Genomic DNA, 141,328 nt, shown 5'->3' with positions numbered 1-141,328 from the left:
CGTCCAAGCCTCAGAGTATGTCAGCTGTTTCGTTTGCCACCCGAGCCAGGGCGATACAGACACATTTACAGCAAAGCAGACACGTTTAGTTTGCATTTAGGCTGCAGGATGTCGTCAACTTGTAAACATATGTTAGCTAGTATTAATTTTAGTATGCAAGCTAGCTAGCTAGCTGTGTTGCAAACGTTAGCTGTTGCCTTAAATAATGAGGTTAATAGGTTATTAACGTTTTAAGGCTATTACAATGTAGTGGCAGTGATACCAAACATAGCAAGTAACGTGAAGCTGAAGTTTGGCCTGTGTTATAAAGAACGAACGACACTGATTTGTGGTCAGTTTGGTCACTGGACACAGGGTCAAAGTTCATCCAGGCCCTCTGGCTGCTGTGACAGGGCAGTTTGAAATTTGAGTCGGTATTTATGTCTATTATTTATTGTCCAGCTTCTCAAATGTGATGGTTCACTGCTTTTCTTATATAGTTTTAAACTTAATATCTTCTGGTAGAAGTCGTTATTGAGGTAACCCATAAATAGAACTGACAGATGACTCAATATTGAAAATAATTAGCCCTAACTCAGTTTCAAACACTTGATTATTCACCATGGCATCCAGTCTATGCTTCAAACCATATTTGGGCTTCTTATGTGCTTTAATTCTGCATTATCATCCCTCTTCCTGTGTTGTGTCCTATTAACTGTGACTTCCTTCCCTTCCTGTGTGACACTTGATAATGTTTGGCCTTTGGGTGTGTCACTCATAAGTAAAGCCATGATAACTGACCTAATTGTTATAAAATATTTGCTGCTGGCTGCTTGTATATAGGTTGATGGTTAATGTTTGAACGGGAAGTTAATGTGGCACAGTATCAGCTGTGGTGAGTCCTCCAGGAGGGTTACAGCAGGGAGGGTGGGGGTTTGTTTTGATTGTAGGACACAGAAACAACAGGCTTTGATCTCTGTATCAGGATTATGGCTGCTGTGAAACTGACTGTGTACCCACTCTGTGCCTTAATGTGCAAAATAAATGGGTAAAACTGTCAAGTAAAGAAAGATGCAATCCAATGTGTGGTCAGACAGTATCATCCTGTTTTGTGACTAATTTAGCTGTTGATGAGTGTAAACAACCGTCACACTCATCAAAAGTGCATGATTTTATAATGTTGGTGGGGGTGGTATTCTGCAGAAAAACCTGGATTCTTAATGTTTACTTTGCTCAAACAGACCCTGATTTGAACTAGCATCTAGTCAGTTTTACTGTTTGCGACATCCAACATGAGAGAAGTTTGTTTTCTTTTATAGATAAAGAGACAAAGAGTCTACATCCATGCTAGCAGCTCAGTGAGTGACACACCCTGTAACTCTCTCTAAAGTCAGCATGCTAACATTCTCACAATGACGATGCTAACATGCCCACACCCTTAGTGTAGCGTGTTCGAATGCTAACAGTTACTAACAGCAATAAACACAAAGTTCTGCTGACGGGACTTTCTTCAGGTTTGCAGGAATTTGGCCATAAACCAAAGTATTTGAAAAAACTTTTGACCTGATGGTGGTGTAGATGAAAAGTTATTACAATTCATCCTCTGGGGACCATGAAGGTACCGTGTGTAGTTGTGGTGTAGCTTAAAAAAGGGGTTTTGATTAAAAATGTTTATATTTCTCAGAGTTTGGTATTGAAAAAGTTCATCTTTCAGGTATTGGTACTGAAACTCAGGTATGGTACTGACATTGAACTGTAACAGTTCCCTCCTGGTTGTCCCTCTCTCCAGGTTTGGTGCCGTTCCCCAGCTCGGTGGTTCCAGGTGAGGCTCCGCCCCCGTACTCGCCACAGGGCAGCCCGGACAGCAGCAGCACTCCGATCATCAGCTGTCGGGTCTGTCAGAGCGCCATATCAGTGGAGGGAAAGACGCACCAGCATGTGGTGAAGTGCAGCATCTGCAACGAGGCTACGGTGAGTCACACAGAGGTGGATCACACACACACACACACACACACACACACACACACACACACACGTTTTGCTTGTGCACCAAACACTGTGTGCTTTGATTCCCGTATTTCTGCATCGTACTGCTGCATAGAAATGATTAGTATTGTATGTTTATACATTACACACAGGATTTATTTGCTGTGTCGTGTTTGTTTCTGCAGCTACAGTGATTCAGTTTTCCCACAGAAATGCGGAACATTTTTAGCCAGTGTTGCAGCTGAATTGCAGATATTGAATCACGTCATGCATTTATTAGCTTGTTGTCATGTTAGAAATGTTTTCACAGATCTAAAGGTTGAAAACAAGTGCCGTCAGAAACCATATAATATGAACCTTTCAGGAAGTCTTTCCACCTGAGAATATGTGCAGAATTTCTGCTGATGGGATCAAAATTGAACCATTGTGATCTATTTTAGAGCCCCAACATGGGCAAAACCTGGACACTGAAACTGAAAACGTGTTGTCTTATTCCTCTCTCCTTTGTGTCTCGGTCGTTCTCTTTGTAGCCGATAAAGAACGCTCCTGTTGGAAAGAAGTATGTCCGCTGTCCGTGTAACTGTCTGCTGATTTGCAAAGTCACCTCGCAGAGGATCGCCTGTCCGAGACCATACTGGTGAGACGGAGAAACAGTGTGGGACTATTTGTCACCCGTCTCACTTTTGGCTTGTAATCACACCATCTGTGCAGAAGAAGCCATTCATTCATTGGACACACAGTCATGGATGAGCTGCTGACTCTGCTTGTACAGCTAAAATCTTTTCGAAGCTTTTTGCAAAAATGAAGGCGTCTTGGATCAACGAGAAAGGAGAGCTGTCAGCCGCAGCAGGTTTACTAAATGACAATCTCATGTCAGCTGTGAACGCAGGTTTGAAACTGTGGAACTGCGTGGGGGGAAAAAAACAGATCTGAAAGAGCAAAGCGCCATCTGGACTGTATTTCCTCTGCTAGAAATCACAGATCAGCTGGGTTGCTGTTGTTCAGGCAGACTCTGGGGCTGTCAGGGCTCCGACAAAACACACAGTGACAGAAATAAGATATGCTGGATCAGACAACAGGAAAATTACTGGACTTCTGATCTGTTAGCTATCAGGCTGCGCGGTGTTTGAAAGTTACTGTGAAGATACGTTTAACAAAAAATATATATGTATTCAGTACTTTGACAAATATAAACATGTTTTTCTGCAAAACTTTTTATTTTAAAGTTGAATGCATTTCTTTGGCCTCTTGGTGGCAGCAGAGACCAAGTGTTTTTGGCCTTGTAGCTCTGCTTTTGGTCTCTACCAACCCCTGCAGGGAACAGCTGGCTTTTTAGCTGCTAAATGTTCCAGTATGTTCACCAGCTAGCTGCTAGCTTTGTGTGTTGTTTGGAGAGGTGTGCTGTGGCTTTATCAGAGCCTCCTCACTGAAAACGGCTGCTTGCAAGATAATGCTGATGAAGTGAATCTAAACAATGCAGTGTGGTCTGAATTCATGTGATATTCAGCAACGTCAACACCGTTTTTTTTTTCTGCCAGTAAACGCATCATCAACCTGGGACCAGTTCACATCGGCAGGGACAGTCCTGAACCGCAGCATCAACCTGTCGGCATCCGGGTCATCTGTGGACACTGCTCCAACACATTCCTGGTAGGACGCACACACACACACACACACACACACACACACACACACACACATTAGATTCAGCTTCACACTCCTCTGTCTCTCTTCCAGTGGACTGAGTTTTCAGACCGGACCTTGGCTCGATGTCCACACTGCCGAAAAGTGTGAGTCCCTCAATAGGAGAAAAGCTCTTGAGATAAAACAGTCCCACACAGTTCCGGTCTGTTGTTAAATATTTTTCTGGCTTTTATTTCCAGCTCTTCTATTGGGCGGCGGTACCCCAGGAGGAGGAGCCTGCTGTGCCTCCTGCTGTTCGTCGTCCTCGCCGCCTCCACCGCGGGACTGATGGTGAGTGCTGAGAATCATTTCTAATTATTTCGAAGAACTCCTAAAATGTTGCTTTTATTTTTGAATGTTTTCAAGCTTTTTCTTGACGCACCAGGACACCGTCAGACGTTTAGGACATCTTTAATGAGTAGGACATGGACACCAAACTCATCATGTTTGGACACAGACACTTACTACACTTGCTCTAACAAAAAAATACGTCAATGGAAACACGAGTTTTCAGACACCCAAATAAGGCTGTGGTGAGGTAAATGTAGTGCACCGGGTACCTAATAATCACTGATTCTGGACACATTCATTCATATTATTGAACATTTTTACCGACATCCAACAGATCAGCATCAGCTCAGCTGTGTTGTCCTCTGCGAGTGTGTTACACCTGCTGGTGTGTGTCACATGAAATGAGCTGAATGATTAATCTTAAAGTCTGACAGTCACTAATATGTCTCATAAAAATCTGCTTTTAAAAATGATGTTAAACAGGCTGGAACTACTTTACATGGCAGCTGATGGGTGATTATATACAGCTGACACTGACATGCGTCATCAGTTTGAACATGAAAAACTTTATAGATAAGTTACTATAAACGAGCCTGAGCCCGATGAGGTCAAACATTAAATATATTGACTTTGTGCTTCCTGATCATTTCACATGTCTGTGCCTCTGTGCTCAGGTCGGGACGTGGAAGTCCGCCCAGAACTCTAAAGGGATCTACGTTTCGTGGGTGCTGCTGATCCTGCTCGGTCTGTTCACCATGGCAAGAACCATCTACTGGAAGTGTCTGAAAATCAGCGACCCCATATCCAACATCACGTAGGGAGAGAGAGAAGGAAGTAAGGAAGGAAGGTGAGAGGGCTAGTGGATGAAGAGAAGGAGGAAAGGAGTTAGCGTTGTGGTGAGAAAGAGGAAAAAGGGAGGGATGAAGAGGGACGACAGAAGATGTAGAGGTGGGAGGTGAGGAGGCAGAGAAGAAAACATGTATTTAAGTTTGCAAAGGCCGGACAAAAGGAAGCAGAAGAATGTTTGTTTTGGCCAGTAGTTCCCTTCTTTGTTGTCGGACTAACATGTTGTTTCAAAGCCTGATGGTTTCAGGCTGTTCTGTGCACAACATTTATTTAAACTGCTGCGTTTTTAATTTTCCTGCCCCAAAATGAAACGATAACAAAAAAAGTAATGAGATTCAGGCATCAGTCGAGTCTTTGTGTGGAGAGACTGAGGGATGAACGTTTTAATTAGCCTTTAATTTATAAATTCACACCCAATAGGAGAAATACAGTAATTAATCCTAATCAAGCATCAAGCTGGAGCATCAATTTACTCAACACCTCACTCTGTGTCACGTTTCTTACCCTCTCATCACATTTTCTGGATCCATTCAGATCCTGGATCTTTGCTCCACCCTGACGGAGCAGCTGAATCCCACTTCACTGCTTTCAAACTGATGACAAACAGGAAGGAAAATAAACGCTTCCCATTCAAAGGAATATTTTTGACATTTTGGGAAATGCACATATTCGCCTATTAGTTAGAATATTTATACCACTCTCACATCTGTATGTTAAATAAGCAGCTACAGTCAGTTAGCTTAGCTTAGCATAAAGATTGGAAGCAGCTCGCTAATTAACTTGTTATATTTCTTTTGCTTAGGTGGTTAAAAAACAAGAAGTTGTGCTTGTACTGGGTGTTAAGTGAGAGAGAGCTAGGCTAGCTGTTTCCCCCTGTTTCCAGTCTTTATGCTAAGCTAAGATAAGCAGCTGCTGTCTGTAGCCTCTTATTTAATACACAAACATGAGAGTGTTATTGATCGTCTCATCTAACTCTTGGTGAGTTTGATTGTTTCTCAGTATTTTTTTAGCCGTTACTTTTAGCTGATTTACTTTAAGGGATAAAACCCGTCAGCCAATCAGGCTTTGACGCCACACAAACTTCTCACCAACCACAAAGTCCTGAAAACATTAGGCGGGCATTGTTCAATAAATCAAGAGATCTTCTGTGATCATATGTGCTACTCTGACAAGATATTATTTGAATTATGCTTGTTGTAAAATGCAAAGCTAACATGCAGAATATGGTGAGGGACACGCAGTTAAAGGATGTAAACAGGGACTTTTCTAGATCATTAGACGGGCATTAGTTCAGAGGGAGTGGCATCATTTTCTTGACATGTTTTCAGTCCGGTAGCTTTTCAGCGCTCAGATCATCTCACGCAGGGATTTACAGGCTTTTCATTCAATTCACTCGTGTTTTGTTTCATTTGAAAATGATTCATATCAAAGAAACTTCGAAGGCTGATTGAATGATCACTTGTCCAGAGTTGATCTAAACTGGACTCGAAATGATTGAAACATTCATGATTTCAGAAATAAACGCTTCATGTTCTGCTAAATGTTTTTTTTTTAACTAAAGCTCAGAAGTGCAGTTTTACCTGTTTGAATCACTGATCTGAACCACCTGAAGCTCACACAGGAAGTGGTTTATTTATTTATGATTGAATTCACACCGTGTTATTTGGATCAAACTGAATTGAGTTGACACACTAGTAAAACCTGTTCCAGTGTCTCTGTGCTTCGGTGTAAATATGTTCAGTGGATGTGGATTACTTTGGACTGTACAGAATTATCAGAGCTGTTGCTTCCCTCTTGTGGCTGATTAATGTAAGTACCTGCTGACTGTGAAACATGTTGCACTACATTGTACTGATGTACTACTACTGTATGTTTTTGTCAATATCCTTCAGGTGGATGGATTGTTTTTGTTTTTGTAAAATGTGAAACAAATGAATACTTTTAACAAGGTCCTCTGACTCAAGCGTCTCTTATTTCCAATTCTAGCTAATATGTGGAGCAGGATTCGGTGATCTGTGTCAGTTAATACTGACATTAAGGAATATATTACCAAGAAGACTACAAGTATCCAGAGTAATTGTTCTTGAGCCCTGTTGGTCCCACATGTGCCCTGATGGCTAAAACCCTCATGCATGAATTGACCAAAAGCTTGTGTTAATCATTTTTAAAGGTGAAGTGAACTCTTGCAGTTAACCTGTGAGCAGGTTAAAACAAATGAGAACCAGGCAGTTGATCTTAATTCAGTATATACTCTTTATTATTTAATTCTAAACAACTTTAAATGTTTAAACTGTACTATTTCTTTTAATATACTGCATTAGTGAGCTGTAAACTGAGGATTTGTAAGATATAAATGTTTATAAGAATTTAGTAAACCTTTTCTTGTAATGTGTTTACCACTGAGGACCACTAGAGGTCACTGTTCTGTCAGGCAGCGAGGGACAAGACACCAACGGCACCCAATCCAGGGGCCTTTGTTCCCCTTTGTTTTTGCTGTTGCACTCTATGAAGTTTAACCTGCTTTTTAAGGACGTCCAGCAGTGATGTTACCTGTTCAGCCAGCTGAACACCTTCTCCACTGAACCTCCGGCGGGGGCTGCTTCAAACACACAGATTGTCATTCTTACTAATGCAACACTGAAATGTCTTTTTTTACGTTAATTAATCAATTACAATACTGTGTTGTTGTTTTTTTTTTAAATTATATGTATTCATTATAATACACATGTGACTATGAGTTAATCAAGTCTGCACTCCTGGAATTCTCCAATCTTGAATGCTGCATTATCCCCGTGATTTAAGTTATCAGCTGTTATTTAAGTTGCGTGTGAGCACATAAAATCATCCCATGCACTGCATTAATAAATAAATTACGGATAAATGTGTAGAGCAGCCTTCACGGTGTGCTGTTAGTCAATTCAAAACTTAGAGGTTGCATGTAAAAGACTCCCATAACACTGCTGGGGTATGAAATTATTCTCAATAATCTTCTTCTTCTGTGGTTTAGGTGCAACCTTTGACACAGAGGTTGCACCGTGGACCTGCTGTCGACTGCCGCGTTGATGGACTGTTTGCAGGCATGTTGAAAACGTTGCTTCCTCGTGATGGCATGTATCAGTAAAACTCGAGATATTTTGTGACCCTGTTTTTATTAGAACTTGTAGACATGTCTATTTCCCCTCTCTCTCTCTCTCTCTCTCTCTCTCTCTCTCTCTCTCCTTGTCAGTGTCTCTCTCCCTCTCCAGCTGCTGGCTCGGGGGGACGGGTGTAGCGCCATGCAGCGTTTCTCCTCATTCGTGTTTCAGTGTCTCATGGCTCGAATCCTGCTGAGCCACGAATGGCTTAAGCCCTCAGAAACCTGAACCGCTCCGGTTCTGGAACCCGTATGGGATGCCTGAAATTCCTGAATAGGGGAATATCGGAGGACTTGTTTTTGGGGGAACTGGGAAGATTTACTGACTTAGTTTCGTGTTTGTTTATTTGTTGTAGCTTTTTATCTGGTAATAAAATTGGCTGGTAATCTACTACCAGCACCCTGTGAGAGTGGGATTGCCTTGATTTTCCAGAACTGTGGGAGGATTCGTCACCTCAGGAATGCTTTCGTCTGGAATTAACCTACTTTTGGATAATACTTGAAGATCTTTTGAAAGGAAACTACACTTTTTTCTTTGTAAACTTGAAAACAATTCAAACCAAATAGCAAGAGAAAAGGCCTCTTTTTAACGTTTTACTTCCTAATTTTGGCATTTATCTTTGGATTTGAAAGTGCACATGCTTCTCAACTTACACATCAGACTGACTCAAAAGTAGATGGTGTATATGTTGAGTACTGTCTATGTTATTAAGAAAGTGTGTGCTGGACGTATGTCTGCGTGTGTGTTTGTGTGCATGTATTTGTACTTTTGACCATGTTGGAGGAAAAGAAGGACCAGGGTTCTCAGCAACAGAGCTCAGCGGATGCAGGTCTCCCAAAAGCATCAAAGATCAACAGCAGCACCCGTAACTTGGCTAAAACCAACCACATCTCAAAGGGCAGCAACACCATCAACCCTGCACGCCGGTGAGTGTGCAACCATGCATGCAACTCACTGTGACCTCGTTTTACTCGTGTGTTTACCCTGGACAACTGCAGGAGGTGTAAGAAGATTTCAGATAACCAAGCCAGTCATTTATTGTATTGAGAATAATGGAGCCAATCAGAGTCCTGTCAGAGTCAGACTGAACGTCTTCAACAGATAATTATCATCAACAGCTAAATCAGCTTTAAAAATCACTGCTTCTATATCAGACTTATATAGAATAATTACACAATAAATATAGTCACAATTTTCATTATTTCTAAAAGGGACCAGTTAATCATTTAGTATTAGCAAACAAAGGCTACTAAAGGCAGCCAAGTTATGCTAGCTAGCTAGCATTAGCTAGTTATCTATGTTCTTTCTCCTATGTTCTGTCTCCAACTATTTTTCCCCACTTTATCATGACACATATAGTTAAATGTATGAAACATGACGATAGGGTAGAAAACTTTTCTCTTTGAGCAAAAAGGGGTACAAAGCTTGTTGACTTTGGGAGCTAGCTTGCAGATGTTAGCCAGCCATCAACTAGCCTCTGACTGCTAAAAAGAGGATATGAAAGCAAGTTTGTCAGTGTTAGCAGACACAAGCTACTGAAGTTAGCCAGGTCATGCTGGCTAAAATTTGCTAACTACCTATGTAAGCTAACATATTTAGCTTACACTACAATCTTACCATCTGCCCTCCTATTTTTTCTCACTTTATGACACAAGCTACTGAAGTTAGTCAGGTTGTGCTGGCTAAAATTTGCTAACTACCTATGTAAGCTAACATACTTAGCTTACGCTACAATCCTACCATCTGCCCTCCTATTTTTTCTCACTTTATGACACAAGCTACTGAAGTTAGCCAGGTCATGGTAGCTAAAATTTGCTTGCCACCTATGTAAGCTAACATATTTAGCTAACGCTACAATCTTTCTCCAGCCCCTACACACCCATTTTTCTCACATTTAGTTAAATAATCCTCTTCAGAACCATGAGAAAAAAGGCCAACTCAGTGTTGGTGAACTTTTTTTCTTCTAGTAACAGAAGGGAGGGGGCACTGAATACATGAAATGGTACAAAAACAGGGAAATTAAGTACAAAGTAAAAGTTTGTGCAGGGTTAAAACTGTCTGTCCGCCATGTTGGACTGCTAGATGTTGGTACTGATGTCTTCTATCCACAGTGGGTCTAAAGTCACGTCGTTCTTCTATGGCCATGTGTGCATATGGAGCAATTAGCAAGTGTGAAATAGTCCTCTGGTATTAACCCTTGCTCGCCTCGCTGACCCTATATCTAAAACAGGAAGACAACTGTGTGAGCGAGTGTTATGTATGTGTGCGGGTGTCTCATCTGTCTAAATCCAAAGCTTTAAAGGTTTTCCTCAGCTATGCGAATCATACTGTCCAGACACAATGAACCACCAAACACATGTCGCTCAGCTTCAGCAAATGGCAGCAGGTGACGGGAACGGGTTCCCGGAGATTCATTCAAGTGATTTAGGACGCGGTGAAATCAGATCAGATCTTATTTAGCTCCGTCTTCAAATAGTCTGAGGAGAAAAGGCTAAAAGAATAGTCTGCTCAGTCATGTTGGCTTCGATTACAAAACCTGGACCACGAGACCAAAGTTCAAAAAGCTGTTTTCTGATTTGGACCAAAGAAAACAAACTGTAGGAATGACTGTTTATATCCCAGGACATTTACGATGACAGAATGAAGGATTTAGGGTTTGTTTGCAACCTGAGACCAAGGTTAGCCTGTGCAGTCCGTCTAAACCGTCTTTGGCAGGTCACAGTCCATCATTCTGGTCAGTTCTTCAGCGTCATGAATCATCGTCACCGACAAAACAGGAGGAAGTCAAACAGCTTCCATACCTTCGGACGACTTTTTCACCTCCCCTCGTTTGTCTTTCCCCTCCAGCGTCGGCCGCTTTCTCAGCATCTTCTCGTCTCCTCATTCATGTCAGTTTAGTTTGCTTGATGTGGTTTTATGTCGCTGTTTCCTCACGGAGGTTCATGAATTCATTCCTCCATTCGACCATCAGCTCATTCATTCATTCATTCATTCATTCACTGCCTCTTGTAGTCATTCTTCCACACAGGCATCTTTTTTAAATAAACAAGAACCTTCATTCATTCAGTCATTCATTCATTCATTTGTTCATTCATTCATTCATTCATTCCTGCATACAGCCATTCATTCACTGGCCAGGTAGGAACATCGTGCCGAGACACTGACTCACTATACAGAGGTTAAAAGCCTGTATCAATTATATGCAGTGATGTAAAGTAACATAGCATATTTTCTCAAGTCCTGTACTTGTACAATTTTGAGGTAGTTGTACTTAATTTGAGTATTTAAATTTCCTGCTACTTCTCTTCTACTCCACAGCATCTATTTGATAACTTAAGTTACTTTCCAGATTCAGATCCATTAATAAACAACAACTAAATTAAGATGTTATAGGATGTCAATAAGGCTATTGATCCCCAGGGTGCTACCCAGCAGTATTTAAAGTAGTATACTGTGTATAAATATACATGAATACATCCAAATTTGCTCCACATTTACTAGCTGTTGTAGTAAAACAGTAATTAGACCTCAATATAATTGTTATACTGAAATGGGTGATTCTGCATACTGAGTGCTTTTAATTAAGTAAAAGTTTGCATGCAGGACTTTTACTTGCAGCAGAGTATTTCTACACTGTGGTAGTGCTGCTGTCACTGAAGTGAAAGATCTGAGTACTTCTCATCTCTCATTCATCACCCTGAGTTTGAACCATCGTTTTTTAAATGTGAAGTCGTGCAGGGACTCGGCTTTTCCAGCTGCAGCGGCAGTAACGCCGCTGTCAGAGTCGCGTGTTTTAAACTCGCGCAAAATACTAACGGTGATTGTTTCCGTGGCAGCGCAAAGTCCCGAATGGTGGAACAGAACCATTAATACCAAAAAGCTTTTAATAGTTTTCCTCGGGCAGCTGAGACACCGGGAAGGCTTCTATTACCATTATGGGCCTTAGCTGGGTTTAGATGGGATGATAATGTAAAAAGGGAAGCAAACACAAGACGTGTGAGCGTTAGGTGAGCTGAAGTGGAGGAGAGGGAAGAAGTGATAGCGAGAGAGCGACGAAGGTGGACAGAAGAAGAGCGAAAACGTGTCTGTGTGGGAGAGAGAGAGGGATGTTTTAATGCAAGGTGTGAAATAGCTTTGGTCTGAAGCAAGGCTTTGCTCTGAGCTCTCTGTTGCTGTGGGTTTAGATGGTGGATTTAGGAGTGTTTATGTGTGTGTGTGTGTGTGTGTGTGTGTGTGTGTGTGAGCGAGAGTCAATCTGATTTACCTCCATGTCTCTATTTTCAGGTTTTATCGCAGCTCTGTCATCTGATGCTTGTATCACATTTTACATAAAGCCTGATTTACAGCCACACACACACGCACACGCACACACACACACGCACACACACACACACACACACACACAGGGTTTCCAGGTGTCTCTGTTCTTTGTTATTCCTTCATTAAGATTTATATTCATGTGAAAACCTGTCCTGGCCCATCACCTCTCTGCCTCTAATGTCACTGTGATTCACAGCTAAGGAACAGCTAGTTAGCCAGCAAATCACCCAAATTTAATGACAACGTGCTACATGTTCTTACTTCAGGTCGTCAGTGTTTTTATCACGGCGCTCAGCGCATAAGATACCCCTTTTAGCGTCTCCTGCTAGCTGTAAGCGCTGCTAGCTCTGTTAGCTGTTAGCCCCGTTAGCCATTAGCAAGGACTCACGGGCTGCTAGCAGCTTACGTTCTCCTGCTGATTTCAGGACAGATTTGTTGTTCGCAAAGCAGCATTATAACGGATAAAATATGGAACATCCATCCAGTAGCGGGTTTAGTGCGTCCTTCCTGATTTTAACACGTCAGAGACGCAGGACAACATCACTGCAAACCAAGATATCGATCAATCAATCGATCTGATCTGATATGGTAGTGACGATAGTTACAGCATGAGAAGACACACTCCATTTATATATATATATGTATATATGTGCGTATATATACACATACGTACATACATACATACAAACATGCATATATGAATACGTGCGTATACATATACATACGTACGTACTTATGTATACGTATACATTCGTACATACATGCATATATATACACACACACACAAAAGTACCTTTTATCTCAGACACGTTTTCATTAGCTTCGAGCCTCGGTCTGTGTTTTATGCTGAATTTTAGGAACCCCTTGAAATCAGATGTTACATCTCGAGGGGCCGTCCTGTCTATACATTCAATTTTAAATTAAAAATGGCTGCCTGCTTCTTCCAGAGACCGGGTTGATGAACACAAACAGTAAATGGGCCGTGAAACCAAAACTATGAGCTGAAAGATGCTGAAACACTGAGTTGGGAGATCACATTCAAGCGACCATTTGCACACTGCACACAGGAAGTGGATCTATCGTTAGTATAAGAATATTGATGCTGTTTGAATTGCTAGTGGTTAATTCCAGTGTATGGTTGGTTGCTCCACCGTCACCTCTGGCAAACAAATCATTGCCGCTTGAGGTAAAACGCATCAGCATCTCCACCAGTTCCCCCGGCGGTGTTAGGCTTCGTCAGCGTTGCACGGGCTCGTTTGGCGAGAGCTCGAATATATAAAAGTCTGCCGTCCGGCTTTAAACCACGGAGGGAAGAAACACACGCGAGGAAACGCCGGAGACTAAAAGCTCTGACTTTAGCTGTGACCTCTGCAACGACGTCGTCTCCGTCACGCACACATTTAGCCTACACACTCACCATATGACCGAACACCTCGTAAATTTTTGAGAGGGTTTTGGTTTTTGGAATGTGACGGCTGCGTGTGTGTGTGTGTGTGTGTGTGTGTGTGTGTGTGTTTGTGTGTGTGTGTGTGTGTGTGTGTGTGTTAGAAAGGGAGAACAGGTGTGTGTTACAGTGCAGCTGCTGCCTTTCTTTCTGTTTTTGCCCCGTTCAGTTTCTCTTTTCAGTTCTGTTTCCCGCCTCTTATCACTCCTCCGTCGCTCTTCCTCTTTAACGCACGAACTCTCCTCTTGAAGTTCACACTCGTGCGTTCCAGCGTCCCGTTCTTCGCCCTCTGTTGTTCTCTCCCACCTGTCGACCGTTAACACTTTAACGCCGCGTTCCGCGCAGGCCTCCAGCTCCACTGGTTCCACTGCTTCCAGAGGGAGGTTCTGGTCACGTGCGCCATCAGCTCCAACTCGTCCTCTACGAGGAAGCTGCATCACATCGTGGAATGGGCCGACTTGCATGTGAAAGGGGCTCTGATGTAATCTGTGTGACGTCTGGTGGCAGTGTGTCTTCATTCGTTAAGGTTTTTTTCTTGTGATGCTAATTATCTCATTTGTTCCTCGTTTTTATGGTGGTTTACGTGCAGGACACATGTGGAAATACAGAAAGTCTTTGGAGGATCATGAGCTTGTGGCGGTTCGGTTGTTTTCTGTCCTCCGTGTCCAAAAGCTGTGAGTGTGATGTGCCTGAGCTCATTAAATACAGCGTGTACTGTGCAGAGGCCGCATATGAGAAAATATTCTCATGAGCAGGTATTTCCAGCAGCTCCGGTGAGAGCGGAAAATCTCTGCAAGCATCACCTCGGTGCAGACCCGTGCTCAGCCACGCACTTATGAACTGTCAGCGCGGTGCGTTTGAGCCAATCGGGTCACTTCGTGTTGGACTCCATTAGCTCATCCAGCTGTGAAAAGAGTTTCTGGGTCAACCAGCCAGTCCGGCCTTGGAATCGGGTTATTAGGAGTGATCGCTGTGGACAGGACGCCGTAGCTCAGAGCTCGCAAGTGTAAGAAAGAAAAGGGAGACGGCTAAGAGGAAGATGAACTACTGCGTTGTTCTTGTTGTCCAAAAGGAGTCATCTGGAGCTAAGATTATATTTGCATCATAAAAAGACGTTAACTTATTATTACTTTGCTTTCTTTGACTCGGTTTATATATATTTTCCTCCTGTAATAGAAAACGTCTTGAAGGCACCGTATCAGCTGAGGCGTCAAGTTTATTGCATGTGTCTGAGGTAGGATGACACATAGCTGAGCGGTGATGAAAACCCTCCCGAGCTGTAAAAGAAGCCGAGGTGGGATGATGCAACTGGAACCGCACACACACACGCACACACACACACACACACTCATCCCGCCCTCTCCAGCTGTCCGTCTCATTCTGGCTCCTCGTGAGGTCAGAGAGAAAACATGCAGAAGATTTTACGTGATTATATTACGTTATAGCATCATGTTACGGTTGTGGCAGCAGTCGTTGTTTTTTACAGTAATTCTGAGGCTTGTTGAGGATGTTCAGCATTGTGACGTATGGTAGAACATGTACATTTACTCAAGCATGGTACTTAAGCGCAAATTAGAGGTATTTTTACTCTTACTTGAGTCTTTTTCCTAATCCGCTACATTTCAGAGGGAAATACTGTACCTTTTACTCCACTTAGCCGACATCTTTAGTCACTAGTTATTTTACAAATTGAGGATTTGCGTAAGCAAACATATGACGATATGAAGTATGTTTTGTTGTGGATTAAACCACCAAACATTTTATACAAATGCAGCTGAACTGATTCGTCGATTGGTCAGTTTGCAGAAAATTAATCGTTCAAGTCATTTTTCATGCAAAAACATTTCAAGGTTCCGCCTTCACAAATGTAATGATTTGCTTTTCCTTTAAATCATATTAATATTTGTGTTATTTTATTTATTTATTTATTTAGGACAGTGCACAATTTTCAACTGTAGTCCTTGGACAGAATGTTAATCGCCTAATAAAACAACATGGAAGTATTTAGATTCTATTATTGTTTTATTATTATTAACAACCAAATTAACAAACTATTGGTTGGTAAAAATGACCGCTGTGAAGGTGTCACTTTGTCTCCGGGGAAAAACAACGACGACTTCCACAACAATCAATTAATCGAAACAATAATCAGAAGATTCATCAATAATGAAATAATGATTGACTGCAGTCACAAAACAGTTCAGATTTAGTAACAGTCAAATCCTGCTTTTACATGGAAGCATGAATAATAATAAAAATAATACTCAGTCACAGGAGACATTTTTAGCATTGAATACTTTTACTACTTGAAAAAATTATTTTATTTTTTTATCAAGCAACATTTTCAATGCAGGATTTTTACTTGTAACAGAAGATTTTTACAGTATAAGTTCTTGTCATTTATGAAAGAAATATTTGTTGATTTCGGCTAATTTTATAATACCTCGCCATGTGTATATAGTATGTTTTTTGTGACATGTAGATCAAAATGTTCCCAGTTTAAATGATTATTAAACTGTATTTTAAACCATATCTCCATATCGCATCTGTCACTGTTCACTCTGAGCAGCTCTGAACTCATTAGCGAGCTAACGTTAGCTCGTGGTTCAGTTAGCCACCAAACTGTTTAGCAACAGCTCGTCTCTGCGTGAGAAGCAGCTTGTGTCGGTGTGACCTGTTTTTTTTTTTTTTATTAATGAAGCATAAATCTCCGTGTAGTAAACACTCGGGTTATAACTGAGTCTGAACTCTCCGACAGCTGCAGAAGAGGGACTGGAGACCGGGACGTGAGCCACTGCTGAGTTGTGAAAATGAGGACGTGAAAGTTAGTTAGTTAGTTTATTTCAGTCATATATACACTTCAAAGCATCAAAAGAAAAAAAGAACCACAAAAAAAAAAATATTTTGACTGAAAAAGGCTCAGGCAGAAGCAAAGCTTATTAATGCCCGCCTACTATGCATCTTAAGCTACACAATTCATGGTATCAAGTGGAAAGAATAAACAAACAAAAAATACATACATACATACATACTTATGCACATACATATCTCTTTTCCCCTTTTTTTTCAATTACAGCCATAACTCCTAAATATAAATCCACATAATGATTTTTTGAACATAACAAAAGAAGTACATTGATTAAGCTTGAGATCAGCACTATTCCACAGCTGAACCCCTTTAAAAGAAATACATCTTCTTTTAACCTCTTTTTTAGCTTTTGGTAACACAAATTTGCTTCCATCTCTCAACTCATATTTACTCTCAGACACTCTGAAAAACTTACGCACACTGTCTGGTAGTGTTTTATTTTTTACTTTAAACATAATTTGCATTTTTCTATAATAAACCAAGTCTCTAAACTTCAATACATGAGAATTTAAAAATAACGGATTTGTATAGTCATAATAAGCAGCTTTGTTTATGATGCGTATGGCTCGTTTTTGTTGTAACACAATTTTTTCAGTTGTGCTTTTAAACGTAGATCCCCATAATTCCACACAATAAGTTAAATAAGAAAGTATCAGAGAACAGTAAATTAAATATAAACTTTTATAATTTAGCATGTCTTTGGTTTTGTACATGATTGCAATTGAAGTCCACCTACTTAATGAAAACATTTAATATCTGAAGTTCTGGAAGAACGAGAACACATGAGACAGGACCAGGCAGACTTTCTGAAGTGTGAGTCTGCAGACGTGCTTACAGCTGAGACTTTAAATTTAACTACAGCTCTGAATGAATCGATATATGTTCAGTATTTATACTGGAAGACTCTGAAACATACATAAAACTAACATGTCGATGCCGCCGCTATGAATGTCTCATCACACGTCTGGTCCGAGGACCAATAAACTCCCTCAAGACTTGCATGTGTGTGTGTTTACACGCACACACACACACACACACACACACACACACACACGTGTCCAGACCTTGTGGTGCTGAGTGACTGCAACTCTCAGTTTGAGCCAGCGGTGATTTATTTTCATCGCGCTTATTAGACCTTCAGCTAAGTGCTCCTCAGAGGATGGCAGCAGCTCTCACACACTCACACACACACACACAGAGTCGTGATGTCGACTCGTGCATGAATTGATGCAAACGCGGTGAACACGCCGAACGGTTCCTGAAGTATTTGTGCCACACACGTCGACTGCAACATTTTAGCTTCGTTATTTAACGATCGTTTTAAATCAGAGGACATCAAATTTGTTTTTAAAATTGTGTGCAAAGAGAAGCAAAAACGTCTAAAAGGCTCTTATATACTTCCAATTAAGTGATATAAAACAATATTCACAAAATCAAAGATTCATAAATATTACGTAAAATTTCAAATTGTACGACAGAAGTAAAGATTTAGGGAAGATGGGATTTTAACCAGATTAGCCCCCCCTCTTCACCTTAAAAAAGTGTACTAAACTGCCAGTCCTGGGGGTTTGATGACCCCGACATGTGCAGGAGGCAGCAGGGTCAGCCCGGTGTGGGTCACCCTGATGTGTGCTGGTTTAGACGCTGACTGTGTCTGGGTGTGTCACGGAGGAGGCACTGAGGTCACCACATAGCATGGAAGCTTCAGTCAGAGGGGGGGGGGGGCGTGCTGGGTCTGCACACTGTCAGTACATAGATAACAGCTGATCACCTGCTGATCCTTCCTGACATAAACTCACCTGGAAACAGCACAAAGTCAACGTATTTAATGTTTGAGCTCATCAGCTTCATTGATTTTTGTAAATATCTGCTGATTCTGAATCTGATGCAGCAACTCGTCTCAAACAGGAAGCAACTAAAGACTGGGAAACACTGTGGAACGCTCCAAAAACACCTGTTTGGATCATTCCACAGGTAAACAGGTTGATTGGTAACAGGTGATAGTATCATGGTTGAAAGGCTCAGTGGTTCACAGCGAGGATGGAGCGAGGTTCAACACTTTGTGAGCACATGATTGGATAAAGGAGATTAACACCTGGTGTTGGTGTTGGTGGTCGGCTAGTTTAGCTGTAGTTTGGCACAGCTATGGTTTGTTATTGCGTATTCGTAGCCGACCGCCGCAGAGTCAGCCGTGTTGTGGCTGGCTACTCGCAGCGCGCGGCGTTTGGTAATGACATCATCCACGTCAGAGGTAGTTGCCTAGAGACGCCGGATGTTGATAACATGCCACCACGGGCTCAGAGGGGAATAGCACCAGCATATCATAACTAAATATTGGAATATGAACGAGTTTCGCCCCAGATTATGCGTTATATAGAGGCTGCGCATGGATGCCCCGAGTACTCGCATTATACGGATATACGCGCCGCTCCTCTGGGGCTAATTTCTTCAAAGCGACTCCAAATGCCACCAAAGTTGTCTGGGTGAGTAAATGGTTGTATTTAATGCTACAAATAAGGTCCAGGTTGTAAAAAACTAAAGTTATCCTTTAACCTGATTGGCTGATTAGGACCTCTGATTCAAATCAATCATATAATATAATAATCATTTAAAACAAGTGTCAGGTCAGATACACTGATCATATCCCACATTACCTTATTTTCTCTTTGCTCCATTCGAAACTTTTTAGGCTGTCGAGCTAACGTTAGCTTTGTCGGCTGCTCAGTTAGCTACCTGACAGTTACAGAAACTTTTAAAATACTTTGACTGGATGAATTTTCCATGAAAAGGCTCTTGTTAACTCCACTACACACTGCGGTGTGTTCGGCACGCTGCCTTGCTCAGCGGCATCTGCCGGGGGGGTCAAACATTCTTCAGTAATCGCTCCTGCCCGGATTTTCAGTTTGGCGAGTCCAGGAAATAGGAGTCCAAGTTTTTTCTGGAAAGATCGCGGCATTCAAGACGGATACTAATTTGAGTTTTGACATTCCTCGTCGGTCTTGGCGGCGGCCGCTGCCCGTCGTCGCTGGTCTGGGGTCGGGTTACCTCCGGCCAGATTCGTTGGGATCGTTTGAGGGGATCTGACCTTGTGTTAATGGGCGGGGAGGCAGATGCTGCACATTCATGTGGGGCCACAGATGATACTTTAAGGACTTTCTGCTGATAAGAGTACTTAAGGTCGGGTTTTGAATGCAGGATTTTTACTTGTAGTGAAGTATAGTAGTATGTGTTCTCAGAAATTGCTGCTTCATTATTGAGGTTTTAACAGCTGCATGTTTAGGAGGGTGTGTTTGCTTGATTGACAAGTGTCTCAGCCAATCACACTCACCCTGGCTCGACCCGCCTCCACAGTGTTGCTTAAAATTTTATTTATGTTATATATTTATTTATGTTATTTTTTATGTTATTTTTGGCATCAGTAAACTAAAGCAAGCTGGATCTCCGTCACTGCAGAGGCCTTACCTTTGTACTGCTTGTAGCATCGTCAGCGGTGTGGCGTGATGTACTGTTGTGTCTGGATAAGCAGCGAGAGGAGACATGACAGAAAACATTAAAGCCAGACACTCATAACTCAAATTCTAGAAATTATTTAGGTATATAAAACAAAAGTAACATTAGAAATAAAAACAGGACAATTAAAAAGAAAGTTTCAAGGCAAAGTAACAGTGGTTGAAATGTGATTAATTGTTAGCAGCAACATCAATATTATTAGGTATTGATACTAGTGTTTGTCTGTATTAATATAGAACTATAATATATAAGAACATACATCATAGTTTACAATGTAATAGACAGTATGACTATATATATAGTATATATAGCGTAGTATATGTGGGATATAAGATATAGTATAAACTGAAATGTGATATAACATAACATATAAAATAGTACAGCAATATGACACAGAATGTCAAATAATGTAGAATGAGTATAGTAATATATGTAATAAATACAATAAAATGTGTGTGTGTGTGTTATGTAGACCAACAAAAGAGAGTAAACAGGCAGCATAGTTTTATGTACATTTGAATGTGTTAAAACAAGATATTAGAATAAGACATAATAATGTTATATATATGTGTGTGTGTGTATATATATATATATACACACACACACACACACACACACAGCACTTTGGTGTCGAGGCCATCAAATGAAACAAGTTAACGTGAAACAATTTTAAGTGCACAGAAATAATGACTCTAACTGAAGGATTACGGCTGATTTTATTTTTTAAACATAGGAATACCTGTGTTTAACGCTGCTGCGTGTGTTCCTCAACTCAGTCGCAGCATAAGTTCAGTTCATCGGTTGACCAGTGTTAGATTTACGTCAAATTAATAGTCCAGTAGTTCATAACGGGCTGGTTGCGTGCGCAGCTTTTCACTTGATGTTGCTCAACAAGAACGCAGAATCTCAACAAAAGACACTGGTTTCTAAAATCTGCAGCATCAAGACTGCTTTAGCTGTACGGCCCTCATGGCACCTGTGGGATTCCTGGTACCTGCCCCCAATGAATGTAGACATACATCATCATGCAGCTTTAGTGTGGTACATGTTGCTGTAGTACATGTTACTGTAGTACATGTAATGTACAAAGACTTCATTTGGGCACAAGGTGAGATGAGTTGAACTTTACTTGTAGAGACATATAAGAAAACTCTTACATCTGCTTCCTTATGGGGACAAAACACAAGCCCCCATAATGTAAATCATTAAATTTTAAGGTGATGACTTGGGCTGAGGTTAGGGGGTGTGTGTGTGTGTGTGTGTATGTGGTGGTGAGGTCACCGCCATGAGACCAGGCCTCCGTCAGGGTAGCGATGACAGCCGAAAATAAAACCGAACATCTTCTGGCTCAACCGCCCCTTCCAGACGCACATAAACACACACTCTTGCACACACACTCACACACACGGCGCTGCCAGTCAGCTGTTGTGTCGTGGTCGGGTGTTAAGCCCTGTGGTCCGGGGGAGGGGATAAAGGGGATATATTATTAATTTGCTGCAATACCCAACAGAGAATGATCCTTTAATGAAAATATTCATCATCACCTTTTGATAAACTGTTGATTCAACAGTCTGTAAAGTCAACAGCTGTTTGTTATCAAAGACTTAAAGCTCTGGCTCTGAGCGCAGGATGCGTCTGGAACTGCGACGCTGCGTCAAATTGGAATACGGAAGTGTTTTGGAACGTGATTGGCTGACGTCACCGTCAATTCATGTTTTTATTTGCAGGAGGAGGTTTAATCACTGTTTAGGCTCCTTTTAGGACTGATGTAACTCTATCTGATGTAGATTCAGGTGATCCGGTGGCCGTTATTTGAAAATATTGAATCATATTTGTGGTAATAAGCCTTTTCAATTTGCCAGAAATGCTATTTATACACTCCTAACATAACATCATATGATTTATTACTTTCTGCGTACAGAGAAAAATGTTAAAGTTGTTCATGTTTAGGATTCTCGCTCAGCTGATCGTATCATAATGTATTAATATCGATGTGACAACATGAAAGATGTCGCTCGTATTGGTGAACCTACAGAGAATTATCAGCTTATTGTTGTTCTGGAGTTTATCTAATCTCATTTTATGTGAGAGGGATGAGGCTATATTAACATATTTTTGCACAGTCCCTTCATATCAGTGTATGTGTCATCATGTGTAGTGAGTAGTGAGAGATGTTTAGGGTGAAAAAAGGTGATAGAAACCGTCTTTTCACCACTCACACACAGTTTGAAGTTCTAGTAGTGGCCTATTAACTGAAATTCAGTGAGAATAGCGCCACTGTGTGGCAGAATGTTGATGACACACCTCTCATTCTGCTTTTATCCCCCTTTTTCATCTAGTAAGGAAGTAAAATAAACTACAGCAACAATCTCTTTTCCCAAATATTACCTTTATGAAAACATCAGCAGACTTATGAGGGAGTCTGTGGACAAGAAGATAAGTAACAATGATGGGATGAAAAGGTTAAAACATGGCTGTTAAGATAGATAGATAGATAGATAGATAGATAGATAGATAGATAGATATACTTTATTTATCCCAAGCTGGGAAATTGCAGCGCAGCAGCAACATTACACACAGTGAAATAAGTGAAAATAAGACTATAAAGAACAAACTATACATAATAAAATATAAAAATAGCAAGCAGTAAAAAGATCATATACATAATAATAAAAAAGCCAAATAGTAAACAGTAGTAAAAGTATTGCACAAAAAAGAATATCAAATGCAAAATGAGTAGCAAAATAAGAATATCAAAAGCAAATGGCAGTGAAAATAAAGTGTACCGTGACTGTAAGAACAAACTATATATAATAAAATATCGAAATAGCAAGCAGTAAAAAAATTATACACATAATAATTAAATATCAAAAGCAAACAGTAGTGGTAAGAAGTATTATATTATTATTATTTATTGTATTATTTATTATTAGATAAATATGTATTATGTCATAAATACAATACTACTTCACATGAACTGATTCATCCATAAGATTATTATTCCTGTCCATTCCCTCAAAATAAAAGGAGATAAATGCACAACATTGAGCACAATGTTCCCTCTACGAATCGATGAATTGAGAACAAGATGATCACTTCAGCTCAAGTGTGAATAACAGTCAGTTTATTGTAATTCTAAGTTTTTAAATGCAAATATAAATGCTTGTTGTTTGCTGCTTGCTGTTTAAATGCATGTTGAGCCAGTTGTATTTTAATGTAAACAAAATAAGATGACAGCTGGTTGTGATCCCTAATCTCAGATGGTCTTTAACGGCCGTGCTTTTACTCTGAAGGAGAGACACCAAAAGCGGAAATCTTTACATTTTCGTGCGTGGCGTCTAATGGCTGCTGCATGACCACAGTGCAAAGATAAGATTCAGCACATCAAAGGCTCAAGATACACACGAATGACGGGAGGTATGGTACACAAATGTTGTAAAACAAACAAAACACGACGAACTTGTAGTCGCCGCTCTTAGTGTTTGTTTATAACCTTCCGGAAGGCTAGCTACCGTTAGCACAGGGACAGCTCTCTTTGGCTCGCGAGCAGTTCGTCTTTTACGTTAGAAATTAAACGCCGACTTTAACGACATTTGAAGGTTTTGTGGTTGTGTTTTAATTTAAAACTTTGATGTGGTAGCCAGTAACTTCAGGGCTAAGGCCTGTGGCTCCTACCAGACAGTCATACGACGACTTCGCCGCCATATTGGATGTGGTAAAAGCGAACGGTCTGTGCGTCCATAGACATATAAACGTAGAGGCCTCATTAAGCGGGTTGGCCCGTTGCCGCAATACGTCAGCGTGTCCGCCATATTGGATGAGGCAGCTCTGCCCCGTAAACTAATGCAAGAAAATGGACGGAACTTTATAAAGGTCCTTTCTACATAGGGATTTAAGTTAATACATTTTATCTACCCATTCACACGCACTAATATATTTGGGAGACAAATATGCATCAAAACAAAGTATGTAACTTTTAGAGTGATTATTATAAATGTTTATTCCTTATATGTTTAGGACATAGGTAAGCAACAAACCAACGTATGTATTTTTCAAATGTTTTTATGAGATTTACTGCTACATTTTTTTTATCGGACTTTGTGCAAGAGTTGTTGACTCATTAGTCTTCTCTCAGGTTCATGCTATATTTTGTTAATGTTATAATAATCTGACTTGATAACAGGCCTTTTTGTAGCAGACATTTGTATCATAGTCTGGAAAGCACAGGTGCTACTGATAATACGACCGATTGCTTTGTTCTATTCAGGTAATACACATGTATTTCAGTACTGTACGTGGCATTAAGGGCTACCCATAGTGCCTTGCCTGACAGAAGTCAGAGATGACAACCTTAAACTGCACTCAGTCTTCGTTCGTTTGTGGAATGGTTGCCCCTCACGATCTTACTGCTGATTTAGTACTTGTATGCATTTCCATCCTTCCATCAGCCTTCAATCATGTGTTTTGACCGGCGTACTGCAGTTGTTTTACTTTGACACTTTCAGCTGTCTATTGCAAGTTGCAATTCTGAAATAAGGGCAAGTGTTGAGGGGAAAATTAGGGGTAACACATACAGCAGCCTGAAAAAACTTGAGTCAATCCCCATGGACCCTCATATTAAATTGGCCAACTTTACAGCAGAAATATACAGCCTGGTGCAAACAATGGTTGTGGTCTCTATAGTTAATTTAATGACAACTGACGGGTGGTGAATATTCATTTATAACTTGCATAAATTATTTTCAGGCTTAAAGTTGTGCATGATTTTAGGTATAGCTGCATTGCGTGACAGCTAGCCACAGAAACCAGGCTTCATTTGGGCTGCCTCAGCTCCACCCACCTCTTTTGAATTTGTGGATTGGCTGGGAATTTGGTGGAGTCAGTCACTGCTGAGATGGTGATGGCTTTAGGCACTGTCACTTTGAAAGATATTGGTTTCTCTGTGTAATTGGATAGTGGCAGGGCAGGAGTAGAAATCCTTTCCCCTTGGATCTTATTGGGTTGTGAGGTTTTGGACTTCTGTGGGTGAATGATGATATCACAGAACAGCTAAGGCCATCACATTGTAAATCGTGAACCAATCTTTACACTACTTAACCTCTAATCAAATGAAAGTTTGATTTAGAGTATATATCAAAACTCCAGTTTTAGCCTGCTATATAAGGGTGGGCTGGTAGAAATGATCGGTGGGTGCGCTTTTGTCTAGTTTGTTTTAAATGTCTTTATTTAAGTAGCTTTTGACTTGTTAGAACAAAGCCTAGCAGTTTTTTCATGGAAAGTTTGAGTGATCTATAAAGTCATTATCTCACTAGTTGTCTCCACAGACAGTGTTCGTCATGTCCATCTCAATACAGTCATAGTGGGTTTGGTACGCTAATGCAACTTCTGCCGTTGCAGGTCGAGTCGGCCAACTCCAAGCTGTTCTACTTCAGTCACGCTTTGATACCTTCACCAACTTCCAGCATAGAGCACTGCATTTTCAGGCCCGTGTGAATCATCCACTGTGATCTAATGTGATATTCTGAAATGGAGATTGCAGTTGTGAGATGTTAAATCTTGCTTTGTCTGTCTGCTGGTGCCAGTCTCAACTGTTTAACATGAGAGATAAGCGTGGAAAGGAAATAAATGAGTCTGTGTCTGTTCTGGATATGTCCTGTGAAAGCTGCAGTAGGCAATTAGGAACATACACAATGCAAAACCTTCTTCCTTCTGCCATTAGTTTCTGTGGCTTGCCTGTTGTTAGATTAGGCTAACAACAGGCTAGCCATGGAAGCATTGTCTAGCTTATCTTTGCTAAATTAGTTTCATTTAGGTAACTTTGCTAGACTTCTACATTACACAGATGACTTGTTGTTGTGCTTGACAGGTAAGTACTGTTAGTACTTACCTGTCAAGAAGGACTAGGGCAACCACATTGCTTTTCAGCCGACTGGGCATGGCTGATGGCCCTGTCATGTTACGGTAGTGAAACATATATCATCAAAAACCAGCACAGCGAAAACAAATAGACTACAATTTAGTTCAGCTTTCTATGTGTGTGTTAAATCAAGCAAAACAATATTGGTGTGTGTTTACATACATGCATTTGTGTGTGTGAAAGTCTTGTTGCACAGTCCTAGAATTCAGTCCACTTGGTAAAAGAGTCTGTTTTGTTTTCCAAAACCCAATAACAGTTCAGATCACATCCAGTTTGCAACCACAAAAAGAAACTATTTTGGAGAGTCAGCCTTAGCTCTGCGAAGAATTGCAAATCCTGGAGGAACTCTTTCTCCAGTACCTGTCCACTGAATTATTCCTTATTATTTATTAATTCTTTCTATTAATTCCTTCCTAACACAGACTACAGAGATGAGGCTTATTTGTACCATGTGTTCAGTACAGTGACGTGGACTGTGCTTGACACAACCGTATCTCTCCTCCTTTCGCATGCACACATTGCAGGGTTTATTCTGAAAGGCTATATTATGTAGCCCCAGTCTAAATCAATTATTTAAATCAAAATTATAATGAAATAATATGGCCTGTGCAGCTTTAACAGAAGTGATCTTGACTCTTTATCTGTCCTTTGTTGCCTTTGCCTCTTCTGAAAGGCAAAGGCACCTCTTCTGTTCTGTCTTGCTAGCGAAGCCCAGGAAATGAAATAAACTGAATGAATGTGTATCCAACAGGAGGCACCAGAGTGGATAGCTCCAGGCATGACCTTCCAGATGATGGATGTTATCCATTGAAGAAGCTGCTGTCCAGTCCCACTCATTAACTCCTTCCTTTGTTTTTTCATTTTTTAGCTTTTCATTGCCATCGGATCGTTGTGCCCCTTCTGCTCTAGGGCCCCTAACGAGCCCTCTACTTGGAGGGCTCCCAGGGAGCTCGATCCTGATTGGCCAGCAGGCTTCCTCCTTGCGGCTAGCTCAGCTGAAAGCCCAGCTAGCACTGACGCAGATAAACAACGTTCTCGCCATCGGCAACCGGGCTGCAACCTTTACAGCCAACTCCAACCCATCTGCTCACTACATATCTACAGCACCTCCCTCCCCAACTGCTGCGGCCATCAATCTTCTCAACCTTCTGAAGATTGCAAACAACATGTCCCATCCCCTGTATAACCCTTATGCCTCTGGGAACCAAAGTTCCACCCAAAGGCAGTATGGACTCCCCAGTATACCATCAGAGAGGGACCCTCGGAGGGCATCTTCTCACCTTGGACCTGGGTCCAGCTTCACTTCGTCTGGAGCTTCCTCTTCGATTTCTGACAACTTTCAGGGAATACTCCCATCACTGATGTCTCAGTCGACGAGCTACAAGTCTGAACAGAGTACGGCCCTAATGGATGAGGACATAGAGGAGTCGATCAGTATGCATATTAGCAGAGCCAGAGAGGAGGCGAGGGTTCTTGGCAAACCGATGCATCAGCCTGTAGATCAGGGCACTCGTTTTACCACCACTCAAAGGGATGAGTTTAGCTCCTCAGGCACACGGATGGCCTCTTACCCAATGTCCTCAGCCTCTGCCCCTCACAGACATAGACACTTGGACATGGAAAGTAGCAGTAGTTCCTTGGATTGGTCGTCGAATTACAAAAGGACCACTACTGATGACTCTAAATTTTATTCATCATCTGATTCTTCTAACTATGCAAGTGGTGGTGACGGTAGGTTTAATGTCCCCAGTGAAAGAGACCATGAAATGCAGTCTATTCCAGTATTAGATGATTATGACTCTACAATGCCAGACAGACCTGCATCCTCTACAGAGTCCAGTCGACCCAAGTACACCTCTGAATCAGCTGCAAACATCCTTCTGCACTTTGGACTTGAAAAAGAGGACTTGGAACATCTCATCTCCTTCCCTGAAGACCAGATCACTCCTGCTAATCTTCCATTCATCTTGCGCCAAATCCGTATTCAGAAAGCCAAGAGAACTACAGCTTCAGTTCAATCAAAACCCTCTCCTGGACCCCAACCCACCAGAAACCGGGGTGGAATGGACAGTCACAGTTTGAGTACTTCTGGAGAGGCAGATATGTGCCAGGAAGAAATGTCGTCGGTTGTTCGCCCAAGTAAAGTGATTGACTATGGACATACTGGCAAATATACTGGACGGGTTGGGGATGAGATTGAAAGGACCAGTGGCAGTAGAGCTGACAGTGGTGGGGGTGGAAGTATGTTGCTGATGGACACTTACGATAGTAGCAGACACAGCCGACAACTGCTGCAAAAAAATACAACAGAGGTAAAAAGCAGTGCCTTGGGTTCTTCACGTGAGCAGGCAAGTTCTGTTTCCAGTCTCAGCTCTTCGTACAGTTCAGTGCTGAACAGTGTGGCTCCCCCAAGCCATGATCAGACCAAGCGATTGCAGACCCAACCAAACGAGTCTTTTCAAACCATCTTCACCTCTTTCTCACTGCCAAAGAAAGACACATTTCACAAGTCTGGAACCACCAAACCCGTACCTTTGAAAGAACCAGAGGCTGATCGCCAGTCCACTCTGACAACCCAGCCAACCAGCACTGTTTTCCGCGGTGTGCATCCCAGCCGACCCGGCCTTGTGGTTATTGGCAGTAGTGATGCCAGTGGCGATAAGGATCAGAGCAAAACTCGAGGTCAAGGGTCAACAGTTGCTGAGCAGGGGAAAAAGCAGCAGTCAATGCAGCAACAGACGCAGCAGCACCATATGCAGCAACAGTCAAAGCTGCAACAGTCACAACAGCAACAGTTAAAGCAGCAACAGTTAAAGCAGCAACAGTCACAACAGCAACAGTTAAAGCAGCAACAGTCAAAACAGCAACAGTTAAAGCAGGAACAGTCAAAACAGCAACAGTCACAGCAGCAACAGTCACAGCAGCAACAGTCAAAACAGCAACAGTCAAAACAGCAACAGTTAAAGCAGCAACAGTCAAAACAGCAACAGACGCAGCATGCGGTTTCACAGACCGGCCAACCGATGTGGCCTCCAGTTTTTTCTGCAGCGAAATCTGTTCCCCCTGCTCCTTTCATGTCCAGCGTCGCTGATGCCCCACATGCCATGGGACGACCGGTGTTCAACCGTGGTGGCCCTCGCCCCATCGTTATTCCTCCAGCTCTGCCTCGGCCAGTCCCGCCCCTGATGATCTTCAATCCCATGACGTTGCCAGCTTCCAACAGGCAGCCTCAAGCAACAGTGGCGGTCTCCAAGGATCTGCCAACGGATGCCATGATGCATGACTATGCAGCGGCCTCGCCGAGAATCTTTCCACATACCTGTTCTCTGTGTAACAAAGAATGTACTCATATGAAGGTGAGTGGAAGACTGCACTCTGTTCACTCTCCCTTTAGGAAATTGTGGGTTGTTTATTTCAATATGTAAAATGTTCTTTTTGATTATAAAATATCAATTAAAAATTGTTTCTTTTTTTTTATGGGGGAACTACTGACAAGTTTGAATTTCTTCGAAAGTCTTAGGGTGATACTTTTAAGCCTATTTGATAGGATTTATCTGATATATTCTTTTAATATTGATAAACTAGTAATTACTATGAAATGCTAGTAAGAAGCCTGCCACCACATTTACGATGTGTGCCATTTTGCTAAACCTAGCTTTGACGGCAAGCTGGGAGAGATTGCAAACAGTAGCAGAGGTGTTTTAAAACTGTTAGCTGGTTTTGATGTACTCCACACAAAAAAAAATTGTACCAAAACGTTTCAAGGATGCCAGTCACAGCTAACTGTAGTTCTAGCTTACAGTGTCTGATGCACATGATTGTCATTGCTACATTGGTGTACAAGGGCAACTGCCAGATTTAATGATGAGATGCTGCGAACTGCCAATGAGACGATAAGTGAAAACAGAACCAAGAGCTTCGAAGATGCAAAGTTTCTGAAGAACAAGCTCATCAGAGGATCATGGAAAATGGCTCGCCCCCTTTTTGAATTATTTTTAACACTTTGTAGTGGATGTATAACTTATTTTTCCCCGCGAGTGGACATATCAGAAATGTGTTGTGTTGCTTTTCATTTCATATCTAACAGTATCAGTTTTTTGTAATATTTGCTGTTATTATGGAGCCAGGCTCCCCCTTTTTTAAATTTATTTTCAAATATTTTTGTATTCTTAAAAGGAATTGCGATTACTGCTGCAAATTCGATGAACCAGAAGCCACCAGCATACTTCATGAACAGAATCAGCAGACATTTATTTTTGACAGTCCTTCTTTTGGGATACTTAATTTCCACATTTTGGCTAATACAAAAAGGCAGCAGCTTCCACCTCCTCTCCCCAGTTTCCACATATTCCTTCATCTAATCCAGATGTCTTGCTGAGATGACCTACACCAGACCCGAGGGGACTGCATGAGACTGAAGAACCAGACATCGAATGATCGAGAACCCAAGAGGAAGAGCTTTTTATTTTGGTTGTTTGTTACTGGCACTCCTGTATTTGTTATATTTGCCCATGAACTCAAGTTGACTTTAAAGTCAGCTGTAGTTATAGAGGAAAGGATTCAATGTCCTTAATTTTGTCCATAGTAGACTTGTATTCACGTTTGTTTTGTCACTACTCTTTGGGTTATACCAAAGCCATGATTTTAACAACTTTTCATTCAGTGTCTCATCTCCTCACCTTGGCTCACGGTTCCTGGTTTTTGGATGACTGCCATTGGTTGAAGATTTGAAGAAGAGAGAGGAATATATATTTTGAAGTACGCGCTCTTTTAATATCAATTTGGACTTGAAAGATTCAGAAGACCAACAAGGAGCCAAACTTTGGAGACTTTTTTTAAAACTTTTTTTTTTAAGGCTGCTGTAAAGTTAAATACAACACATCCGTGTTGTCAGACAACCACAGAAAAGGCAGTTGAGATATTCAAGCTGCTAGAAGCCGAGATGACAAATGAGGCCTCTCTAAATACTGTCTCTGCTGTTCTGACTACTAGGATTGGATCTCCCACCAGAACACCAGCCTTCACCTTCAGAACTGCAAACTCCTGCGAACACGGTCAGTCTTTTCACTTTTCCCTTTTAAAGATCTTCTTAATGTTTGTTTAGCTATGTTATAGTTTTCAGTGTCCTTTTTCTGAAAACTTTGCGAAATGCCGACCAGGGATGAGCCAAAATACTGCAGAAAAATGGAGGTTGTAATACCAAAACTTCTACCTTAGGATTATTTGTCCATATTTAAGCGTGTCCTTTTGGTGTCTTGACAGCGTGGTAGCACATTCCACGTACCTCATTGCTAAGCCCCTAACGCACCTTACTGACCTGCATCAGTTAAAGTGTGTACCCTGAAGGGTCTCTTTTGAACCCCCATCGTTGGGTGGTTTGGGGAACTTCTGTTAGACTTTATAAATTAATTGAGAATGTGTTCTTTAGATGCCTCTTGTGGTTGTTATATAGTTCCAGTCTCCAGAATCTTTACAGTTCCTTGATGTCCTTTGACTTTGTAGCATCACCCGAATACGACCCTTTCTGACCACCTACCTCAACTCTGAAATCTTTGGCTTTAGTGGTCTCTTTGCTCTTTTAATGGGTGTGTTTGATGTATTTGTTATAATTTTTTTTCCACAGATACCCACAGTGGGATGGTGAGGTAGCACTCAAGCCCAGGTAAATTTCTTACGTTGGCCAGACACTGCAATTTTATTGCTCTGACGTTTTTGACGTGTTTTAACTTACTACACGTGTTAATTGGCCTTTCTGCTTGGCCTGAACCTGCTACTTTTATTCCTATACTGTGGAGACGTGGCACTTACTCTGAATCATAGATTCCTCAAACAAGATACAAAAAAGAGAAAGGCAGCATTAGTTTGTGCATGTCTATTATGAACAAAAAGAAAAATGAATCATAAAGCAGGCACAGATGTCTGGAAGATGCAGACGGCATGATCGGTCTATTCTACAACAAGTCCGTTTTTCTATCACAGCAGTCTGAAGACCACAGTTAAAGCCACAAAATATCGCTGCAATAATACTTTAATACAAACTACAAGACGGTTGACCAAAACTTCTGGCGTACCAGAACTGCAAAAACCTGAGAGCCTGATGATTTAGATAATTAGCAAACCACAGTACAACAGTATCAACTGCTGTTACAAAATTTTCTTTCCTATCCTTCACCTGTGCTTTTCTCATCCGTTGCTCTCTCCAGCGCTGCAGTTACAGATGCCTCTTCCTCCACCTCCGCAAAGACTTCCCAACATCGCCACCAGAGAACCAGGCATGGAAGCCGCTCCAGCTCCCGCTCACCCAGCCCCCGTCGCCACCGTAGCCCGGAGGGTAGAAGAAAGAAACGCAGGAGCCGATCGCGGTCACCACACAGCTCCAGATACACTCGCAGGTCTGATATGAGCAAGAACGCCAGAATGTGAAATTACCAAATACGTTCCTGCAGAACATCAAAACATCTGCATCAACAATAATTTTAGCCTCTTTGGATTTGTCACTAGATTTAAGAAATCCAGACTTGTGGTGAATTGTTTGATTGGCTTTTTTAAAATTCTCATTAGATTAATTGAGTTATTATAAAATTATTTCTCCTGTGCTTTCTTCAGGTCCAGGTCCAGGTCCAGGTCTCGTTCTCGCTCTCGCTCTCCACGGTATGAGCGCCCGTCCTCCTCGCGCTATCGGTCACGTTCGAGGAGCCCTGAGAGACGATCGTCACCGAGGAGGAGAGACGAGAGGCGAGCATCTCCGAGGAGGAGCCATGAGAGGCGATCCTCCACAGGAGGGTCATCCCCTCAGCGAAAGAAGACGAGCAGTGCGGAGAAACTGGCTAAGAAACTCCTGGAAACATCAGGTTCGACATTTTAAGACCTCCGAATCTGAAGTAAAGCCTGTGTTTAAAGACACAGACCTGCACCTCTTATAGAGCCATGTAGGTACAAGTGAATGACACAAATACAGACAGTTTTTTCCTCTAGTTTTATATACAATATTGAAGGAATGCTTTGCCGTTTAGGGACATGCATTTTTTTTGTTTTCTTGCTTTTGAGAGTTAGATGAGAAACACGATACGACTCTGAAATCTGCCTGCCAGCACCTCTGAAATAGTGAGATGTTGAACGCAAGTAAGCAGAGACCATTTAAAGATTTGCAGTTGATGGCTGCAACTGAAGATTATTTTCATTACTGGTTAATCTTCCAGTTTGCATAGTACAAAACATACTTTAACACTTTAGAACAGGCATCTCAAACCGGTTCCATAAAGGGCCGCGTGGCTGCAGGTTTTCATTCCAACCCAGGAGGAGCACATCAGGCCAACCAATCAACATCAAGGGATCACTTAGTTAACAGCTGAAGACTGAGATCAGCTGATTAATTGATTCCAGCCAGGTGTGTTCCTCCTTGGTTGGAATGAAAACTTGCAGCCACGCGGCCCTTTATGGAACCGGTGTGAGATGCCTGCTTTAGAATATGACGGAAGCCAGCAAAAATTCACATTTGAGAAGCGGCAACCGGAGAATTTTGACATTTTCTCATTAAAAATGACTCAGAACAATTGATTTATAAAATTATAGCCAGTCAGTTTTCTCATAATTACTTTACATTACATGATGGTAATTAACTCTACATTTAAAATAGAGACTCGTGAGACTTTGCGACCACCAGGAGCTGCAGTTTAGCCTGACACTCCTTTTGTCTCCGTCCCTCTAGCTGTCCAGTCTCTGTCAAAAAAGTCTGACCTGGAGGCCGTGGTTAAAACTCTGGCTCCTGCCTTGCTGGCCGAGCTGGCCAAGATGAAGTCCTCCTCCTCCTCGGCTCCTCACTCTGCAGAAGGAAGCAGATCTTCGTCTCCTTCTGCATCCTCATCCTCCTCCTCTACAGGGTCGTCTACAAAGCTCTCCAAAGTAAAGCCCAGCCAGCCAAATTAAAGAATGAAGTGTGTGTGTGACATTATATTTGGCCTAATTTTGAGTTTTTCTCTCTCTCTTTACTCAGCCTGGTAAAACTTCACCTCCAACCATGGTGCGACTGGAAGGGGTTTATAATTATCTCTCTCACAGTGATGTGACCGCCGCTGTGGAGAACGTAGGAAAAACCAAGTCTGTTGTTCTTTATCGGTCCAAACTGCAGGTATGTGCAGAGACAGTGAAGAGGATATTTGGTGTTTCTCCTACCCAGGTCTATATTTGCTAATTCTTTGCCTTTTCACAAAGTGTCTCCATAAAATTAACAAGGGAATCAAACCCTTAAACCGTTAGGCCCAAAAGTCTGTGTCCAAGCCTGGTTAATTACAGTCAGTTTCATTATTGGTTAGTCTGCTGACTTGATTTTTTTTTTTTGTAATTGTTTGGTTTGTAAAATGTCATGACTTTGTGGCAAATGACCGTCACAGTTTGTCAGCTTAAGGTTTGATGCCTTCAAATCACTTGTGTTGTTCAACTTATCAACCCAGAGACACTCAAGTTCGTACTGTTGATGAGACAAATATGCACATTTAAGAAGCTTAAACCACTGAATCTTTGACATTTTTGTGAAATTGAATGAACACTTGCTAGGCTATTGAACTTTTTGCTGTTTAATGAATTGATGAAATGTTTCAGTGCTGGATATCCAACTCTGATTCCAAAAAAGTTGGGCTGCTGTGTGAAAAATTTAAAAACCCAGAACTTGCTAATTTGGCATACAGGGTACCCTTGTTTTTCACGGGGGTTACGTTTCAAAGAGAACCCGTGATAGGCAAAATCCGTGAATTAGAAACCTTTATTTTTTTTTACAGTTATTATACAATTAAATACTCTATTATACATTGAAAAGAAAGAACAAACCATTTCACAGGCTCAAGTATTTGTTTCACAAATAAAAGTACTTTAGAAACGTTTTTTTAACAAATAACTTCTGTACTGTGCTGTCAAATAATAATTTTAATCATCAATGTGAACAGAAGGCTTCAAATTGCGGAGATTAGCACCGCCCACCGCGACCCGAGTCATTGGATTAAACGGGAGAAAATTAAAAATGATTATGAAAAAAATACAAAGTACAGTCGGACAAATAGTGACTCAGGTGTATTTCACTGCTCTTCAGACTGAGCCGCTGCATCCTGACTCCGCTCTGCAGTGTTTTCTTCCTTTGAAGCCCGCGGTGCAGGTGTGTTTGTTCGGGAGAAGAACATAGTGATAGGCAAAACTCGAAATTACAAGAGAATTTGCACGTACGTAATGTAAATCTGGCAAGCTGTTTTACGTACGTGTACATATTAAACTGCAACGTTATTGACGCACAGGTAGAGAAGAAGAGGAGTGACTTTTTAGCCAATCAGAATGCAGAACACAATGCACGATGCAAATCCGTGAAGTAGCGAAACCGTAAAAAGTAAACCACGTTATAGCGAGGGATCACTGTATACTCAAATGAAGATTGTACAGAAGACAATATATTTAATGTCTTCTGTACTTCATCAACAAAAGACTGGGGAAGTTGTGGAATGTTTAAATCTGTGCTCGAGAACTTGTAATTTTAGTCAGTTAGACATGTAGTGGTAATGTGTGTGTGCGTGTTTGTGTGTGTGTGAACACGTAGGCCGTCGTGCGCTTCGAGAAAGAGGAAGACGCTCAGAAACTGAAGAGCATGAAGAGCTTCGACGTGAAAGGAGTAAGGATCAGTGTCTTCAGAGAAAAGGTTAGGGAATGGTTCTCTCTCTGTTTGTGGTAAATACACATTTTAACGTTTGTCTGCTGTCGTGTGCTCACAGTGTCAATAATCAGATTAATCTAAAATAACAAATCTCAACTTGTTTGTTTACAGGAGACTGCTTCTAAGGAACCAGAGAAGCCTCCTGAGAAGTAAGACCTGTTTCATACAGACCTCTTTGTAACAGCGATGGAGGGTTTTATCTTGATTTGTCAATATATTACCAGTATTCAGTAGTTCAGATATAGAATAAAAGTAATCCAGGAATTCAGCCTTTGAAGGACTGTACTATCTTCTAGTGAAGAACACATAAAAACACTCAAACTGTGACCTTGACTTTCCATTTCTCCATTTTCTCCTGCTTGACCCATGTGACTCTTTTGTTTACAGAAAACCTGCCACATCCAGTGTCTCCACACCTCAGAGCTCTCAATCCAAAACCACCACTAGCACTGAAAAGGTTCTTCCCCCTACAGCTAGCAGCCCTCCACCCAAAGAGCCTTCACCCTCTGAAGCTAAAAAAGCTACGACAGGCAAACTTACCAGTCAGAAAGTTGCAGCTAAAGGCTCAGTTAAAGGCCTAATGACTGTGGCTAAATCAAAAGTGTTGGTTTCCAAAGCCAAAAGCATCTCAACCAAGCAGATAGCTAAAGCAGTAAAAACAGAAAAGTTGCCTGTGAAGGGAGGTGTGAAAAAAGCCGCAGTAAAGAAAAAATTGTCCTCAGGATCCAAGTCCACAGCTCCAGAACATCAGCCTGAAGCTGATGACTCTGAACAAAAACCTGTACCTGGAAAAACCAGTGTGAAAGAGTCTGTGGAGGCGCAGAAAGAGACAGCCAAGGGTGATGAAGATGCAAATGTGAAATCTTTTGAACCTCAGCATCAAGTAAATGTTGCCTCAGGCAGTGATGCTGGAGGTGCTGAACCAATGGAGCTTGGGGAAACAGGAGCTGCAGAGGCTGTACCAGAAAGTTCAGCAGACAAACCCAGTGAGAGTCCACCACCAACCAGTCCAGAGGAGACCCGGCCAACAGAAGCCTCTGTCAGAGCTTCACCTCACGTCCAGCAAAGCACCCTGTCAGAACCAGAGTCCACTGCACAAGGACCAGAGACCAAGACAGATGCTTCACAGGTGCATCAGCCAGCTGCTGTGGAGGCAAAGCTGCCAGGTGGAGGTGTGGAGACAAGAACAGTGAAAGAAGGTATGTTGGAGATCTTTTTAATGGATGTATGGTGAAGTATGTTAAATGTGATGTGTGGAGTTGACATAAAATGTTTAAAGAAAAAGGCTAAGATTAATTTACTGTCAGCAAATCCCATGAAAAGACCAAAACCAGCCGTTTCGGCTCATGGAATTAAGGGTTACTTCCTGGGGTCGACAGAGGAAGGGGGAGATGATGGTGATGATCTTTTAAATCCTGATATTCTGTTGAAGATGCTGTGGCTGCAGTGAAGACACAAACGGATGCGCCATCAGCCAAAGATTCATCTGTCACAACTAAACCAGCAGCTGCAGCAGCGCCCACGTCGTCTTATGCTACAATGGCCCCTCAGACTGTCGGGGAGGTGGTAGAGAAACGCCTGCGTCAAGACAAAATAAGTAAGAAATCAGACAAAGAGACAGTTTGTCTGTCACAGATGTCTGTATGTCATCATAATTTCTAACCTTTTCTTTGTCTCTTTCACAGTGTGCCTCAACAAGAAAACTATCTTCTCAGCAAAAGTAGGTTCCATCAAATCACTTCAATGAAGCATTAAAATATTTACAAATGTAGTTTTCCTAAAGATATAAATTAAACTAGGAGGCAGGAAGTTGTCCTGTGAGGCACAAATACACTGAAATGTCCTTATTAAATGTTTGTGGAGCATAAATATTGTACAGAAGGCTTTGAATATTTTCTCTTGCCTGCCATGTTGGTTATTAAATGTTTTTGTATGTGGTTGCAGACTTTTGGGAGATTCGACAAACTAATAAACTAAAATTTTGTGGAGTTTCAGTCAGCACCATCAGACCTGCAGCAAACACTGTCGCTGCTGCTCGCTGTAGTCGCCCGGAAGCTCAGCGTCTCATAACGAGCGAGTGTACATTCATTTGAATTAGTTCACTTTTCATTGGTGAATCCATCCACCTAACAGATGTTAAATTGCATTTCATGCATGCATCAAAAAGAAAGTCTGAAATTTAACTTGAAGCTGAACCCACACTGCATCCACCCTGCTGTAACCAGCATCTTCCTGATCAACAGTTGCTCATCAGTGTGTTGATGATAATATACACAGAGTTTACAAGGGGCGGAAACGCTGTCGCCAAGTGCTCGTTACTGCCTCCTTATTTCCTCTCCGTCTTTCTCTGCTTGATGTTTCCAGTTTTGTCAACGTGATAATAAACTGTTGCTCATAACCGGACTGCCGAGGTATTACGACGGCTGCTACACCGAGGACGATGTTGCCGAACTGCTCACGCCGTTTGGGTTTGAACACACAGATGACAGCATCTATGTTGTTCCTCAGACATGCATGGTAGGCTCCCGCTTATAAATCTGCATCGGCTTGGTTTATTAGCTCCATGTTTCTGCTGCCTTTTAGTCTTTGATCAGAGGAACTGAATCTGTGATCTTTGTTTTTCAGGCGCACAGTTGTTTCTTTTTCTAATTTCAACATGAGTTATGCAACATTCACATTTGTGACTGGTTTTCCTCTCAGGCCTTCTTCACGATGCCGACGGTGGCGAAGGTACACGACGTAATGAAAGTCACAGAAACGAACCCCATTTTTTTAAAGGGGTCTAAACTCTGTTTCCATGTGGTCGACGGCGACGTTGAAATGACACCGGTAAGCGTGTACACGACTCTGTTTTTACTGATGAGCTTTTATTGATGTCCAGTATATTTAAACCCCTGAAAATATTTTTAAAAAATACAAAAATATTATATAGAAGATATTTTTCTGTGAGTTAGGGGTTTTAATGCTGCCTGCTTTGATGTTTCTGTTCTCAGTTTGGGTTTTATAAATCACTGATGAAGCTGATGAAGGCTGTAAGTAACACACACACACACAAACACTCTTAATTGTTCAGAATTAAGTGCTTTCAATGTTGTTGACAAAGTAATCACCTCCATTTTCAACTTAGACCTCAGAATAAGTTGTAAAAACAACTTTATGCTGTTGGATACATTGCAAAGTGAAAACGCTCCATCTTGAGTTTTGAGTTGTCTCACCAAAATATACATTTAACATGATAAAAACTGCTAAATCTATTTCCTGCACTGTGCTCGTGTCTCTCTCTCTGTCCTCCTGCTGGCCTTTTGGTTTGAATGTTCACTTCCTGTTCTTGATGCAGCGTGTGTTGGATGACGGAGGGAAAACGATCTTCATCAAGAACATTCCACCAAGTGAGATCAGCGACCTCAGGCAAGCTTTGAAAAAGATCAGTTCTGTCAGGAACTACCTGCCTCTCCTCGACAAGGTAGATACAACCACATACTAGTACGTCTGTTTGAGTATTTGGGGGGAAAAAAAAGGACTTCCTGTTAGCCTTACCTGTCACATACGTGTGTGCTTGTGTTTTCAAGGTATTCATAGAATTTGTGGTCATTCGTGCTGCCGATTGGCTCGGAGTTTGGTACAGTCTCCTGAAACACGCACCTGGACATGAAGTCAACAGGCTGAACATACCAAGCAGGAGCGGCACGGCACGTCGTAAGTCTCCGTCTGAAAGTGTTTTGTTTTTCAGTTTGGATGAATAAATAATAAGAATGAGAAATTAAATGACACATTTTTCTCGTTTTGTGTTTGTGCAGCTCTGAAACGTCCAGAAAGGGCTCTGCCGGACAGCAAGGATGCTGTTGCCGGGGCAACTGTCCCGTCAACAGAGTTTGGCATTCCACGGGGCACCACTTCACCTTTCTGGGTCACATTAAGAAGGAGTCCGTTCCTGTTCCCTACCATCTCTCCTTGGTACAACATCCCAGGTAAGAGGGACAGTTTTTTTTGATACTGGCAGATTTATCATGTTAGCTTGTTCATTAAAGTGACTGTTGACCTCTGTTCGTTTTAACTCCAAGAATACCGAACAGCCAGAGGAAAGGGCGACATTAAGGTAAGTCCATTTCTCTTTATAACTTCACCTGAGTTACTTAATAAAAAATAAATGTATCATGTGATGGATTGATTGAAGCGTTAATGGTTATTTGTCTGTTCATTACATTAGGCTTTATTAAACCTGATGGGTTTTATGCTCAATTCAGATTTGCTGCTCATTGGTTACGGGGTCGATATGGGCATATTTTAATGGATCGGTATCAGTTAAAATAATCCAAATCAGATCCTTTCTTGACTGTACGGTGTGTGCTAGTGTAGCAGTGCTGGTTTCCTTTGCCACAGTCTGCTGTATAAGCATTTCATTGCATATTAGATAAAATTAGATGATGGATGGACTCTGGACATTTGTAATTATAACCAAACGTAGACAAAACACAGGTTGACTCCTCTGGCTTTACCAACAACAACTCCCAGGCACCGGAGGTGGTTTGTTGATCATGAATCGGATTAGAATTGCTAAAAGTGGATATGGTTTTATGTCGCTCGCTGCTCTTCACACTGTTAAGAAATCTGGGGAACCTGTATTTTTACAGACAAAATTGAATCAGACTCAACACATGAATTGGACGGTGTTTTTTATAGAAGGCCGGTCGTCGTGGTTCCATGTTTTCCACAATCATGTTGACCGGTTTGCCAGAGGGAAACTACGAGCATGAGGACGTGGCCAGGCTGGTCTGGAAGTATTTCCCCAAACAGAACCTCCACTCCCTGTTCTACAGCGTGGTGGTCTTACCGCTGCAGAGGAGGGTAAGAAGTACAAACTGGAGACAGTTACAGGCACAAACATTATTATAATCATAGTTTTATTAGTTAAGTGGAGCCATGTTGCTTGAATTTGTTTTTCCTTTCCCTCTCTTCCTCTCTTCACCTCCAGGCCTTTGTGCATTTCGCCAACTGGACTTTGTGCTGCGATTTTGTTCAAGATCACTTCACAAAACCCGTTTCTGTCAAAGGCTCCAGGCTCAGTGTCCACTTCGTCCTGCAAGCCATGAATCCTGGATCCAGTGAGGTACAGACACTGGGAAAAAGAAAACAAATGGTTCAGATATTTGTGATGACAATCCATGACTTGTAATGTTTTTGCAGGAGGTGATGTACAGAAGTCTGATGAAGTGGAGCAACGCTGTAAGTCATGAATCACTTCTGTAAATCTTTTATGGAGTGAAAGCAGAAATCTCTGGATCTCTTTGCCTTAACACCAACTATTATTGCTCTTCAGGGAGTTCCAGAGTCAGAGTCTCTGGAGGAGCGTTTGCTGTGTGTGGAGATCTCCGAGGTGTCTTTGGACGTTGTCGGGGTCGTCATGGAAGCAGTGGCCTCCATCGCAACCTTTGTCAGCTTCCTGCCGCTCGCCAACAGGGTACAAGAACACGAACACCTGCACTTTGCACATTTAGGTGTTGAGAGAGTCTTTTTCTGGTATCAAAACATCTTAAATTTCAGAAAATTTTCATTAAATATGTTTTCTTTGCATGCGCAGTCCATCTAGTCTCCATTAGGCAAAAAGTTTACCCCATCACACTTTGAATGACAGCCCGCTCATTTCCACATGAAATCGATATGCATCAAGAAACATTAAGAGAAACTGCAGAAATGAGTGAGACAAATATGTTGGGGGAAAATAACACATAAGTTAATTTAAAAAATGATAAATTAATAGATATAATGGAAAACTGATTGCTAATGCAAGATACAGCGGCTAGGAAGCTCATTTAATGACCAAGTGTCATTTAGCAAACTAGAATTAACTAGTTATTTGATAATCCATCAGTCTTCTGTCGCTTATCTTGGTCCAGGTCATGCACAGCATCGTCTCTGCAGAGTTTAGAACAACACATAACAAGAGGCCAACTACTTTGGATTTTCTCTGTCATATAAAAGTGAATTTGTTGTGCACATTTGAGTACGGCTGCTGTGCTTGAATATACTGCAGCTTCACACACGATGGATTCTTATGGCTCGTTGCCGTTCTCTCTGTTTGTTGCTTTTGTCACTTCCTTCATCTCTTCCCTCCTCTCTGTCTTTTCACCCTCTTTCTCCATGACTGTCGTTCTACCTCAGATATGTGTTGAGATGGCTGACTCCAGCGGTGTGACGCAGGTGGTGGAGAAATACAACACTTTCACTCCGGACTCTTTTGAAAAGCGTGAAACTTGGTACGCATGTGTCCTTTTAAGTAGATGTTTGTGTTTCTGCATACAGGCTTCATGATAGCACAACTAAACTGACCAACTCTTTTTCTCTCTTCAGGGCTAAAGTTAAGCGTTTTGAGACGTGAGTATGTTGCTTTGTAATTGATTTTTGTCCTGTTACCCAAGCATGACAACAATCATTGTGATGAGAGACATTTTATATGACAGCCAGGATTCACCGGTGGCCCCAAGTTATATTTCACTGGATAGACGTATGTACATGTCCGTGGGTTCAAGATGACTAATGAACAATATTGTGAGACATTTACTCACCCAGACAACTTTGGTGGCATTTGGAGTCGTTTGAAGAAATTAGCCCCAGAGGAGCGGCGCGTATATCCGTATAATGCGAGTACTCATACGCATAATCTGCGGCGAAACTCGCTCATATTCCAATATTTTGTTATGATATGCTGGTGCTATTCCCCTCTGAGCCCGTGGTGGCATGTTATCAACATCCAGCGTCTCTAGACAACTACCACTGACATGGATGATGTCATTACCGAACGCCGGGCGCTGCGAGCAGCCAGCCACAACACGGCTGACTCTGCGGCGGTCGGCTACGAATACGCAATAACGAACCATAGCTGTGCCAGACTACGGCTAAACTAGCCGACCGCCGGCTCAGAGGGGAATAGCACCAGCATATCAGAACTAAATATTGGAATATGAACGAGTTTCGCCCCAGATTATGCGTTATATAGAGGCTGCGCATGGATGCCCCGAGTACTCGCATTATACGGATATACGCGCCGCTCCTCTGGGGCTAATTTCTTCAAACGACTCCAAATGCCACCAAAGTTGTCTGGGTGAGTAAATGGTCGTATTTAATGCTACAAATAAGGTCCAGGTTGTAAAAAACTAAAGTTATCCTTTAAGACATTTTTTAAGTGAACATTATGAGGCGGCAGCAGTTTTCTGATTTTTAAATTGTAAATTGAACGTGGTTGATATTTGTACTGTTGGTTAGGCAAAAAAAAAATACATTTGATGATGACATGAACAAGCACTAATTAATTTATAATGAACATAATTGCCTTACAGGTTTTACTGAGTGAGAGAGATTTTGAAATTAAACAACAAACTCAGGGACACTGGATGAGAACTTGGAAATTTCTTTATTTCTCTAACAAAGTGTATTTGTGAGAACAACCCTGCGTTCATTTGCAACTGACAGTCCGTTTCTGGTTTTGATTTTAGTTTGAAGAACCTAAAACAGCGTCTACAGGATGCGAGTGAGACCACAATCAGCTTCGAACCGAACACCATCAGTGTTGAAGCTGTGGAATGTCAACCCCAGCCTCCACCTTCTGAACTTTTGGATAACGGATCACCACCTGCCGCAGTAAATCAATCGGTGAACAGTTGATCTAATTGCCTTGTTTGTCCTGATGAATAAGCTGAGTTATTGTTTCAGTGTTTGATTCCCTCTTTGTGCTCCATCATTCAGGGTCCGGATGATTTTACAGATGACACTTTGCCTTCAGACACGGATCTGTTTGATGAACAAAATTTCAACATGGATGACTTTGTCACTGTTGATGAAGTTGGTGATGATGTGGAAGACACAAGATCCAGGCCTGATCGCTCCTCCTCATCCTCCTCCAGAGCGAGACGAGAGAGGCAAAGCTCAGGTGTGTCGTCTGGTAGCAAAGAGACTTCGAAGAGGTCTTCGAAAGATTCCAAGAGCGCAGCATCCTCCTCATCCAAGTCGACTAAAGGTTCAAGCTCTTCTACCTCAAGCTCTGTATCACTACCAAAGCCCGCTAACTCATCTGAACCCACTAAATTGCCTACCAAACCCTCGTCCTCTGCCAAGCCCTCCTCCTCTTCTTCTCCACCATCTACTAAAGCCACTTCCCTCCCTGGTCAGAAAACACAAGAGAGCAAGACAAAATCTCCATCCAAAGCATCACATTCCACATCCTCTGGTCGTAGTACCCTCTCATCATCCACTACACGTGAAAGAGAAAAGATAACGTCAGCAGCGACTGTCGAGGCATCAGTAGAGACTCATCTGAAGCCACTTAAAGAAGAAGCAAAAGCCACAGAGGGCGCAGTGACACGGTCTGACCACAGAGTGCCAGCAGAGGGCATTGCTGCAAAGACTGTTGAGCCTGAGATAAAAGTAGAAACATCATCAGAGATGCATCCACCTCCACAAGGACATGGAGTAGAGTTGAGCCAAGGCCAGAATCTGGAGATTGATTGTAACGTCAACACACTCAAAGACCGGAAGAAAAGCAAAGAGGAAATAAAAGAAGAGGATGTTGACAAACACACAGAGGAGCAGGAGGATGACGGTGAAAACTACCAAATCCTCGACTCACTTGATGATCAAACAGATGAACAGATGGAGGATGGGGACCAAGAGGGCAGCTCAGAAACCCAGCAAACTGGACCTGAAGAAGGTCAGACTCTGCATGAGGAAAGCTATGAGGACTTGGACAGTGCCGACAACAAAGGCCATGCCTGCCCAGAGAAGTACAGTGAGATGGAAATGGATGGTTCTTTCCAAGTGTTAGACAGTGTCACTGAAAACAAAGATGCTTCAAGTCAAGAGGACAGTCGCATGGTCCAAGATGACGGTTCCACAGCAAAGCAGGGTTCTGACGAAGGTGCAGCTCCAGTAGATGACAAAGCTAATGATAAAATTGCAATTAAAGATGCAGTGGATAAAGATCAAGAGACAAATGACAAAGATCATTTCCAATTGTTAGATACAGGTAGCAAACAAGCTCCAAGGGTCAAGGGAGATGGGAAGAAGACAAATCAAAAAGAAGAAGAGGTCGAAGGGAAAATACTTGCAGTCGAATCCTGCAAAGCCTCCAAAGATGTGAAAGCTCCTGATGTCCGAGTCCCTAATGAAGACCAGCCTCAGAAAAGGACCAAGAAAGAGGAGGCGACTGACAGAAAAGATGATGTACCAACAAAGAGGAGTGGGCCCACAACCACATCATCCAAAAGTGAAGAGAAGGAGAAATCACCAAAGAAACAAGACAGGACGGTTAAAAAATATGAGACACGGAAGAAGATGGACACCTCTGCCTCCCAAAAAGACAAAGACAGCGAAGAGGCCACTGAGGAGACGGTGTACCAGATAGTAGATTCTGTTGGAGATGAACCGGTTCAAGATACTACCAGCACAGAAAGGTCTGGTAGAAGAAGGAGTGCAAGAGGAAAGAAAGAGGATAAAATCGAGGACGAGACTACAGATGATGATCCAACAGTCCAAACAAAATCTACCAGAGGAAAAAGGGAAAGAACAAGTAAGAAAGATGCTTTGATTGAGGAAACAGTAAAAGAGGACACGCCAACAAGAAGGAGGCAGACTCCTGTCAGAGAGGCACAGGGAGGAAACAGGGAAAAAACACCAACAAAGAAGAGTGGCGTTGTTGTAAGACAGGAAGATGCTACCAATGAAATGTTTGACTCTGTGGAGGACGAGGTTGTTAAGGATGATCGACCCACTGCAGGACGAAAAAGGGGAAGACCAAAGAAAGAGGTTAAAACAACTAAAAAAGACAGCAGAATGTTAAAGAAGGACGACAAAGAGGCATCTGAAACGGTAGACGATGAAGAAGAGGTGACATATCAGATCCTTGACTCTGTGGAGGATGAGACAGTTGAGGATCAGCCCCCCACAGGACAGTCTGAGAGTTCAAGAAGAGAAGACATTTCTAAAAACGATGAGAAGCAAACCAAGAACAGCGCATCTCTCTCAGGATCAACCAAAAATGAGGAGGAGGACGACGAGCCCATGTATCAGATCGTAGATTCTCTGGAAGACGATCAAGACGAGCTGACGGCCACAGAGATGTCCGATGGAGGGGGGAAGGAAAAACATCACGAAACTCCCACAAAAGAAGAGGCTGAGAAAGGAGGCACACCAACACCTGATACCACAGATGTGGAACCATCCGAAACAGTGACCATCAAGGAGGAGAGTCTGTATCAGAGAGTCGATGATTTGGTGGAAGTACATGATGATCCATCTGCTGCAGAAGAGTCTGGTACCAGAAGTAAGGAGAGGACATCCAAAACAGATGTTCAGAAAGAGGACGAATCAACAAGCAAGTCCCTAAGAGACGCTGTGACAACAGAAGAGGAAAAGAAAGAAAAATCACCTGAGAAAAACGACACAACGAGCACTCTGGTGAACCTGGACCAAGTGAGCGAGGAGGAGAAGGATTTCCCTGACGACGCGGCAGAGGAGGAAGAACTGAGGAAGAGGCAAACCGCCACAAACAAGAAGCAGTTTGCAGAAGAACAGGAAGCAAGGAGGACCGGAGAAGGAGAAGAGAGGGAGAGGAAGCAAAGGAGCCGGAGCAGCAGCAGAAGAGGAGGCGACAGTGGAGGAACGAGGAAGGAGAGCAGGAGGGAAAAGGAAGAGATGGTGGAGGTCGACACCACGGAGCTGCTGACTCTGGATGAGGTGGGTGCAGATGAAGCCAGAGAGGAAGGAGCGCAGGAGAGCCAAGGGTGGGATGGAGAGCTGGAGACGCTCGTCACTCTGGACGAGTTCGTAGAAAAAGAAGAGGACAGAAAGGCTCAGCAAGACGCACAGGAGACCCGCCCACTCAGCCAGAAGGACCAATCAGTGGACTCCTTGAACCCAAAGGTAAAGATTAAGATTCAAAAACAGGCCAGTTTTATTCTCCTCATGGGGAAGATACTGTGAAACACCGTGAGACAGAAAATGACAAAACACAAACACAGAAACACTGAAGGTGAAGATCTCGTGTCTGTTTTCAGACTTCAGACGAAGCAGCCGGTGATGAGGAAGAGAAGCCGGACGAAGAGCAAGCTGAGAAAACATCGAGATCTGTCAAACGCAAACACGATGAGGACACAGGTATGGAGAAATATTGTTCTGTTTGGGGTTTTCAGGTCATAGATTTGGTAGTAGAAGGCTCGGTGATAAATCTAGTGAGATACACCAGAGCCCCGAGGCTCACCTGAGTGGAATGCAGCCATCATTATTGTTATTAGCTCCACCCGAGCTTTTCCAAAGTCCAAATGTCTAATGTGAGAAGGATGTGTTTGCTGCACCACTGGTGATTTAGGTTTGTCCTGCAAACATAAAGAAAGCTGAAGTCAAATGGACTGTCCACTTTCCACCCTCCAAAATAAGAGCACCTCCTGCCAACTCAGCAACTTCAACCTGGGTGTCACAATTATATTTTCGATGTCTCTAAAATAGTTATACAGTAAATTTTAAGAAAGTTTATGTTGATGTTTGTATGAAACTTTGTCCTCTTTCAGAGGAAAGTGTGAACTTTGTGACAGCAGAGGTGGGAGAGGAGGAGGAAAAGGAAGCGGTGACAACCAGGACAAGAGGCCGACCCAAGAAGAGAACCAGACAGACTCCTGGTAACACACACACACACACACACACACACTTCTATATCTTTTATACAATCATGTCAAATCTAATGTGTATTTGCATGTTTTCCTCTCATTCGTCCGCTCAACATCATCCATTGTCTTCAACCACAGTGAGGAAATCTACCAGAGGGAAAAAAGTGAGCACAAACGACGAGACAGAAGAAGAAAAGGAACCAGCTGACGTACTGCCTCCCGCATCACTCGACGCCTCGTCGTCACCGGACAAAGATTCGTCCACGCCGTCAAGTGACGGCCACCTGGAGACGCAGAAGAAGGAGGCGGAGGTGGAAGCGGCGAGCCGAGCCGGCGTCGATGCCGTCTCCGCTGGGCGGGAGCTGCGGCCGGAGACCCCTGACAACCAGACACTGGACGGATGTGTGGAGGAAGGAGAGGAGGAGAAGGAAGGATGGAGCAGGACGGACACTAAAGGTACAGAGAGCTGAAGGAAGGCTGGACTGAGGCCGTTTCCACACTGACATTGATTCTTTAGTTTTAGAGCACCGTCCACACTGAGCTGCTATTCTGCACCAATCAGAGTGCTTCTTTCTGAATATTCTCTCCAAAGTGGTCGAAATTGTAGACACTTATTATTTTACAGTTAGAGTTGCAGTTGCATCCATTACTAGTTTATTTAGGAATAAAATGTCTGTGAATCCAACTGTTCTTAAATTCCCCCCAAATATTTTCTTATCCTAGGAACCAAAGAAACGCAGCAAAATTGAGAAGCTGCAAGTCTTGAATTTTGCTCGAAATATTACGGAGCCCCGGAGATTACATGGTAAAAAAAAAATCAAAACGTGCGCACGAGATACTAGTTCGTTCCCTCAAGATAGTAACTCGTTCCCTCGAGATAGTAACTCGTTCCCACGAGATAGTAACTCGTTCCCTCAAGATAGTAACTCGTTCCCACGAGATAGTTACTTGTTCCCTCAAGAGTAATTAGTAGAGTGAGTAGTAATTCAAGGTAAAAAAGTTTATAAATTGGGTGACACGTCAGCAGTTAGGCTACCTGTTGCAGCAAAGTATCAAACATAGGTTTTAGGGCATTCAATCGTTCGCAACTGGACCTCGTCAGTTTGTCTTAGAAGACGTTTCGCCTCTCATCCGAGCAGGCTTCATCAGTTCATGCGCAACCAGACTAGATAGGACAGCTCTAGTCCAATGCAATGGTGTTAGGTTCAAGTATTTATCCCCTGAGTGAGGCCAACCCCCAAAACCAAGAATGGTATCACTCTATTGTGAGGCAAACGATCCCCCCATTAAGGCGGGTTAGGGTGCAACCCATGGGCGTCAATGACAGTCGTCTGCCTCGTTAGTGTCCCATTGTTGTCATTGGGAGGCTCCTGGAGCCATGTGTGAATGGCTTTGTTGTTTATCCTCAGGGGCTAAATCTTTGAATCTCTTTGGGAGAGATGAAAGGACCCTATTGTATGTGGGAGATAGGTGGTGTCTCAGACCTCCCTCTCTGTTCAGAGATGGTTTTTCAACCTTGACATAGATGGCTTCTCGTACTCCTCTTTCAAACCATCTGTCTTCTCTGTCCAGAATATGCACATGCGTCGGCACAACACAGAAGGGCTAACTCTTCAGGGCTGGACTCAGCTGTTTATCTGCATCTCAAGGAGAAAGCACACTCCTTTGAGGATAAAAATGTGCAATTTCTGGACAGAGAAGACAGATGGTTTGAAAGAGGAGTACGAGAAGCCATCTATGTCAAGGTTCTCTGTCAAGATCTCTCCCAAAGAGAGATGAAAGGACTAGTCCGAGCTCGTCCAAATTCGGACTAGAGCTGTCCTATCTAGTCTGGTTGCGCATGAACTGATGAAGCCTGCTCGGATGAGAGGCGAAACGTCTTCTAAGACAAACTGACGAGGTCCAGTTGCGAACGATTGAATGCCCTAAAGCCTATCTTGAGGGAATGAGTTACTATCTTGTGCGCACGCTTAAATTTTTTTTTTTTTTTTTTACCATGTCATCTCCGGGGCTCCGTAAAATATGACTTGAAGCTACTTTTTTCAGATGTGAAATCATTGCAGCTTCAATGATTGATTGATTGATTGATTGATTTCCTTCTGTTCTCCAGCTGTGAGTAAACAGAGGAGGGAGCTTGTCGAACCCGAAGCAAAGAGATCTCGTTCTCAGTCTCCTTGTGTCGTCGCTGACTTCAAACTGCCCCCATTCAAACCCAACACCCCCCTCGGTGAGACACACACACACACTAGCACACTCCCATTTTCCTGGAAACCCACATGTTGATATAGTGTCCTGTCACCTTCACCGTCTCCCTCTTCAGGTCAGGAGTTTGTCGTCCCCAGATCAGGATATTTCTGCAACCTCTGCTCTGTTTTCTACCTGAACGAGAGCAACGCCAAGGAGCTCCACTGCAGCAGCCGGAGACACTACGAGAGCCTGCAGGTACGCACAAACACATGCACTGAACTACACACACTGAAACACACACTGGCCTCACGTTGTTTGTGTTCTCCCTCTTCTCTTTTCAGAAACATTACCAGAAGCTTCAACAGAAACCAGCAACAAGTTCAACAACTTCCCACGACTTCGGCCAATGAGTTTTTTAACTCATCAGCCATGTTGGTCAGGTGGTTAAGAACATTATTGAACTGCTGTCTGGCACCTTTTTTCATGTAAATAATACTGGATACATATTTTAGATTCAGACCCTTTGGGCTTCAGACTCCCTCCAGCTCTACAGTGTTGGCGTCTCGCTCTGCACACAGTTACGTCGCAGTAGTTTAACTTTAAAAGGTGCAGCATGACCTTGTTTACTCATCAATCAATAATAACCACAGTATTTTTTAGATGTTTCATTTTGTGACCTCGTGCGAACGAGTAGAATGTAAATGTGTTTCCTGTTTTTATTTTCATTCCAGTGGAAATGCTGGAAATTTGTAAAAGAAAAAAGTCAAACTGCTTTTGGCTGAGCAAAATGTGACCAAGTGTAATTGAACAGAATAGATGAGTGAAACTGCATCCACTGAAGAGATGAAAACATCGGATCTGTGTGAACTGATGCGAGATGAAAGTCACAGTTCCTTGTCATGTTAGTGTCTATATGTCATTATATATCAATCACGGAACTAGTGTGTAAAAAATTAAAATGTCACATTTCCAATGAGTTTTTCATGTTGTTCTTGCACAAAACAGGCAGAGGGCGCTGTTGCTTCAGGTCAAACTAAGGTTGATGTTAATGCAGTGAAAAAATATTACTTTCATTCACTTTTTGTGGGACAGCAGAACAGGAAGCTGATGGAAAAGTGCTAACCAGTTAGCAGCCTGAAATGCTAATCCAAGCCCCACCAAAACTCAGTCAACACAAGCATGTTTTTCTGGTGGTTTCCAAAACATTTTCTGTATTTATCTGGAGAAATATATATTTTAGGCAATCAATCTTTATATTTAAAATATATGTACTTCTGTTGCCTTTATATTTAGGTCATATATGATTCTACAAACTCTGTAATATACTGAAACTGAATTCCTTTACTTAGCTGTAAATTACTGAAGCAGTACGGCCCAGTTTTTTGATTTTTTCATTGGCTATATGAAACGTCAGTCATCTGCACAGTGGGCTGCAATTGGCTCAATCTTTACAAAAGAGGCAGGCCTGTCTTTTCATCATAGACTCTTGTTGGCTGTTGTCGGCTGTGGAAAGGACATAGAAGCACCTAATTGGTTAAGTGAGGTGTTAATAGAAGGGTCAGCATGTCTGCTGGCTAACTTGAAACTCTGAAACATCTTTCTTGGATTATTAGAGCGTTATGGACTAAATGTTTAACTGGTTTGGATCGTCCAGACTTTTGCGATCGTTGATCGATCGATTGTTCTGAAACGTGTTGCTGCATCAAATCCAGAATAAGCAGATATTTTTTATAAAAAATCAATGAAGCTGATGAGGTCAAACCTTAAATATACTGTCTCTTTGCTGTTTCCAATTGAGCATACATCAAAAACAATTAGCGAATAATCACATTGTAATGTTTCAGAGCTTTTTTGGGATCAGCGTTCTGCGTGTTTCTGCAGCTTTTTGCAGCAGATGAAAACTTTCTGAAAGAGCAAATCTGATCGACACAGTTCTAATGATCTGAGTTATTTAGGGATAAATTAATAAGCCAAAGCTGATCTAGTGAGGTCAAGTATATGCAGGCCGATATACTTTTTTTTGTTTGTTTGTTTTTTACACAGAAACTGGAGACATTTAAAAAACAAACAAAATATACAACAATTTGTTGTGGAAGTTTGTTAATATACGTGTAAGCCCTACACTGAGTCGTGCATTCATGCAAATTAAATTAATATGAAGACGTTTCCACTGCTGCAAAGTTCAAATGTGGTATTTTAATAACCTGAACTTCATGTCTGCATCAAACACTTCACACAAACCTGAAGACACAATTTCTCTTGTCAAGCCAAGATGTCATTTGATGTAAAAGAGGAAGTGGTTCAGTGTGCAGGTTCATCCTGAAGCCAATAGAAACAATTATTACTAGCACTATTTGTTGTCCAATAGAGCGACTGGCTTTGATTTTTTTTATCATCATCACTTGTTTGATGTCTGCTGCAGGGATTTTTACATCAAACCCTGCTCAGACCTCAGTAAAACAAAAACAAAGAGAAAATGTTGTGAAGGAACATACAACTTTACCTCCATAGCAACAGTGTCCATCTGCATGATCATCAGGCTGTCCGACATCCCAGTAAATCCAGTTAAAAGGTGAACCGTCACTCCAGAGCCTGACACCTTCTTAGAAGATTAGAATAAAACATAAAACAGATGGTGTGAACAAGTTTCGAGATTTTTTTTTTAGACTTTGTCATCAGTCACATACCTGAGCTGCATCGCAGCCTCCAAACCACGTGATTGGATACGAATGTGTGAATCAGGATCATAGTCTGACTCACATGATGCTCCTCAAAGCTGTGCACTGATGGAAGGTGTCTACCCTGAAACTTTAAAGTACTAGTATCACACTGTAGAAACACTGTTACAAGTACAGTGTTTATTAGCTCAAGTAAAAGTATTAAAGTATATTAAAGGAAAATGTTCTTTAGGTATTCAAAGTAAAAGTATTAGGCGCAGTAAAATGACTGTTCTACTCTTCTATCTGATCTCATTAGATTATTGTGACTCAGTGATTCATGTAAAAGCAGGATTTTCCTGAATCGATTGATCGTGTGCTTCTGAGACATTGTAAAAACGGTGAGAAATGTGGTCACAATGAGTCACAACAGTCCACAGCTCAACATTATTATAAATACATTCAAATGATTGAATAGAAAAGGAGAAAAATCAGCTCTTTAAGATGAAACCATGAAATGTTTTTAAACATTTTGTAGATAGGGTTATTAGTAAATTTGTAAAGTAACTAGTAACTAAAGCTGTCAGATAAATGTAGTGTAGTACAAGGTACAATATCTCCTGACATGTAGCAGAGTACAAGTGGCATGAAAAGAAAACACAAGTCCAAGTACTTCAAACTTGTACTTAAGCACAATACTAAAAAAATGTACTCTGTGAAATAAGTCAGAAAATACATGTTAACTTATTCTAATGTAAACTCGTCCTCAGCCTGTGAGGCTTGGTTCAGGGCAGAATGTCCCTCTTAATCTCTTCAAACATCAAAACGTCATTAAAACGTATTCAACCCGCTGCTAATGAACACGGATCAGAAACCATGTGAGGCACTCAGATTTTAATCAGCGTTTTATAGAAACAGAACAAACTGTACAGCAGTTGAAACTGCGTCAGCGATCTTTGACGACCTTTCTTTAAATAAAAACTGAGTGAATGTGTCAAACATGTCGAGGTTCTTCCTTCAGCAACACACAAATATTCCTCCACCAAAACACGTTTGTCAGATACACATCAGCTGCATTTCAGATACATTTCAGCAGGAGAGAAGAACAAAAACATCCCATAACATAATCTCTAGGGTCTGTGTTTGAATGACTTTCCATGGAAAATCCTCTGAAAAACTAGAACCAATAAGAAAACGTGTTCACGTTGTCACGGAGAGACAAAATGTTTGCTCGAGTTCGTCCGACAGATGCGGTTCAGCTGCTCACTGATTGGAGCTGTAACACCTTCGTCTGGTTAATTAAGCTAAAGTGCTTGTTAACACTTCTCCGACCTTCATCGTGTGCAAGATCCGATTCTCAGCTTCATTTAACAGTTTAAAAAAGGAGTTAAAAAGCTTCCAGAGTAACCGTTCACGCCTCGAAGCATCTCGGCTCATTTGAAATCGGGTTTGTAGGAAACTTTGCGACGTCTCAAAAACATTGTAGTTATTAATTGTTGGCGAATTTTTCACATTTGTAACAAATAAATGGATAAAAATCAGAAGCTGAATATCAGAAACGGAGCCGTGGGGGCAGTGACAGGGACGAGGGGAGGCTTTCTGCCAAGACGAAGCTGAGACTCTTTAAATCAGGTGGTCCGACTGTCAGGACGTCCTTCCTCGCCGGGAGAGTCGGGCCTTGGTGGACGATCCTGAAGGTAACGATCTAACTGTTAGCAGCGCTGGAGCTAAACCCTTACTAAACCTGAGGCGCGGCCAAAAGGTGGAGGCTTCCCTCTTGTACCGATGCGTTTCCGCCTTACAAATACATGTGAGTCACCCTAAACGTTCTCAGGGCTGTTCCTAAGGGTCTGTAGTGTCTAGACTTCCAAACCTAACAGAGGTTAACCTCTAGCCACCACGTGGAGGGGGGCCTCTATGGTGGTGAGCAATGGAAAACCTAAAACAAAAAAAAAAAACATTTTCCTTCAGTAAAGTGGGATCTTTTTTATTTAACCAAAAGTTTTTAAAAATCTCCAGTGTGATAAAAAGTGGAATAAAAGGAATCAGAGGCCAAACGAGGCGAGTTACATGTTGACACAGTGTCAACATGTGACTCGCCAAAACATGGTAAGTGAGTTAGTTAATACAATGTAAGGAGGACGATTATGTTTGTGCACCAGAGTACCTCAATACATGTAAAATACGAGTATATCAATAAAACCAAAACAACATTAAACCAGGAGTCTGTGGAAAAATGTTTCCATGACAGCTCAACTTCAGGCTCACATCACGATCACATGAAAATCATAACCTGAATAAAGAAGAACAACATAAGACGGGAGGAACATGGAAAGAAAGACAAAGTAAAATATGACTAAACTGAACATCAGTTAACACATCGACAGTCAAAAAGCAGCTCTGGAGATGAGCTGAGAGCTGAACGTTCACGTCGTCGTTCTCTTGCCGCCTTCAGCTCCCTCTCTTGAACTTTTGGACCTGCCGGTTTGGTGGTGATTATAATAATAACCTTTCCGGGGCGAGACGATCACTTGTCTTCGCGAGGCCACCAGATACGCCACCAATCGAGGCATCCTTCCATGAACCAGTTCTTCGACCTCTGCCCACGGGCCGTGGCTGTGATCGTAGAGGGTCGCTCGCACGTCGGACCAGTCGCCGTATTTAGCGGCGGTTTCGACGGCGAAGCAACTCACCATCCTCGACTGAGACTTCATTTCTGTGGCTTGTCTGAAACTCATTTGTTTGAAAGGACTGTGCAACGGAACCCTTCCTGGCCTCACGAGAGCGATTTTACTCCAATTGTTCGGATCAGCTAACTCACCGTCCTGTAACTTTTTCCCTCGATCATCATAGAGCTGAATCCTCCTACTCTCCGGTGGGGGGGACTGGGAGTCTTGAGAATTATCTAAGTCTGAATTTTGGCGGCGCCGGGTCACCTCAGCCTCCGGGTCATCATCGTGGCTAGGTTTTATAACAGATTTCTGATCATGTGTCAGTCCCCTGTTGTCCGTCGTAGTTTCCATGGCGTCGACAGACCCCGCCTTCCCTTTACAGACAGCTGTTGGGGGCGAAGCTCCTCCAGCTGCTTGGAGCACCTCTGGAGTTGAACTGCCGCTGTTTCTCCTGGTGTTCCGTCGTGTGTGTCCTTGCTTCGTCTTGACGGACTTCGAGGGCTGAAAGAGTCAGATATGCTCATTTATTCCAGTTCAGCACAACGACGACATATTTTCGGTAACAGACGTGAAGTCCGGTGGAAAATTTACAACATTTGGTACCACATCTCCTTAATAAGTTAAGTGCCGTAAGCCTTGATGCCTCACAGATGCTCACGATGCTACGACAGAGGCAGAGCTAGCAGATACTACCAATACCCAAAAATAAGGCAAAAACAAATTGGCCCAAAGCATTCAGAGCAAAGATCCCAAAAAGACCGAGCCTCAAGGTCGTCTGGCCTTGATGTACTCTGACGCATTCTGTGTACGTGACATCATGCCAAACCGTTCTGGAAAGTGTCAAATATACACATGAACACTTGCACAACTTCCTTCTCACACTTCCAGAAATTACCCAGACACACCCGAAGGAAATACACCAACAAATCAAACCAATATCCCACAATCAGATTTTCGATGCAAGAATGCACAGATGTTAAGGTGATTACAGATGTGCTAAAGAATCTTTTTTTTTAAATTAAGAGCGTAGGACTTCTTTCCTTTTTGCCGCCGTATCAAAAGAGGTATCGAGTGTCTTATATAAGTACTGAATGAAGTTTAAAATTCTGATATCGCGACAACATGTGTGCATGTGTGTACCTGCAGGCCGTCGTAGTGATGACTGAAGTGCTCTGAGGTGGGGACCTCAAACTCCTGACCTGAAGAGGGAGACGGTGAAGGTGACAGGACATTATATCAACATGTGGGTTTCCAGTAAAATGGGAGTGCGCTAGTGTGTGTGTGTGTGTGTGTCTCACCGAGGGGGGTGTTGGGTTTGAATGGGGGCAGATTGAAGTCAGCGGCGACACAAGGAGACTGAGAACGAGATCTCTTTGCTTCAGGTCCGACAAGCTCCCTCCTCTGTTTACTCACAGCTGGAGAACAGAAGGAAATCAATCAATCAATCAAACCATCGATGAAGCTGCGACAATCTCAAATCTGAAAAAAGTAGCTTCAAGTCATATTTTACGGAGCCCCAGAGATGACATGGTAAAAAAAAAAAAATTAAAACGTGCGCACGAGATACTAATTCGTTCCCTCAAGATAGTAATCTGTTACCACAAGATAGTAATCTTTTCCCACAAAATACTAATTCGTTTCCCTCAAGATAGTAACTTGTTCCCTCTAGATAGTAATCTGTTCCCACAAAATACTAATCGTTCCCTCAAGATAGTAACTCGTTCCCTCAAGATAGTAACTCGTTCCCTCAAGATAGTAATCTTTTCCCACAAGATAGTAACTCGTTCTCTCAAGATAATAATCTGTTCCCACAAGATACTAATTCGTTCCCTCAAGATAGTAACTCGTTCCCTCAAGATAATAACTCGTTCCCTCAAGATAGTAATCTTTTCCCACAAGATAGTAACTCGTTCCCTCAAGATAGTAACTCGTTCCCTCAAGATAGTAATTCGTATCCTCAAGATAGTGTCCATTCCCACAAAATAGTAATTTGTGGCCACGGAATAGGTATAATGTGCACACAGACAGCTGGGTAAGCAAATCAAGCGCACCGTCTCTACAACCTGCCATTATCTGTGTACAGGGCCCATGCCTACACAATGTTCCTATGGTGAGTGTCTTTTCTTAGCTGTTCCAGTCAATATCTTGTTATCCCGCATTTAGGCAGTTATTTAGGCCAATGTTTGATACTTTGCTGCAACAGGTAGCCTAACTGCTGACGTGTCAACTGATTTATAAACTTTTTTACCTTGAATTACTATCTTGAGGGAACGAGTTACTATCTTGAGAGAACGAATTAGTATCTCGTGAGAACGAAACAGTATTTTGTGGGAATGAGTTACTATCTTGAGGGAACAAATGTGGGAATGAGTTACTATCTTGAGGGAACGAGTTACTGTCTTGAGGGAACGAATTAGTATCTCGTGGGTACGAATTAGTGTCTTGTGCGCACGTTTTAATTTTTTTTTTACCATGTAATCTCCGGGGCTCCGTAATATTTCGAGCAAAATTCAAGACTTGCAGCTTCTCAAATTTGCTGCTTTTCTTTGGTTCCTAGGATAAGAAAATATTTGGGGGAATTTAAGAACAGTTGGATTCACAGACATTTTATTCTCTAAATAAACCAGTAATGGATGCAACTGCAGCCCAACTGTAAAATAATAAGTGTCTACAATTTTGACCACTTTGGAGAGAATATTCAGAAAGAAGCACTCTGATTGGTGCAGGATAGCAGCTCAGTGTGGACGGTGCTCTAAAACTGAAGAATCAGTGTGGAAACGGCCTCAGTCCAGCCTTCCTTCAGCTCTCTGTACCTTTAGTGTCTTTCCTGCTCCATCCTTCCTTCTCCTCCTCTCCTTCCTCCACACATCCGTCCAGTGTCTGGTTGTCAGGGGTCTCCGGCCGCAGCTCCCGCCCAGCGGCGGCGGCATCGACGCCGGCTCGGCTCGCCGCTTCCACCTCCGCCTCCTTCTTCTGCGTCTCCAGGTGGCCGTCACTTGACGGCGTGGACGAATCTTTGTCCGGTGACGACGAGGCGTCGAGTGATGCGGGAGGCAGTACGTCAGCTGGTTCCTTTTCTTCTTCTGTCTCGTCGTTTGTGCTCACTTTTTTCCCTCTGGTAGATTTCCTCACTGTGGTTGAAGACAATGGATGATGTTGAGCGGACGAATGAGAGGAAAACATGCAAATACACATTAGATTTGACATGATTGTATAAAAGATATAGAAGTGTGTGTGTGTGTGTGTTACCAGGGGTCGGTCTGGTTCTCTTCTTGGGTCGGCCTCTTGTCCTGGTTGTCACCGCTTCCTTTTCCTCCTCCTCTCCCACCTCATCTACCGTCACAAAGTTCATACTTTCCTCTGAAAGAGGGCAAAGTTTCATACAAACATGAACATAAACTTTATTAAAATTTACTGTATAACTATTTTAGAGACATCGAAAATATAATTGTGACACCCAGGTTGAAGTTGCTGAGTTGGCAGGAGGTGCTCTTATTTTGGAGGGTGGAAAGTGGACGGTCCATTTGACTTCAACTTTCTTTATGTTTGCAGGACAAACCTAAATCACCAGTGGTGCAGCTAACACATCCTTCTCACATTAGACATTTGGACTTTGGAAAAGCTCGGGTGGAGCTAATAACAATAATGATGGCTGCATTCCACTCAGGTGAGCCTCTGGGCTCTGGTGTATCTCACTAGATTCATCACAGAGCCTTCTATTTCCAAATGACCTTAAAACCCCAAACAGAACAATATTTCTCCATACCTGTGTCCTCATCGTGTTTGCGTTTGACAGATCTCGATGTTTTCTCAGCTTGCTCTTCGTCCGGCTTCTCTTCCTCATCACCGGCTGCTTCGTCTGAAGTCTGAAAACAGACACGAGATCTTCACCTTCAGTGTTTCTGTGTTTGTGTTTTGTCATTTTCTGTCTCACGGTGTTTCACAGTATCTTCCCCATGAGGAGAATAAAACTGGCCTGTTTTTGAATCTTAATCTTTACCTTTGGGTTCAAGGAGTCCACTGATTGGTCCTCCCGGCTGAGTGGGCGGGTCTCCTGTGCGTCTTGCTGAGCCTTTCCGTCCTCTTCTTCTTCTACGAACTCGTCCAGAGTGACGAGCGTCTCCAGCTCTTCCTCCGTGATCTCTCCATCCCACCCTTGGCTCTCCTGCGCTCCTTCCTCTCTGGCTTCATCTGCACCCACCTCATCCAGAGTCAGCAGCTCCGTGGTGTCGACCTCCACCACCTCCTCATTTTCCCTCCCGCTCTCCTTCGCCTTCCTCGTTCCTCCACTGTCGCCTCCTCTACTGCTGCTGCTCCGGCTCCTTTGCTTCCTCTCCCTCTCTTCTCCGTCTCCGGTCCTCCTTGCTTCCCGTTCTTCGGCAAACTGCTTCTTGTTTGTGGTGGCTTGCCTCTTCCTCAGTTCTTCCTCCTCTGCCGCGTCGTCAGGGAAATCCTCCTCCTCCTCGCTCACTTGGTCCAGGTTCACCAGAGTGCTAGTTGTGTCGTTTTTCTCAGGTGATTTTTCTTTCTTTTCCTCTTCTGTTGTCACAGCGTCTCTTTGGGACTTGCTTGTTGATTCGTCCTCTTTCTGAATGTCTGTTTTGGATGTCCTCTCCTTACTTCTGGTACCAGACTCTTCTGCAGCAGATGGATCATCATGTACTTCCACCAAATCATCGACTCTCTGATACAGACTCTCCTCCTTGATGGTCACTGTTTCGGATGGTTCCACATCTGTGGTATCAGGTGTTGGTGTGCCTCCTTTCTCAGCCTCTTCTTTTGTGGGAGTTTCGTGATGTTTTTCCTTCCCCCCTCCATCGGACATCTCTGTGGCCGTCAGCTCGTCTTGATCGTCTTCCAGAGAATCTACGATCTGATACATGGGCTCGTCCTCCTCCTCCTCATTTTTGGTCGATCCTGAGAGAGATGCGCTGTTCTTGGTTTGCTTCTCATCGTTTTTAGAAATGTCTTCTCTTCTTGAACTCTCAGACTGTCCTGTGAGGGGCTGATCCTCAACTGTCTCATCCTCCACAGAGTCAAGGATCTGATATGTCACCTCTTCTTCATCGCCTACCGTTTTAGATGCCTCTTTGTCGTCCTTCTTTAACATTCTGTCTTTTTTAGTTGTTTTAACCTCTTTCTTTGGTCTTCCCCTTTTTCGTCCTGCAGTGGGTCGATCATCCTTAACAACCTCGTCCTCCACAGAGTCCAACATTTTATTGGTAGCATCTTCCTGTCTTACAACAACGCCACTCTTCCTTGTTGGTGTGCTGTGTTTTGAAGGGGCTTTCTCCTCTTTCTTCCCTGTTTTTTCCCTGTTTCCTCCCTGTGCCTCTCTGGCAGGAGTCTGCCTCCTTCTTGTTGGCGTGTCCTCTTTTACTGTTTCCTCAATCAAAGCATCTTTCTTACTTGTTCTTTCCCTTTTTCCTCTGGTAGATTTTGTCGGGACTGTTGGATTATCATCTGCAGTCCCGTCCTCCACAGAGTCTAAAATCTTGTATGCAACCTCCTCATCCACGACAGGTCTTTGAGACCCTTCTGTTAGATTCAGTGTAATTTTATCCTCTTTCTTTCCTCTTGCACTCCTTCTTCTACCAGACCTTTCTGTGGTGGTAGTATCTTGAACCAGTTCATCTCCAACAGAATCTACTATCTGGTACACCGTCTCCTCAGTGGCCTCTTCGATGTCTTTGTCTTTTTGAGAGGCAGTGGTGTCCATCTTCTTCCGTGTCTCATATTTTTTAACCGTCCTTTCTTGTTTCTTTGGTGATTCCTCCTTCTCTTCACTTTCGGACGCTGTGGTCGTGGGCCCACTCCTCGTTGATGGTGCATCATCTTTTCTGGCAGTCGCCTCCTCTTTCTTGGTCCTTAAGTCCCTGTTGTCAGTCTCTGACATCATCATAGGCTCATCTTCAAAAGAATCAATTATCTGATATGTGTCTTCCTCTTCCTCTGCCTCTATGGGTCTAATGTGTTCTTTAGATATTCGGTCACTTGGAGTTTCAAGGTTGTGGCTGTCATCTTCTTTTGCAGTCTGATCATCAATTGAATCCAATATTTCAAAGGTTTCTTGATCAGGTTCACTTAAATCATCTTTACTGTCACAGTCTTGATCAGGCTGATCTTCATTAGGGACTCGGACATCAGGAGCTTCCACATCTTTGGAGGCTTTACAGGATTCGACTACAAGTATTTTCCCCTCGACCCCTGGAGCTTGTTTGCTACCTGTATCTAACACTTGGAAATTATCTTTGTCATTTGTCTCTTGATCTTTATCCACTGCATCTTTAATTGCAATTTTATCATTAGATTTGTCATCTACTGGAGCTGCACCTTCGTCAGACACCTGCTTTGCTGGGGAACCGTCATCTTGGACCATGCGAATGTCCTCTTGACTCGAAGCTTCTTTGTTTTCAGTAACACTGTCTAACACTTGGAAAGAGCCATCCATTTCCATCTCACTGTACTTCTCAGGGCGGGCGTGGCCTTTGTTGTCGGCACTGTCCAAGTCCTCATAGCTTTCCTCATGCAAAGTCTGACCTCGTTCAGGTCCAGTTTGCTGGGTTTCAGAGCTGCCCTCTTGGTCCCCATCCTCCATCTGTTCATCTGTTTGATCATCAAGTGAGTCGAGGATTTGGTAGTTTTCACCGTCATCCTCCTGCTCCTCTGTGTGTTTGTCAACATCCTCTTCTTTTATTTCCTCTTTGCTTTTCTTCCGGTCTTTGAGTGTGTTGACGTTACAATCAATCTCCAGATTCTGGCCTTGGCTCAACTCTACTCCATGTCCTTGTGGAGGTGGATGCATCTCTGATGATGTTTCTACTTTTATCTCAGGCTCAACAGTCTTTGCAGCAATGCCCTCTGCTGACACTCTGTGGTCAGACCGTGTCACTGCGCCCTCTGTGGCTTTTGCTTCTTCTTTAAGTGGCTTCAGATGAGTCTCTACTGATGCCTCGACAGTCGCTGCTGACGTTATCTTTTCTCTTTCACGTGTAGTGGATGATGAGAGGGTACTACGACCAGAGGATGTGGAACGTGATGCTTTGGATGGAGATTTTGTCTTGCTCTCTTGTGTTTTCTGTCCAGGGAGGGAAGTGGTTTCAACAGATGGTGGAGAAGAAGAGGAGGAGGGCTTGGCAGAGGACGAGGGTTTGGTAGGCAATTTGGTGGGTTCAGATGAGTTAGCGGGCTTTGTTGGTGATACAGAGCTTGAGGTAGAAGAGCTTGAACGTTTAGTCGACTTGGATGAGGAAGACGCTGCGCTCTTGGAATCTTTTGAAGACCTCTTCGACGTCTCTTTGCTACCAGACGACACATGTGAGCTTTGCCTCTCTCGTCTCGCTCTGGAGGAGGATGAGGAGGAGCGATCAGGCCTGGATCTTGTGTCTTCCACATCATCACCAACTTCATCAACAGTCACAAAGTCATCCATGTTGAAATTTTGCTCATCAAACAGATACGCGTCTGAAGGCAAAGTGTCATCTGTAAAATCATCCGGACCCTGAATGATGGAGCACAAAGAAGGAATCAAACACTGTGAACAAACAATAACTCTGTTCATTGTAAGGATAAAAAAAGGCAATTCGATAAATTGGTGACCTGCTCATTTATTGTATACAGTTCTTTAATCAACAAGGACTGGTGAAAAAGACTAGGGAGAGCTGTCAGAGAAAATCATATCATCAGGGTTGAGGGTTTCATCTCATTCCTTTTATCAATTAAAGGAGAAAATTAAGGCAAAAACAGGGACTATGAAAGACATAGCTGTTCCATTACCATTCTTTGAGATGTGTCTTCAGCTGTTGCTCTTCTCGAGCTTGTGTTGCTTTTGCTGGGCCTCTAGAGAGAACATTAAAAAAAAGTTTTTATGGATTAGTGACATGAACTTAAGACAGTTATTGGGCAGGGGTTCGTAGTCGCAGCACATACATGCACAATTACCAACATCTTTTCAAAATATTACAACAAATTTCTGTGACAGTACCAAATCATCCTTTTCATGTGCCGCAGCAACCAGCTGCATTTAAGACTTTTGGTCACAAGTTATGTTGACAATAGATGTCCAATAAATTTATTGATTTGTTGACAAGAAAAAAAAATCATAACAGAATGTGATGGCACACACTGTATTTTTGCACTTTCCTAATATCCACTAAAATGTAGCATGGGCTATTGCTTAAGCTTGACTCGACATTTCTGCACGGACAAAATACACTAATGCCAAATGTAAAGACTGAGCGAGATTTAAAGCCAGATCTCACCTCCGTCTCATTGTGGGACTTGCTCATTCGGGAGAGTCTGTGCTGGCGAACCGCTGCCGTGAGGACCTTGAAAATTTCTGTGTTCATCCGAGGAAGCTCTGCAAAGTCTTCTGGCATGAGTGCTGTGGCTGAGGGGGCAGGATTTCTACTGCTGACTGCAGAGGTGAAGAAAGTTGTTTGTGACTCCTCTTCCCCCTTTACCTCTACCTTCTCTACATCTTCATTTGCTTCAGGACCAACAGCAGAGCCCATGACGATCTCAGCTCCTGATTTCTCAACGTCCTTCTCCATCGATACATCGCTTGAGGCAGTAGCACTTGGTCCTGCTGTGATGGGCTTGGACATGGCAGATCCACCAGGGCCACTGGTTTGCAGACCAGGTTGTGCCCCTTTATCCGAAAGTTCAGAAGGAGGAGGCTGGGTTTGAGACTTGGTTGTGATCTCACTAGCTTGTAGACGCCGTTTTAGGTTCTTCAAACTAAAATAAAAAACAGAAACTGAAATAGAGTACTTTGCTAAAGAAATAAGAAATACAATTTTCAAGTTCTCGTCCAGTGTCCCTTATTCCAGGGGTCACCAGCCTTTTTGAAACCGAGAGCTACTTCCTCTCGGCTACTGAGTAATGCGAAGGGCTACTAGTTTAATACACACTTCTGAAATAGCCAATTTGCTCAATTTACCTTTAACTATATGTTATTATTATTAATTAATGATATTCATCAATGTGAGGGTCAGTCATCTCCTCATTTTCGCTACCCCTGCTAGCTTGTTTCCACCATGTTTGTATGATCTCCATCAAATGCTACGTTTTGCTCATGCGCACAATACTGACCTTTCAACTATACTAGGTCAGAGTTCAGTTATATAGAACAAGTTTTTTTTTAAACATATTATCATTTCCTGGTGCCCGCCGGCACCGTGTTGGTGATCCCTGCCTTACTCAATCATATTTTGGCTTATTACAAATATGTGTCAGTTGAGTTTTGATATCAAAGCGGTCCTCTTATCTCCTTCCGTAAACCTTTGGGGCGCAACAAACAATTCCTTTCATTCTCAATTCACAATGCACTCAATGCACAACCAACAGTCAAAAACCAAGAAGATTCAGTTTACAACAATCTAACTGCAGAGAAAAAGACAAATCCTCACGCTGGAGTAGCTGCAACCACTGCACAATATATTTTTCACGATTCATCTTGAACTCTGGGACACAAGTCTATGCAATGAAATAGAACTTGGGGCCACCAGTTAAACCACTCCATCATATAAAATGTCTCTCATCACAATGATTGTTGTCATGGTATTTTGTCAATTTTTTAACCGGACAAGAGTCAATTACAAAGCAACATACTCACGTCTCAAAACGCTGAACTTTACTCCTGGAGAGAGAAAAAGAGTTGGCCGGTTTAGTTGTGAGGACGAGGGATTAAAAATAAAAACATATAAACACATATAGAGGCAAGCTGTTATCATAAAGACCGTATGCAGAAACACAGATGTAATTATAAAACTAATTAAGTGTTAAAAGGACGTACCAAGTTTCACACTTTTCAAAAGAGTCCGGAGTGAAAGTGTTGTACTTCTCCACCACCTGCGTCACACCGCTGGAGTCAGCCATCTCAACAAATATCTGAGGTAGAACGACAGTCATGGAGAAAGAGGGTGAAAAGACAGAGAGGAGGGAAGAGATGAAGGAAGTGACAAAAGCAACAAACAGAGAGAACGGCAACGAGCCATAAGAATCCATCGTGTGTGAAGCTGCAGTATATTCAAGCACAGCAGTCGTACTCAAATGTGCACAACAAATTCACTTTTATATGACAGAGAAAATCCAAAGTAGTTGGCCTCTTGTTATGTGTTGTTCTAAACTCTGCAGAGACGATGCTGTGCATGACCTGGACCAAGATAAGCGACAGAAGACTGATGGATTATCAAATAACTAGTTAATTCTAGTTTGCTAAATGACACTTGGTCATTAAATGAGCTTCCTAGCCGCTGTATCTTGCATTAGCAATCAGTTTTCCATTATATCTATTAATTTATCATTTTTTAAATTAACTTATGTGTTATTTTCCCCCAACATATTTGTCTCACTCATTTCTGCAGTTTCTCTTTATGTTTCTTGATGCATATCGATTTCATGTGGAAATGAGCGGGCTGTCATTCAAAGTGTGATGGGGTAAACATTTTGCCTACTGGAGACTAGATGGACTGCGCATGCAAAGAAAACATATTTAAAACCTTTGCAAATGAAATTCAAGATGTTTTGATACCAGAAAAAGACTCTCTCAACACCTAAATGTGCAAAGTGCAGGTGTTCGTGTTCTTGTACCCTGTTGGCGAGCGGCAGGAAGCTGACAAAGGTTGCGATGGAGGCCACCGCTTCCATGACCATCCTGATCACGTTTACAGACGCCTCAGAGATCTCCACACACAGCAAACGCTCCTCCAGAGACTCTGACTCTGGAACTCCCTGAAGAGCAATAATAGTTGGTGTTAAGGCAAAGAGATCCAGAGATTTCTGCTTTCACTCCATAACAGATTTACAGAAGTGATTCATGACTTACAGCGTTGCTCCACTTCATCAGACTTCTGTACATCACCTCCTGCAAAAACATTATAAATCATGGATTGACTTTCAAAACACATTTTATATCTACATTTTAAACATTTAGGGCGACATGTTTTCTCCAATGAAACAAATTGTGTGCAGACATGTCTGTGCTTCTGTGTGTTGTTGTGTTGTCTGTTATTATTTCCTTCTGAAATTTCTATAGAAGAAACGAATCATTTGCAGCATCAGCTGTTCATGAAATGACGACAGAAGAGGAATCCCTCTTGATTCCTGTCTACTTGTCAAAGTTGATTTTTCTATCTCATCCTGATGCTGATAGTGTTACAGCCCAGATGGTGGCCTGGTCTGTACCTCACTGGATCCAGGATTCATGGCTTGCAAGACGAAGTGGACACTGAGCTTGGAGGCTTTGACAAAAAGCGGCTTTTTGATGTGATCTTGAACAAAATTGCAGCACGAAGTCCAATTGGCAAAAAACACAAAGGCCTGGAGGTGAAGAGAGGAAACACAGGATAAACAGCTAAATTCAGACAACACAGCTTTATTTAACAACGTAATTACATTCATATTTGTGCCTGTAACTGTCTCCAGTTTGTACTTCTTACCCTCCTCTGCAGCGGTAAGACCACCACGCTGTAGAACAGGGAGTGGAGGTTCTGTGTGGGGAAATACTTCCAGACCAGCCTGGCCACGTCCTCATGCTCGTAGTTTCCCTCTGGCAAACCGGTCAACATGATCGTGGAAAACATGGAACCACGACGACCGGCCTCCTAGAAAACACAACATTCAAAGCCCAAAGTGTAACTCACGTGTTGACGCTGATTTAAATTCATAGCAGAGTAGACTGGAATATGAATGAGCAAAAACAGGGAAACAGAAGCGATTTTCAGTTGGTTATAATATGGGATGTACTGATCAAGTTTTTTCTGGCCCAGATCAGAGTCCTTTCAGACTGGGAATCTGCGGATACAGAGTCCAAACCAATAATTATAGATACCTAAACTTTGATTTTCAAATTTGGACAGTTTTCTTCCCACAAGCTCCTGTACCCAAATACTGGTGATCCTGGTTCAAAACAATGAAGCTAATAAGCTTAAATGATGGATACGACACTGAGGAGGGTTTAACTGGAAGGACTTCTGAGCTCGACTTGACAAAAGCCAAGTGAACATTTTATATTTTACTCGCTGAATTCATGTTAATAAGTGACTGCTGATATGACCTGCGGCTGGTGGTGTTTTGTTGTTTTAACCATTGAAAGTGCAAAGTAAGTAAATTATAGAGAGAAATGGGCTTACCTGTATGTTGTCCTTTCCTCTGACTGTCAGGTAATCTTGGCGTTAAAAGTGAACACAGGCAAACAGTCACCTTCCTGAATACGTTAACGTGGTAAATCTGGTGATGATAATGTAGGAAAAACTGTGTCTCTTACCTGGGATGATGAACCAAGGAGAGACAGTCGGGAACAGGAAGGGACTTTTTCTCATCGTGACCCAAAATGGTGAAATGCTGCCATGTGGAACGCCAAATTCTACTGATGGGACAGTTGCCCCGGCAACAACATCCTTGCTGTCTGGCAGAGCGTACGCAGGCAGTCTTGGTGCTGCACAAAAAATTAACAAAGTGTCATCCTGAAAATATGTCAAGAGTAACGAAAGTCCTGCACTGCAGTCGTGTTTTCGTTACCATTTTATTCAAGACACTAATTTTCAATCTGCAATATAATCCATTATTAATACTTAATACAATTATTTTATGGACTTTAGATGCAATGACCAACAAGTTTATGATGCTGTTGAAGATTGATTCAATTGAAGACAATATTAAACAAGCTTAAGAAAGGCTCTGCAGACACATCTCAAGTTCTCAAATCAAGGAGGACAAAATACTCATTTCACTGTTTATTTTGCTCACATCTCAATAGAAAAACTTGTGTTTTTGCAGCCGAGGGTCTTCAGCAGAGCAGTTCAAGCATACAGGTTCAATTCAGTTATAGACACAAGTTAGAGTTAAAACACAGCTGTGTGTTGGACCCAATTATTTAGGAACCACTTTGCTTATCCCATGGTTCCAGAAACAGGGACCCATCAAAAGTATATAGTTTGATATAAGCACTGTTATATACGCCATCATCGGCTCACTATTTGGACCAGACGCTAGATGGTGACATTACGGTGTACGTATGGACGGACAGCCTGGAAACAGATCACGCCGATAGTCTCCAGTTTACAATTTTCTTAACTTCCCCAAATAGCAAATTAGATCTGTGGCACCAAAAGGTTTGTCCACTCAGATGGAGGCACACTGACAGGACACTCATCAACCCCAGCTTTTTTCCTACACAAGGACAGATCAGCAGCGTCATAATCGTTTGCCTGACAGGCACCAAGATTTGGGCTCATAATGCCTGAAAATCAGTGCAATAGTCTTATTTTATGCTATTAAACTGGCAAAGACCTCAGAATTTGCACATACTGCCAGTCAAATTAAAGAGGCAGCTTTCACCAATGACTCGAGGGCGAAGCATCCACATGTGCTGCGCTCATTGCCGTTAGTTTTCCAAACTGAAAAACAACATAGTCGACTTCTTTTTATTAAAAAAAAAAAAAACAACAGACTTACATAGTGATGTGCAGGTGCTGTATGGTATTTTCAGCCTGTGGACTTCACATCCAGGAGCTTGTTTCAGGAGACTGTACCAAACTCCGAGTCGATCAGCATCGCGGATAGACTCGAACTCTATAAAGACCTGGAACACACAATCACACATACGTGACAGGTAAGACCAACAGGAAGTCTCTTTTTAAAGCCACTTAAACAAATTCATGTGTTTGTTTCTACCTTGTTCAGCAGAGGCAGGCAGTTCTTGACAGAACCGATTTTTTTCAAAGCCTCTCTGAGGTCCCGGATCTCACTCGGTGAAATGTTCTTGATGAAGATTGTTCCCGTTCCGTTATCAAGCACAGGCTGCATCAAGACCAGGAAGTGGACAATCAAAACAAAAAGTTAAGAAGACAACGCGCACACACACCTGCACAGCATAAAGGAATTTTGAACATTCATCAAAGTAAAAGATGATAAAATAACACCTTGACTGGAATTTCCTGTGCTTCCTCACTGCTGATAACAGGAATTAAAATCAACTGGGACGACTGAGAGTCACCTTTCAATGTAGGTAACTTATTTTAAAGTCCAGGTGTACCACAGAAAATGGAGATGCATTACATTTCCCAAGAACATTTAAAGCAGATTAAAAATGATGAGGAACTGATAATGAGTGAGCGAGCCTGTGTGTGTGTGTGTGTGTGCATTACTTACAGACTTCATCATCTTCATCAGTGATTTATAAAACCCAAACTGAAACAGAAACATCACATTGGCAGCATTAATACACTCAGTCTGAAAATAAACCGTATTCAATCTGCTCCTTTGAATAAATGCTTTTCTGAGATAATTTGAAGTTCTCTGTTTTCTGAGGTTTTAAATAACAACACATAAATGAAAACAGCGTCGTGTGCACGCCCACCGGTGCCGTGTTCGTGATGTTGGCTACTACTCTGGGAGTGAGTGTAGACCCTTTGAATAAAATGCCACACCTCATGGAGACTTTGAGTAGGCTGTGCACAAGCCCAACACTCGGCATCGTGAAGAAGGCCTGGGAGGAAAAACAGAAACAGAAATGCGTGATTCCTTTTGTTTACGTCTTCCATCAGCATCAATAGTGTAAAACAATAAAAAAAAAATCTCATGATAAATGATCCAAAGACTGTTCAACTGCAAGTCAGAGCTAGGTGTGATTTTGCAAGCCGATGCAGATTTATAAGCGGGAGCCTACCATGCATGTCTGAGGAACAACATAGATGCTGTCATCTGTGTGTTCAAACCCAAACGGCGTGAGCAGTTCGGCAACATCGTCCTCGGTGTAGCAGCCGTCGTAATACCTCGGCAGTCCGGTTATGAGCAACAGTTTATCATTACGTCGAAAAAACTGGAAACATCAAGCAGAGAAAGACGGAGAGGAAATAAGGAGGCAGTAACGAGCACTTAGCGACAGCGTTTCCGCCCCTTGTAAACTCTGTGTATATTATCATCAACACACTGATGAGCGACTGTTGATCAGGAAGATGCTGGTTACAGCAGGGTGGATGCAGTGTGGGTTCAGCTTCAAGTTAAATTTCAGACTTTCTTTTTGACACACGCATGAAATGCAATTTAACATCTGTTAGGTGGATGGATTCACCAATGAAAAGTGAACTAATTCAAATGAATGTACACTCGCTCGTTATGAGACGCTGAGCTTCCGGGCGACTACAGCGAGCAGCAGTGACAGTGTTTGCTGCAGGTCTGATGGTGCTGACTGAAACTCCACAAAATTTTAGTTTATTAGTTTGTCAAATCTCCCAAAAGTCTGCAACCACATACAAAAACATTTAATAACCAACATGGCAGGCAAGAGAAAATATTCAAAGCCTTCTGTACAATATTTATGCTCCACAAACATTTAATAAGGACATTTCAGTGTATTTGTGCCTCACAGGACAACTTCCTGCCTCCTAGTTTAATTTATATCTTTAGGAAAACTACATTTGTAAATATTTTAATGCTTCATTGAAGTGATTTGATGGAACCTACTTTTGCTGAGAAGATAGTTTTCTTGTTGAGGCACACTGTGAAAGAGACAAAGAAAAGGTTAGAAATTATGATGACATACAGACAAACTGTCTCTTTGTCTGATTTCTTACTTATTTTGTCTTGATGCAGGTGTTTTTCTACCATCTCCCCGACAGTCAGACAGGCGACTGCACTTGGAGATGGCGTGGACGCCGCTGGTTGCGTCTTCTCCGCTGCTGCAGCTGTTGGCTTAGTTGTGGCAGATGCATTGTTTGCTGATGCTGCATCTGTTTGTGTCTTCACTGCACCTGCAGCGTCTTCAAAAGATCACATTTAATTAGGATGAATATCAGGATTTTGGATCAGTTGGATCCAGATCTACAGCAATAAATATCTATTTCTTGACCCAAAATTTCTACCGATTTCAAAAGAAATCTGTAACTGATTTCTGAACTGTGCAAGTCAGGTCTAGAATTAATAGAAGTATTAATACAGCTCTGTGGGACTGAATGTGCTGTTTGTGATGATGGGTCTGCAGATTATCTGGACGAGCTTTAATATATTTTGTCTCAATACCACATACACCATCCTGCTGCCCAAAATATTCACATATGCATCTCCAGCATACCTTCTTTCACTGTTCTTGTCTCCACACCTCCACCTGGCAGCTTCGCCTCCACAGCAGCTGGCTGTTGCATTTGTGAAGCATCTGTCTTGGTCTCTGGTCCTTGTGCAGTGGACTCTGGTTCTGGTTCTGGCTCTGGTGAAGCTCTGACAGAGGCTTCTGTTGGCCGGGTCTCCTCTGGACTGGTTGGTGGTGGACTCTCACTGGGTTTGTCTGCTGAACTTTCTGGTACAGCCTCTGCAGTTTTTGGTTTTTCCCCTTCGCCTTCAGCACAACTTCCGACTTCCGTGGGCTCCGCCACCTCAGGTCCTGTTTCCCCAAGCTCCATTGGCTCAGCACCTCCAGCATCACTGCCCGTGGCAACATTTACTTGATGCTGAGGTTCAAAAGATTTCACATTATCTGCTTCATCACCCTCGGCTGTCTCTTTCTGCACCTCCACAGGTTCTTGAACCCTGGTTTCAGATTCTTTAAGGCTGGAGGTCTCTACGTCAGGGTGATTTTCTGAAGGCATGCTCATGGTCTCTGCAGCTGGTTGTTCAACCTTTTCTTTTTCCACAGCTCCTTCAGTTTTGGGTTCCTGCGTACTCGAGGCTGCTTCTGCATTGGAAGCAAACACCTTTGCTTCAGTGACAATCTCTTCGTCTTTTGTTGGTACAGAAACAGTGCTGTTTGCTGCTTCATCACCCTCGGCTGTCTCTTTCTGCGCCTCCACAGATTCTTTCACACTGGTTTTTCCAGGTACAGGTTTTTGTTCAGAGTCATCAGCTTCAGGCTGATGTTCTGGAGCTGTGGACTTGGATCCTGAGGACAATTTTTTCTTTACTGCGGCTTTTTTCACACCTCCCTTCACAGGCAACTTTCCTGTTTTTACTGCTTTAGCTATCTGCTTGGTTGAGATGCTTTTGGCTTTGGAAACCAACACTTTTGATTTAGCCACAGTCATTAGGCCTTTAACTGAGCCTTTAGCTGCAACTTTCTGACTGGTAAGTTTGCCTGTCGTAGCTTTTTTAGCTTCAGAGGGTGAAGGCCCTTTAAGCTGAGGCCTGCTAGCTGTAGGGGGAAGAACCTTTTCAGTGCTAGTGGTGGTTTTGGATTGAGAGCTCTGAGGTGTGGAGACACTGGATGTGGCAGGTTTTCTGTAAACAAAAGAGAGTCACATGGGTCAAGCAGGAGAAAATGGAGAAATGGAAAGTCAAGGTCACAGTTTGAGTGTTTTTATGCGCTCTTCAGTAGAAGATAGTACAGTCCTTCAAAGGCTGAATTCCTGGATTACTTTTATTCTATGTGTAAACAATTATTTTGAAATGAACATTATAAAAGACATTTAACATCCACAGGATGGAAACGAACATGTAGATATTACTTGCACACTTTGCAAACGTAACATCTTTTTCACTCATTATTCTAAGTATGTTTGGACTGTATTAAACAGGTGTTTTACGTTCATCCACCCCTTGTGTTAACAAACATGTATGCTGCCTTATGTTCGTAGAGAAGTGTATGCATCAAATACAGTAAATTCTGAACATATGAACTGTATATTGTAAAGACCCTGATCTGAAAACACATTTTTTATCCACAGAGGACACAAATTTAGGCAATGACTGAATATTTCTAGTAATATATTGACAAATCAAGATAAAACCCTCCATCGCTGTTACAAAGAGGTCTGTATGAAACATGTCTTACTTCTCAGGAAGCTTCTTCTGCTTCTTACAAACAGTCTCCTGTAAACAAACAAATGTGTTATTTTGGATGAATCTGATTATTAACATTGTGACCATGTGTATATTTACGGACAGACAAAGAACGAAAAAAAAGTGTTAATACCTTTTCTCCGATGACACTGATCTCTACGCCTTTCACTTCGAGGCTCTTTATGCTCTTCAGTTTCTGAGCGTCTTCCTGTTTCTCGAAACAAACGATTGCCTACACGTCCACACAAACGCATATCGTTGCATTACAACAATAGTCAGGACCATCTACTCACTACGTTCTGACACAAAATATTGAAGGCTCACACTACAGTTTCTATTGTCCTGTAAACCTGGAAAATCTGTTGAGGTCCAACACATTTAAGCCTATGGAGATGTTCAAATGTAGATATTTTAGCTCCACATGCTGAACCCATGTTTTACAGCCAAAAGCTCCCATATACTACAAAAAAAAATAACTGGGAAGATATTTGCATTGTTCCAGTTCCAGAAACCATTAGTCAAATATTTTAACCAAGGATTTCAACAATCGAGCAATCATACTACCAAAAGTGACAGACTCATTTAAGACAGGGGTGGGGAGCCTTTTTCCTATCAAGGGCCATTTCAAATTTTATAACATCCTTTGAGGCCATACTCAGTGGTGCCCAGTGCAATGTGGGGGGGTGCTTCCTTGAGGGTGCCAGCAACTGTATCAGGGTGACCTAGAACCCCATTGGCAGCACATTGACATATGTGATGACTAGAACTGCTTCTCTTTGTTCAGGCGTCTGATGTCAGATGGTAGTCAGGATGATGATGCTACTTGCAGCTGGTTTTCTAGATTTGAGTCAGTCTTACGCAGAATGAGTCTTTGCAAGAGGTTGTTGCTTTGCAGCTCAGTGATTTCGTGTTGTAGGTTGTCGGGAACATATATTGGTTCCACATTGAACGGCAAATATGTTCACATCCTTTTCTTGACTCCTTTTTGTTGACTCTTCATGTCCTGAAACTTCTACACCAAATGCCTGAAGGCAGGCTTTTGTTCTTGCAGAGTAGGAACATGCAGTCTTTCCAGTTGCCAGTTTTAATTTTGCTTCAAATTACTTCACATTTAAAAGCAGAGAGCTTAGAAACTGCTGGAGCTTGAGGTTCAGCTCTGAGAGGTTCTTGTCCACCATGAAGGCCAGATCACAAAGACGCCTGTCATCACTTGAGTTTCCATGTAAGCTCGGAGGAAGGTGTCAGTCTACTATTTTATGCTATTTTTTTTTTTTTTTAAATTGTCTCATAGTCCGGATTAAACGTGTCATGGACCCTAAACAGCTGAAGGCCGAAGGTTCCCCACCCCTGGTTTCAGGGTTTGATTCCCTTGTTAATGAGACATTTAGCATAAAGCATCTGACCAAATACCAAAATAAAAGCAACAGATGGGCAAAGTAAAACAGCTAACTGCACTAAGCATTTGAAAATAAAGGTCTGGTAGAAAAAACACACTGAACACCGTCTTCACTGTCCCGTTACATACCTGCAGTCTGGACCGAAACAGTACGACTGATTTGGTTTTTCCAAATTGCTCCACAGCAGCGGTCACGTCATTGTGAGAGAGAGAGCTTTGAATCCCTGCTAGTCGCACCATGGTTGGAGGTGAAGTTTTACCAGACTGAGCAAAGAGAAAACGTAAAATTAGACCAAATATAGTGTTGGTCATCATCAATGGACACAAGACAAAAACGCATCTGTGTTTAAAGTGTCCCATCAAACTTTAATGTAAAGTGTCCTTTCAGGCAACATTATTTATTCTTTAGTGTTTGATCAAAGCGTGATACCTTTTTCACTGTGGAAGAACTGGTCACATTCTCCTGCAGGCTGGGCTTTACTTTAGAGAGCTTTGAAATCGATCCCTTCTTCTTTGCTCTACAGGAGGAGGATGAGGAAGAGACAGCAGAAGACAACCTCTTTGCTTCTGCAGAGTGCGGAGACGAGGATGGTTTTGTTTTTGTGGACTTCATCTTGGCCAGCTCGGCCAGCAAGGCAGGAGCCAGAGTTTTCACCATGGCCTGAAGGTCAGACTGTTTCGACAAAGACTGGATAACTGGAGGGATGAAAATGAAAAGCGAGTCAGACAAAATTGCAGCGCTACAATTGGTTGTTCAGAATCAGAATCAGAAGCGTTCATTGTCATTACACAAGTGCAACGAAATTATATTCAGTTACAACCCATCCCAGAGGACACAAAGACACAAGAGACAGTACAAATAATTGAGATGGGAAGACGGGGACAGGAGGACCACGATGCAGCCAGCAGGGCGGCGCCTCACTGACTTAGATGAAAAACAAATGAAAACAGGAGGGGAGGGAGAGGGGAAAAAAAACACCTCAGCACAAAGCAACATTTAAGACATTATAACAAGACTCTAACACCTGCACATGTGGGTGGGGGAAGGAAGTTGGGAGGGGGGGTCACAGCGCAGTCACCCGGGGGAGGGCGGCAGCTCCTACACAGAACGCTGCCCTCAACCCTTCGCCTACTACGCCACACAGGGGAAGGAGGGGGTGAGGGGCCAAAGAAAGCGTTGAGTTAAGGGTAAGGGTGAATGTCCCAGAAGGAGGTGGGGGTCGGAGCATCTCGTCTGCAGAAACATCCAGGAGAGTGGAGAGATAAGCGTCCTTGAGAAGGCCGTTTGTGTCTGCGAGCCAATGAGATAACAGATTGTTTTGGGAGGGGCCGACGCTGGAGTTTTTCTGTCTGGCCTTGACTCTCTCTGGGTCTCCCGGTGGCCTGCTCCAATATGTCCGAATTAGCGGCCAGATTCAGCCGAGCCGAGCCGACAGCTTCTCCAAGTTGGTACTCATCTGGAGAAGGAGCTCAGGAATCGCATCCAGTTTGAGCTCACAGAGCGCTTGAGTCTGAGTGCTGGCGGCCCTGCACATTCCCTCGCGTCTTTCTTTTTTTTTTTTTGCAGTAAATCAGGAAGCTGCCAAAACAAATCAGCAGAAAGCCTGAAATCATAAATCCAATTATGTATGCGTCTTCAACATCCTCAACGGAAAGGACCGACAGACACACGATCCTCCACTTCTCCCAGGAGGGCAGGCGGGTTCTCCTTTACCCATCTTCATAGTGGAGAAAATTTGGTCAAATGCACTGAGAGACCAGCTGACCAGATCCATCATTTTGGATTTGGAGGAAAATGCAGAGAGAGGCTCCGAGACAGAGACGGCACAGGACAGAGCGCAATAGCAGGGTAGACAGTTGTTGTAAAGAGTCTCTATAATGAGACTCCAGAAAGCTGACTTAATTATTATTCAGTCTTAAAGTGATCTTAGTTTTCTTGCTCGTTACTTCAGAAGGTGCTACCATCTCTTCTCCAGGAAATGCTTTCTACTTGCTTACAAGTTAATATTATGTCAGTGGGTTTCGACTCTAGATAGCAACGTGAGAAACAAACACACAAACAACTAATGCCAGTGCAAGTCATTCGTTTACTGATTCTCTCATTCCCCGTGTACAAGTTTATGTGCTTGGCACTGCCAAAGGGCACAGCGTCCACCTGTGGGTTGGCATGTGTAAATGCATCACATCCCATACATCACAGTTAACATTTAAATCTGAGACACTGGAAAGCAGATTAAAAATGATAGACAATACATAAGTGGGAGGGGCTTTCTTTTTTCTAGTAGGCAAACAAAAAGTAAAAACCATTTCAAGTGGTTGTTTCAAGAAGATGACTGAAGAGGTCTGCAGATTTAGTTGTAGAAAATTTTAATGCTGGCGATTCAAATCGATTAATCGATTAATTGTCAGAAAATTAGTTGCTGACGATTTTGGCAATTGATCAATTGCCAAGGAAATCCCCAAATTCTCTGGTTGCAGCTTCTCAAATGTCAATATTTGCTAGTTTTCTTCATTTTCTACAGTGCAAAACTAAACATGTCTGGGTTTTTTTTTTTTAAATCAATGAAAATAACCTGCAGTTACAGCCCGAAGCTGCAGAACTTGAAATGGTAAAAAATAGCATAAACAGGAAAAAATAAACAAAACAGAAATAAGGATAAAAAAAGTTCCTATTTGTAGCCTGCCAACGTTTAAACACGTTCTTTAATGACATGCTGGGGATATTAAAATGTTTTCTCAAACCTGATGTTTCCAGGAGCTTCTTAGCCAGTTTCTCTGCATTGCTTGACTTCTTTCGTGAAAGGGATGAACCTTCTGAGGACAATCGGCTCTCATGGCTCCTCCTTGGCGGCAATCGTCTCTCGTCGCTCCTCCTCGGTGGCGATCGTCTCTCGTCATTCCTCCTGGGTGGCAGTCGTCTTTCAATGCCCCTCCTGGGCGGTGATCGTCTCTCGTCATTCCTCTTGAGTGGCGATCGTCTCTCGTCGCTCCTCCTCGGTGGCGATAGTCTCTCGTCGCTCCTCCTCGGTGGCGATCGTCTCTCGTCTCTTCTCAGTGTTGATCGTCTCTCAGGGGTCCCTGAACGTGACCGATAGCGGGAGGAGGTTGGGTGGTCATACCATGGGGAGCGAGAGCGAGACCTGGACCTGATGAAAGTCATTTTATAACTCAATTAATCTAATGATCACTAAAATAAAGCCAACCAGATAATTCACAACTTTTCTACATTTCTCAAGGGGCGGGTGACAAATCCAAAGAAGCTAAAATTAATTTTGACGTTGATTCAGACGTTTTGCATAAATATATTTGGCAATTCCACATTCTGGTGCTGAGCGGTATCTCTTCCATTTACCCACATTATTGCTCACACCAGAATTCATGTCTGACCGACCTGCGAGCGTATCTGGAGCTGTGAGGTGATCCTGATCGGCTACTACGTTTCTCCCTTCTACCCTCTGAGCTCCGGCGGCAACCGGGGCTGGCCGAGTGGGATGGGGAGTAGCTCCCATGCCTGGTTTTCTGGTGATGATGCTGTGAAGTCTGTGCAGAGGTTGAGGCAGAGGGCTTGGCATCTTTACCTGCAGCACTATAAAAAGCAATGGACGAGAAAATCGTACGTGAATTCATAAAAATCCAGAGCATACTGGTTCAAAACGTGTGTGGTTGCTGCATATCTGAAACATAAGCCAGGCAGATGTTTTATGAACTCTACAGATTTTAGTCCTCAATTTGTTGCCCTGTACCAATTTTGGAATGGGAATGAATTTCTATCAGATTAGTTGCCATTTGATGGGCAACATCCGAGGGCTCACGATGCTTTATTAATCACCTTAACAATCTGGCTTTCTGACAGATGCATTTCTGGTACACCAGATGTTTAGTTCGGCTGTCTTGCAGTTTGAGCAGGCACACGGCCTGATTTCCGTAAAGGTTGCTGTCAGAGGATTCGACACTGTACTGAGCTTGTTTTTATATTACTGCAGTAATATTTCACATGTTGTCATTTAACCTAACTTCCATTTGCGGCTAACTTCTTAATTTTTTTCCCTACGTTTTGGTCTTAATGGAATTGCACGAAGTAACACTGTCCTTCTCTTATTTGCCCACACTGAGAGCACAGTTGTTTGAATATTGGAATTGCAGCCGGTCATGGCCATGGCAGGTCATTTAATCTCCACAGTGGAAGCATAGAAGTTGCAGGTTCTGGTTGTGCCAACAGGTAGACTAAAATGTGTAGTGTGACTTCACACAACATACAATATCAACAAAGCTGTACTGTCTCCCAGCTTTAGAAATTTACCTGGGCCTGAGTGCTATCCCACCATCCCACTCTGGGTATCTGTGGAAAAAGATCATTCAAACACATTTATTAAACGAGTAAAGAGGCCACATTTTGACAACAAAAGCTAGAGGTGTCTCTGTTGAGGAAGGTGGTCATAAAGCAGTTGACAACAAAACACAGGATTCTCCGACATTTTCTGAATGCACAAGTTCACAACAACAATGAGGGTTCAAGAAAGACGAATCAAGATACATGTTTTAACACTACGGGGCCTTTAAGGGCCCTCTGTAACGAGCTATGTAGGCTCTGTCACCAGGCTGCAGAGGTGATCCCAAAAGTCAAAGACACCCAAAAATATCCAGAAGAAGAACAATCATAATCAAAAACATCTTTAAGAGGGTAAAGGTAAAAGGCTGACCGTGTTCGCAGGAGTTTGCAGCTCTGAAGGTGAAGGCTGGTGTTCTGGTGGGAGAGCCAATCCTAGCAGTCAGAATAACCAACACACAGTTTAGAGGGCCTCATTTTTTACAACTGCTATCAGTTAGTATATCTCACTACCATTTTTATGATATTGTCTGACAACACATCAATTTTATTCAACATTACAGCAGCCTTAAAAGAAAACATTTTGAAATCTCCAAGTTTGTGTCTAAAAAAGCAAAATATATCACATTTCTTCTTCTTCTTCATCCAACAAGTCATCCAAAACACAGTAACAAGTTGTGTTTAAATCATGGCTTTGTCCATTGTGGAAATATGCATCACATCATTCAGGACTCAACTTTGACAACTTTTCTCTCTATAATAATATTAAACAGCTGACTTTACAGTCAACTTGAGTTCATCGGCAACAAGTCTTCATCATGAAATACATCAAATACAGGAGTGTAGGTGACACATGACCAAAATAAAAAGTTCTTCTTCTTGGGTTCTTGGTCATGTAATGTCTGGTTCTTCAGTCTCATGCAGTATCATAAAGTTTCCTCGGGTTTGGTGATTCATTTGGTGTAAAAAAAAAACAAAAAACAAAAAACACAAAAAACAGAAAATTTGTCAAAAAAATGTCTGAAGTTCATAGCATCTGAAGGAGTGTATGGGATTCATATGTATGACATAAAAATACTTAGAAATACATGAAAAAAGGGAAAATTGGCTCCATAATAGTATTACAAAAATGTGATTCCTACTGTTCCTACTGTTGGAGGGGGGGCATTTACAAACAACTGTTTGAAAAATTTCTGTGGGACAAAAAACAGACAAAAGGTGCAGGTTCCAATGTACAGATTCTTCCTTGTCATGTCCTCCAAGTCCTTGGTTATGTTGTCAACAACAGTCTCAGGAGTCACATCTCATCAATTTACATCAAATTATGCAACAGTCATTAGTCAGTGGGAATTGCTATGACACACCTATGATTTCATCTGTTTTAAGTAGACAATGACATTCTCAGCAAGTTTCAATTCGGTCAATTCACAAATAAATCACTGCATAGCCTTTATTACAGATAACAACAAACAGTTATCCGTGACTGAGATCCCTGAAACATTTCAGTATGAAATATTTGATTTGTACAAAAATGCTGGCAATCTCCCAAATGCTTGCCATCCATGTTTGTATTTGGAAAACAGCTCACATCGTTATATAGTGAGGGCAATCTTTCTCATTTCATAGTAATTACGGATCCAATAAAGTTCAACCAATATCTGACATTATTCCTTTCAGATAGGCTTGAAAGTATTGCCCACTTTGTGGGGACTTGGCTTGGGAACCTAGAGGGTGCCCTGTTCAAGCCCAACTGCTCAGGGAACTCTCTGACATCTCTCTATAAATTAATGCATATGCATAGCTCGTCTGTGCATGTTTTTACGCCTGTGAGTGTAAATTAACAGAGTGAAAAAACTGAAATTACCCTAGAGGGATTAATAAAATATGTCTTTTTCTGCTTCTAAGATCTTTATACAATTAAAACCTTTGAGTCCATCCCCACAGAATAAAAAAAGTTAACCAATTTAAATTGGCATTTTGAAATAAAAACAACAATTTTAGATAATGAAAAGAACAAACGACAAAGTCCTACAGGAGAGCAAACAGAGTGCAGTCTTCCACTCACCTTCATATGAGTACATTCTTTGTTACACAGAGAACAGGTATGTGGAAAGATTTTTGGTGAGGCCGCTGCATAGTCATGCATCATGGCAGCCGTTGGCAGACCCTTGGAGACTGCCACTGTTGCTTGGGGTTGCCTGTTGGAAGCTGGCAACGTCATGGGATTGAAGATCATCGGGTGCGGGACTGGCCGAGGCAGAGCTGGAGGAATAATGGTGGAGCGAGGATCCCCAGGGATGAACAACGATTGCGGCATGGCCTGAGAGGCACCAGCAACGCTAGAGATGAACGGAGCGGGGGGAACAGATTTTGCAGCAGAAAAAGTTGGAGGCCACATTGCTTGTCCCGTCTGTGATGCCGTCTGTTTCTGTGTCTGCTGTTTTGACTGTTGCTGCATTGACCGCTGCTTTTTCCCCTGCTCAGCAACTGTTGACCCTTGACCTCGAGTTTTGCTCTGATCCTTATCGCCACTGGCATCACTACTGCCAATAACCACAAGGCCGGGTCGGCTGGGATGCACACCACGGAAAACAGTGCTGGGTGGTTGACTTTTCAGACTTGACTGGCGATCAGCCTCTGGTTCTTTCGGAAGTACAGGTTTGGAGGCTTGAGACTTCTGAATTCTGATGTCTGTGTCTTTCTTTGGCAGTGAGAAAGAGCTGAGGATGGTTTGAAAAGTCTGGTTTGGTTGGGTCTGCAATCGCTTGGTCTGATCATGGCTTGGGGGAGCCACACTGTTCAGCGCTGAACTGTACGAAGAGCTGAGACTGGAAACAGAACTTGCCTGCTCACGTGAAGAACCCAAGGCACTGCTTTTTACCTCTGTTGTATTTTTTTGCTGCAGTTGTCGGCTGTGTCTGCTACTATCGTAAGTGTCCATCAGCAACATACATCCACCCCCACCACTGTCAGCTCTACTGCCACTGGTCCTTCCAATCTCATCCCGAACCCCTGCAGTATATTTGGCACTATGGCCATAGTCAATCACTTTACTTGGCTGGAGAACAGCTGTCGATATTTCTTCCTGGCAAATCCCTGCCCCTCTAGCACTCAAACTATGACTGTCCATTCCACCCCGGTTTCTGGTGGGTTGGGGTTCGGGGTAGGGCTTTGGCTGAACTGCTGTTGTAACCCTGTTGGCCTTCTGAAGACGGATTTCACGCAAAATGAACGGCAGGTTAGCAGGAGTGATCTGGTCTTCAGGGTAGGAGAGGAGTAGCTCCAAGTCTTCTTTCTCAAGTCCAAAGTGCAGAAGAATGTTTGCAGCTGATTCAGAGGTGTACTTGGGTCGACTGGACTCTGTAGAGGATGCAGGTTTGTCCGGTACTCGATATTCTTGATCACCTAAGCCTGAAATTGACTGCATTTCATGGTCTCTTTGACTGGGGGCATTAAACCTACCGTCACCACCACTTGCATAGTTAGAAGAATCAGATGATGAATAAAATTTAGAGTCATCAGTAGTGGTCCTTTTGTAATTCGACGACCAATCCAAGGAACTACTGCTACTTTCCATGTCCAAGTGTCTATGTCCTTGAGGGGCAGAGGCTGAGGACATTGGGTAAGAGGCCATCCGTGCACCTGAGGAGCTAAACTCATCCCTTTGAGTGGTGGTAAAACGAGTGCCCTGATCTACAGGCTGATGCATCGGTTTGCTGAGAAGCCTCACCTCCTCTCTGGCTCTGCTGATATGCATATCGATCGACTTCTCTATGTCCTTATCCATTACGGTCGTACTCTGTTCAGACTTGTAGCTCGTCGACTGAGACATCAGTGATGAGAGTGTTCCCAGAGAGTTGTCAGGAATCATAGAGGAAGCTCCAGAGGAAGTGAAGCTGGATCCAGGTCCAAGGTGAGAAGATGCCGTCCGAGGGTCCCTCTCTGCTGGTATACTGGGGGGTCCATACTGCCTCTGGGTGGAACTTTGGTCCCCAGAGGAATAAGGGTTATACAGGGGATGGGACATGGTGTTTGCGAGCTTCAGAGGGTTAAGGAGATCGATGGCCGCAGCAGTCGGGGAGGGAGGTTCTGTTGGCACATGTAGGGAGCAGGTGGGTTGGAGTTGGCTGGAAAGGTTTCAGCTCGGTTGCCGATGATGAGAGCGTTGTCTATCTTTGTCAGTGCTAGCTGGGCTTTCAGCTGAGCCAGTCACAAGGAGGAAGCCTGCTGGCCAATCAGGAGCGAGTTCCCTGGGAGCTCATTAGGGGCCTTAGAGCAGGATAAGGGGCACAAAGCTCCAGAACCAATGCAAAGCTGAAAAGTTAAAAAACAAAGGGGTTATTGAGAAGAACCGGACTTCAGCTTCTTCGACCAGTAAAATCCATCATCAGGAAGGTCACGTCTGGAGTTATCCACTGTGATGCATCCTGTTTCATACACACAGCGCTCTGTCTCTTTCAGTTTCAGGTCTTCACTAATAAGAAAGAACAGAGGAGGCAAAAGCAACAAAGCGCAGATAAAAGGAGAAAACAAGTTCACTGTTGTTAACAGGAAACATCCAAAACAGAAACACGCTAATTCAAATCTTTTCCATTCTCACACCTGGTGGAAACATTTGAGGTTTGGCACCACCAGACAAACAAAACCACATTGCAAAATGTAGAGCAACTACAAGGAACTTTCATTTTGTGTCGATTTTGGCGGACCTGTGGAAAAAAGCACTAGTGTTTCCCAGAATGAAGACTGCATTTCCCATGAGCACCACTGCCTCGTGTTGTAAAGATCTTGATCTAGCTAGCATGTGCATTTGTTTTGGAAGGAAAGAAGAATGCAACTCATTTTTAATACCATTTTTATTTTTAAACATAGCTGTTTTCAGAATGTAAAGCGTAATGTGTCTATTTGTGGCTCTGTAAGGTGAATAACTGTAATATGAAAGAAAGGAAACTTTGTTTTAGCACTGTTCATACACCAAGGCTACATGTAAGCCTACAACTAACAGATTCACTTGCTCTGTGATAGTAGTTAAAGCTAAAGCTATCAACATGCCTGGTAATGTCTTCATAATAATTAGGGAACAGCAAGATACAGCATGGTAACGAGGGCAACATATAATGTTACATTATAAGTCAACCATATTACAGTAATGTCTGCTGTGATCTATACCTCCATGGTCTTCACACAGCCATATCATAAATAACAGATATATTACCCACCTGTCTAGGATGAAGAGGGCCACTTCAGAATCAGTCATGAATCCTTTCAAATCCTGCAATTCTCTGTATCTGCTCAACGTATCTCCTCCAGCTTCCTTTTAACTGGCCAACTATTACTCACTGCAAAACTTAGCAAGGGAAAAAGTAAACATAGGCCCTTTCCGTATGTGTTATGTAAATCGCACAGGCATTAAGAAAAACTATATGTAAATATCCAGTCCTCTCACTGATCGTGTTACTTGCTTAGGTAGGTCACATAGCGGCATCAGTATTAAATTCGTTTCATACCCAGTAAAAAAGTCCTTGTAGCTGCTGTAAACATCTCACAAGGTCATACTGGATAATTCAGATGATCCTGAAAACACTGGACTGAAATCTGGTAGTGAATGACCAGCATATAAGATTGAATGGCCTAAAAATGATCAACAACAGTTTAGCTATCATTCAACTGGAATAGCAGCACTAAGGCCAAAACCTCACAAACCTATAAGATCTGAGTGTCACAGAAGAAAACCAAATGTGTTTCTACTGCTTCCCTTCCTCTTCTATCCAACTGTACAGAGAAACTCCTGTCTTGCAAAGCTTTTCACTCATGCAGAAAACAGTGGTTGTTACAACTGGTACAAAACACAGGAAATCCCCTCAGTCTCTGCGGAGAACACATGAAATGGGAATTACCATGAAAACACGAATGGAAACTGGCAACAACTGCAAAAATTATCAGAACAAATGATCAATTTACTTGACCTGCACAACATGTGTGCACATATTTGCAGGCATATATTTCCTATCCTCTGTGGAAACAAACTAATACATGCTGACTTCACATTGTTCACTCAATGTGCAATTCTGCAGCTGAAACACTGCAAACTGCCACCTCTAAGCGTCAAAACTCAAAGTCAAAATTCAATTTCCCATGGGTCTAAAAATACAGCCACCACTAGCTTAACACATCATGTGAGACAGTCTGAAACGGTACTAAAACTAACACACTTGTCTCTTTAAAACAGCATTTAAAACAAAAACACATAGTTATGTAATGTTATTCCCTGTGATGGTGTAATTGGTATTTCTTTCATTAGAGCTTCCAAAAGTGGCACAGAGGTCTGACATTTTCTGCTCTTTGAACAGGTCAAAACCTGCTGCCAATATGACAACAGAGACAGATCTCTCAAGCTAGATGCAACCAAGACGGGGCTATGATGGGGGGGCACTGAGCATGTTTTACATTGTTTGAAATGCTTTACCTAAAACCATAAATGCAAGGAAATAGGGGTGGTGAGGGGGCTTCCCAGCTTCTTACATGTAAATATTTTCTGGTTTCTTCGCACCTTTATGGCAGTAAACTGAATATATTTGGGTTGTGGGCGAAAAGAGAAATCAGAGGAAACACTGATTAGGTTTTCCACCATTTCTTTCTAAAATAATCGATTAATCAACCATGAAAATATTTGCAGCCCTGAATGTAATGGCCTGCTGGCACACTTAAATACAACAAAGCCGTTGGTGGTGCTTTTTAGTAGCATCTTTTCGTACCAAGGCAAGTCAAACAGTCAGAAACAGGTCATTATAACAAATAAAATATGACATGAACGCAACGTAATGCCTCCAAACTCAACACGTCTCTCAAACAGTCTGAGTAAAAGTACGATTCAGGTGTTCTTGACGGCGTAAATTAGCAGTTTGAATCGCTAGCTGTAAGTGCTACGGGCCTGAGCCAAACTGTCATTGGCGTTAAGGTCGTTTTAATCCAAGTTTTACATTAAACATGAGCACAAAAACCTTTAAAGTGTTGCATTAACTGTGTGTTAAGTGTCTAGAGTCTAACACGAAGCTGTTCGCGGGCCAAAGAGAGCCAAACTCGTCTCATGTGCTCCTGCTAGCAAATGCTAACGGTCGTGTTCAGGTTACAAACAAACACAAAACACGGTTTCCAGTCAACAAACACCGAGTTCGGCTCCGTGGTTTTACAACAGCGTTTTTGTTGCATACCTTTCCTTAATTGCGCATATCTTGCAGCTTTCATGTCCTCAAACTCATCTTCAAGCTGTTTTCTCATCACTTAGAGTCAATAACTTCCGGTTAGTATGACTTCCGGTTTTCGTGTCCAGCCTTCAGAGTAAAACAACCAAGATACCAAGATAAGCATACCTATTTTATTTTCATTGGATTTACAATCAATTGAAAAATGATTCACAAAAAAATGTGAAATGATAGTTACAATTCTCAATTAATGAAAGAAAGTGCTAATACTGTACAAAAATGCTCTGGTTTGGAATTGGAATTGTGCTCGTTTACAATACAATTATTCCAGGCCTATAAAATAACATCAAGTTCAATATTTAATAAGCAGTGATTTGTAAAACTGATTTAACTATTGATGGCAATTATATGTTATCATCAATAACTCTGACACAGGACTCTAATGTCACTACAATTTTGTCCCACTATTAAAGGCTCTGATCAGCTCTGTTGTTCACAAAACCACCTCTATGAATTGCTCAATAAAATCTGTGAGAGAAAACAGTTTAGTTCTTCTTCTTTAAATGCTGAGCACCATAAATGAATGACTTGGTAATCTAAAATCATCATACACCTCCTGCAGTAGTCTAGTGTAAACACATGATTAAAACAAAGTCACAGTGAGTTGCATGCATGGTTGCACACTCACCGGTCTGCAGGGTTGATGGTGTTGCTGCTGTCTGAGAAGTGGTTGGTTTTAGCCAAGTTATGGGTGCTACTGTTTGGGTGACCTGTACCTGCTGAGCTGTGTTTCTGAGAACCACGGGCCTTCTTTTCTTGTAACATGGTCAAATGTACACATACAAATACGTGCACACATGGATCCGCCTTCACAAGGTGCCTGCAGTAAAACATCACCAACCAATTTTAATACTGGATAAGAAATTCAAAACACTTTACTCACTTTTCACATTTTCTTACCCTTCCTACCTACCCTTCATACCCTTTTTAATTGAAGGATGACTTGTTCCTTTATGAGTTGAGAACATTCTTGAGATACATCAACCCTTCAAAAAGCCTCTTGGATTAGCTGGAAAATGCATCGTGGCAAAGCTTTTAAAAGAGAAATGGAATGACACCAATCAATAAAGGCACAGTGATAAAACACAGCTTGAAAAATAAACTGTGATCTTGTGCAGGAAGTGAGTCAGTGCAGGAAACTGTGTCAGGTACCTCGAAACTAAACGACTGATTTAATGTGTAATTACTTGTCAAAATCATATGATTTTCTCCAAATAACATATTAAATAAAAACATTTATTTGTCATGATTTACTACATACATAGATAATCTAATTTTAATTATGTACCAACAATATATTTCACCTGCCTGTGTAGAAACTGAGAGCAGGTGGCATTTCAGATGCCTTTCAAACAGGAAGAAACAGAAACATCCCACAACATGAACTCTGTGATTTGTATTGACTGACACTTTGAATTATTGTTTACATGATAAATTCTTTCTTCTCTTCACATTGTGGAGTAAGAAAATGTTTTCCACTGCTCTTCTAATGGTTAAAAAAAAACACCCTCGCATGGTTTGGTTGCTGATGAAAGCTCAAACGTCTGATTTTACAGCCAATAAATCTAAAATGATTGTTAACGTCTCTGAGCTTTTTATATCACTGCAAGATTTAATTCTAGGCTTCATTTACTTCACTTCTTCCTAGAGTAACAGTTCATCATCCACAGAGCGCTACATGTATTTCAATACTGTGCACAACAGAAGTCATTTCAATCAGGCACTTCCTTCACGTTCTGCCATCTTTCTCAGAAAAGTAGAAACACGATGAAAGTGATGTGTTTAACTAGTTTGAATCCCAACTGGTCAATTCATTCTAAAGCATTTATTAGTTATTACTGTAGATGCATAACTGATATTTACATGAAACAAGGTGCAAGACAGGAATTAGCCACGATGACCAACATAACTTCTCTCTGCAGTGGTTTGTGGAGCTGCACAAGTTTCACTTGTCCAGCATTTTCATTTTCATGTTTTTTAGAAAATAATTAAATCAATACATATATAAATCATAAGATGAAGTCGGGATCAATCAGAAACGGAGTCATGAGAACTTGTTGCTGGTTTCTGTTGAAGCTTCTGGTAATGTTTCTGAAAAGAGAAGAGGGAGAACACAAACAACGTGAGGCCAGTGTGTGTTTCAGTGTGTGTAGTTCAGTGCATGTGTTTGTGCGTACCTGCAGGCTCTCGTAGTGTCTCCGGCTGCTGCAGTGGAGCTCCTTGGCGTTGCTCTCGTTCAGGTAGAAAACAGAGCAGAGGTTGCAGAAATATCCTGATCTGGGGACGACAAACTCCTGACCTGAAGAGGGAGACGGTGAAGGTGACAGGACACTATATCAACATGTGGGTTTCCAGTAAAATGGGAGTGTGCTAGTGTGTGTGTGTCTCACCGAGGGGGGTGTTGGGTTTGAATGGGGGCAGTTTGAAGTCAGCGGCAACAAAAGGAGACTGAGAACGAGATCTCTTTGCCTCAGGTCCGACAAGCTCCCTCCTCTGTTTACTCACAGCTGGAGAACAGAAGGAAATCAATCAATCAATCAACCAATGAAGCTGCGACGATCACTGCACTGAGCTGCAGTGTGATGATGAGCGCAGCTTTCTCTTGTTGACTTTTACGGGCAGCTGGATTAAGTCAGGTTCCCACAAATGTGAACATTTGCTCAGAAAATGCTGAGCTTATTCGGCTCCACATATTTGTGCGAGCAGACATTCTCTGTCATGAACTTAAACAAGTACCGACTGAGGTCAAGACTAAGTGACTCCCACTTACGTGACATTTTACGCATCTAAACCACTTCTCTCAAACCAGACCTGGCCTCTTCACTGAAATCAAGATCTCATTATCACCCTTCTCATTAGTGTCAGCAAGTTATTGGTTTCTTGATCAATCTGAAATTAAATGTTTTGAATCTGTCACTATTAACAGTGAAAAGCCAAAAGCATACTTATGCACTTACACTTATGGCACTTTTTCATTTTATTAAACATCTTGAATAAGATCTGGTTATAACTGTTGATGTTGTGTACCTGTAGATGTGACACAAGCTATTACTCTCTGAAAAATCTTGTAAAAGACAAGAGCAGAATTCACTTGTTTTAAACTTAAATAATAACAGACAACTTTGCATTACATATAACTCCTGTTTAAAATGTTCATGAGGCAAAGTGTCATGACCCGTGCCTTGCACGTCGGTTTTGTTTAGTGTTCTCTTGTTGTTCTTTTGCCTTATTCAGTTTGTAAGTGTTCATTGTAGTGTTTTCTTAGTTCTTGTTCGTTTCTCTATTCAAGTCTGTGTTATCCCTAATGTCTTCATAGTCATGCCATGTTTTATGTTAGAGTTCTGTATTGTCTTAGTCTGTACCCTTGCCCTGTCTTGTTTGTATTTTGTGAAGTTCCCCATTGTGTCTTGTCTTTGCCTGGTTTTGGTTACTTCCTGTTTTATTTTGAAGGTTCATGTTATGTGTCTTTTGTTACTTTACTTCCTGTGTTTTCCCTCCCGTGTGATTGTCAGATTGTTTCCACCTGTGTCTCATTAGTGTTCCTCCCTAGTGTATTTAAGTCTGTGTCTTCCCCTTTGTCTTGGTAGGGTCGTTGTCTGAGAAACCTTAGTCTAAGTCATAGTCCGTGTTCTTGTTATAATTCTAGCCATAGTCCATAGTAAGTGTTTGTCGTGTGATTTCTTTGTCTTGTCAGTGTCGTGCTTCAGGTAATTGTCTTCTTGATATGTCTTTGTCTTTCATTGCCACAGTTCCTGTAAGTTTGTTTCTTGTCTTGTTCTTGTCTTTGTCCATGCCCTGCTTAATGTAAGTGATCCTCCGTCTTTTGTGTTTGCGTCACCTAGATGTTTGCATTTCCCTTCCCATAGTCAAAGCCATAGTTTTCATAGAGTGTTTCGTTGTGTCCTCCTTGTCCATGTCTGTGCCTCAGTCCATGTCTGTGCTTTTCCCTTAGATTGTCTGTGCATTGTTCCCGGTTAGTGTTCGTTTAGTTGTTATATCTGTGGTCTAGTTTTGTTGTTTTGTTTTCGCTAGATCTAGCCGATTTTCAGTTCTATGTTTGTTCCTTGGTTGTGTTTTATTTAATAGTAGTGTTATTTTCCTCCTCGTTTTCAGGAGTGAATTTTGTTTCTGCTTTTTGTTAAGTCCAAGTGCTTAGTTTCTTCCTCCTATGGGAGCGTTCTCTGTTTATAATTCTACTCATTGACAATTTGTTCATAGTCTTGTTTTTGGCTTCAGTTCTGTCCCGTTTTGTGTTAGCCAGTTGCTTATGTTGTCTTAGTCTTTCTCCTGCTCCTAAGTTTGCGTGATCTGTGTGTATTCAATGTTTCCCTGTGTTGCCTTTGTTGTGTGTTTAGCCCTTAGAGTGTGTGTTAATTATCGTTCCCATAGTTGTGTCTTTAGTTGTGATTAATAAATTTATTAATTTAGTGCATCCCTTGGTTTGTCTGTGTTCATGTCCTTCCGTGTCGTGAGTGGTTTTCCTAGTCTTGTCTTTGTTCATGTCCTTGCCACGTTTCATGTTATCTAGTCTTGTCTTTACCATAGTCTACGTCCCCTTTGTTTGTCTGCACCTGGGTTCAACCCTTAGTTTCCCCTCATAGTTCCCCTCATAGATCCCCACCTTCCTGACAGAACGACCCGACCAGTATGAACCCAGCGGACATTAATTTCACAACAGACTCGGAGTTCGACTCCGATTTAGACGACCTCCTGGGTGTCCCCTACTGGGGGCCTCCGCTGGTCCTGACTAGATCTTCTGCGGGGAAGAACTACCCGCCCCAGGTCCTGTACCGGGCAGACCCCCTCTACAGCTCTGATGAGGATTATATCCCAGGTGCCCGTTTCTGGGGATTTCCGCTGGACCCCGATCCTCCTGCACGGAGGAAGCGGAGATCCAGACGACCGAAGGTGTTGGCTAGCCAGCCTGCTAGCCTCCCGTCGTCACCAGTGCCACCCCCAGCGACCAAGCCAGCACCTGCACGGAGGAAGCGGAGATCCCGATGACTGAAGGTGTCGGCTAGCCAGCCTGCTAGCCTCTCCTCGCCTCCTGTGCCCAAGCTGCTTCCAGTCTCCGAGCTGCCACCAGTTCCACTGCCCAAGCTGCCACCAGTGCCCAAGCTATCCTCGCCTCAAGTGCCCAAGTTAACCATGCCTCCGGTGCTGCCACCGCCCGGATCAAAGCCACTGCTGCCGCCAACGCCAGAGCCGTTGCTGCTGCCGCCGTCGGAGCTGGTGCTGCCGCCAGAGCCGCTGCTGCCGCTAGAGCCGCCGTCGCTGCCGCCAGAGCCGCTGTTGCCGCCGCCAGTTCCAGAGCCGCCAACGCCAGAGCCGTTGCTGCCGCCGCCGTCGGAGCTGGTGCTGCCGCTGCTGCCGCTAGAGCCGCCGTCGCTGCTGCTGTTGCCGCCGCCGCCAGTTCCAGAGCCGCCAACGCCAGAGCCATTGCTGCCGCCAGAGCCGCTGCCTGAGCCTGAGCTGCCGACTCCGTGGCCCGAGCTGCCGATGCTGCTGCCTCCTGAGCTGCCGCTGCTGTTGCCGCCGCCGCCTCCTGAGCCTGAGCTGCTGCTGCTGTTGCCGCCTCCTGACCTCGAGCTGCTGCTGCTGCTGCCGCCGCCTCCTGACCTCGAGTTGCTGCCGCTGCCGCCCCCTCCGGAGCTGCCGCCGCTGCCTCCTGGCCTTGAGCTGCTGCTGCCGCCGCTGCCTCCTGACCTTGAGCTGCTGCTGCTGCCGCCGCCGCCTCCTGAGCCCAAGCTGCCGCTGCCTCCTGAGCTGCTGCTGCTGCCGCCTCCTCAGCCTGAGCTGCCGCTGCTGTTCCCGCCGCCACCTCCTGACCTCGAGCTGCTGTTGCCGCTGCCACCTTCTGACCTCGAGTTGCTGCCGCCGCCGCAGCCTTCTGAACCGGAGCTGCAGCAACCACCTTGACCAGGATTGCAGTCCTCCTTGCTGCCGGCCCCCTGTCCGGCTGCCATGTTGCCGGTCCCCTGTCCTGCTGCCCTGCTGCCGGCCTCCGGTCCTGCGGCCTCATCGCCAGCTTCCAACCTTGTTGGTCGTCGCGGGCCTCCAGAGGGGTTCCGCCCTCGCAGCTGGACTCAATGGAGGTTCCGCCCTCGCCGCCGGCCTCAACGGAGGTTTCGACCTCGCCGCCGGCCTCAACTGAGGTTTTGCCCTCGCCACTGGCCTCAATGGAGGTTCTGCCTTCGCCGCAGGCCTCCAGAAAGGTTCTGCCTTGGTCTTTGGCCACTGGCCAGACCACCAGAAAAACTTGCTTCAGCATGGACTTAAATACCCTGCCCAAATTGGACTTTTGGACTCTTTGGACTTTGCCCTAGCCTGGACTCCGAGTCCCACCTCCAGATCCCCCTCCACCCGCCCTGCTTGATTTGGACTCTTGTTTTTGTTTCAAGTTGGGACATCTGGAATCTGTCCCTTAAGGGGGGGGGGTTCTGTCATGACCCGTGCCTTGCACGTCGGTTTTGTTTAGTGTTCTCTTGTTGTTCTTTTGCCTTTGTTTGTTAAGTGTTCATTGTAGTGTTTTCTTAGTTCTTGTTCGTTTCTCTATTCAAGTCTGTGTTATCCCTAATGTCTTCATAGTCATGCCATGTTTTATGTAAGAGTTTTTGTATTGTCTTAGTCTGTACCCTTGCCCTGTCTTGTTTGTATTTTGTGAAGTTCCCCATTGTGTCTTGTCCTTGCCCGGTTTTGGTTACTTCCTGTTTTATTTTGAAGGTTCATGTTATGTGTCTTTTGTTACTTTACTTCCTGTGTTTTCCCTCCCGTGTGATTGTCAGATTGTTTCCACCTGTGTCTCATTAGTGTTCCTCCCTAGTGTATTTAAGTCCGTGTCTTCCCCTTTGTCTTGGTCGGGTCGTCGTCAACACTACCTTGTCTATGTTTCCTAGCCATGTCCATGTAACCTTGTTGCCCATGATTCTTTGTCACAGTTCTAGCCAGTAAGTGAGTGTTTGTCATTGTGATTCCTTTGTTCTGTCCGAGTTGTGTTTCTTGTTGCGTTACCTTTGTCCATGTCCGTGTTTCTGTTCATGTCTGATTTGTTCCTTGGTTCGTCTTTGTCTTTAGTTTGCCATAGTCCTAGTTAGTTTGTCATCTTGTTCTTTTCTTCGTTCGTGTTCATGTCTTGTTTTATGTAGTATACCCATCCTGTGTTGTCTGCCCTTCCCTAGCTGTTTAGTTTCCCAGGCCATAGTTCCGTTGTGCGTGTTATTCGTTTGAAACATTAATAACTTAGTTTTCTGTTTTCCTTTATTAGTTCATAGCCTTGCCGAATTGTTCTCCTCATAAGAGTGATTTTCTGTTTGATTACTTCTAGATTCTTGTTTCTCTGTTTTCTAGGAATGTATTTTGAGTTGAGAGATTTTCTTATCTAGTTCTCTCAATAGTCAGTTCCGTTTTCTATAGCCTTTGTCTTTTCCTCCTTCGGGAGCGTTTTCTGTTAGTTATTCTTTGATAGTTATTCATAGTCTGGTCCCTAGCTGTCATGTGTCTTGTGTTAATGTGTTGTCTTTCCCTGTGTTGCGTCGTTGTGGTGTGAATTCTGTTACCCTTGTGTGTCGTTAGTCATTAGTTCCCTGAGTTTTAGTTGTCTTGTGTTTTCCCTCTGTTTAATAAATTTATTAATCAAACCTAGCGCCCCCTTGTGTGTCTGCATTTGGGTTCAACCCTTAGTTCCCCTCTTAGTTCCCCTCCTAGTTTCCCCTTAAGTCCCCACCTTCCTGACACAAAGATATTTATCAAACTCATGGAAGTTTAAGGTATTCCGTACAGTTCAATGTTCAATGTCATCTGACTCTCCAGATTTGAATTAAAGGCAGAATTGTGTTTTTAGAGTTGTTCACATCTGCCTGAGTGGCTTATATTGGGTTACACTGCCATTTGAAAAATAAAGAGAATTGTGACAATGAAAATTGTTTTGTAATAGTGTACATTTGCATGTAACTTTTGTTGTTAAAAAAACATCAGAAGGAACTACTGGTCCCCGGGCATTTTCACTTTATCAAATCTGGCCCTCTTTGCAAAAGTTTGGACACCCATGCTGTAGGTCGATGCGTGTTAGTTTCCCAGCCAAGCTAATTTTGTAGTAATGTACAACTGCCACAAGGTGGCGATAGCTAAGTGTGAAGCACCATGCATGTCACTGAATTACACACAATACAGCCCTGCAAATGTTTACAGTGAAAGCCTGGTAGGAGATCATGTCATTGTCAGTTTAAACCCTGCACCCTGTAGGCTTAAAGTATTTAGACATGTATACATACAAATACTGTGTACACGATCATCCACTGCATATTCTTTCCATATTTATGTCTTTGCACTATTTGTGTCATTTACAACTCAGAATATGTGACTTGCACAAAGATTTAGTTTATTGACATTGTTGGTCATTGGTGTTTTTTACTTTTTGACACACTAGTGAACATGACAGTCCTGACCATTCTTTACCTTTGTACCATTTGTTCCGTATTTGCTGTCCTTGTTCTTAGCTGTATGTCTTCCTGTGTTAGTACACTGAGATCACTGAAAAAAATCGCACATTCACAGTGAACTTTAACAACAGAAATTAAGCTTATTCATATAAATATTTTTTAAATTAGAAACTTAATCTTGAAGTTACATTGTACACGTTTCTTAGGAACAATAAAGCTGCAAATTCTTCTTTTATCTCTTTTTTAACTTCCCTGTGAGATAAAGACTTTCCTCCATCTCACTGTGTTGTGCTGTGTATTCATGTAGGATTCATCACACTCACAGACTGGTGGTTTTTTTCAATGCTAGAAAGTTTTAATTGTGTATAAGGCAAGAAAAAACAGGAAACTCTAGAGAGTGAAAGGGATAAAAGACAACAATCCTGAAGTCGTGTACTGCATGTTTCTCTGTCGTCCTCACAGCTTTTTGGCGCAGACAAACGGCCTTCTTGCAAAGCAAGACTGATCGTCAAACTTCTTCGCTTCTGTAAAAAGACAGAGAATTATTCATGTATTCATGCTCCCGCAGGAGGAAAACACAAAGGGCTATGAAACGGAACTGACCAACTAAAAGAACTAGATAAGAAAAACAACTCTGTGGCTGTGGCTGTGGCTGTGGCTATGGCTATACTCTTAGATGGCTAGAGAACGCAGACGGCAAGATGACGCAGACAACGACCCAACAAAGACAGGGGGGAAGACACCGACTTATATATACAAGGAGGGATCACTAATGACACACAGGTGGAAACAATCAGACAATCACAGGGATGGAAAACACAGGAAGTAAAGTAACCTAAAGACACATAACATGAACTGCTGCTGCAGCAGGAAAATTCAGAAATGATATTTTAACAACCTGAACTTCATGTCTGCATCAAACACTTTACACAAACCTGAAGACACAACTTCTCTAGTCAAGCCAAGATGTCATTTGATGTAAAAGAGGAAGCGGTTCAGTGTGCTGGTTCATCTTGAAGCCAATAGAAACACTTATTGCTGGTGTTAAGTTGTCTGTTGGCCAATACAGCGAATGGTTTTGAGAACTTATTGTTCTTGTTTAGTGCACCTCATCTGTGAGAAACATCATCATCACCTGTATTGATGTCAGGGATTCTTAAATCAAACCCTGCTCAGACCTCAGTAACAAAAGAAATAAAGTTTCAGAAGCAACTTATAACTTCACCTCCGTAGTTCATCACCAGACAGTGTGCACGTGCATGATCATCAGGCTGTCCGACATCCCAGTACTCAAAGTTAAAAGGTGAACCATCACTCCAGAACCAGATATCTTCCTAGAAGATTAGAATACAATACAAAACATTAGATGGTTTAAACAAACTTTTATGTCCTATATTGTAGATTTTGTGTCATCAGTCACATACCTGTGCTGCATCGTAGCCTCCAAGCCAAGTGAATGGATAGGAATGTGTGCGAAGCAGGATCATAGCCTGAATCACATGATGCTCCTCAAAGCTGTGCACTGATGCAAGGTTTCCACCCTGATTCTGACACGTTCTCTACAGAGAGGAGGCCAAAGAGGGTGAAGTCATGTGATATATTACACATGAAGTAATGCAAAGACAGCCAATAAGGAGAATGTGCCAATTAAAGTGTGTGAGTCAGCAGCAGCAGAATGGATATAGTACAGGAGTATTCTTGTGTCAACTGCTGCCACACAAATGTCGGTAACCCTCCTACACTCACCTTAATTTTCTTTACATTTAATAATTCATTTAGTTTACCTTTTTGACTTCATGACATCCACATGGCACATACAGACAGCAAATACAATAAGGATTACACATATGCACGTATTTATTTAGCATAAGTTGAAAGTACAGTTTCTATTTGTAGCACGCACATCTAGTTAGCTTCTGTACAGTCACTCAGCACTTTGTCTATTTAGTTTGTCTTAAGCTCTAATGGTTTATTTTTTTGAGTTACCGTGAGGGCCAGACCTGAGCAAAAGTCGTGACTGCTGGAGCAGAGCTGTTAAATGCAGGAAGTGGCCAACTGGGCTACACCAAGTGCCTGCAGCACCCGGGTGTGATTCGAATGTTTAGTTCAGGATTTTCTTTATTTATAGTAATTTTATAATAGAGGCTTTGGTGTTTTTGCTTAGATTAATTGTCAAAATATCCTTACTGACGGACAAGTTGTCCTGTTGTGTTTTATTTGTAGTCTAGTTGGTAATGTTTGTTTCTTGTTTTCCCCATCGCCTCACAATGGTCTGATCAGCCACTATATATGTTCCCTTTGTGTGCAGTTTGTTAGGTCGGTTGTGTTTGTTAGGTCTGTTCTTGCTTTGGTTAGGTTAGTTAGGTTTGTTTTTGTCTTTATTATGTTAGTTTGGTCTGTTCAGTACCATTCAGTTAAGTTCTGTTCAACTGACCTCTTTTATGGGCCCAAAACTTTATGTATTGACTTTGTTTTCTTGTAAATAAATCAGTTTTTTTGGAAATCCACCTATGTCTACTTATGCCTGCCTGCTTGGTCCCTCATAATTCTGCATCGGTGGTGGAGGAAGTATTCAGATACTTTACTTAAGTAGAAGTACTAATATCACACTGTAAAAATACTCTGCTTGTTTTGTCCAATTAAAAAGTCCAAACCTCAAAACTATTAACTTAAATATTAAAATGAACTGTTAAAGTAAAACACATTAAAAGAATTAAAATAAAAAGCAGCAACAGCTGACAACTGTGAAGCTGAGACCATGAAATGTTTTTACATGGAAAATGACTGAAGTGATTATCAGAGCAGTTATTAATTAATTAATTAATTAATTTTTTGTCAGTTGACTAATTGATTAATAGACTAATTGTTTCAATTCGTCAAGTAACTGAAGCTGTCAGATAAATGTAGTGGAGTATAAAGGATAATATTTCCCTCTGAAATGTAGTAGAGGAGAACTGTAAAGTCTGACTTAAAACACCTCCAATTTGTACTTGAGTAAATGTACTTAGTTCCACTCCACTGTTCTGCACTGACTCATCCTGATTACCTCAGCATGAGCCCAAGTCATGGGCGTTGAAACATAGGTGAAACAACGATCCTTGTAAGGGGTCCAACCACCTGGACAAGGTGTTGAGCGCTTGATGATGTGACTGTCCACTGAAAACAGAAAGAACTGAGCATGGGAGCGCTTCGCTGAGCAGATCATAAGAATGAATAAGTTCAGGCTCTGCTTTTGGAACACTGTACATACACAATAAAAGCATGAAAACCGTCTCTTTTTGTCTCTAAATACTCACCAGCAGCGCCGGTCAGAGCCATCATGGCACAGACAAGTAGAGACACAGTCAGCATCATCTTCAGGATGATCGTCTTCAACAAAGAAAGACTTGTATAATGAACCCATGTGAGGACAGGAACTAGTGGCTTTCAGTCCTTCAGAGGAAGCAGAGACGATGATGAGAGCGAACAGAGCTGAAGAAAAAAAGGTTAAATTGGAACAAACCTTCAGCAGGATTAGATTTTCTTCTTCTTCTTCTTCTTCTTCTTCTTCAGTGGTCAGTGTTCTTCAGTAGCTTCAGCCTTCCTGTGTTGAGGTGCTCAACAAGAGAAACACCAGCTCTTTTATCCAGTGAACCATCTATGTTTCTGTTTTAAACAAATATCTACACCCCAGTGCATGATGGGCTATAAAACCAATGACCATCTGTGCAGGCTCATCACATTCAGTCAAATTGCACCAATTCAGCTCTTTTGTTTGCTTTAAAGTCTACTCAAGGATTAAGACATGAGACGGGGAAATTATTAGACTAAACGGTGAAGCGTGACAGCATGTCACCTGCACCCCTGAACAGGATCAGCTGTTCACACAACAGATGGATGGAGAAGCTGAAACACTGATATAAATGATCGTATCAATTAATAAAGTCAGACATGGCATGATATTCTGTTTTATTTGTGTTTTACACAGCGTCCCAACTTTCTTGGAGTTGGGCTTGTTACACTGCATTTCCTCCACAGGAAGGGCACCCTAGAGGGACATCACATTTACTTGCACACTGAGCCACAGCAGAGAGCTTTTCATCATGTTTTATCTAACACAGGGGCATCCAAGAGGGCTGTTTTGCAGCTTTTATCCACCAGTGGTTGTGGTTGGCTAGATTTAGACAGAGAAAAGTGAGGGCCACTGTATTTTGTTTTAGATTCTCCTCGTTTACTATATCGTGGTGCACTACATCTACGGTCTGCCATTTTATTTGAGTGACTGATTTCTGCACTGATTACACAATGCCACGACAGCAGAAGGGTCATTGATAAACTTTTTGTTAACAATCCTACAATGCAATGCTCAGCAATTTATAAAAAAAAAAACTACTAAACTACTAAAAACTCGTGTTCTGACTCTGCAGCTGTGAGGAGTGATGCAAAATGATGATTATTAGTAAATGTCTTTTCATTCATTCATTGAGCAGTAAGTTCAGATTTCAGACATGTAGGAAATTTGGGGAATAAGACTTTGTGCAAACCACCAGAGGGAAATGAGAAAAGGTGCTTTGTTGTGTTTAATGTTGGTGGACTAACCTTCTCACCACAGGGCCCAAGTGGAGCTGCTGCCAGCTGCAAATGTTTGTAGTTGTTTTAATGTGAATCAGGGCGTTGCTGAAAAACGCCTTTCACACTCATTTATGCCTACCATGGGTAAATATAAGTTGAAAAATAATTCCTGTGGTTGTTATCTTTATGATTCACATTCACAGGTCCTTGTCTGGAAATTCTACTGAACTGGGGCACAGATCCAAAACAATCAAGTAAAAGAGACATGTCAAACAAAATGTTGAAAAAGCAAGTTGATTATTAATTCACACTGTCATACACACAGCGTAGAGGCAGAAACACCTTTATACGTTTCACCTGGAATTTTAGTGTTACCAATAGTTACCAGTAACTAGGAGTAATATTTTGATGTGAACAGACATTTTCCTCAGTAGTTGGTGGAGACCAAGCCAGAAGTATGACTGCAGCATTAATGATGATATTGTCGACCAACACAGTGATATCAGATAAACGTTGCTGGGACAGCTGAGGCATTCCACAAGCACAATGATGAAGAGGAGGAGGCAGCACCTGGAGACAGCTTAGAGTTGTGACCTACAGCCTTCATCATAGTTTAATAATAATTTGGCACAGTGAGGCTAAACACGTGCCAGTCATCTGCACAAATCCTTGTGAATTCTCTTTCACACGTTTCATTTACCTCATGCATTTCCATCAAGGTCAAGGAAGAGTGTTAGGAAAGGACACACTAGTCCACCAACCAATGGTTAATGTCACAGAGGTTACTTACAAATAAATACTATATAAATACTATAAATACTATAATCTTGGCCAGACAGCTGTGGCTAAGTGTAAAGAAAATAAAAGCCCTGCAGCCAAAAAAAAAAAAAAAATTGAAAAAAAAACCCCGCACAAGATTGGTTTGATACCATCAGTATTTCTTCAAAGACCTCGATAAAGTCAGTGATAATGGCAATTGACATTTCAGAGGATCTTCAAGCGGTCTATCTTTTATTCTGAAGGCCAGACACCGGAACCGGAAGTCTCTACCATACGTTATTCGTTTTAAGGCAGCTAATTTTTACCTTCCTAGGGACAAGACGTGTTTGAGCACATCAAAACTACAAGATACACAGTAAGTAGTTGAAAGTACGCAACAGAAACGATGTTATAAAACATGGAACGAACCTCTACGTTGTTATTGTCGCTGTATTTGGTGTTTGTTTACATCCCAGCACTACTGAAGACTAATTTAGCGCTTGCTGGCAGGTGTGTTGGCAGTTTTGCTATTTTAGCTCTCTTTGGCTCGTGAACGGTTGAACGTTAGAAACAAAAGACATCTGTCGTAAAACTTGTGTCGGGCCAACCCGACCATCAGTGACAGTTTGGCTCAGGTCTGTGGCTCGTATCAAATAGCAACGCTAGCATCTCAGAGCCTCACACCTACAACGTTAACTCTTCCTTCAATCGGTCATTAACGAACACGGGCTATAGGGGATGGGGATGTGACGACATCATCAGGAATCGGCCGTTTTTGGGGGATACGAACCGTCACCACCCATCTAGCCCGGTACCCTCAACCCGGTCAACTCGGTGTGAGTCGGTTAACCTTCGGTTTCAGCATGGTCGGTAAACAACCAATCACTCGACCAGCAATCAGTCAAACAAAAATCAGATCAGGCTGAGGCACTGTGAGTGCAGGACTGAAGGACCGAGTAAACACCGGTGACATTTCTTCACTTTTAGGTCGATGGAGAGATGTGCCTGACATGCCATTGTAAATGCACTTCAGTATGCAAACAATAACTTTTCTGAAGGTTTTATTCAAACTGTGTGTGCGTTGTTGACTCACTTCCTTAACCCACCACAGGACTGCGTCGTGTCCAGGCTGCAGTTTTGTGCTGTCCTCTACGTGGCTTCAAACTCCACAGGGAGCGTTTCAAAAGTGAAGCGTTTTGCCTGGCTGATTTCATTGACTTTTGTTTATTCGGTCAGATAAGTAGTCTACAGAGTTGATTTTGTTTTTTTGTTTTTTTTTTGGTCTGTCTATTTATTATATTTATTTGGTCTGTTTATTGTTGGTATAGCGTAATTGCGAATTTTCCACGGAGCAGAGCAGAGAGCTGCTTCTGGGAAGCTTCTCAAATGTGCAGCGGCGTGCCTTGTGCAATTGCAAGCATTGTCTAGGATGGCTGCGATCAGCTCACGACCGCCGGCCGTGTTGCAGATGGAACACTGCATAGCTGTGCCCATTGGAATTGGGGGGTTAGGTAAGTTTGGAGGCATATCTCTCAGAAAGGAAATACATCTTTTGTAGATGTTTCCTGTTATCAGCATTGACCTTGTTTCCTCTCTTTATCTGTACTTTGTTGTTTTTGTTCTGTGTTTTCTTGTTAGTGAAGGCCAGGCAGTGAAATTGACAGAATGATTTTGTATCCAGCAGGAAGCACCAGAGTGAGCAATTCAAGACATGACCTTCTGGATGATGGATTTGACCCATCCAAGAAGCTGAAGACCAGACCCACTCAGTAACCCCTTCTTTTGTTTTTTTCAGCTTTGCATTGCTATCAGCGTGTTGTGCCCGTTCTCCTGCTCCAGGGGCCCCAACGAGCCCTCTACTTGGAGGGCTCCCAGGGAGCTTGCTGCTGATTAGCCAACAGGCTGCCTCCTTGCGGTTGGCTCAACTGTAGGCCCAGCTAGCACTGGCACAGCTGTTGGCTGCTGAGCCGTAACGTTTCCAGCCAACTCCAACCCACCTGTTCCCTACATACCTACAGCACCCTGACTGCTGCTGCCATCGATCTCCTTAACCTTCTGAAGAACCAAAACACCATGTCCCATCCCCTGTATAACCCTTTTGCTTCTGGGAACCAAAATTCCTCCCAGAGGCGGTATGGACTCTCCAGTTTACCGGCAGAAAGGGACCCTCCGAGGGCATCTTCCCATCTTGGACATGGGTCGAGCCTCAGCTCTACCGGACCCTCCTCTGCTATTCCTGCTAACTCTCGGGGAACAATCCCATCACTGATGTCTCAGTCAGTGAACTACAGGCCTGAACAGAGTAGGGTCATAATGGATGAGGACATAGCGAGGTCGATTAACATGCATATCAACAGTGCCAGAGAGGAGGTGAGGCTTCTCAACAAACCGATCCATCAGCCTGTAGATCAGGGCACTCGTTTTACCGCCACGCAAAGAGATGAGTTTCGCCCCTCAGGCAGACAGATGGCGTCTTACCCAATGTCCTCAGCCTCTGCCCCTGAAGGACATAGACGCTTGGACGAGGAAAGTAGCTCCTTGGACTGGTTGTCAAACTACAAAAGGACCACTGCTGATGACTCTAAATTTTATTCATCATCTCATTCTTCAAACTATGCAAGTGGTGATGACGGTAGGTTTAATGCCCCCAGTGAAAGAGACCATGAAATGCAGTCATTTCCAGGCTTGCATGATTATGACTGTACAGTGCCAGACAGACCTGCATCCTCTACAGAGTCCAGTCGACCCAAGTACACCTCTGAATCAGCTGCAAACATCCTTCTGCACTTTGGACTTGAGAAAGAGGACTTGGAACATCTCATCTCCTTCCCTGAAGACCAGATCACTCCTGCTAACTTGCCATTCATCTTACGCCAAGTCTGCGTTCAGAAGGCCAAGGGGGCTACAACAGCAGTGCCGCTAAACCCCTACCATGAACCCCAACCCACCAGAAACCGGGGTGGAATGGACAGTCACAGTTTGAGTACTTCTGGAGAGGCAGATATGTGCCAGGAAGAAATGTCATCGGTTGTTCGCCCAAGTAAAGTGATTGACTATGGACATACTGGCAAATATACTGGACGGGTTGGGGATGAGATTGAAAGGACCAGTGGCAGTAGAGCTGACAGTGGTGGGGGTGGAAGTATGTTGCTGATGGACACTTACGATAGTAGCAGACACAGCCGACAACTGCAGCAAAAAAATACAACAGAGGTAAAAAGCAGTGCCTTGGGTTCTTCACGTGAGCAGGCAAGTTCTGTTTCCAGTCTCAGCTCTTCGTACAGTTCAGCGCTGAACAGTGTGGTTCCCCCAACCCGTGATCAGACCAAGCGATTACAGACCCAACCAAACCAGACTTTTCAAACCATCCTCAGCTCTTTCTCACTGCCAAAGAAAGACACAGACATCAGAGTTGTCAAGTCTGAAGCCTCTAAACCTGTACCTTTGAAAGAACCAGAGGCAGCTCGCCAGTCAACGTTGAAAACCCATTGGGATGAAGTGCATCCCAACCGACCTGACCTTGTGCGTATTGGCAGTAATAGGACCAGTGGCAAAAAGGATCAGCGCAAACCTCGAGGTCAAGGGTCAATGGGTGCTAAGCGGATGAAAAAGCAGCAGCCGATCCAGAAGCAGCAACAGATGCAGCAGCAGACCCGGAAGCAGCCCAAGAATCGGAGGCAACAACAATCAAAGCAGCAGACCCAGCAGACGCCGAACCAGACAGTTTCACAGACAGGGCAATCAATTTCGCCTGCGTTTTTTTCTGCCGCAAAATCTGTTCCCCCTGCTCCTTTTCTCTCCAGCGTCGCCGGTGCCTCACTGGCCATGCAACAACCGCTGTTTATTCGCGGTGATCCTCGCCCCGTCGGTGTTCCTCCAGCTCGGCACCAGCCAATCCCGAGCCTGATGAACTTCCACAGTTTGACGGTGCCGACTTCCAAAAGGCAGCCTCAAGCAACAGTGGCAGTCTCCAAGGGTCTGCCAACGGCTGCCATGATGCATGACTATGCAGCGGCCTCGCCGAGAATCTTTCCACATACCTGTTCTCTGTGTAACAAAGAATGTACTCAAATGAAGGTGAGTGGACGACTGCACTCAGTTATTTGATTGATTAAAAGCAGTTAGAATATCATTGTTCAGTTTAGTCTGTTCATGAAGTCTGTGATATGTATCGGCCATCGCAAGCTTTAAAGTAACTAATGACTGTTTCATAATTAGATAGAAATTAACGAGATGTGGCCAACTTCTGAGACTGTTGTTGAAAACAGAGCCAAGGACTGAGAAGACATGAGGAGGACAAATCTGCAAATCTGAAGAACTAATACATCAGAAGATGATGGAAGATGGCGATTTCCTTTTTTTTCTCAGATTTTTGAATTTTGTCCCATTGTTTATGTTCAGTTTGAATGGATAATGGATTTTGTTTTTTGCCTTTTTTGTAATGCTGGCAATTATTATGGTGCCAAGCTCCCCTTTTTTATATATTTTTGTGTCCCCAAAAGGATTTCCTGTCACTTCTACGGTACAGTGAACCTGAAGCCACCTGCAACCATCATATTTCCTGAAATACAGGAAGTGTGTGACCATCTGTCTTTGATTATTTTCCTCCCTTTGAGACACCACATTCAACTTTTTGGCTCATTGAAAAAACAGCACACCAGCTTCTACTTCTCCCTACTTTCAACATCCTCCTGCCTCTACGCCAGAAGTCTCTGCTTGTGTGTTTTTGTCCTGATCCAGACTTGATAGTGACCTCTGCGACCTTGAGCAAACCCGAGGAAACTTCCCAAACATCACATTATCAAAAACCCAAGACGAAGAACTGTTATTTTAGTTGTTGATACTCCTGTTTTTGTTATATTTCTTGAAGAAGATGAAGACCGAACTCTAGTTGACTTTAAAGTCAGCCGTAATTTTCAAGCAAATAGTTGTCAAAGTTCTGAAGGATATAATGTCCTTCGTAATTTTGGCAAAAATACATTTGTATTCACATTTATTTTGTCACTACACTCGCTCGTACCAAACCCATGATTTAAATACGACTTTTAATTGACTGTCTCAGCTACTCAGCTGTGATTTGTTTCTTTTTTTTTTTTTGGATGACTGCTGTTGGTTGAACATTTAAAGAAATGCCATAAATATATTGTGCGTCTGTGGACTTCCTCTTTTTAATGTCAACACAGTCTGCGACTTCTACAATCAAGAGCAGAGAAATTTAATTCAACACTTGGGAGACCCAACACACCAACAACGAGACACAAACTTTGGATATTTATGAAACTTTTTTTTTTTAACAGTTGCTGTAATGTTAAATAAAAGATCTGTTTTGTCAGACAGTCACAGAATTGGCAGTTGAGATATTGCAGCAGATAGCAGATGCGATGATCTAAATACTGTTTGTTGTTCTGACAACTAGGATTGGCTCTCCCACCAGAACACCAGCCTTCACCTTGACAACTGCAAACTCCTGCGAACACGGTCAGTCTTTTTTACTTTTAACTTTCTCTATGAAGGTCATTATTTTTAATCACTGCCTTTTTTGTGAATACTTTTGGGAAATGCTCACGCAGGATGTACCAAAATACAGTCGAGGAAACACAAGAGAAGAGATCATTATACTGAAACCTCTTTCTCAGGATTGTACATGTCCTCTTGGTGTGACTTCTGCAGCATGGTGACAAACCCCATATAACTCATCGAGAAGGGCCCCTAAAGCACCTAAACCTCCTGCAATAGTTGAAACGTGTTCTTTTGATGGTTATTCTTGAAACCCCCCCCCCCCTTATTGTTTGGAGGCAAGTGGAACTTGTGTCAGACTTCATAAATTCTCCGAGAAAGTGTTCTTCAAGATATATCCTTTGTTTTTTTTTTATGGTTACAGTCTGCAGAACCTGTTCAATTCCTTGATATCCTTTGATTTTAGAAGTATTCTCTAAATAAACCCCCCTTTATGACCACCTACCGCAATGGAGAAACCTTTACCTTGTGTTGTCAATTTTAAATTCATTGTATATTTTGTATTGTTATTGCCTCATCATTATTTGTATGTGTTGTTTGTTGTTTTTTGACATTTTTCACCACTTATTGTTCAGTCTTTTGGGGGTTTTTTTTGTCCTTGTTTAGCGATATGTCCTTTTTTTCCTCCACAAGCACAAGTTGTGCAACTGCAGTCAAATGTCTTGTATGAACGCACACATTTGGCCAATTAAGCTGATTCTGAGATTTGATTTTTTATCCTCTTTTATTAGGTGTGTTTTATTTTTATTTTTTATTTATTTGTTTTTTCCCCCTCACAGACACCCAGAGTGGGATGGTGAGATACCACATGGGCCCAGGTAAATTTCTTAAGATGGCCAGACGCTGCCTTTCTGTTCGGCCAGAAACTGCTGCTTTTATGCTCACACTGTGTTACATGGAGCTCATACTGGGTGGAAGCACGGATCCTCAAGTTGACTATGTCCAATTCCAATCCTCACATAGGTGGCTGCATCCTCAGCGTTTCTTTGAGCAGTTCTATTTAATGAACAAAACACAGATGGAGCCATAGATCTTCCAGTTTGAAAGATACAGACAGTGTGGTTTGTGTCTTCTGCAAAGCTCAGTTTTATATTACAGCAGTCTGAACACAGTTTTAGCCACCACATGTAAAGTATTACTCCAATGATATTGGATCATAATGGATCCATGACAGCAGCCACAAAAAAGTTGTGTGACCCCAGTCAAACTGTCAACGGAGAGTCGATCTGGCAGAAATTTGCCCAGATTCTGAAATTGTTCCAGAACGACAAATTCTGAACTGTAAATTATTATTCAGACACGTAGAAAACCATTTGTCAACGAGTGCCCTGCTGTTACAAATTTTTCTTTCCTATCCTTCACCTGTGCTTTTCTCATCCGTTGCTCTCTCCAGCGCTGCAGTTACAGATGCCTCTTCCTCCGCCTCCACAAAGACTTCCCAACATCGCCACCAGAGAACCAGGCATGGAAGCCGCTCCAGCTCCCGCTCGCCCAGCCCCTGCCGCCACCGTAGCCCGGAGGGTAGAAGAAAGAAACGCAGGAGCCGATCGCGGTCACCACACAGCTCCAGATACACTCGCAGGTCTGATATGAGCAAGAACGCCAGAATGTGAAATTACCAAATACGTTCCTGCCGAACATAATACACAATACATAATAATTTTAGCCTCTTTGGATTTATTACTCACCGCTTGAATCCAGACTTGTGGTGGATTGTTTGATTTTTATTGTTTTTTAAAGGATCATTAGATTTATTGACTTATAAAATAACTTTCTTCAGGTCCAGGTCTCGCTCTCGCTCCCCACGTTATGACCGCCCGACCTCCTCCCGCTATCAGTCTCTTTCAACGAGCCCTGAGAGACGATCATCACCGAGGAGGAGAGACGACAAACGGTCCTCACCAAGGAGAACTAACGAGAGACGGTCATCTCCGAGGAGGAGCCGCGAGAGAAGATCTTCTCCGAGGAGGAGCCATGAGGGGCGATCGTCCACAGAAAGGTCATCCCCTCAACAGAAGAAGTCGAGCAGTGCGGAGAGACTGGCTAAGAAACTCCTAAAAACATCAGGTTTGAGAAATTCCTTCAGGACTTTAGCAAAGACTGTTTAAATGCTTATCCTGTTACTAAACATATCTGTACCTATTATAGAGCTACATACAAGTACTTGTCACAAATACAAATGGTTTGTGTACCTCTAGCTGGTGACAGCCATAGTTAGAGGCATTGAGTTTTTGGATTGATCGTTTGTGTGTACGTCGTATTCTCGTGAACGCAGTATCTCAGCAACTCCTCTTGGGAATTTCTTCAAATTTGGCACAAATGTCCTCTTGAACTGATCAGATTTTGTCAGTTAAAGGTCATTGTGAACTCACAGAACACATTTTTGACCACAACTCAAGAATCCATATGCTAATTATGACAAAATTTCACACAAATGTCTCGCAGGATAAACTATTAGCAATTTTTAACCTGTAAGCCAATTAGAAAAGATGGTAAAAGCTTATGAAGCAACAGGCAAGAAATTAGAGACACTTAACAGAATAATGATGATTAACTCCGGTTTTCTTCATCTTTATAATAGAGACTCTGTATGAGACTTTGCAACCACTAAATTATTGCAGTTTCGTCTTACACTCTTTTTGTCTCCGTCCCTCTAGCTGTCCAGTCTCTGTCGAAACAGTCTGACCTGGAGGCCGTGGTTAAAACTCTGGCTCCTGCCTTGCTGGCCGAGCTGGCCAAGATGAAGTCCTCCTCCTCCTCTGCAGCAAAGGAATCAACTTCAAAGCCCTCGAAAGGAAAGCCCAGCCTCCAGAAGAGTGAGGCAAGTTTTTCCACAAAGAATAAGGTTGGTGCGTGCCTGTGCGTGCATGTGTGTGTACACACCAGGGAAAAGTAACACAGGTGCATTTTTGTCTTCCTTCCTTTTGTGATGACCAACATTATGCTTTGAGCTTTTCTCTCTCTCTTTGCTCAGTCTGGTAAAACTGCACCTCCAACCATGGTGCGACTAGCAGGGATCCAGAGCTGTCTCTCTCACGGCGATGTGACCGCTGCTGTGGAGCACTTTGGAAAAACCAAGTCGGTTGTACTGTTTCGGTCCAGACTGCAGGTATGTACACAGACTGTTTCTTCTAGCCAGGTCTGTATTTGGGTTAACTTAACCTTTTCACAATGTGCAGAATCTAGTGCTGTTAGCGAAGCTTTACCTCGACCATCGGTTGCTTTTATTTAGGTAGATAATCAGCAAGCACCCACATGTGAGAAGTCTGCAGTTTTGCCAAAGTGTTTGACAAAATGAATCAGTTCTTGAAATTGTTGCTGTTTAGCTAATTGACTAATTGTTGGATGTGTTAATATGCTGAGACATAACTCGAAAGATACAAACAACTGATTGTGTCTGGTTATTGGTGTGTGTGCGTCGACATGTAGGCAGTCGTGTGTTTCGAGAAAGAGGAAGACGCTCAGAAACTGAAGAGCATAAAGAGCCTCCACGCAAAAGGAATAGAGATCAGTGTCGTCAGAGAAAAGGTATTAACACTTTTTGTCTTGGCGGGGGAATTTATTTAAGAATTAAAATGAGTTATAGAGGGAAAATAAAATCAGACTATATATATTTACATTATATACGAAATGAGGATTCAAATGATATTGCATTTAGAAGGATGGCTCAGTTTCACAATGCAAAATTTGTATTGCACATGAGTAAGATATGGATAATAATATACAATGTTTTGCATGGTAGAAAGAATGTGACACAGTAACAAATATACAAGTAAAGTTTATATAAGTAGTAAAAAAAACATGTATATTATATGAATAGTTGCACAGATGTAATGGACATGAGAAAATGTTAACATAAATAAAAGTAGAGCAAAAAGAAGGTGAATGTGAAACAACATTAACACAGTGCTGCATTAAATGATGGTTGAGTTAAACAGTCTGACAGCTGTTAGAAGGATCTGTGGTAGCATTTCTGGTAGATTCACTTAACAGTGTCCTGCGCACTCTGAAGGACCTCAGTCTTCTCTGCCGATGGAGACGACTTTGGCCCTTCTTGTACAGGACATCTGTGATGTTTGTCCAGTCCAGGTTGCGGTTGAGGTGAATTCTCACCTACAATCTCAGTGTCCAAACCCTGGACATTTGTCTGCTGTCGTGTGCTCACATTGTCAATAATCAGATTAATCTAAAATAACAAATCTTATTTATTTGTTTACAGGAGACTGTTTCTAAGGAGCAAGAGAAGCCTCCTAAGAAGTAAGACATGTTTCATACAGACCTCTTTGTAACAGTGATGGAGCGTTCTGTCTTGTTTTGGCTATATATTACTAGAAATATTGAGTTTTTTAAATTTGTTTTCACATCAGGGTCTTTCCAACATACAGTTCATATGTTCAGAATTGACTGTACCCGCTGTATTCACTTTTAGCTTGTGAAAACAAATCAGCGTACTTGTGATATTTTATGTCTGTAAAGTGTGCAAGTAATATCTACATGTTCGTTTCCATCCTGTGGATGTTAAATGTCTTTTATAATGTTCATTTCAAAATAATTGTTCACACAGAGAATAAAAGTCATCCAGGAATTCAGCCTTTGAAGGACTGTACTATCTTCTACTGAAGAGCGCATAAAAACACTCAAACTGTGACCTTGACTTTCCATTTCTCCATTTTCTCCTGCTTGACCCATGTGACTCTCTTTTGTTTGCAGAAAACCTGCCACATCCAGTGTCTCCACACCTCAGAGCTCTGAATCCAAAACCACCACTAGCACTGAAAAGGTTCTTCCCCCTACAGCTAGCAGGCCTCAGCTTAAAGGGCCTTCACCCTCTGAAGCTAAAAAAGCTACGACAGGCAAACTTACCAGTCAGAAAGTTGCAGCTAAAGGCTCAGTTAAAGGCCTAATGACTGTGGCTAAATCAAAAGTGTTGGTTTCCAAAGCCAAAAGCATCTCAACCAAGCAGATAGCTAAAGCAGTAAAAACAGAAAAGTTGCCTGCGAAGGGAGGTGTGAAAAAAGCTGCAGTAAAGAAAAAATTGTCCTCAGGATCCAAGTCCACAGCTCCAGAACATCAGCCTGAAGCTGATGACTCTGAACAAAAACCTGTACCTGGAAAAACCAGTGTGAAAGAATCCGTGGAGGCGCAGAAAGAGACAGCCGAAGGTGATGAAGCAGCAAATGTGAAATCTTTTGAACCTCAGCATCAAGTAAATGTTGCCACGGGCAGTGATGCTGGAGGTGCTGAACCAATGGAGCTTGGGGAAACAGGAGCTGCAGAGGCTGTACCAGAAAGTTCAGCAGACAAACCCAGTGAGAGTCCACCACCAACCAGTTCAGAGGAGACCCGGCCAACAGAAGCCTCTGTCAGAGCTTCACCTCACGTCCAGCAAAGCACCCTGTCAGAACCAGAGTCCACTGCACAAGGACCAGAGACCAAGACAGATGCTTCACAAATGCAACAGCCAGCTGCTGTGGAGGCAAAGCTGCCAGATGGAGGTGTGGAGACAAGAACAGTGAAAGAAGGTATGGTGGAGATCTTTTTAATGGATGTATGGTGAAGTATGTTAAATGTGATGTGTGGAGTTGGTGGAAGATGTTCAAAGAAAAAGGCTGGCACAAATCGCATTAAAAAACCAAAACTAATGTATATAAAGGGGGGTGGGTGGATGATGCTGATCTTTCAAAATCTCGACATTCAACCTTAATTAAATTTGATTTTTTTTGAAGATCCTGAAGCTGCAGTGAAGACAGAAACAGATGAACCATCAGCAAACGAGCCGACAGCTGCAGCAGCGTCCACGCCGTCTTTGACTGTCGGGGAGATGGTAGAAAAACACCTGCATCAAAACAGGATAGGTCAGAAATCCAAGAAAGAGACAGTTTGTCTGTCTTTCACAAATGTCTGCATATCGTCATAAGTGTACCGTCTTTCTCTGTTTTTTTTTAACATCTTCTTTGTCTCTCTTTCACAGCTTGCCTCAATATCAGAACTTGCTTCTCACCAAAAGTAGGTTTCATCAAATCACTGAAATGAAGTATTACAATATTTCCGAATGCATGTTTGAAATGTGCTAAAATGTCCTTAATAAATGGTTATAGAAGATAAATATTTTCCAAAGGAGTCAAAGTCTCAACTGTTTTCTGTTGCCTGTCACTGCTGCTTGCTCCACTGACTAGAAAGCTTGTTGTCTCAAGCTAAATTAATTAAATTCTGGTATGTTAATTATCCATTTTATGCAGCTTATCCATGTCCAGGTCACAAGAGTTTAACAAATTATATTATGAGAATTTATTGTTCTGTCATGCTGATAAAAATGTGATAAAATAAATATTTCTAGGTTATATTGTCCTGGCTGGGTAGTAGTTTCATGCTTCATACGTGTTTGAAACAGAATCTTTCTTTGCTTCATGTTTCCAGTTTTTTGGACTTGATAAGAAGCTGTTGTTCATAAACGGACTGCCGAGGTATGACGACGGCTGCTACACAGAGGACGATGTTGCCAACCTGCTCATACCGTTTGGATTTAAATACACAGATGAGAGCCTCTATGTTGTTCCTCAGACATGCATGGTAGGCTTTGTTTACGTTGCACGCTTTTAATGCCTTCTGCCTCTTTCTAAAGTCGAGTCATGCAGAATGTAGATGCAGTTCCTTTCGTTTCTGGATTTTCTTTCAGGCCTTCGCCCGGATGCCGTCAGTGGAGAAGATGCACAGCGTCGTCTCCGTAAAGAAAGGCATTGTTTTCAAAGGGTCTAAAATCCGTGTCCACGTGGTGGCCAGCGGTATTACAATGACACCGGTAAGCATGTGCACGACACTGTTTTTATTCATGCGTTTTCTGATAGTTTAAAGTAATCAGGGTCCTCTGATGATGTAAAATAAAGAATGCAGAAAGCTGCTGTGGTGTTCTGAGTGTTTAAAACTATAATTAACTGTTAAAAGTTAAGTGTTTGCTCTGCAAGATGTATTTTCTGATCTTGACTGTATAATCAGATTTTCACCAGATTTCAGTATTTAAAATAAATGTCAACACATTCACTTTATTTTTTCAAGATAAAAAAAAAAAAAACACCCTGGCACACACTTATGATATTTATACAAAGACATGCTGAGCTGAGAGCATTCACCTTAGGTGAGAATGGGTTTAATTTTGAATGTCTAATGTTTCTGTTTCAGTTTGGGTTTTATAAATCACTGATGAAGCTGATGAAGTCTGTAAGTAATGCACACACACTGTCGTCCTCAACATTCACAAGCTGTATGAAGAGGCAATGTGATGCCTGTTTGCAGGTTTATACTTTTATTTTAGCCGTCTATTATAACAGGTTGGCATGCTTTAATGTTCAAATGTTATCTCTCTGACGCTGTATGTTGCCATAACACCGCCATTCTCCTGCTCTGAAACATCCTGGTTTAGCTCAGTCCTCCTTGAGGTCCCCCGACCCATTAAAGATACTTTGAGAACTGTTATTACAGCTTTGTGGTGTCTGTGTGTCTGTCCTCTTCACAACGTTTGCTTTTGATTGTCCACTTCCTGCTCTTGACGCAGCCTGTGCTTGATGATGGAACAAGAACGTTCTTCATCAAGAACATTTCACCGAGTGAGATCAGGGACCTCAGAGAGGCTTTGAAAAAGATCGATTTTGTCAGGAACTACCTGCCTCTCCTCAACAAGGTAGAAACTGACATTTAAGAATTCAAGTGCTTCTGTTTCAGTGGCTCTAAAAAAGAGACTTCCTGTTGGTCTTACCTGTCACGTATGTGTGTTTGTGTGATTGTGTGTTCCAGGTCTTTGTAGAGTTCGAGTCTGTCCGCGATGCTGATCGGCTCGGAGTTTGGTACAGTCTCCTGAAACAAGCTCCTGGATGTGAAGTCCACAGGCTGAACATACCATACAGCACGTGTACATCATTACGTAAGTCTCTGTTTTAGTTTACAGTTAAATTTCATATAAAAAAGTAATGTAAGTTATGGTATTACACTTATGCACAGTGTTTCCTGTATAACTGTACGTGCCTGGTCATCACACCAACTATCCAGTCATTCAAAAAAAAAAAAAAAAAAAATTTTCAGTAACAACCATAAAGTAATGGTAATAATCTAAAATTAGAAATTTATAACAAGTATGAGACACAGTGACAAAACTAACAATAACAATCAAACACATCCGCTGTACGCTGCTCTTTTGTTGCTCTTCACAGATTTTCAAAATGACACTTTCCTTTTTTTTGCGCAGCACCAAGACTGCCTGCGTACGCTCTGCCAGACAGTAAGGATGCTGTTGCCGGGGCGACTATCCCATCAGTAGAATTTGGCGTGCCACAGGGAAGCATTTCACCATTTTGGGTCACGATGAGAAAAAGTCCCTTCCTGTTCCCGACTGTTTCTCCTTGGTTCATCATCCCAGGTAAGAGACACAGTTTTTCCTACATTATCATCACCAGATTTACCACGTTAACGTATTCAGGAAGGTGACTGTTTGCCTGTGTTCACTTTTAACGCCAAGATTACCTGACAGTCAGAGGAAAGGACAACATACAGGTAAGCCCATTTCTCTCTATGACTTAACCCATTAGTGTGTGTGTGTGTGTGTGTGTATATATATATATATATATATATATATGAGAGAGAGATACATGATTTGTTTATGTTTTGATGCTTTATTTGTTCTGTACTTTATGTGCAATAAAGTCAAATCAGCGTCAACACGTGAATTACACTTTGGGCTTTGAATGTTGTGTTTTCTAGGAGGCCGGTCGTCGTGGTTCCATGTTTTCCACGATCATGTTGACCGGTTTGCCAGAGGGAAACTACGAGCATGAGGACGTGGCCAGGCTGGTCTGGAAGTATTTCCCCAAACAGAGCCTCCACTCCCTGTTCTACAGCGTGGTGGTCTTACCGCTGCAGAGGAGGGTAAGAAGTACAAACTGGAGACAGTTACAGGCACAAATATGAATGTAATTACATTGTTAAATAAAGCTGTGTTGTCTGAATTTAGCTGTTTATCCTGTGTTTCCTCTCTTCACCTCCAGGCCTTTGTGTTTTTTGCCAATTGGACTTCGTGCTGCAATTTTGTTCAAGATCACATCAAAAAGCCGCTTTTTGTCAAAGCCTCCAAGCTCAGTGTCCACTTCGTCTTGCAAGCCATGAATCCTGGATCCAGTGAGGTACAGACCAGGCCACCATCTGGGCTGTAACACTGTCAGGATCAGGATGAGATAGAAAAATCAACTTGTAGAAGTAGACAGGAATCAGGAGGGATTCCTCTTCTGTCGTCATTTTATGAACAGCTGATGCTGCAAATGATTCGTTTCTTCTATAGAAATTTCAGAAGGAAATAATAACAGACAACACAACAACACACAGAAGCACAGACATGTCTGCACACAATTTGTTTCATTGGAGAAAACATGTCGCCCTAAATGTTTAAAATGTAGATATAAAATGTGTTTTGAAAGTCAATCCATGACTTGTAATGTTTTTGCAGGAGGTGATGTACAGAAGTCTGATGAAGTGGAGCAACGCTGTAAGTCATGAATCACTTCTGTAAATCTTTTATGGAGTGAAAGCAGAAATCTCTGGATCTCTTTGCCTTAACACCAACTATTATTGCTCTTCAGGGAGTTCCAGAGTCAGAGTCTCTGGAGGAGCGTTTGCTGTGTGTGGAGATCTCTGAGGCGTCTGTAAACGTGATCAGGATGGTCATGGAAGCGGTGGCCTCCATCGCAACCTTTGTCAGCTTCCTGCCGCTCGCCAACAGGGTACAAGAACACGAACACCTGCACTTTTCACATTTAACTGCCATGTCAGGGTATCTGCAGGTCCTAAAAGGCCTTGAATTATTATGACGGTGCTTTGAGGAGGCTGTTGAATCATTTCTGTGGAGTTTCAGTCAGCACCGTCAGACTTGTAGGATCAATTTTTGAAGTATACTCATTATATTTCAAGGAATTATTGTTATACACACAATGTGATATAAATGTAAATAAGTAATTGTTCTTAAAGCAATTTATTTTAATCAGATAATAGAACAAATTCTATTGACTAAATGTTCACCACCTGTAGATATTCAGTCAAAAGTAGGGAAAGAAAGTATTTTTGTACAAAAAATGCTCAAGAATGGTGGAAAGATTAATCAAGTCACTAATTCTCTGTAAGTCATTCAAATGTACGGCCACATCTGTAGCCTACCCGAAGTGTCTGAACTTTCTCTGTCATGTAAAAGTGAATTTGTTGTGCACATTTGAGTACGACTGCTGTGCTTGAATATACTGCAGCTTCACACACGATGGATTCTTATGGCTCGTTGCCGTTCTCTCTGTTTGTTGCTTTTGTCACGTCCTTCATCTCTCCCTCCTCTCTGTCTTTTTCACCCTCTTTCTCCATGACTGTCATTCTTCCTCAGATATGTGTTGAGATGGCTGACTCCAGCGGTGTGACGCAGGTGGTGGAGAAATACAACACTTTCACTCCGGACTCTCATAAAAAGCGTGAAACTTGGTACGCATGTGTCCTTTTAACAGTCAGGGGTACAAAGTGAGGTTAATTAGTTTTATGATTACATCTGTGTTTCTGCATACGGTCTTTATGATAGCAGCTTGCCTCTATATGTGTTTATATGTTTTTATTTTTAATCCCCCGTCCTCACAACTAAACTGGCCAACTCTTTTTCTCTCTCCAGGAGTAAAGTTCAGCGTTTTGAGACGTGAGTATGTTGCTTTGTAATTGACTCTTGTCCAGTTAAAAAACTGACAAAATAAGTTTTAGTTACCAAAGCATGACGACAATCGTTGTGATGAGAGACATTTTGTATGATGGCCAGGTTTAACTGGCTGAAAAATGTGCGACAATGATTGGTGAATCAGTTAGTCGGTCAACAGAAAATGAATGTACATCTATGTTATTTTTATCAATCAGTCATTTAAAACAAAACATTCTGTAGTTGCAGCTTCTCCAGCATGAACATTTGCTCTTTTTCTCTGTTTTTAAATCATCTTAAACTGAATATGCTTTGTTTCTGGACTGTTGGTTGTACATAAAAACAAGTCAGCGAGGACTCTGGGGAAATGCGATGGGGAATGAAAGTCATTGTTAGTTGTATGACTGAAAAGTTAACTCAGGGACACTGAATGAGAAGCTGAAATTGTATTTATTTCTTCCATGTACTGCATTCAGCCATTTGGTATGAGCGACCCTGCTTTCATTTGCAACTGACAGTCCTTTCCTGTTTTTAATTATAGCCTGAAGAACCTAAAACAGCGTCTGCAAGAAGCTAGCGAGATCACAATAAACTTTGAACCAAACGCCATCGATGTTGAAGCCAAGCCCCCAGTTGTGAGGTCTCAGCCCCAGCCCCTTCCCTCTGAACTTTCTGATAATGGGTCACAACCTGGTCTGCAAACCAGTGGCCCTGGTGGGTCCACCATGTCTGAGTCCATCACAGCAGGACCAAGTGCTGCCGCCTTAAGCGATGTATCAATGGAGGAGGACCATGAGAAATCAGGAACTGAGATTGTCATGGGCTCCGCTGTTGGTCCTGAACCAAATGACGACGTAGAGGGATCACGAACAACTTTGATCTCTGCGGCTGATCTGACCTCTGCAGTCAGCAGTAGAAAGACAGTCCCTGCTGCTTCCAGCCCTGCCCCCTCAGCCACGGCATTCATGCCGAAAGAAGACTTTGCAGAACTTCCTCAGATGGACACAGAAACTTTAAAGGTGCTCACGGCAGCAGTTCGCCAGCACAGACTCTCCCAAACGAGCAAGTCCCACAGTGAGAGGGAGGTGAGATCTGGCTTTAAAATATCACTCAATATTTATGTTTGCTAGGAATGTATTTTGTCAGTGCCAAAATGTGGAGCCAAGTACTTCAATGGCTCGTGCTACAAGGTAATTTCAGTTGATATATCTATATAATACTCCGGCCTTATTCTTTAACAAGCATGTGTGTGTGAGACACCAACGTACTGTTGATTATTGCTCTGTTTGCCAAACAAGTGCACTGCACAATACAGCTACATATAAATGAGTGATACTTCTGTCTCAAATAACAATATGCGCTGCATCATGCATGCAATGAATTATGGTCAGTGCAGTTCACTAACATGGTTTCAGGGCACGACACCATTATATGTTCTTTTAAAACCAAGGTAGGGCGTTGGTAGTGAACGTATTGTTTGCAAGGGAATTAAGCTGTGATGGTGAGAATTACAGTCACCAAAATATTAGAAAATCCCTCATTACTACTCCATACTCCATTCGAGGCTCCCATGGCCATGACACTACTTTTGAAGCGTTTCTGGGAAAACTTGTGATTTTGCTCGTGGCATTTGAAAATATTGGTTTGTTATACCTGAGCAGTACAGTCACCGAAATTTACAGCAACACTTTGAAAAGACGGTGGTTATAATTGTGCATGTCCATGCTGCGACTCCTCAACCCTGCCTGGTAAAAGTCTTCCCATTTATTTTGTATCACTAATCCAGGAAAACCCTTTTTTTTAAACTTCAGAGCCCCAGCAAAAACAACACAAGCTCTCAAACAGTAACAGCCACGTGTCAGAGTCCTTACTTTAACCTTTTCATCTTTCTGTGACACCTCCTGATAAATAAGCTGATAAGATGATTCCTTCTTTGTGCTCCATCATTCAGGGTCTGGATGATTTTACAGATGACACTTTGCCTTCAGACACGGATCTGTTTGATGAGCAAAATTTCAACATGGATGACTTTGTCACTGTCGATGAAGTTGGTGAGGATGTGGAAGACACAAGATCCAGGCCTGAACGCTCCTCCTCATCCTCCTCCAGAGCGAGACGAGAGAGGCAAAGCTCACATGTGTCGTCTGGTAGCAAAGAGACGTCGAAGAGGTCTTCAAAAGATTCCAAGAGTGCAGCATCCTCCTCATCGTCGTCATCCAAGTTGACTAAAAGTTCAAGCTCTTCTAACTCAAGCTCCGTAAAAAAGACAAAGTCCGAGGGCACATCTGAGCCCAGCAAATTGCCTACCAAACCCTCGTCCTCTGCCAAGCCCTCCTCCTCTTCTCCACCATCTACTAAAGCCACTTCCCTCCCTGGTCAGAAAACACAAGAGAGCAAGACAAAATCTCCATCCAAAGCATCACGTTCCACATCCTCTGGTTGTAGTACCCTCTCATCATCCACTACACGTGAAAGAGAAAAGATAACGTCAGCAGCGACTGTCGAGGCATCAGTAGAGACTCATCTGAAGCCACTTAAAGAAGAAGCAAAAGCCACAGAGGGCGCAGTGACACGGTCTGACCACAGAGTGTCAGCAGAGGGCATTGCTGCAAAGACTGTTGAGCCTGAGATAAAAGTAGAAACATCATCAGAGATGCATCCACCTCCACAAGGACATGGAGTAGAGTTGAGCCAAGGCCAGAATCTGGAGATTGATTGTAACGTCAACACACTCAAAGACCGGAAGAAAAGCAAAGAGGAAATAAAAGAAGAGGATGTTGACAAACACACAGAGGAGCAGGAGGATGACGGTGAAAACTACCAAATCCTCGACTCACTTGATGATCAAACAGATGAACAGATGGAGGATGGGGACCAAGAGGGCAGCTCTGAAACCCAGCAAACTGGACCTGAACGAGGTCAGACTTTGCATGAGGAAAGCTATGAGGACTTGGACAGTGCCGACAACAAAGGCCACGCCCGCCCTGAGAAGTACAGTGAGATGGAAATGGATGGCTCTTTCCAAGTGTTAGACAGTGTTACTGAAAACAAAGAAGCTTCGAGTCAAGAGGACATTCGCATGGTCCAAGATGACGGTTCCCCAGCAAAGCAGGTGTCTGACGAAGGTGCAGCTCCAGTAGATGACAAATCTAATGATAAAATTGCAATTAAAGATGCAGTGGATAAAGATCAAGAGACAAATGACAAAGATCATTTCCAAGTGTTAGATACAGGTAGCAAACAAGCTCCAAGGGTCAAGGGAGATAGGAAAAAGACAAATCAAAAAGAAGAAGAGGTCGAAGGGAAAATACTTGCAGTCGAATCCTGCAAAGCCTCCAAAGATGTGGAAGCTGCTGATGTCCGAGTCCCTAATGAAGACCAGCCTCAGAAAAGGACCAAGAAAGAGGAGGCGACTGCCAGAAAAGTACCAACAAAGAGGAGTGGGCCCACAACCACATCATCCAAGAAACAAGACAGGACGGTTAAAAAATACGAGACACGGAAGAAGATGGACACCACTGCCTCTCAAAAAGACAAAGACAGCGAAGAGGCCACTGAGGAGACGGTGTACCAGATAGTAGATTCTGTTGGAGACGAACCGGTTCAAGATACTACCAGCACAGAAAGGTCTGGTAGAAGAAGGAGTGCAAGAGGAAAGAAAGAGGATGAAATCGAGGACGAGACCACAGATGATGATCCAACAGTCCCGACAAAATCTACCAGAGGAAAAAGGGAAAGAACAAGTAAGAAAGATGCTTTGATTGAGGAAACAGTAAAAGAGGACACGCCAACAAGAAGGAGGCAGACTCCTGCCAGAGAGGCACAGGAAGGAAACAGGGAAAAAACAGGGAAGAAAGAGGAGAAAGCCCCTTCAAAACACAGCACACCAACAAAGAAGAGTGACGGTGTTGTAAGACAGGAGGCTGCTACCAATGAAATGTTTGACTCTGTGGAGGACGAGGTTGTTAAGGATGATCGACCCACTGCAGGACGAAAAAGGGGAAGACCAAAGAAAGAGGTTAAAACAACTAAAAAAGACATCGGGACATTAAAGAAGGACAACAAAGAGGCATATGAAACGGTAGGCGATGAAGAAGAGGTGACATATCAGATCCTTGACTCTGTGGAGGACAAGACAATTGAGGATCAGCCCTCCTCGCGACAGTCTGAGAGTTCAAGAAGAGAAGACATTTCTAAAAACGATGAGGAGCAAACCAAGAACAGCGCATCTCTCTCAGGATCGACCAAAAATGAGGAGGAGGAGGACGAGCCCATGTATCAGATCGTAGATTCTCTGGAAGACGATCAAGACGAGCTGACGGCCACAGAGACGTCCGATGGAGGGGGGAAGGAAAAACGTCACGAAACTCCCACAAAAGAAGAGGCTGAGAAAGGAGGCACACCAACACCTGATACCACAGATGTGGAACCATCCGAAACAGTGACCATCAAGGAGGAGAGTCTGTATCAGAGAGTCGATGATTTGGTGGAAGTACATGATGATCCATCTGCTGCAGAAGAGTCTGGTACCAGAAGTAAGGAGAGGACATCCAAAACAGACATTCAGAAAGAGGATGAATCAACAAGCAAGTCCCAAAGAGACGCTGTGACAACAGAAGAGGAAAAGAAAGAAAAATCCCCTGAGAAAAACGACACAACGAGCACTCTGGTGAACCTGGACCAAGTGAGCGAGGAGGAGGAGGATTACCCTGACGACACGGCAGAGGAGGAAGAACTGAGGAAGAGGCAAGCCGCCACAAACAAGAAGCAGTTTGCCGAAGAACAGGAAGCAAGGAGGACCGGAGAAGGAGAAGAGAGGGAGAGGAAGCAAAGTAGCCGGAGCAGCAGCAGTAGAGGAGGCGACAGTGGAGGAACGAGGAAGGAGAGCGGGAGGGAAAATGAGGAGGTGGTGGAGGTCGACACCACGGAGCTGCTGACTCTGGATGAGGTGGGTGCAGATGAAGCCAGAGAGGAAGGAGTGCAGGAGAGCCAAGGGTGGGGTGGAGAGATCACAGAGGGAGAGCTGGAGACGCTCGTCACTCTGGACGAGTTCGTAGAAAAAGAAGAGGACAGAAAGGCTCAGCAAGACGCACAGGAGACCCGCCCACTCAGCCGGGAGGACCAATCAGTGGACTCCTTAAACCCAAAGGTAAAGATTAAGATTCAAAAACAGGCCAGTTTTATTCTCCTCATGGGGAAGATACTGTGAAACACCGTGAGACAGAAAATGACAAAACACAAACACAGAAACACTGAAGGTGAAGATCTCGTGTCTGTTTTCAGACTTCAGACAAAGCAGCCGGTGATGAGGAAGAGAAGCCGGACGAAGAGCAAGCTGAGAAAACATCGAGATCTGTCAAACGCAAACACGATGAGGACACAGGTGTGTGTAATTCAGTCAACACATAGTAAAGTACTGTATACATGAGCAGGTATATTTGCATTATACATTTTAAGAGAAATATTGATTATGTGATTTCAAACCAGTTGACAGTTTCCCGCTTTAACAAGTCAAAATGTTGGCTGTGTAAAGGGTCTGTTGGCCTCACCTGTGATGATTTAGGTATGTGACAGGTTTAGATTTACATTTTGATTTGGATGTGGTAGCCAGTGGTAGCCCTGATTAGCATTAGCAGAAAAAAAACAATGAGCGACCTCTTCTTCAGAATGCTGATGTTTCACTGCTGGAGGAGTAAAGATTACATCTTCAACATCTGGCCAGAATGCATCAGCTTTGAATTTGACTCAAATGCTTCTTGTTTATATTAAAACTGTTTTTTTTTTTCATATGAGAGATCTGGCAAATGTAAAATGTTGGCTCCAGGTCAAAGCTTGTTATATCCATAAAGCATTTTTTGTCCTCTCATAGAGGAAAGTGTGAACTTTGTGACGGTAGACGAGGTGGGAGAGGAGGAGGAAAAGGAAGCGGGAACAACCAGGATAAGAGGCCGACCCAAGAAGAGAACCAGACCGACCCCTGGTAACACACACACACACACACACACACACACACACACACACACACACACACACACTTCTATATCTTTTATACAATCATGTCAAATCTAATGTGTATTTGCATGTTTTCCTCTCATTCGTCCGCTCAACACCATCCATTGTCTTCAACCACAGTGAGGAAATCTACCAGAGGGAAAAAAGTGAGCACAAACGGCGAAACAGAAGAAGAAAAGGAACCAGCTGACGTACTGCCTCCCGCATCACTCGACGCCTCGTCGTCACCGGACAAAGATTCGTCCACGCCGTCAAGTGACGGCCACCTGGAGACCCAGAAGAAGGAGGCGGAGGTGGAAGCGGCGAGCCGAGCCGGCGTCGATGCCGCCTCCGCTGAGCGGGAGCTGCGGCCGGAGACCCCTGACAACCAGACACTAGACGGATGTGTGGAGGAAGGAGAGGAGGAGAAGGAAGGATGGAGCAGGACGGACACTAAAGGTACAGAGAGCTGAAGGAAGGCTGGACTGAGGCCGTTTCCACGCTGACATGGATTTTTTAGTTTTAGTGCACCGTCCACACTGAGCTGCTATTCTGCACCAATCAGAGTGCTTCTTTCTGAATATTCTCTCCAAAGTGGTCGAAATTGTCGACACTTGGGGACAGTTGGGCTGCAGTTGCATCCATTACTAGTTTATTTAGAGAATAAAATGTCTGTGAATCCAACTGTTCTTAAATTCCCCCAAATATTTTCTTATCCTAGGAACCAAAGAAAAGCAGCAAATTTGAGAAGCTGCAACTGATTGATTGATTTCCTTCTGTTCTCCAGCTGTGAGTAAACAGAGGAGGGAGCTTGTCGGACCTGAGGCAAAGAGATCTCGTTCTCAGTCTCCCTGTGTCGCCGCTGACTTCAAACTGCCCCCATTCAAACCCAACACCCCCCTCGGTGAGACACACACACACACTAGCACACTCCCATTTTACTGGAAACCCACATGTTGATATAGTGTCCTGTCACCTTCACCGTCTCCCTCTTCAGGTCAGGAGTTTGTCGTCCCCAGATCAGGATATTTCTGCAACCTCTGCTCTGTTTTCTACCTGAACGAGAGCAACGCCAAGGAGCTCCACTGCAGCAGCCGGAGACACTACGAGAGCCTGCAGGTACGCACAAACACATGCACTGAACTACACACACTGAAACACACACTGGCCTCACGTTGTTTGTGTTCTCCCTCTTCTCTTTTCAGAAACATTGCCAGAAGCTTCAACAGAAACCAGCAACAAGTTCTCATGACTCCGTTTCTGATTGATCCCGACTTCATCTTATGATTTATATATTTATTGATTTAATTATTTTCTTAAAAACATGAAAATGAAAATGCTGGACAAGTGAAACTTGTGCAGCTCCACAAACCACTGCAGAGAGAAGTTATGTTGGTCATCGTGGCTAATTCCTGTCTTGCACCTTGTTTCATGTAAATATCAGTTATGCATCTACAGTAATAACTAATAAATGCTTTAGAATGAATTGACCAGTTGGGATTCAAACTAGTTAAACACATCACTTTCATCGTGTTTCTACTTTTCTGAGAAAGATGGCAGAACGTGAAGGATGGGGATGATGAACTGTTAGGCTAGGAACTTATTAAAACCTGTTTTTAAAAGTGAATAAATGAAGCCTAGAATTAAATCTTTCGGTGATATAAAAAGCTCAGAGACGTTAACAATCATTTTAGATTTATTGGCTGTAAAATCAGACGTTTGAGCTTTCAGTTTAGGTTCGAGGTACCTGACACAGTTTCCTGCACTGAATCACTTCCTGCACAAGATCACTGTTTATTTTTCGAGCTGTGTTTTATGACCTTTATTATTATTGGTGTCATGTGTGGCTCGTTGGTCTAGGGGTATAATTCTCGCTTTGGTGCGAGAGGTCCAGGGTTCAAATCCCGGGCGAGCCCTTAAGATTGCTTGAGGTACACAGCAAAAACTCTACAAAGGAGGGGTTCGCTATGAGTACTTAAGTGTGTAAAACTCAGCTATTTGTTGCATCACTCAGGATAGAGTTACAGATGCCTTTGGAAGCAACATCAGCACACAACTCTCCTAAATCCTGTACGAGTACATTGCCTCCTTTAGAGTGTGGTGGAGGCTCTGGGGCTTTTTCAAGCTTTTAGGCTCTTAGTTCCAGTGGAGGGTCTTGTTAATGCTACAGGAAGATATTTTAGTCATTGGGGTGCTCCAGTTTGTGAAAGGGCCCTTTGTTGTTCCAGCATGACTGTGTCCCTGTGCACAACGCGAGGTCCATGAGGACATGGAGGTGGACCCCCTTGCCCACAGCAGCAAGCCAGGCCTTCTCGTCAAACATCTGTGCCTGACGTCACAAATGCTCTTTTGGCTGTTACAGCCACAAAGGTTGGTCCATGCTTTTTGAATGGGTAGTCCAACAAGGACTCTGGTGTCAAATAAAATGAGGACTTTTACTGTTCTCACTGTTCAAACAAACCTCAGGAGAACGCAGAAGTATGCAGCTGCTGTGTGTGCAATGACAGAGCATCTGGACCAGTAGAAGGTGTCATCCACTGCACTGTAAGAGGCTTAAATCTGTCCTTAAAAGTGTGGCTCGTTGGTCTAGGGGTATGATTCTCACTTCGGGCGTGAGAGGTCCCGGGTTCAAATCCCGGACGAGCCCAAGAAACCCTTCCTTGGAGCTATTTGACCCTATGAATATATGGCATTGTGTATGGCAATGGTGGTTCTCTTCTTAACTGCAAACGACACCCCAAAGTCATAGAACACTAAATTGATAGCATCAACCATTCTTCAGTACTCTGTTCAGGTATGAGATGATTAACACTTAAGCACAAAATACTCAAATCCTCATGTCTCTCTATTAAAACACAATGTCTTTGGAGGGCTGCAGGCCAATGAATGGTATAGAAATGACACACAATTGAGGATTTAGTCAGCAGAAGTTGTAGCAGCAGGGGGTGTGTTCACCAGTAAAAGGTGTTGTTTCCTGCCATTTCTTTTAACGGGAGAAGGCAACTCAAGTGATAAGCTGTAATGAGTCTGTAAACAAAGATATAACAGTCTGTAATGAGGTAAAAGGGTAAAAAAGAGAGGATGTGGACATGTTTTTATATTTCCAAAAATGTGATATTTAACCCATTCTACCATTCAAATAGAAATTGTTCCTTAAAGTGAAATCTTGCACGAACAGATGCCTAAAATCTAACGTGAAAATAAAAAATACAAAAGAGGTATTGTGATTGTGACCGTCATTGTAACATACACGCACTTTACATACGTGCACATAGCCTCCTAGCAACTTGGCTAGCAAACATGTTAGCTAACAATCGCTAACACGTTAGTGATTGTTAGCTAGCAATTTAGCTAATATGCTAACAGGAAAATGCACTTATTAGCACTAACAGCACTACATGACTGAACGCCATTTTTATATTTAGGCTAAAAGCGATCTGCAAATACATATAAATTACAGGGCTCTCAAGTCTCACGCACTGAGCGTGACAGTCACGCTTTTCGGTCTCTCGTCACGCCCTCCCGCCACTCGCGCTGAAAAAAAATACCGCTAAATTTCTCTGGTGCGCCGTTGCCATGGAACCGGGAGGAATCAAGCACGTTCACGTGCAAGTCGAGCCTGTCACTTACCTGTCAATCAAAAAAAGAAAGGGCCGGGCTAAGGTAACGCAACAACCAATGAACAAAAAGCGTTGTTATCACGTGATTCTGCTACAGCTGAAACCGCGGAAACTGATCGGATGAGCTCTACACGGGAACAGAGCAAATCAGTCATATCTTGTTTTAATATTACAACAAATTCACAACTTCTTTGACACAAGTAATGACAACTTGACCGCTGTTAGAGATAATTAGCGAGGAGTTTTGTGGAAGAAGAACAAAGCAAGAAATATTTTGCACACACGACTTACTCATTATTAAGATAAAAGGAAAACATTTAAGTAATAGAGGCCCTTGGTTCCTTCCCAGATTGGTTCAACTGTGGTCCCTGTAATGTAGATCACGAAATTTTACAATGTAGACCTGGGTTAAAGTTAGGGTAAGGTGATAGAAACGGTGATACAGTGTGTGTGTGTGTGTGTGTGTGTGTAAAATGAGGCAACTGTTTTAATTTAACACCTTTATTTTTCTTAAGTGAGTTTTTTTTTCAATAAAACAGTGTCCAACAGTGTTTGCATTGCAAAACAAGGTATAGTTCACCCTGAACAATGAATCTTCAGTGCATCTTAAAAGACATGCTTATTTGAACGTTTCATGATAGAGAACAGTGTTTTTCCCTGAGGTTCTAAACGTCTGTTTCTGTATCATAACCTACAAAAAACAGAGCATCTTAACACTAAAAACTGTGATATTTCGCCCCTCCTTCTTTTCATGCCCACACTCACATCCGTGACCCATTAAAAATGGTTCCATGATCAGTTGAGAACTTCTGGTTTAACTTTGAAAAGGCTGATCTAACTTCCCCTCCTTCTTTTCTCCTTTCCTTCCTTCCTTCCTCCCTCCTTGACCCAAAGACAGCACAAGGGTTAATACAGTGGAACAAGCTGAAATACAAATGACAGGAGAAAAAGAAGAACATAGACAGATAGCCACATGAACAACTGTGGTCTTTTTTTTCTTTTAGTACCCTCTTTGAAAGGTTGGTGGACTAGTGTGTCCTTTCCTAACACTCTTCCTTGACCTTGATGGAAATGCATGAGGTAAATGAAACGTGTGAAAGAGAATTCACAAGGATTTAGTAAAAGACAGACCAGTAAGACCTCACATGACCTATTACGATCGTCCATGTCATTACAGCCAGAGAGTCTGTGTTGAAAGGAAATGCCTCGCTCTTTATCTTCATGGGAAAACTAATCCAGTTGCAACCAATTGTGCAGATGACTGGAACTTGTTTAGCCTCACTGTGCCAAATTATTATTAAACTATGATGAAGGCTGTAGGTCACAACTCTAAGCTGTCTCCAGGTGCTGCCTCCTCCTCTTCATCGTTGTGCTTGGGGAATGCCTCAGCTGTCCCAGCAACGTTTATCTGCTATCACTGTGTTGGTCGACAGCATCATAATTAATGCTGCGGTCATACTTCTGGCTTGGTCTCCACCAACTACTGAGGAAAATGCCCGTTTACATCAAAATATTACTCCTAGTTACTGGTAACTATTGGTAACACTAAAATTCCAGGTGAAACGTATAAAGGTGTTTCTGCCTCTACGCTGTGTGTATGACAGTGTGAATTAATAATCAACTTGCTTTTTCAACATTTCGTTTGACATATGTCTCTTTTATTTGATTGTTTTGGATCTGTGCCCCAGTTCAGTAGAATTTCCAGACAAGGACCTGTGAATGTGAATCATAAAGATAACAACCACAGGAATTATTTTTCAACTTATATTTACCCATGGTAGGCATAAATGAGTGTGAAAGGCGTTTTTCAGCAACGCCCTGATTCACATTAAAACAACTACGAACATTTGCAGCTGGCAGCAGCTCCACTTGGGCCCTGTGGTGAGAAGGTTAGTCCACCAAAATTAAACACAACAAAGCACCTTTTCTCACTTCCCTCTGGTGGTTTGCACAAAGTCTTATTTCCCCAAATTTCCTACGTGTCTGAAATCTGAACTTACTGCTCAATGAATGAATGAAAAGACATTTACTAATAATCATCATTTTGCATCACTCCTCACAGCTGCAGAGTCAGAACAGGAGTTTTTAGTAGTTTAGTAGTTTTTTTTTTATAAATTGCTGAGCATTGCATTGTAGGATTGTTAACAAAAAGTTTATCAATGACCCTTCTGCTGTCGTGGCATTGTGTAATTAGTGCAGAAATCAGTCACTCAAATAAAATGGCGGACCGTAGATGTAGTGCACCACGATATAGTAAACGAGGAGAATCTAGAACAAAATACAGTGGCCCTCGCTTTTCTCTGTCTAAATCTAGCCAACCGCAACCACTGGTGGATAAAAGCTGCAAAAGAGCCCTCTTGGATGCCCCTGTGTTAGATAAAACATGATGAAAAGCTCTCTGCTGTGGCTCAGTGTGCAAGTAAATGTGATGTCCCTCTAGGGTGCCCTTCCTGTGGAGGAAATGCAGTGTAACAAGCCCAACTCCAAGAAAGTTGGGACGCTGTGTAAAACACAAATAAAACAGAATATCATGCCATGTCTGACTTTATTAATTGATACGATCATTTATATCAGTGTTTCAGCTTCTCCATCCATCTGTTGTGTGAACAGCTGATCCTGTTCAGGGGTGCAGGTGACATGCTGTCACGCTTCACCGTTTAGTCTAATAATTTCCCCGTCTCATGTCTTAATCCTTGAGTAGACTTTAAAGCAAACAAAAGAGCTGAATTGGTGCAATTTGACTGAATGTGATGAGCCTGCACAGATGGCCATTGGTTTTATAGCCCATCATGCACTGGGGTGTAGATATTTGTTTAAAACAGAAACATAGATGGTTCACTGGATAAAAGAGCTGGTGTTTCTCTTGTTGAGCACCTCAACACAGGAAGACTGAAGCTACTGAAGAACACTGACCACTGAAGAAGAAGAAGAAGAAGAAAATCTAATCCTGCTGAAGGTTTGTTCCAATTAAACCTTTTTTTCTTCAGCTCTGTTCTCTCTCATCATCGTCTCTGCTTCCTCTGAAGGACTGAAAGCCACTAGTTCCTGTCCTCACATGGGTTCATTTCACAAGTATTACCACCGTGTCTCTCTTTGTTGAAGACGATCATCGTGAAGATGATGCTGACTGTGTCTCTACTTGTCTGTGCCATGATGGCTCTGACCGGCACTGCTGGTGAGTATTTAGAGACAAAAAGAGACGGTTTTCATGCTTTTATTGTGTATGTACAGTGTTCCAAAAGCAGAGCCTGAACTTATTCATTCTTGATCTGCTCAGCGAAGCGCTCCCATGCTCAGTTCTTCTTGTTTTCAGTGGACAGTCACATCATCAAGCGCTCAACAACTTGTCCAGTTGGTTGGACCGCTTTCAAGGATCGTTGCTTCAACTACATTCCTTCGCCCATGTCTTGGCCTCATGCTGAGGTAATCAGGATGAGTCAGTGCAGAACAGTGGAGTGGAACATTTACTCAAGTACAAATTGGAGGTGTTATAAGTCAGACTTTACAGTTCTCCTCTACTACATTTCAGAGGGAAATATTCTACTTTATACTCCACTACATTTATCTGACAGCTTTAGTTACTTGACCAATTGAAACAATTAGTCTATTAATCAATTAGTCAACTGACAAAAAATTAATAACTGCTCTGATAATCACTTTAGTCATTTTCCATGTAAAAACATTTCATGGTCCCAGCTTCACAGTTGTCAGTTGTTGCTGCTTTTTCTTTTGATTCTTTTAATGTGTTTTACTTCAACAGTTCATTTTAATATTTAAATTAATAGTTTTGAGGTTTGGATTTTTTTTAATTGGACAAAACAAGCATTGTGAAGGTGTCACTTCGTGAAGGCAACAGAAAATAACCAATGGACTAATAGAGAAGATAATGGCAGAGTATTTCACAGTGTGATATTAGTACTTCTACTTGAGTAAAGTATCTGAATACTTCCTCCAGCACTGATGCAGAATACTCCTGTACTATATCCATTCTGCTGCTGCTGGCTCACACACTTTAATTGGCACATTCTCCTTATTGGCTGTCTTTGTACTACGTTATGTGTAATGTATCACATGACTTCACCCTCTTTGGCCTCCTCTCTGTAGAGAACTTGTCAAAGTCAGGGCGGACACCTTGCATCAGTGCACAGCTTTGAGGAGCATCGTGTGATTCAGGTTATGATCCTGCGTCAGACACATTCCTATCCACTCACTTGGCTTGGAGGCTACGATATAGCACGGGTATGTGACTGATGACACAAAATCTACAATATAGGACACAAAAGTTTGTTCAAACCATCGTTTGTTTTATATTGTATTCTAATCTTCTAGGATCGTACCTGGTTCTGGAGTGATGGTTCACCTTTTAACTTCTACTACTGGCATGTCGGAGAGCCGAATTATTCTGCAGGGACAAGCTGTCTGTTGATGAACTTCGGAGGTGAAGTTATAAGTTGCTTCAGAAACATTTTCTTTCTTTTGTTACTGAGGTCTGAGCAGGGTTTGATTTAAGAATCCCTGCAGCAGACATCGATACAAGTGATGATGACGTTTCTCACAGATGAGGTGCACTAAACAAGAACAATAAGTTCTCAAAACCATTCGCTGTATTGGCCAACAGACAACTTAACACCAGCAATAAGTGTTTCTATTGGTTTCAAGATGAACCAGCACACTGAACCGCTTCCTCTTTTACATCAAATGACATCTTGGCTTGACTAGAGAAGTTGTGTCTTCAGGTTTGTGTAAAGTGTTTGATGCAGACATGAAGTTCAGGCTGTTAAAATATCATTTTTGAAACAAAAGAAGTTTTCCAGGTGAAGGAATGGTTTGATGAGATGGCCAAGATTGCTTCCTATGAGCGTCTTAGTTACAGGTTGCAAGTAAAAGAATATTTATATATGAAAATATGGGGCCCTTATACCGCAGCGTCTTGATACAACTGTGGGTTGCACCCTTAAGCTAACCTCTGTCTCCAGTCATCATTTGTATAGATATATTCATATTGGTGTAGGTCTATCGTCTCTGTCGGACTCCCTCTGTGTGTTTGGATTTTTTATTTTTTATTTTTATTTTTACTTTACTTTTTGTTAGAGGCTCTGTTTGAGCTTTGTTCGACCTGTGTATGGTTGGTATGTATGTATGTTTTTTCCTTGTTGAAAATTAATAAAAAGTGAATTACAAAAAAAATATATCATTTTTGAATTTTCCTGCTGCAGCAGCAGTGGGGACGTCTTCATATTCAGCGTAAGATAAATTCTCTCAGTCACTTAATGTGAATGATTTAAATCGGTTTATATTCATATCTGCTTGGCCTCATTAAATCTATTTTGATGGTTTGTTGGTTGTTTGAGAAATGAGCCAATTTACACGTGAATAATTCTCTCTCTTTTTACAGATCCGAAGAAATTGGACGATCAGTCTTGCTCTTACAGAAGGCCGTTTGTCTGCGCCAAAAAGCCGTGAGGACGACAGAGAAACATGCAGTACATGACTTCAGGATTTTTGTCTTTTATGCCTTTCACTCTCCAGAGTTTCCTGTTTTTTCTTGCCTTATACACAATTAAAACTTTCTAGCATTGAAAAAAAAACACCAGTCTGTGAGTGTGATGAATCCTACATGAATACACAGCACAACACAGTGAGATAGAGGAAAGTCTTTATCTCACAGGGAAGTTAAAGAAGAGATAAAAGAAGAATTTGCAGCTTTATTGTTCCTAAGAAACTTCAAACTACAATGTAACTTCAAGATTAAGTTTCTAATTTAAAAAATATTTATATGAATAAGCTTAATTTCTGTTGTTAAAGTTCACTGTGAATGTGCGATTTTTTTCAATGATCTCAGTGTACTAACACAGGAAGACATACAGCTAAGAACAAGGACAGCAAATACAGAACAAATGGTACAAAGGTAAAGAATGGTCAGGACTGTCATGTTCACTAGTGTGTCAAAAAGTAAAAAACACCAATGACCAACAATGTCAATAAACTAAAATCTTTGTGCAAGTCACATATTCTGAGTTGTAAATGACACAAATAGTGCAAAGACATAAATATTGAAAGAATATGCAGAGTGGATGATCGTGTACACAGTATTTGTATGTATACATGGTTAAATACTTTATGAAGCCTACAGGGTGCAGGGTTTAAACTGACAATGACATGATCTCCTACCAGGCTTTCACTGTGAACATTTGCAGCAACTTGGGAGGAAAGCTAGTTGTGCCCCAGGTAATAGTTTGTAGTAATCTGAGGCCAGACATTGTCTTATGGTCGATGAGTAAAAAGACTGTGTATTTTATCGAGTTAACAGTCCCTTGGGAAAATTCAGTGGAGGCAGCTTATGAAAGGAAGAAGACTAAGTATGCAGATTTAAAGACAGAATCTGAGCAGAGGGGATGGAAGACCAGGGTTTTGTTGCAGGGTCAGCTGTTTCACAGTTGAGGGAGATGGGAGTGCATGGGCAAAATTTAAGGAAGACAGTGAGGGAGATGGCAGATGAGGCTGCTAGGTCTAGTCAGTGGATATGGATCAGGAGAAATAATAGTAGTTGGGGGGTGAAATAGGGACTGTGAGGGAGGGGGGCAGAGGACATGCATGCCTAACCCGGCGGGAGGAGAGGTTAAATTCTGAACAAGACACCTTGTGTTTAAATTAACAGGACTGTATTGTGTGTAATTCAGTGACATGCATGGTGCTTCACACTTAGCTATTGCCACCTTGTGGCAGTTGTTCATTACTACTTACATTACTATTACATTTCTCAAATGATCACACTTGACCTTCAGTGTAGGCTGAAGCTACACTGAAGAAAGTATAACCCTGCTTAAGCTAAAAAAAAAAAATGATGTCCAGATATCACATCTAAAATATTTGACTTCACAGAAACTACATTTAGTGACTTCTTATGACCTGATTATTTTATGTTGATGTAAAAAATATGCTTTACTTTCACAATACTTTCACAATTTTTTCACTTATTTCACTGTGTGTAATGCTGCTGCTACAGTGCTATTTCCCAGCTTGGGATAAATAAGTCTTTGCATTTCCACATCCGATAACTGTGAAAACAAAGGAAATAATAGTGAATTCCCTTACAGATGATATACACTGATCTGTGTTGGTTCAATCAACAGAACTAAAAAAAAAAAATACAGTTGTCAATCTGCTGCTATGAAAATGTATAGATGAGTGAGGGTCTAGTATTCAGGGTGATTTGAGATGGATAAAAAGGCGATGTGCAGTGGAGATGCAAGATATTACCTGTTCAGGTTGAATGAAGCTACAGAGAGCGATCTTGTGGTTCTGAAAGAATACAAAATAAACTATTACTACTCTCTGAAGATCACATAATACAGAAATGCAGATAATACAGTAAATGCAAAATATGGGTAAAATATCAAATTAAATATGAAAATTGATATGTACAAAGAATAAGGTAATATGAAGTAACAAAACAGCCACATATCCAATAATCTACCTACAACTACTTATGCTGGATGACAGGATAGCTTAAAAGTCTTTCTCTCCCTCTCTCAGCAGCAGTACCGCAAAGAAAAAGAAATGCAGTCCGAGTGAAGCGCTGGAGCCGCTGACGGACGGTATCTAACTAAAGCCTCGAGTGGTAACAAGTATGAGCGCCGTTGTGGAGCGCTAACTCCATGCTAACTGCGGTTAGCAGTTAGCATCCGCCGCTAACACACGCTCCCCAGCTCACAACGGCTCTCCTGCTCGGTAACTTACAACAAAACACTGGAGGCTCTCGTTGTTATCAGCCCACGGCTTCAGCGCTTCATGTGGGCTGTATTTCCTTTGCTTTGCGGTTTTGAAAACTGCTGTTATAAGGGGCATAAGGCTACGCAGCCAAGCCCGAGAGGACGGGCCCAGTTTGAATGTTTGGTTTACAAACTGCCACGAACAAAACTCCAGACTGCCTTTAAGCAATATTTGTTTAGCCCTGTATGTAGCCCAGTTGGGCTAGCGATGGCTTTTGGCCATCTTACGCGTAATAAACTTAATTCATGGGCATAACGTTACCGGTAAATGCTAGCTAGCTATCAGCTACTGCCAGCTAAATCCGACAGCTTTTTAAGCTTTTTAATCCGGCCCGCCAAACTCGAAGAAATTATATTAATAAACCTTGTTAATGTTTTATTTTCCCTGCAATTATGGCTTTTTCCCAATAGATAGCGCACTCTAGATACATTGAGCTTTGTTGAGGTGCGGCGTATTACTCCACGTTTGCGCTTTACTCTTTGACCCTCAGCCCTTCTCTGAAGATGAGCGGAGCTAAGAAAAGAAAAGTGTACAGAGAATGTCGGGTTTTTAATAAGGAGTGGACAACTAAATGTTTTTTACTGAACACCGATCAACTGCTGTATGCCCGATATGCCAAGAGACTGTGGCGGTGTTTAAAGACTATGATACAACAAAACAAAACTAACTCCAGACTTTGATGCGCTGGCTAAAGAGGGAGATTAAATTTGTTCAATAAGCCTTACATGTGACATGTAGTCATTTCTGTTAAGGGATGCACATGTGTGGTGCACGATCAAATATAACGCGCTCCGCATACTGGCGCGTTGTCCCTGTTCCGTCTTTGCGCTGCTCATTGTTGAGTTTTGGCATTAGGGATGATTGAATAGAAGGAGCAGGACAAGTAGACCTGCATCTCCTACCGTTTTTCTTAAAATAAAGACAGTCAGGAGGAGAGTGATGATGATAATATCCTGAAGGATAACAGAACTTTCAGTGCTTTAAAATAATAACTAATAAAAACAATATTTTATTCATTTAATTTTCAGTGTTTTAAGAGTCATTTCAATAAATAGCTCAGTTCTGTGGGACAGATATTTTGTTGTAATGTTTTGTTCATTTTCAATTGAAATTAAAGCGCATGTTTTCTACATATCCCATGATATTTTATTTTCTCTTATGAGGTGGATTACCACTCCATCTGCTCCTGGTCCGGCCCCCCTGTCAAATTTTAGAACCCATTGTGGCCCACAAGTGAAAAAGTTTGCCCACCCCTGTTCTAAATAATTCTACAGCTGCATTAAAGTGCTTCAGTGGTTTCATTGACATTTATTTCTGACTGGCAAAGACCATTTTAGGCCTGCCTTAAAGGACAGAGGTTCAGTTTAAGAAGTCAGAGGTTCCTTCTACCTAAATAAAACCACACAAGTATCATCAGAACAATGTATTGCCCACTCTGCTCAGGTATCATTGTTTTCCTGTTTTGTTTGCTTCTTGAAGGAAATGTTAGGGTTTGTTTTCCTGCTCTGTTTGCTTTTTGAAGGAAATGGTAGGGTTTGCTGCTTCTTGAAGGAAATGTTAGAAGAGGCTGTTAAATCTAGTCTGTGGTATAGGCCTCCACCTTCAGCACCTTCTAAATTTTCCACCCCCTACCCGAACAAGGGTCTGTATCCAATCCCTACTTTCATCTTTTGACTCTACCTCTTTATTTTCTATCCCCTACCCGAACCAGGGTTTGTATTCCCACCCCGCTTTTTCTTGGTGCAGTTGGTGAGAGGCAGGGGTAGATGATGGTAGTGTGGCAATCGGCAGTTACATGTGGCATCTAGGCCTGTGGTAGCATTGTAGCAGCTAACAATAGCTAAAGCGGTGAGAGTATGATAGTATCTTAGCAGTTAGTATTGGTAGCTAGCAATTAACATTAACAGTATAGGTGAATCTAGCTTTATTGTCTTCTTCTGTTCCTCTTAGCAGGTAGCGGTTAGCACGTAACATTAGCTAAATGGTAGCATCGGAACTGTATTGTCTTCTTCTGTTCTTCCTAGCGGTTAGCAGTAGCATTAGCAATAGTTAAATGGTAGCATCGGTACTGGCCACTACCTGGAGCATCTCTGGGTCAGTTGAACGTGGCGGTGCTGTTTGGATTGTGTAGGAGCAGTGTGAACTGGCACTAGGGGGGGTGACTCTGGGACGCCGGAGTTCACTGCCTAACCTCCTGGAGGTGTAGTGGGACTAAGTAGGCGCAACACTGTTGAAGGGAGGTTTCCACCTGATGACCCCCAGAGACGTGTTAGGAATCACTGCTCTTTGGCAGGTATAGAGGCAGATTAGAGCTCCAAGGTTCTTCACTGAGAATGAATCCTCTTTTTGAGCACAAGTATCTTGTGTTTAAATTAACTCACAACTAGCTTGACTAGTGACTGTTGTGAATAGAGCAGCTGACAACATGGGAAAGACCATGTGACTGCTTGGAAAGACAGCTGACAGGAGGGAAAAGACCCCACAGGTGCTGGTATGGGCTAGCAACCCATGGCAGCAGTGGCAAGCCTTAACCTTGCTACAACCAGACTTAGCTACAACCAATATAAGGAAAATACCCCAAGAGTCAGCGAGAGCAGGGGTGGAAGATGACTCACAGGTGGATTTCATGGTAACGAACAGGATAACGGATATGACTATGCCTTGGATACATGACTCAGTGAGGGATGGGGGCACGGACCTATCTCTTAGGGCCAGAGGTAGCAGTACTCAGGTGACAGGGAAGGCAACTAAGGAGAGCAAAAGTTGTGCAGCAGAGGATAAGAAGCTTCAAGTTTGCCCATGTGGCTGGCAGAAAATAACATCAATCCGAGGCCTTAGAACTCATCAGGGAAGGAGGAAGTGTTTAGCGGTGGAAGGGCAGAGTGGCCGCATCAACCAGTATTTCTTGAGAAGTCAGTCGAATCAGTCAAGATTCAAGATTCAAGAGTCTTTATTGTCATTGCACATGTCAATGAAATTTTCGTTACAACCCCCATGTTAGATGGTAAGAAAGATAAGACTAGAAAGAGTGAATAAAATTAAGATAACTACAATAAAATAAAATAAACCAACATGCAATAAAAAAAAATATTCGTGAAGCAATTAAAAATATAACAGAATGAAAATATACTTAGGCAATAAAATATACTAAACAATAAACAATAAAATATGGAAGTGAAATGTGCAAACAGAATAAAATATACAAGCAGAATAAAATATAAAATATACACAGTGAAATGTACCGACAGAATAAAATATGCCAATGAAACTGAAATGTGCTGATATACTAAAATGTATATAATTATAGTATATGTGTGTACATAAAAGTCAAGTACACAGAAGGTGCAGGTGGAGGTAGAGGTGTAGGTGTAAAGTGCGGTGTGCAGTGTTCACAGTTCACACAGTCTCTCACTGCAGTGAGGGGCTGCTGGGGGTGATAGCTCTAACAGCTCTGGGGAAGAAGCTGTCCCTCAGTCTGTTAGTGGTGGTGCGGATGTTCCTGTACCGCTTTCCTGATGGAAGCGGTACAAACAGTCTGTGGCCCGGGTGGCTGGGGTCCGTGGCGATGGATCTCGCCCTCTTTCTGACCCGACCTTCATATATAGAGTCTAGGACAGGGAGGGGGCAGCCCACGATGCCCTGTGCAGTTTTAACCACCCGTGCCAGTTGTTTCCTCTCCTGTGCCGTGCAGCTGCCATACCACACTGTCACACTGAGGCAGAGGATGCTTTCAATTGTGTCCCTGTAGAAGTTAACGAGCAACCGAGAGGAGAGTCCAGCCCGTTTCAGCTTCCTGAGGAAGAAGAGCCTTTGTTGTGCCTTCTTCACCAGGCGGGAGGTGTTCATGGACCAGGAGAGGTCAGATGTGATGTGGAGGCCCAGGAACCTGATGTTGTCCACACGCTCCACCACTTCTCCGTCCATGAGGAGGGGGGCGTGATCCGTCTTCCTGGACCTCCTGAAGTCCACAATGACCTCCTTGGTTTTCCCTGTGTTCAGCACCAGGTTGTTGGCTGAACACCACTGGGTGAGCTGGTGTATCTCCTCTCTGTAGTGGGTCTCGTTGTTATCTGAGATGAGACCCACTACTGTAGTGTCGTCCGCAAACTTCACGACTGTGTTGGTGGGGTGGATGGCAGCACAGTCGTGAGTAAACAGGGTGAAGAGGGCTGGGCTGAGCACACAACCCTGTGGCGTGCCCATGCTGAGGACCAGAGGGGATGATGTGATGTTCCCTATTCTCACCACCTGAGGCCTGTTGGTGAGAAAGTCTCTGATCCAGTGGCACAGAGACGCAGGCAGACCCACCGTGTGTAGCTTCAGCGCCAGCTTGTCTGGGATGACGGTGTTAAAAGCTGAGCTAAAGTCTACAAATAGCATCCTGACGTAGGTGTTGGGCTGCTGCAGGTGGGTCAGGGCTGTGTGCAGGGTGATGGAGACAGCATCAGTCGGATGAAGTCCAGCGACAGGTAGAAAACCACAGTTCGCAGGATATCAGTAACACTATCCCTGGAGAGGAGGAGGTACGGAGAGGGGATGCAGTTGGTGTTGAGGGCAACAGGCCAGCCAAGGAGAGAAGCATGGAGCAGAAAGCTAGAGTTAGGTGGCCGAGGGCTAATGATAGCAAAGAGTGGGAGGCAGTTGATAGAGATTTATCAGTCATATTAAGCAGGCTTAGAGGAGATGTAGTGGAGAAATTGGATAAAATTGGAGATGCGATCTACTCCTATGGTCGAGAGAGATTTGGGGTGCTTGTCAAAAGGAAAGGCGAGAGGGTGCAGGTCGGCAAGTCTAGGCGGCAAAGAGAAATAGAGAAGTTAGTAAAGGAAAGGAGGCAGTTAAGAAAGCAGTGGAGGAAGGCGACAGAAGAAGAAAGGGAGGGAATTAAGGTGTTGCAGGAGGAACTGAGAAGCAGGTTAGCAGTACTCAGAAGGGCAGAACATCTTAGGGAGAAGAGAAAGAAGAAGGAACGTGCAAGGTCAGCATTTTTTAGGAACCCCTTTAATTTTGTGAAAGGCTTGTTTAATCAAGAAAAAGGAGGGCAACTTAAGGCAACGAAATCAGAGATTGAACAGTATTTGAAGTCGACGTATTCAGATTCAAAGGAGAATAGGAACATAGGTCTTCCACCTGACATGCCACCATTAGGGGAAGTGGAGCAGGAGATGGATGTGAGCCCACCTAGGTGGAGAGAAGTGGTGGAGGTGGTTAGGCGTGCAAAGGCTTCTTCGGCCCCAGGGCCTAATGGAGTCCCCTACCGTGTCTATAAGAGTGCACCTGGCATCTTAAGGACACTATGGAGATACCTGAGAATAGTTTGGGAGAAACAAAGTATTCCAAGAGCATGTCTTCATCCCTAAGGAGAAGGAGTCATCGGACCTTAGCCAGTTTCGGATGATTTCTCTCCTAAATGTTGAGGGAAAGATTTTCTTTAGTATCGTAGCACAGAGGCTGGCTAAATACTTAGAAAGGAATGGTATGATAGATACGACAGTGCAAAAAGCAGGGATACCAGGATTTGCGGGATGCTTAGAGCATACTAGCATGATTTGGCATCAGATTCAGACAGCTAAGAGGGAGAAAAGAGACTTGAATGTTGTATTTTTAGATCTGGCTAATGCGTTTGGGTCAGTGCCACATAACCTTATTTGGAGTTCCTTTGACTACTTTAAAGTGCCGGAGATAGTTGTTAACTTGGTGAAAGCATATTTCCAAGACATCAGACTGTGTGCAAGTATCGCAGAGCTCACAACAGGCTGGCAAAGATTGGAGGTTGGTATTATGGCAGGATGTACAGTGTCCCCGCTAGCTTTCACAATGGCTATGGAGGTAATTATTAGGGCTTCCAAGTGGGTCGTAGGTGGAGAGAGACGGCAGAATGGAATGCGTCTTCCACCAATTAGGGCTTATATGGATGATATGACACTGCTAACTTCAACAGTGCCATGTACAAGGAGGTTGTTAGATAAAGTCAATCAGAATCTCAAGTGGGCTAGTATGAAGATTAAGCCTAGTAAGTCAAGGAGTATTTCAATATACAGAGGGAAAGTAAGTGATAGAAAGTTTGCTATAGATGGTGAGGAAATCCCAACAATTAGGGAGAAATCAGTTAAGAGTCTAGGACGGTGGTACAATGTGGACCTGAATGATGTTGAACAGGTTGTGCAATTTAGAAAGGATGTTGCAGAAGGGCTGGAGAGAATAGATAAATCAGGGCTCCCAGGAAAACTGAGGTTGTGGTGCTTGCAGTTTGGCTTGTATCCTAGGTTAATGTGGCCAATGTCAGTATATGAAGTCCCATTATCTGTAGCAGAGAGAATGGAAAGGCTAGTTAGCTCTTATATTAGAAAATGGTTGGGTGCTCCCAGGTGCTTAAGCAATGTAGCTTTGTATGGGAAAGGAATGCTTCAGCTGCCAGTATCCAGTCTAACAGAGGAGTTTAAATGCACTAAGGTTAGGACAGAACTTTTATTATCTGGGAGTAAGGACATGTTAGTTAGCAATGTGGTTCCGAATCCTTCTGGGGGGAGGAAATGGAACCCAAGGGCAGCAGTGCAGGAGGCAGAGGCAGCTCTTAGGCATGCAGAAATAGTAGGAAATGTTCAATTTGGCCGGGGAGGCTTGGGGCTTGGCCCAGGCAAACCAGTGTGGAATAAAGCAGGTCTAAAGGAGAAAAGAAAGCTTGTAGTGGAACAGGTGCGTAGGCAGGAGGAGTTGTTAAGAGGGGCAAAAGCAGTTGGTCAAGCCAAACAGGGACAATGGTTGAATTGGGAAGGTGTTGAGAAGAGGAAACTTAGTTGGAGGGACCTGTGGAATATGGAGGAAGGCTGTATTAAATTTCTGATAGGGGCGACATACGATGTGTTGCCAACCCCGCAGAACCTAAGTCTCTGGGTACAGGGTGATCAATCGTGCCCACTCTGCTCAGGTACAGCAAGTTTAAAGCACATTTTGTCAGGTTGTAGAATTAGCTTATCACAAGGCCGGTATACATGGCGGCATAATCAGGTGCTGAGAAGCTTAGCCGCAGGCATTGAGGAGAGAAGGAAGCAGGTGAATTCTGGAAGTTCTAGAAAGGAGAGGTTAGATGTGCAGTTTGTTCGAGAGGGGGAGAAAAATAGAGCTGCTAAGTCAGGGAGAAAGCAGGTAGGTGGCTTCCTGGTAGGGGCTGATGATTGGCAAATGCAGGTCGACTTGGGAGGAAAGCTAGTTGTGCCCCAGGAAATAGTTTATAGTAATCTGAGGCCAGACATTGTCTTATGGTCCATGAGTAAAAAGACTGTGTATTTTATTGAGTTAACAGTCCCTTGGGAAAATTCAGTGGAGGCAGCTTATGAAAGGAAGAAGACTATGTATGCAGATTTAAAGACAGAATCTGAGCAGAGGGGATGGAAGACCAGGGTCTGTCCGGTTGAAGTGGGGTGTAGAGGTTTTGTTGCAGGGTCAGCTGTTTCACTGTTGAGGGAGCTGGGAGTGCATGGGCAAAATTTAAGAAAGACAGTGAGGGAGATGTCAGATGAGGCTGCTAGGTCAAGTCAGTGGATATGGATCAGGAGAAATAATAGTAGTTGGGGGGTGAAATAGGGACGGGGGGGGGGGGGGGGGGGGGGGGGGGCAGGCAGAGGACATGCATGCCTAACCCGGCAAGAGAAGAGGTTAAAGTCTGAACAAGACACCTCTCCTCTGCTCTGCTTTCCCCGCCCCATCTTCTCGCTCTGCCAATAGGAAGAGAACCAGGAAGTTTAGATAAGGTGGGGGTGTGGCCAGCTAGAGTCTCTCTTTGGGACCATGCGGCCTGTTCAGGTGAGTTTGCGTGGTAAGACACAGAGTTGGCTTGTTTTTTGATCTTTTTGGTTGTTTTCCTGTTTTGTTTGCTTCTTGAAGGAAATGTTAGGGTTTGTTTTCCTGCTCTGTTTGCTTTTTGAAGGAAATGGTAGGGTTTGCTGCTTCTTGAAGGAAATGTTAGAAGAGGCTGTTAAATCTAGTCTGTGGTTTAGGCCTCCACCTTCAGCACCTTCTAAATTTTCCACCCCCTACCCGAACAAGGGTCTGTATCCAATCCCTACTTTCATCTTTTGACTCTACCTCTTTATTTTCTATCCCCTACCCGAACCAGGGTTTGTATTCCCACCCCGCTTTTTCTTGGTGCAGTTGGTGAGAGGCAGGGGTAGATGATGGTAGTGTGGCAATCGGCAGTTACATGTGGCATCTAGGCCTGTGGTAGCATTGTAGCAGCTAACAATAGCTAAAGCGGTGAGAGTATGATAGTATCTTAGCAGTTAGTATTGGTAGCTAGCAATTAACATTAACAGTATAGGTGAATCTAGCTTTATTGTCTTCTTCTGTTCCTCTTAGCAGGTAGCGGTTAGCACGTAACATTAGCTAAATG

General features: G+C 42.7%; 6 protein-coding genes, 1 long non-coding RNA gene and 1 other non-coding gene across 14 annotated transcripts in view; 5 read left to right on the top strand and 3 right to left on the bottom strand.

Annotated features, from left to right (window-relative positions):
• The window catches only part of LOC121626466 (type I phosphatidylinositol 4,5-bisphosphate 4-phosphatase-A-like), a 6,995-nt gene extending 260 nt beyond the window's left edge, over nucleotides 1–6,735 (top strand). The window contains exons 1-7 of the mRNA XM_041964999.1: nucleotides 1–15; nucleotides 1,769–1,950; nucleotides 2,496–2,602; nucleotides 3,504–3,615; nucleotides 3,703–3,755; nucleotides 3,849–3,939; nucleotides 4,614–6,735. The exon at nucleotides 1–15 is cut by the window's left edge and continues 260 nt beyond it. Of these exons, the coding sequence (XP_041820933.1) occupies nucleotides 1–15; nucleotides 1,769–1,950; nucleotides 2,496–2,602; nucleotides 3,504–3,615; nucleotides 3,703–3,755; nucleotides 3,849–3,939; nucleotides 4,614–4,757 (704 nt within the window). The 3' untranslated portion in view covers nucleotides 4,758–6,735. The remainder of the gene's footprint in view (nucleotides 16–1,768; nucleotides 1,951–2,495; nucleotides 2,603–3,503; nucleotides 3,616–3,702; nucleotides 3,756–3,848; nucleotides 3,940–4,613) is intronic.
• A 16,680-nt stretch (nucleotides 6,736–23,415) lies between these two features.
• On the top strand, nucleotides 23,416–51,570 carry LOC121626258 (zinc finger protein 638-like). Of its 3 annotated transcripts, XM_041964645.1 has the most exons (34): nucleotides 23,416–23,479; nucleotides 26,848–29,335; nucleotides 30,972–31,033; nucleotides 31,603–31,641; nucleotides 32,183–32,371; nucleotides 32,586–32,830; nucleotides 33,688–33,881; nucleotides 33,973–34,107; nucleotides 35,557–35,655; nucleotides 35,782–35,819; nucleotides 36,058–36,869; nucleotides 37,103–37,267; nucleotides 37,356–37,390; nucleotides 38,035–38,187; nucleotides 38,371–38,499; nucleotides 38,664–38,702; nucleotides 39,008–39,133; nucleotides 39,240–39,366; nucleotides 39,468–39,638; nucleotides 39,732–39,766; nucleotides 40,351–40,515; nucleotides 40,643–40,777; nucleotides 40,855–40,893; nucleotides 40,988–41,128; nucleotides 41,830–41,924; nucleotides 42,019–42,042; nucleotides 43,161–43,317; nucleotides 43,411–46,581; nucleotides 46,716–46,815; nucleotides 47,226–47,333; nucleotides 47,460–47,777; nucleotides 49,432–49,548; nucleotides 49,642–49,763; nucleotides 49,850–51,570. In XM_041964645.1, the coding sequence occupies exons 2-34, from the start codon at nucleotides 27,146–27,148 to the stop codon at nucleotides 49,916–49,918; spliced, it is 9,744 nt and encodes a 3,247-aa protein (XP_041820579.1). In that variant the 5' UTR covers nucleotides 23,416–23,479; nucleotides 26,848–27,145; the 3' UTR covers nucleotides 49,919–51,570. The 3 variants fall into 3 exon arrangements, with proteins under 3 accessions (XP_041820579.1, XP_041820578.1, XP_041820577.1); XM_041964644.1 differs by lacking the exon at nucleotides 23,416–23,479 and having other exon boundaries at nucleotides 25,480–29,335; nucleotides 32,592–32,830; XM_041964643.1 differs by lacking the exon at nucleotides 23,416–23,479 and having other exon boundaries at nucleotides 25,480–29,335.
• A 1,464-nt stretch (nucleotides 51,571–53,034) lies between these two features.
• Nucleotides 53,035–85,585, bottom strand: LOC121626250. Of its 2 annotated transcripts, none has more exons than XM_041964620.1 (35): nucleotides 85,541–85,585; nucleotides 80,398–82,646; nucleotides 78,706–78,767; nucleotides 78,306–78,344; nucleotides 77,397–77,591; nucleotides 76,748–77,151; nucleotides 74,436–74,701; nucleotides 74,135–74,269; nucleotides 72,743–72,841; nucleotides 72,602–72,639; nucleotides 70,913–72,048; nucleotides 70,416–70,601; nucleotides 70,306–70,340; nucleotides 69,509–69,661; nucleotides 69,200–69,328; nucleotides 68,992–69,030; nucleotides 68,515–68,640; nucleotides 68,296–68,422; nucleotides 67,106–67,276; nucleotides 66,972–67,006; nucleotides 66,279–66,443; nucleotides 66,025–66,159; nucleotides 65,666–65,704; nucleotides 65,431–65,571; nucleotides 64,634–64,728; nucleotides 64,454–64,477; nucleotides 63,099–63,576; nucleotides 62,614–62,676; nucleotides 58,838–62,338; nucleotides 58,604–58,703; nucleotides 58,087–58,197; nucleotides 57,651–57,968; nucleotides 56,136–56,252; nucleotides 55,978–56,036; nucleotides 53,035–55,338 (listed from the first exon to the last, which is right to left on the bottom strand). In XM_041964620.1, the coding sequence occupies exons 2-35, from the start codon at nucleotides 82,357–82,359 to the stop codon at nucleotides 54,592–54,594; spliced, it is 11,430 nt and encodes a 3,809-aa protein (XP_041820554.1). In that variant the 5' UTR covers nucleotides 82,360–82,646; nucleotides 85,541–85,585; the 3' UTR covers nucleotides 53,035–54,591. The 2 variants fall into 2 exon arrangements, with proteins under 2 accessions (XP_041820554.1, XP_041820553.1); XM_041964619.1 differs by lacking the exon at nucleotides 85,541–85,585 and adding an exon at nucleotides 83,549–84,587.
• Nucleotides 85,586–87,401: 1,816 nt separating this feature from the next.
• On the bottom strand, nucleotides 87,402–88,027 carry LOC121626887. Its single transcript, XR_006007982.1, has 3 exons — nucleotides 87,982–88,027; nucleotides 87,769–87,890; nucleotides 87,402–87,682 (listed from the first exon to the last, which is right to left on the bottom strand). It is a non-coding gene; the product is annotated as an uncharacterized LOC121626887 (long non-coding RNA).
• Nucleotides 88,028–94,265: 6,238 nt separating this feature from the next.
• Nucleotides 94,266–97,664, bottom strand: LOC121626709 (type-2 ice-structuring protein-like). Its single transcript, XM_041965372.1, has 6 exons — nucleotides 97,532–97,664; nucleotides 97,326–97,398; nucleotides 97,076–97,185; nucleotides 95,454–95,588; nucleotides 95,255–95,363; nucleotides 94,266–94,553 (listed from the first exon to the last, which is right to left on the bottom strand). Exons 2-6 carry the CDS (start codon nucleotides 97,381–97,383, stop codon nucleotides 94,486–94,488), a joined length of 480 nt encoding a protein of 159 aa, XP_041821306.1. The 5' UTR covers nucleotides 97,384–97,398; nucleotides 97,532–97,664; the 3' UTR covers nucleotides 94,266–94,485.
• A 2,019-nt stretch (nucleotides 97,665–99,683) lies between these two features.
• LOC121626401 (zinc finger protein 638-like) lies at nucleotides 99,684–123,032 on the top strand. 4 transcript variants are annotated; one of them, XM_041964889.1, is made up of 36 exons: nucleotides 99,684–99,715; nucleotides 100,668–100,850; nucleotides 101,021–101,034; nucleotides 101,135–103,416; nucleotides 104,756–104,817; nucleotides 105,636–105,674; nucleotides 106,250–106,438; nucleotides 106,637–106,923; nucleotides 107,514–107,701; nucleotides 107,831–107,965; nucleotides 108,286–108,384; nucleotides 109,076–109,113; nucleotides 109,567–110,378; nucleotides 110,583–110,711; nucleotides 110,828–110,862; nucleotides 111,274–111,426; nucleotides 111,533–111,655; nucleotides 112,033–112,071; nucleotides 112,406–112,531; nucleotides 112,645–112,771; nucleotides 113,093–113,263; nucleotides 113,363–113,397; nucleotides 113,605–113,769; nucleotides 113,889–114,023; nucleotides 114,344–114,382; nucleotides 114,477–114,617; nucleotides 115,262–115,356; nucleotides 115,538–115,561; nucleotides 116,097–116,640; nucleotides 117,507–120,704; nucleotides 120,839–120,938; nucleotides 121,425–121,535; nucleotides 121,688–122,005; nucleotides 122,334–122,450; nucleotides 122,544–122,665; nucleotides 122,752–123,032. In XM_041964889.1, the coding sequence occupies exons 4-36, from the start codon at nucleotides 101,413–101,415 to the stop codon at nucleotides 122,812–122,814; spliced, it is 9,963 nt and encodes a 3,320-aa protein (XP_041820823.1). In that variant the 5' UTR covers nucleotides 99,684–99,715; nucleotides 100,668–100,850; nucleotides 101,021–101,034; nucleotides 101,135–101,412; the 3' UTR covers nucleotides 122,815–123,032. The 4 variants fall into 4 exon arrangements, with proteins under 4 accessions (XP_041820823.1, XP_041820821.1, XP_041820824.1 ...); XM_041964887.1 differs by having other exon boundaries at nucleotides 101,024–103,416; XM_041964890.1 differs by having other exon boundaries at nucleotides 101,021–103,416; nucleotides 107,514–107,677.
• A 1,089-nt stretch (nucleotides 123,033–124,121) lies between these two features.
• On the top strand, nucleotides 124,122–124,193 carry trnap-cgg. Its single transcript has one exon. It is a non-coding gene; the product is annotated as a tRNA-Pro (tRNA).
• Nucleotides 124,194–128,055: 3,862 nt separating this feature from the next.
• LOC121626797 (ladderlectin-like) lies at nucleotides 128,056–130,695 on the top strand. The gene is made up of 6 exons (XM_041965476.1): nucleotides 128,056–128,122; nucleotides 128,269–128,341; nucleotides 128,480–128,589; nucleotides 129,271–129,405; nucleotides 129,496–129,604; nucleotides 130,562–130,695. The coding sequence occupies exons 2-6, from the start codon at nucleotides 128,284–128,286 to the stop codon at nucleotides 130,627–130,629; spliced, it is 480 nt and encodes a 159-aa protein (XP_041821410.1). The 5' UTR covers nucleotides 128,056–128,122; nucleotides 128,269–128,283; the 3' UTR covers nucleotides 130,630–130,695.
• Nucleotides 130,696–141,328: the final 10,633 nt, after the last annotated feature.

The sequence above is a fragment of the Chelmon rostratus genome, chromosome 23, assembly GCF_017976325.1.
Source record: "Chelmon rostratus isolate fCheRos1 chromosome 23, fCheRos1.pri, whole genome shotgun sequence".
Lineage (NCBI taxonomy): Eukaryota > Metazoa > Chordata > Actinopteri > Chaetodontiformes > Chaetodontidae > Chelmon > Chelmon rostratus.
The sequence above is the reverse complement of the archived record's forward strand: the minus strand, read 5'-3'. Positions and strand labels throughout refer to the sequence as shown.

Coding starts and splice junctions, on each gene's coding strand:
- LOC121626258 (XM_041964643.1), top strand. CDS start 26,777: ATGTTATCCATTGAAGAAGCTGCTGTCCAGTCCCACTCATTAACTCCT. Junction 41,925..42,018: donor TTTGAAAAGCGTGAAACTTG/GTACGCATGTGT, acceptor TTCTCTCTTCAG/GGCTAAAGTTAAGCGTTTTG. Junction 46,582..46,715: donor TGGACTCCTTGAACCCAAAG/GTAAAGATTAAG, acceptor GTCTGTTTTCAG/ACTTCAGACGAAGCAGCCGG.
- LOC121626250 (XM_041964620.1), bottom strand. CDS start 82,359: ATGTCCCATCCCCTGTATAACCCTTATTCCTCTGGGGACCAAAGTTCC. Junction 78,345..78,705: donor TGCAAACTCCTGCGAACACG/GTCAGCCTTTTA, acceptor CTTTTTCCACAG/ATACCCAGAGTGGGATGGTG. Junction 74,702..76,747: donor GAAGCTCCTGGAAACATCAG/GTTTGAGAAAAC, acceptor TCATCCCTCCAG/TTATCCAGTCTTTGTCGAAA.
- LOC121626709 (XM_041965372.1), bottom strand. CDS start 97,383: ATGATGCTGACTGTGTCTCTACTTGTCTGTGCCATGATGGCTCTGACC. Junction 95,589..97,075: donor TGACTTGGGCTCATGCTGAG/GTAATCAGGATG, acceptor TCCTCTCTGTAG/AGAACGTGTCAGAATCAGGG. Junction 95,364..95,453: donor GAGGCTACGATGCAGCACAG/GTATGTGACTGA, acceptor CTAATCTTCTAG/GAAGATATCTGGTTCTGGAG.
- LOC121626401 (XM_041964887.1), top strand. CDS start 101,413: ATGTCCCATCCCCTGTATAACCCTTTTGCTTCTGGGAACCAAAATTCC. Junction 110,712..110,827: donor CCTGCATCAAAACAGGATAG/GTCAGAAATCCA, acceptor TCTCTTTCACAG/CTTGCCTCAATATCAGAACT. Junction 114,024..114,343: donor TGAATCCTGGATCCAGTGAG/GTACAGACCAGG, acceptor ATGTTTTTGCAG/GAGGTGATGTACAGAAGTCT.
- LOC121626797 (XM_041965476.1), top strand. CDS start 128,284: ATGATGCTGACTGTGTCTCTACTTGTCTGTGCCATGATGGCTCTGACC. Junction 129,406..129,495: donor GAGGCTACGATATAGCACGG/GTATGTGACTGA, acceptor CTAATCTTCTAG/GATCGTACCTGGTTCTGGAG. Junction 129,605..130,561: donor TCTGTTGATGAACTTCGGAG/GTGAAGTTATAA, acceptor CTCTTTTTACAG/ATCCGAAGAAATTGGACGAT.